The sequence below is a fragment of the Xenopus laevis genome, chromosome 5S (assembly GCF_017654675.1).
Source record: "Xenopus laevis strain J_2021 chromosome 5S, Xenopus_laevis_v10.1, whole genome shotgun sequence".
Classification (NCBI taxonomy): Eukaryota; Metazoa; Chordata; class Amphibia; order Anura; family Pipidae; genus Xenopus; species Xenopus laevis.
Window position 1 is genome coordinate 91,112,624 of NC_054380.1, and position 144,179 is coordinate 91,256,802.

The 144,179-nt window shown below is 43.1% G+C and overlaps 1 pseudogene; it reads right to left on the reverse strand.

Moving 5' to 3' along the window:
• Positions 1–13,177: 13,177 nt before the first annotated feature.
• LOC108717445 lies at positions 13,178–70,042 on the reverse strand (annotated as a pseudogene).
• Between the last annotated feature and the right edge of the window lie 74,137 nt (positions 70,043–144,179).

The window sequence follows — 144,179 nt, forward strand, 5'->3', positions numbered from 1 at the left end:
GCCCGGTGACTGCAGACATTGAACCATGTTTGTAGACGTTATTTTTCTTTGTCTGTTTTTACCTGCAAATAAAAATAAATATAAATTTAAAAAAAAAAAGTGTCATCTCGGCTTTTTTTCTCTTAGAGAAAACCATAAATAAAATAGCTCTCAGTAGACTTGTGTTCATTTGGAAATTGTAGGTCTGTATTTTTAAGTAATAGTCATCTACCATCCTAGACAATCTGGTAGAATAGAATCTTAATCATTAGGTAGAAAGCGACTGTCAGTGGACACTCAGGGGTTGATTTACTAATGTTTGTACCCCATGTATCACTTATGGCAAACACAAATCCCAGAGGGGGTGACTGGATTTTGGTTTAGGCTTGCTCTTCTGCCAATAATAGCCACCTTTGTCCTTGGATCTTGTCCCCTCAGCTACTCTTGTTTGCCAGGTCTTATATCATTAGATTCCAGTAACTCCCACAAGTGCAAGCAAGGGAGTCAAGTGTTTTCTTCAAGGAATGAGCTGCTGAGGACATACTATAGTCAGACAGGCCTGATCAGAACCAGATAACAACAGTAGAATTGTAAGGCAATTAGAATTCAAAACCAGGGTTTCAACACAAGGGACCAGGGTCAAACTGGGGCACCTGAGACTGTTGTCCCCCTCCTAACATCTGAACTCTATCTTTTACTTCCCGCCACCACCTGTGATCGGGGATAGAGGATGGTCCAGCATGGGAACCAAAAAACAGCATCAGCAGGAATCAGAGCACCAAGAAAAAAATCAAGCTTGAACCACAGGCTGTTCAGAGTTCAGGGTTGGGGATTATAGTCAGACTAATGGCTAACACTGAGCACCTGTGGCCAGACCTAATTGATAACCCAGGACATAAAGGAAACTCAATCAGACACTTAGCAGTCTGCTCAAATAGAGGTAGAACAGGTTATATAGTAACCTATGGGTCACTGGTTCAAATTCAGGCAGGATGTCACACAAGGTGTTATCAAAAAAATGTTTAGGGACCAAACTTTTAATTTTTGTGAAAAAAAAAACTGATGTGTGTAAAATAATTAGGACAGCAGAATAGATAAACTAATCAATGAAAGAAATCACTAGCAAAATAGTGAATATTAATGCCCCTTTAGGAGAAGATTTTAGAGACTGAGAAAAAAAAACTAAACTTGACTAAATTAAATAGACTTTTTTTCTGGAACCATGCTTTTTCCCCTCCAATTTCTATCTTATTTAAGAAAACATTTTAACAGGTTACCTGTAATTATAGTTACATAGATAATCTGGGTTGAAAAAAGACCAAAGCCCATCAAGTTGATAACCTTCAAATGATCTTCAGTCTACATACAGTATATACACACACTTATACAGAACTATCTATTTATATCTATTTACAGTATAAACTTACATATATCAGTTTCTGTATGTGTGCTAGAAAACGGTTTACTTTGTGATGTTATTGTGGTGGTACTGGATGTGTAAATAAATCTGGTGGCAGGCACTCAAATAAAGATAATCTTCCAACAAATTGTAGAAAAGATTAATTGTGTCCTCCGCCTTACGCATTTCATGTTACCAACACTTAATCATGAGCCTATGATTAAGTGTTTGTAACACGAAACGCGTAAGGCGGAGGACACAATAAATCTTTTCTACTTGATTTCTACAATTTGTTGGAAGATTGCCTTTATTTCAGTGCCTGCCACCAGATTTATTTACGGATCCAGAAGAGTAGTCAAACAGGCAAGGTCAGGAACAGAATATCAGCCAAGAATCACACCCAGGAACTATGGAGCATAGACCTACGTTTGGGCAATGAGTCAGTGCAGTGTAGGGGGTTTTATAGGCAGCTTAATGGCTTACAAAGATCACATGTGGTCAGATTGACAACAGGTGAAACAAGCCATGCTTACTTGCAATTACATGGAAAGCAATAAGAGTGAACCAGGGCCTTAGTTGTCTGCTCACATAGGACATTGTCAGCACAGAAACAACAGGTCTCTGATTCAACTCCAAGCAGGTTGTCTTATCAGCCGTGCAAGTGGACACTGGGAGGCAGATTAATATATTTTCAAAATAAAATAAAATAGTTTCAATGTGTACTTCTGTAGAAGCTTGCCAGGTTCTTTATTTCAGTAGATAAATCTCGAATATTCAGGATTGGAAACCTCAAATTTGTAAAAATATTTTAAATTGTGGATGTTAAATCATAAATGGGCTCCATATAGCCAAAGTGCTCAGGGATTTGATCCTGATTATTCCATACTGTAGAGTACTTCTGTAAAAGCTCGCCAGGTTTTAGCTGCCAGTTTTTCATTTAAATTCTCAAGATTTTTTTTGATTGATAATCCTCAAAAATTCATGTTCGGAAATCTCAAAATCTGAATAAATGTCTTAAATCATAGAAAAATGTTGAATTTTAATAAATAGGCTCCATATGGTCAACTGGAAGCTTGCTCAGAGATGTGTTCCATACTGGGCAATAAGAATGCCTCATGTACAAAAGCTATTAAGATTATACATCTTTTACTCCATGTTTTTGTTGGTGATACAGGTATGGGACCTGTTATCCAGAATGCTCGGAACCTGGGGTTTTCCGGATAACGGATCTTTCTGTAATTCGGGTCTTCATGCCTTAAGTCTACTAGAAATTCATTTAAACATTAAATAAACCCAATAGGTTGGTTTTGCTTCCAATAAGGATTAATTATATCTTAGTTGGGATGAAGTACAAGATACTGTTTTATTATTATAGAGAAAAGAGAAATCATTTTTAAAAATTTGGATTATTTGGATAAAATGGAGTCTATGGGAGACAGCCATTCCATAATTCGGATCTTTCTGGATATCCGGTTTCCTATACCTGTATACACAAACAAGTAGACAAAAATTGTTGTGGTAGTAATGTAACAAGATGTAATATTTTCAACTCAAAAAAATTTAGCGGTCTTGTTAATTATTGGTCTTTATTATAAAAGCTACAGCATTATGTGACTTTATTGCCTAGAGAAAGTTCTGTAACTAAAGAGCCATGGACAGCACAAATGTCACTGGGTTAATAGTGATGTAATGCCATATGAAGTATTTCCAGACAGGCTGCATGTAGGTAGAGCAAGCAGGATGTGCCAGGTCTCTATTACTCAACTGCTATGTGGCATGTTAGAATGCTGAAAGCGTATGAATAATCGTATTTCAGCTGAACCATAACTAAGATGGTTTGCCTAACATGTTAAGAAACTTTTTTCTAACCTGTTAAACCTGTCAAAGTGCCATATATATATATATATATATATATATATATATATATATATATATAGCAGAGATTCACCGAGGAAAGTAACAGCATGACGTACAGTCTATTGTCTACCATATACCAGTTGGCTACACAAATTCCGAACAATAAACATACTGTATAAGCGCATCTTTGATTAAGTTCGACAGGGATACAAGACATATTTAAATGTGATTGGACATGTTTAAATGCTGAGTTTTTGATGGCCTTGTACAATAAGCACCCTTTCAGCTTAAATACTGTGTTCATTCAGTGAGTACCAGCTCAAGTTTTTGACTACCCTGAACACTTGTAAATTCCTATGGATGTAGTACAGCAGCCCAGCCCTTACTGGCTGACCCCATCTGTAAGAATGCAATCCGTTTTATGCTAAATAAAACCTTGCATACTTGGGCACTTTGCTACAGATACATATAAAAAATAATTAGGGGCTTGGATTTCTGTTGTTTTCACAAATCATATTTTTTGTCTAGAAATTAAAGGTTTCATTAGAAATTTGAGATTTATTAAGTGTAAAAAGTTTCTCATTGACTTCGAAGGGACCTAAACAGCTTTTACTTTTTAAAGTAAAAACCACAAAAAAACTCTAATACAAAACTGTTCAAGTAAAAAGTGAAAGCCTTTTAGGTCCCATGGAAGTCAATGGGAGATGTGCTGATACTATTGGACCTTTTTAGCATTCACATTTTAGAAGTTCTCAGATTTTTTCCCCGCTAGTAATTGTCCTAAAACCTCTAGTTTTTAAGGGTTTTCATATCTTTTAGCGAATTGTTTAGCACTTTTTTTTTGTTCACACTTTTTAACTTGATCTTTTTTAAAGGAAAACTATGCCCCCAAACAATGCAAGTCTCTACAAAAGAGACATAAGTCAAACCCTGCTTCGTTTAAATAAACCATTTTCATAAAAAGATACTTTTTTAGTAGTATGTGCCATTGGGTAATCCTAAATAGAAAATTGGCATTTTAAAAAATAAGGGCCATCTCCTGGGATCCCACGAACAAACCATACATGATAGGTCACATGAGCCAATTACTGGATAAAGGTCTGTCTTTTGCTTCCACAATTCTTCCTGTTACAGTTAGAATTGTAATATTTCTGGTCAGGTGATCTCTGAGGCAGAAAAGAGACCATCAAAAAATGGTGGCTCAAGGGAAAACATGCAAAAGCGCAATATTTACTTAAATATGTATTACAGTTTGGTAAGATTCTTTAACATGTCACTTAATATGATGTAAACTATCTGTTGCTCAAGTATTTGTTTTGTTGGTATAGTTTTCCTTTAATAACTTTCATGGCATTTGTGGTTTTAGAGAAAGAGTGTTTAATCATGGTTTCAAAAACCACTAAAATTTGACCTTTGATACATAAACCTCATAGATCATATACTTAGATTAGATTATAATTACAAAACGATACAAAAAAATCACAAAGCAGATCATGCCTGAAATATGGTATATGTATTAGTTCTGTAGTGCCATCTAGTGGGCATATGGACTAACTTGTGGGCAGCCACCATTCATATTTAGTCAATGAATGAAGGTGCACAAACTTTCAGGGTAGCAAACTTCTTCGGTTATGGTTAGCACTATTGATGGAAATCAATTAATTTTGCATTGAAAATAATATTATTTTAGTTGACTACATATAGTAACTTTGAGATAGAATTCACACATGAGGTCTTAGGTCCAGATCAGTACTGTGTTTTTACTGTACATCCTGTAAATATGATTGTTGCTTGAAATATTTGTGACTGTTTAAATTATAATGTTTTCACATATTAAAGGGATTCTGTCATGGGAAAGCGTGTTTTATACAAGATGCATCCTCCAGGAGAATCCTACATTAAAATCCATTTTTTTAAAATTTTTGTTAATTTATATTTAATTGTGAAATGTGAGACACGCTATCTTCTTACTTTCCCAATTGCCCTCAGCCATGTGACTTGTGCTCTGATCAACTTCAATCTCTTTATTGCTGCACTGCAAGTTGGAGTGATGTTACCCTGTCCCTCAGCAGCAGAAAAATGGGCAGATAACTTCTCCCTAACACCTCTACTGAACGATACAGTTGCCTAAACTGATAGCACCTTCATGTTTCTACTGCCTTCCCTTCACTATAGGATGATGGCACAAGGGAAGATTTATTTCCCACAGTTAATTACTTGTTAGGCACAAGAAGCAATGTTAGTTAAAGGAGCATTCATAGCACTGAACTTAATGCATTTCCAAAGTGAAGCATATGGACTGATTTGTGTTTCTATGCACTATGCCCTGTATGTTGTGCCTAATATGACACAAAAATAGACTAGGAAATGGCTCCCTTTATTAATGTAAAATTTGTAATGATATCTCACTGCTAAACAGGTGTGGTAGTGGAAGTTGCACAGTGTTGTTACATAAAAAAAAAGATGGGACTAGTCTCAACACCAGGAATGGTTCCCTAAGGGGGGCAAAATGAAAATAGCACGGCAGCAATTTTGTCAGCAAACAACCCAGAAAATCTTTCCTTTGAATAGCATTGAAATCACAATGTGTAGCTGGGGCTCAAGATTTATAGCTCGAAAATACTCAATACTCATGGCTGCATTTTTGCACAATAGAGCGTGTGTGTAGGTAAGGACATAGCAATTCCAACCAACATAGGGGTATATTTAGCAATTCCAACCAACAAAGTGGTATATTTTAGAGTTCACCACAGTCAATTAGTGAACTCTTCATTCTATGGCATTTTGAAAGGCGTATTTATCAAAGGATGAACTTTCACTTTCACCAATTGATAAATACTCTTTTAAAATCCATAGAGGAATCTAGGGGACTGCAACGACCTCTAAATTCACTCTGATAAATATACCCCATACCGAGGGGCATAGTTACATAAATGTTTTATAAAGGATGTGAAAAATACAATTCTAATTTCATCCTAGTAGAAAAGCTGCAAGTAAAATGTGTAATTTTCTATATAAGCTGCAAGTAAAATGTGTAATTTTCTATATGCATTGATATAGTTCTGAGGTCACAAGTAAAACAGTACATGGAAACAAGTGCAAGTTTAAAAATGCCTAAAAACTGGCATAGTTTTTAAAATCCAATAAGATATTGTGCTGCCAAAATGGAAGGCAGGGGATTATGATCATTAATTTAAACAGCACTGGCACACCATTACTGTACATTAGACATCTCCCTCTAATTCAGTTACCGTAGCTGCAGGCAGCTTTGAATTAGAATTTACAAGGCAGTATTCATCACAGTAGCAATTGCCTCTATTGCACTGACTGTTCATTTATTTACAGCATACTGCAGGATTATCTGTGCAGCGCCCTAAACAAAATAAAGTTATTGCAGTGTCATTGTACATATACATTGTACCATTAATACATTAACCAAGACATGAGTTTCATATGTTTCACAACATATAATCCCAGTTGGTGTGTAGAGAGATGCCTGCGCCTTTTTCTCAGCACTGGTAGCGTATCACATTGGTAGACTTGTAGCTTACTAAATGGCCAAAGGTAGGAACTGTAACTAAAAAAATGTGAACACTAATGCGCACACATGACCTCCCACCCCACCCGTTTGACACTGGTTATTCTTATTTTAAGCAGGGCAGTCAATACTAAAAAAATATAAGGTGCTATATGCTGTGCTGCCCTAGGCATACATGGGGGCAGATTCACTAAAGGGATAAGAGGCTAACGCTAGTGCCAATTCGCCAGAAATCTCATCCGCAGGGACATCACCAATTCACTAACAGGCGTTGAGGACAATTCACTAGTGAATGAGACTGTCGCGAGAGTTTGTTTACACTCAGTAGCCAGTTGACTTTTCACTCTAGTGAGCGGTCGTTATTCCGCAAATTCACTAGTGCGGATTTTACTGACCGTTACCTCTTTCGCCAGAGTTTACCTCGCCACCTCCAACCAGACGAACTGCTAAAATGAAGTTACATCTTCCTCAATCTTATGTCAGTTACATCATATCCTGTCTGCCGGAAATGCATTAAAGTTGTAAAGAGGCTGGCGACTTGTCCTTTTTTTTTAAGTGGGATTGTCTGCAAAAGTCCTAACTATTAAACTTTTTTGTTTTAAAATTTTTCCCCAGACATTTGAGGGGAATGCCACATTTGTTTTAGGATGGACTCATGCGTAGGGATCTCTTTGTCTTTATTCAAGTTCCTTGGACATTTGTAATAAAAAGTGGCCAGCGTTCGGCATCCAGGACGCAACCATTATCCAGAATGCTCGGGATCTGGGGTTTTCTGGATAACTGATGTTTCTGTAATTTGGATCTTTATATCTTAAGACTACTAGAAAATCATATAAACATGAAATAGATCCAATAGGCTGGTTTTGCTTCTAATAAAGATCAATTAGATCTAAGCTAAGTACAAGGTACTGTTTTAGTATAACAGCGAAAGAGTAAATAACTTTTAAAAATTTTGATTTTGATAAAATGGAGTCTATGAGAGCTGGCCTTTCAGTAATTCTGAGCTTTCCAGAAAATGGGTTTCCAGTTAACGGATCCCATACCTGTACATTCATTAACTTACAAGCAATAATACAGGTTTGACACCAAAATCTACAAGAGTGTGAAAGCAATAAAATGGGGGAAATGCTTTAGGCAGCCCCTGTAATCAGGCAAAAAACAACACCCCTGTCAGTCTGAAGCAGGTGTTGTTGAGTAGAGGTCCACTTGTAACCTCTGTTTGCATTAGGCAGCCCATTTTCCAAATATTACAGTAAGTGATTTGTTCAGTGTTACAGACTGAAGGTTGGGAATTAAACAATGGATACACATGTGTTTGTATACTTGTATGAAACTCATGCAGCATAAGTAAGTTCATCTTTCAGTGAAGGCTATTGCTGTAAGCGGTTCTAGACATGAAGTCTGCATATTGTGTTTATTCATATGAGTTGTACTCTGGAAGACACATTAACAGAACAGAAACACCAAAAAATGAAAGTGTTTGAAAGTAATTAATGTATAATACTATATACTGTTACCCTGCACTGGTAATGCTGTGCTTTTGCTTCATAAAGACTATTATAGTTTATAAAAATATACTGCTGTTTATCACAGAGGGCAGCCATTCAAGCTGGGAAAAAAAGGACATAAGGCACAGGTAGCCTAGCATATAAAAGATTAGCACTGCAGAATACAATGGTGTTTTATCTGTTATTTGACCTGTACCCTTTTTCTTTTTTTCCATCTTAAATAGTTGTCCCCATGGCTACACAGCAGCTTTGTTTATATAAAGTACAGTATTCCTACTGAATAAATACACCACTTTTATTAGTGCAGGTCAACACTACATTATACTGTATTCTAATTCCTTCAATTTGAAATAGACTCCTGGCACCTCAAACTCAACCTAACAAAAACTGAACTTATCATCTTTCCACCTAAGCCTGGTCCTACTCCCCTATGTACTATCTCTATTGATGGCATGCTCATTAATCCTGTCAACTCAGCTCTCTGTCTGGGGGTAATCTTTGACTCCTCTCTCTCCTTCTCTAATCATATTAACACCACTGTCAAAACCTGTCACTTTTTCTTACGCAATATTGCCAAAATCTGTCCATTCCTTTCACCTGATACATCCAAGACGCTCATGCATGCTCTCATCCTATCCAGATTAGATTATTGTAACCTTCTTCTAACTGGCCTCCCTAACTCCCATTTCTCCCCTCTACAGTCTGTATTAAACACTGCTGCCAGAAATATCCTCCTCTCATCCAAAAGGGTACAGGCCCCTCCACTGCTGAAGTCCTTATCATGGCTTCCTATAAAACAAAGAATAACTTATAAACTCCTCCTCATTACCTTCAAAGCCCTTCATTCCTTCATACATCTCATCTCTTGTCTCTCTATATGTTCCTGCCCGAAACCTCCGCTCCTCTCAGAGCAACCGTTTGGTTGTACCCCCCCACTACTACTGCTGTTTCCCGTAGCAAACCCTTCTCTATTGCGACTCCTTATATTTGGAATGCCATTCCTGAATCTCTCAGGAGAGAATCCTCCTTCAGTGTTTTTAAAACAAAACTCAAAGACTACCTCTGGGAGCACCTGGATAACACCTGAACTGGCACTTATATAATAGTGTAACTAACTGTAACCCACAGCACCTTCATACCCCTCTGAATTGTCAGTGTGTTACCCTCCTCTAGCCTTTTGTTTCCTTGACACTGAGCACTTAATCTGTATTGTAAATATATTTTTTATATTTGTGTGAATTGTATTTCTAATTATGCACTTATTGTTACTTTTTATTCCAATGACCCCTTGTTTGTTACTACTAATTTATTGTTTTGCTGTACAGTGCTTTGCCCTCAAGGAGCGCGTTACAAATAAAAATATACATACATACATACAATTCTCCAGCCGAAGCATCAACTTTTGCACTATTAACCTCTTAGTATCTACCTTAATTGTATCCACAATACTTACATACCTATATATTCTGCACATATCTCGGTCTTTGTAGTGTAAAATGTTAAAAGAAAGGACCCATTCAAATGTGGTGCCCAAATTAGTTCATTATTATTGCAGGTTTTTTTAAATAAATTAACAGGCAAATGAACACTCTGTGCCCCATTGTTCAATTGATCTAAACTATAGCTTTTGAAATGCAAGTCTTTCATATGTCTCAGAGCACTAAAGCTTAAACAGATACTGACACCAGAAATTAAACTCTTTTTTACATCTAATATAGTGCCTTTGAAAGCTAGTTTTAACTTTGCCATAAAGTATTTGCATGATGCTTTTACATTACCTGTCTGATGCCTCATGTTCCTGTATGAGGGGGCTGCCATATTTGTGCACCAGGAGTCCGTTTGCATTAGAATCTCTAACTGACAGGCTGAAATGGGACAGTCAGATTGGCAAAACAGTCAGGTTTAGGAACTTCAAGTAGCAATTAATTACAAAAACAAACCTCTCAGCAAAAAACAATCAACATGACCATAGGTAACTTTTAATATACTTTCATATTTTAAAAAGTAGTTTTTTAGTGTCAGTTTGCGCACATGACCACAATAAAGATCAAGCAGTGTTAAAACGTGATGTTTATTTAGGACGGACTAGTGGTTTCTTCAACAGAAGGGACATATCCGTATTCTTTATACAGTTCACTATTATTTACAGGATATTTTCACAACACATTTACAATGGATTTATTTATCTGGAGCCTGCAGTGGATGTGTGCAATATACAATGCAAGTGTATGTGGCCTGTCAGGCATTACTTTCAACAGTGAGAGAATCTAAACAACTGGATGACTCTGTGATAATTATACAGTTTCCTTTAAATGCATATCTCTAAATCCTAATTCTTCAAGGGTTAAATATGGAATGGTTTGAGAATCTCTGCACTTTATTTTTAGAATGTTTGTTTTGTAGGGTCACACTTTCTAGCACCAGCACCATCTTCAAGCCCATAAAGTCTTGGTCACTTAAGGCAAGAAGAGCAGCAGACAAACAACTATAAATACATGGAGAAAAATACTAAATGGGATGTCCCCTAGATGTCACTAACTATACCCACCTAACAGGAATTAGAAAACATCACCCTTTAGGGGCAGACGGGCAGATTTGGGGAGATTTAGTCATCTGGCGACTTATTGTCTCTTCTGCGTGGCGACAATCTCCGTGAACTGCCTTCTTCCACCTGCTTGAATGAGAAAACGCCAGCGCAGTGCACTTGTGATGCTTCGATTTCAGAAAACGGGCGATTTTGGAAATCTAAGCGCCGCGAGTGCATTGCGCTGACGTTTTCTCATTCAAGCAGGCAGAAGGCAGGAAGGAGGCAGTTTGGGGAGATTGTCGCCACGCAGAAGAGGCGATTAGTCGCCAGGCGACTAAATCTCCCCGAATCTGCCCCTACCCTTAACATAACTGTCAGCCCTAAAGTTAAGCTATTGATTTCATATATAACCTAAAGCAAGGTTGCCCTGCAAATAAGGGAGTTGAACAGGGATTAGGCAAATACTGTAGTGGAATGGAAATGGAGTGAAGTCAGCTTGGAATCCCAGCAGTGCCCATAAGGATACAATTGGAGGCAGTACATGTATGTGGGGCCTTGCAGAAGCATTTTTAAATAATTCTTTTGTTCTACTAAATGACAACTCTTACAATGACATTTTCTCTCTATTTCAAAGCATAATTGTAAAACTGTTTTTTTGGATGTGAACTTAAGTTTTAACATTTTAAGACAAGGTCTTCAGTATATTGTAGTGCTACCTTTTGCAGCATTGAAGGTATGATATGTAACAATGGGCTCTAAGTTTGCCCAGGAGCAGTAACCCAGAGCATCAAGTGAGCAGGTAGAATTTGCTTTTAAAAAGGTGATCAGTAAACATTTTATTGGTTGCTATGGGTTATTGCTACTGGGCCTTTTATTACATATGAAGTAAATGCAAGGTTATGCACTTTGGCAAAAATAATATAAATGCAAGTTATACACTAAATGGCAATGTGTTTCCTTAAATGAAAAGGATCTAGGGGTCTTTGTAGATAACACGTTGTCTAATTCTGGGCAGTGTCATTCTGTGGCTACTAAAGCAAATAAAGTTCTGTCTTGCATAAAAAAGGGCATTAACTCAAGGGATGAAAACATAATTATGCCTCTTTATAGGTCCCTGGTGAGGCCTCATCTGGAGTATGCAGTTCAGTTTTGGACTCCAGTCCTTAAGAGGGATATAAATGAGCTGGAGAGAGTGCAGAGACGTGCAACTAAATTGGTTAGAGGGATGAAAGACTTAAATTATGAGGGTAGACTGTCAAGGTTGGGGTTGTTTTCTCTGGAAAAAAGGGGACATGATTACACTTTACAAGTACATTAGAGGACATTATAGACAAATGGCAGGGGACCTTTTAACCCATAAAGAGGATCACCGTACCAGAGGCCACCCCTTTAGACTAGAAGAAAAGAACTTTCATTTGAAGCAACGTAGGGGGTTCTTCACAGTCAGGACAGTGAGGTTGTGGAATGCACTGCCGGGTGATGTTGTGATGGCTCATTCAGTTAATGCCTTTAAGAATGGCTTGGATGATTTTTTGGACAGACATAATATCAAAGGCTATTGTGATACTAAACTCTATAGTTAGTATAGGTATGGGTATATAGAATTTTAATTAAAAGTAGGTAGGGGTGTGTGTATGGATGCTGGGTTTTCATTTGGAGGGGTTGAACTTGATGGACTTTGTCTTTTTTCAACCCAATTTAACTATGTAACTATGTAAGTCTTATGAGGTAGGTACAGTATTTACAAACTTTGCTGACTGGTAAGGATTCTGGCCCATTCTTCCTGCTCGATTTACACCAGATTGTTCAAGTTAGTCAGATGATTGTTAAGCGCCTCAGTTTTCACGAAAAAAGCATTGGAGTGATCAAAGAACGAAAAGGTTAATGTATATACTATAATGGTCCAGTCATATCCTTGATGCTGGATGAAATGGTTTGGCAATCCTCAAAAAACTAAGTACAGCAATATATGGCCTTCTGTATCTCATCTAATGGTTATTACTGACCTAGAATTGGTAATAGTGTTGGTTCCCTGCTGACAAGGCCTAAAAAAATTACTTTTCTGTTACCTAGATTCCAGGAGACACTGATAATGAGGTTTAAAGTCTTGAATGAAAGTAAAAACAGGACATGGAGCATGGATATAGGTTGTAGAGATGGCTACTATATCTGTGGGTAGTAGAACAGGAAATGCTCATACCCCTGTTCCTTAATTAAGCTCCTCCTTTGCTTGCAACTCTCCCTTTCATGCCAACATATGCTAATGCAGGAAGAAATGGGCACAAGATGGAGAAACACTTCTCACTAGCTGAATGATATGTCTGAACACTTTCCAGTGAGCTAAACCCAGATAAACTCGTCATCAGATATGCAGATTAAAAAGTGTATTAACATAAATAACATGATACATATACACAAAATGCATACTGTTAATAAGTAAGCCATTTAACACTTTCAGTGCAGGAGGGTTAAAGTGCCATTGTCTGGCATTCTGTTTTGGCACTGCAGCAAATTTAAACCAATTTACACACCAAACTGCAGTGGCCCAAAAATGGCCCAATGTCACTGCACCCACCGCTCCATAGAATAGGTTTTATAGGCCAGCTATACTGTAACAGATTAATGGGTGCTGCTGTAAGGCTATCCAGATATGTTGTTCTAATGGATGGTTTCTGTAAAGATATACAATCATTTAGTACATTAGTGCAATAAAAGAGCTGGTCCTCACACAAAAGCCTTGTGCTACTTAGTCAAAGTTATCTTAGATACCATTAATCTATGTGTAACTGAAGGAAGATTGGGGTTCATATGCTGCATATTCCCAGCTACAATGTATTCCAAAATAAAGTATCATGGCAGCATTTATTCTACTGTTGGCAAAGCTTATTTGCATCCATTGAACTTACAGAGAAACATCTCAGTGTTAGCCAGGGACAGTTTTCTGGACACAGGCCTAACATTAAGCTCAAAATACCCTTAGTGCAAAAAAAAAAAACAACCAACTCTGAGCAACTGCTTGGTACTATAATATACCAGCATTATTACAAACTCCAGACAAGACAGGAGATCATACTCAAGAAAGGTGAATATAAAGTTTCTTGACTCTATATCTAGTGCAGATGTAAGGAATGTCATTACAGAGAGGAGGATGCATGCCAGAAATGGATCCAACTTGTTATTGCACAGTGACATATACAAACTTCTGCAGATTTCTCTGATATGGCTTGAACAAGCATATTGGAATAGGACTGGTGAAAGTCCTTTTTGGCAGCAGGTTATTAACACAGACAGAAAAAATTTTTATTAACACTGCATTATTTTTAGGCAATTAGCTTGAAAATGATGTACAACCAGCTTATGGCAGATGCAGTGTTTCTGGAAAAAATAAAAAAGGACTTGGAGTAAATTTCATCATCGCATTATAGTCAAAGAAAATCACTTTTGCATGGCACACAACTACAACGATTCAAAATGAAATTGAATATGCATGTTATAGTCACAGCCTGGCCGCATCACCCTGAGTCTCAGAGAACCAAACACTAAATGTGCCACAAATTGAAATGACATAACTAATCAAAAAGTTCTGTTTTGTCCTTTTATGTTGATTTCACCTTTTAATGTATTTGATTGTGGCAGACTCTGGTTCTTAATTCCCTGTGGGTTTTTCCCATGAGAACATTGCTTGTGAATTGTTGTTATGAGTACAGACAGACATGCAGGAAAGAATAGTAGCATGTAGAACAGTATGCATTTAGTATATTATGAAGAATTATAGTCAGAGATGCCTTGAATGAGACCAATTAATAAGCTTGCTAAAGCGTATTAAAGAATGAGATGTAACACTGCACAGCTGTAAAATGAAGAGCATATTCCAATATTGTACAAAAATGTATGTAGTGATCACAAAGGAGTTATTGCTGTTCATTTCTGCCAACCAGAAATCCAATGATTAACCAAAAATAGAGGTTATAAAAAATTAATAATAATAAATATAATAAACAATGAGAAGGGGGACTTCAACTCAACACTGTTGTGAGAATGTTATTTAGGAAGATGCAGAAATAAGTTAGCTGCAGTTCCACCAGATTCTACACTTGCACTTTTCAAGCTACTTAAGAGTTCAGTGATGATAAATTCCTCCTGATCAGAGTTGTATGACTCCAGGCTTTGCCTGGCTAGAAGGTCTCTTCTTGCTCTTAAACGTGCACACTTGGGACACTCTTCAGATCGAAAGCAGTATTTGTGATAGCAAGCCTTACAGTCTGTGGATGTAAAAAAAAAAATGGTTCAGACACAGAGACTAACTACATTATATATAAATTAGGGATGCGGCCGAATCCTTCGTGAAAGATTCAGCCAAATACCGAACAAATTAGGGGTGGGAAAGGAAAAAGCGGGGACATTTTTTTTACTTCCTTGTTTTTCGACGAAAAGTCATGTGATTTTCTTCCCACCCCTAATTTGCAATCCGCATCCCGCGGAAAAAGTGTAATCCTGGCCACATCCCAAACCGAATCCTGGATTCGGTGCATCCCTAATATAAATATTTAATATGCATAGCTGCATCTATATCTCCATGACATGCATGGGCATTTGCTTGAAAACCATCGATTTCATGATTCACTTGTTGCTGCTAAATCTACTTCCCTGCAATTCAATTTTCTTCCATGGAATTGACAAGGTCCTTTAAACATTTAAATATACACCTTTATTCAACCTGAGTCAAATTATTAGTGCTTGCACTGATTAGCTTGCTGCCATAATATGTTAATTGCAAATGTTAATCAGGTGATTATAACGACTTAATCCCAAACCTTTAGCGATATTGTGCCTCGGTTTAGTTATTAGTAAAGGTTTGGCTTCAGAGGATGAAAAGCAACCCATCTTCAGCGCACCCTACCTTCACATCTCCGGCATTTGTGCAGTTCAAATGGAAAGATCACATCGTCTTCATTCTGACAGAATTCACAGATAAAGCCCTTAGCTTGGCAGAGCTGAAAAAGAAGCAACAATGCAGAAAGTAAAACCATTAGATCATATTATCTAGAGTAATGCCAATATGTTTATACAGGTGATGACAAGGAAGGATAATATGTTCTAGCCTGGCTTTCCTTTGGAGTTCAGCAAAATTATTTCCCATGATGTAAAATTTTGTTGTATGATCTATACAGCCTTATTCTAGGTAACAGAACTAATTCATATTTTTGCCTTTGAATACTTTGTGTAACATGAGGTCATGTTTAATTTCTGTTTCTATGAAAAATGCCTTCACTGTTTTTAAATTTCTATATTTTTACACTAAATAAGATAAATACAAAGTAAATAAAAAAATTGAGAACATATTTGTTTTTGCTACATCATTCATTCACAGTAGTGATGTGTAGGTTGAGTTTTTCTCGACCTGCACCCGACCCAGAACCGCAACCGCTTGACCTGCACCCAACTTCCCAATTTGATTTATATTCCTTTCCCACCGATGGTGTCACAAAAGGGGCGGGGAAGGGGCGAGTCTATATTACAGGAAGCCGGCAGTCTAAGGTTGTGGGCGGGGAAAGCAGAGGCGCAAGAGGAGCAGTGAGGTTGGCCCGAACCCGCCCAATCCACAGGGGTATAGGGCTGGCCTGCACATCACTACAACCTGCTGTACAACAATGAATACAGAAAAGTTGAACATTTCTGCTCATTTAATATGCAATTATGAAGAAAACAAACTGTTACCATGCATTTATCTATATGTAGGGTTCCAGACTTCACTAAATCCCTTAACCGTGGGACCAACGCCCCTTTCTTTATAGAGGTGAGATCACTTAAGGAGAACAGATGATGGTCCTCAGTCAGGTGTCCAGGTAGAATGTCATACAACTCCAGGATTCTGTAAGACAAAATTATTCAAACATATGTAACAAATGTGATTATGGGTTGATAAACAAGAATGAAAACTACAGATGAAGCCACATGGATTTGTGAGTTAAATGCGTCATGACTCAGAGTTAATTGAAGAAACTGTGTTATCTAAAGTTATCTTAACTCATTTAATGCATTTAACCTTTTCATTAGCATACCAAAGCACCATTGTTCACAATGGTGAATGCTTTAATTAGATGGGATGTTGTGACACAGTTTTCTGTGTTAAATGAGATAAATGGGATATCTGTGTTTAGTTATTCTGTGTCAAACAGACAAACCAAAGTGGCTGCATCTGTACTAAGTAAAACACATATAACCACAAGCAGCAATAAAGCATCAAGGTGAGAGTAATGTATAGACCACCTCTAAGCATCCATTATCACTCTAGCCAACAAGAACATAAAAGCTCACCCTTTCGCCAGCCTGCATGTTTTGAACATGTTCTTTAAGTTCACCAACTGGACTCTGAACAACTGAAAAAAAAACATATACAGTCACTTGGCAAAATCAGCAAAACTCCATTCACCTCTAGAATTGATGATGAATGTTACACCATTATTTATTTTTCCTTTTTATTGATGTTTAATTATAAATAAAAAAGCAATTTTATAAGCACTGCACAATATTGGAATGTTAATAAAAACTGGTACAAATGGTAAAAATAGATGTGTGCAACATCTTATAACAAAGGTGGCCAGGGTTCCTTGAGATTTTTAACTACAACATTGGAACATCGGGAAGATCACAGTTTGCCCACACCTGGCTTACACTCTTTGTAAATGAAACCTCAAGTTGTGATTTTAGGAAAGGGAATTTCTCCAGTACAGATATGCCTGTGACAGAAGCAAACAGAAACATATTTTTCATAGCTCTTTGAATGTGGTATGTGTATGCTGTTAGTTTTCTGTAAATTATTCTGTACAGTATTTATATTAATGCAGAATTAATTTCCCCTAAGTATAGCTGGTTATACACTGAAATATTCAGCAAACAAGCTGATCTTTGCCCATTTTGGTCACTCTTGGGATGATCTGATAATGTGCTATCCCATCAGTCAGACAGGCCCCCACAGGTCCCTTACATAGACCAGTAAACTGCTGATTTGCTCTGGAGGGGCTGAGAAGGCCACTTTTAATTGGCCTGTGTGTGGCCTCTTTATCTCTTAGCTTACCCTAAGATGCCCATACACAAACTGACCTGTACAGTACCCTGACCCCAACCAGGTAGATACGGTATGGCCACTTATCTATGTTTCAGTGAATTTGGGCTTTCCTAAAAGAAGACCAGGAAAGGGATTTCTGTAATTCAGTATATGTAACAAATTAGAGCTCTTCAGACTTAACCAATGTACACTTTGGTTAAGTAGACTTCAGTAGTTATTGCTATATCTATATGTACCAGTTTTCTCACACATTTAATGAAGTTCAACCAGAACAATCAGATTGCTATGAGTATTGCTGTAGCTATGAGCAATGATAGGTTAGTTACCCTGCAGCTCTACTTAACTTTCTTTCAGCTTGCAGGTGACTTTCTGTACAGACATTGGGGCAAATTTATCAAAGAGTGAAGTTAGAGATCGCCGCAGTATGCTAGAGTGAGATTTCGCCACTCTTCATTTATTTGGGATTTCTAAAAGAGTATTTATCAATGGGTGAAAGTGAAAGTTTGCCCCTTGACAAATATGCACTTCAAAATTCCAAAGAAATGAATGGAGAGTGACGGAATTTCACTCTAGAGGACTGTGGCGATCTCTAATTTCACTCTTTGATAAATATACCCCATTGTCAGGGCTACCCTTGAATATAATTTGCTTAATATAATTTTAAAACGGTAAAGACATAAATATTTTGTTCACGAAGGAAGAACATCTGAATGTCCTTACCCGCACTTGCTCCAGTGCCTTTACTTTCCGGTACAAAGAGCTGTTGATGTCCTGCAAGTTGAAGAGAGGATCACTCCAAATCTTTGAAAGTAGGTCCTTTGAAAAATTACTGACATAATACTTGCTGAAGTCCCATTTCCGAATTATTCGCCCAGGGATGACGGATTGTGCATTCTCATGGCAGCACTGGCAAAAGTACTTTCCCAAGTATTCACAATATCGCAGTCTTTTAATATAATCTTTTAAAAGAAAGTAAAAAGTGGACATCTAGGTCATACAGACACCTGTGTCTACAAAAAATGATTGTGTAACCCTTCTAATTCTGGACGAGAGATAAATAAAGAAATAGAACAAATCTAGGCTCCTTCCCTGTTCTTTGACATGGGGGATGGGGGCCTTTATATTAATAAGAGACTGGAGCTAATTTAGTAACATTGCTTTGTGCAGTAATCCAGACCAACCAATTGGTTCATTTTCTGCAGATAGAATAATAAAAGCAAATATCTATTTGGTTGTTATGTTTAGTTGCTGCACTGAGCTAATTTTGCTGAGTGTTAGTATGCCTCAGTGTCTATTTTGTACATACTTTATTGGCAACAAATCGCAAATCTTCTTCTTCAGTGAAAGAATAATTTAAAAAAATCAACATGTCAAAAAATGGTGCATCAGCATGTTCAGTACTGTCACTACAACAAGTACAAAGTGTACAAAACATATTTTTGTAGGTTATATTTTCAGGCTTATTGAATTAAAAACTGGCTACCGTATATACTCGAGTATAAGCCGACCCGAGTATAAGCCGAGGTACCTAATTTTACCTACGAAAACTGGGAAAACTTATTGACTCTAGTATAAGCCTAGACACAACTACAGCCCTGTCTCCCAGCAGCTAAAGCAACCCCCCCAGCGATCAACCGGACTTCTTTGCAAAGTTGATGGTGACAGAGAATTGCCAAACGGATTACTGTGTGCATTGTCCCACTGTCCCACTACCATGTGCAGAGGGTGCTGTTTGATATTGCCATCACTGTTAATCTTTCATATAACCAACAGAGGGCGCTGTGTGATATTGCAGTCACTGTTATTCTTTCATATAACCAACAGAGGGCGCTGTGTGATATTGCAGTCACTGTTAATCTTTCATATAACCAACAGAGGGCACTGTGTGATATTGCAGTCACTGTTATTCTTCCATATAACCAACAGATGGCGCTGTGTGATATTGCAGTCACTGTTATTCTTTCATATAACCAACAGAGGGTGCTGTGTGATATTGCAGTCACTGTTATTCTTTCATATAACCAACAGAGGGCGCACTGTTATTCTTTCATATAACCAACAGAGGGTGCTGTGTGATATTGCAGTCACTGTTATTCTTTAATATAACCAACAGAGGGCACACTGTTATTCTTTCATACAACCAACAGATGGCGCTGTGTGATATTGCAGTCACTGTTAATCTTTCATATAACCAACAGAGGGTGCACTGTTATTCTTTCATACAACCAACAGATGGCGCTGTGTGATATTGCAGTCACTGTTATTCTTTCATATAACCAACAGAGGGTGCACTGTTATTCTTTAATATAACCAACAGAGGGCATTGTGGGATATTGCAGTCTCTCCCCAAGTGTACTGTTGGTATAGGAATGATTAAAAGTGACTGCAATCTCAGCTACTCAGGTCGGGTACCGCTGACCCGAGTATAAGCCGAGGTAGACTTTTTCAGCACATTTTGGATGCTGAAAAACTCGGCTTATACTCGGGTATATACGGTAAGTCAATTTTACCAATTGCAACAGTATTGTCATGGCCTAAGATGTATGAGAGTGTCCTCCATATGTGTATGTATGTATGTATGTATATGTATGAAGTAATATGGGCATATAGATTTGCAACCTAAAAATACAATTCCTTTGCCCAGAAAACTCTGCATACATTTATATTACCGTAGACTTAACAAAAAGTAGGATCATGCACATTGAACACTAATTTCACTTAGTATTACAACACTGCTGTTAGATGCTGTCAAGCCAAATAATAAATACAGGTATGGGGCCTGTTATCAAGAATGCTGGGGACCTGTGATTTTCCAGATAATGGATCTTTTAATACTTTGGATCTTCATACCTTAAGTCTACTAGAAAAATCTTGTAAACATTAATTAAACCCAAGAGGCTGGTTTTGCTATCAATAAGGATTAATTATATCTAATCTTTAATCAAGTACAATGTACTGTTTTATTATTACAGAGAAAAAGGAAATCATTTTTAAAGATTTGGATTATTTGATTATAATGGAGTCTATGGGAGACAGCCTTTCATAATTATGAACCTTCTGGATAATTGTTTTTTCTGGATAATGGATCCCATACCTGTATAAGCACTGAATAGTGGTTTACCAGATTCTATCCTAATTCCGCAGCCAGCACATCTGTAGTTCTGCTTTGTGACTGCCACCTTCTTTCTGAAAGATAAAATCAGAATCAATATTGCTGTGAAAAATGCAAGTCTGATCCCCTACTGACGCACCAGTGGGACATACGTGGGAGCAGTGTGGATATTAAAGATGATTTGTGGTCTTGGTGGTGCCCATTCAAAATTTCCGCGAACCCGTATTCGAAGTTTGTAAATATCTGCGTGTTCCCCATCATCTGGAGAAATGGGTACAGAATCTGGAATTGGTAGTAGCTAAAAGCAGTGAAAGAAAAGTACAGTTTAGAAATTGAATTAATTCATATTCAAATCAATGCCTGGTTGCAAGGGTAATTTGAACCCTAGCTACCAGATTGCTTAAAATGCAAAGTGAAGAGCTGCTGAATAAAAAGCTAAATAACTAAAAAACCTTGAATAATAAAACATGAAAACTAATTGCAAATTGTCTCAGAATATCACTTTCTACATCATATTAAAAGTTATCTTAAAGGTGAACAACCCCTTTAAGTAGTAGAATAGGTGCTGCAAGCCACCAATATGGATTCACGCATCTCAGCTATCATCAAATACATACAGATAAGGGATCCCATAATTGGACAATTTGCAACCCAGTGTCACATTTTTGCATACAAGAACATATTTCAATATTAGGTTATTAACACATCCCTTCGGATACCAGTATCTGAGGAAAATGTCTCATATCTTAGAAATTTAAAGGAGAACTAAATCCTTAAAACAAATATAGGTAGTAATGCTGTATTTTATATACTGAAATTACTAGAGCAGGCTAATGTTCCAGAATCTTTATAACAGTAATGATCCAAGCCTTTAAAGTTGTGCACAGGGCTTCACCATCTTGGATTTTGTTGGAAGTGTCAATTACACTGCACATGCTCAGTGTGCTCTGGGCAGCTGTTGAGAAGATGAGCTTAGGGCTTGTTGCAAATTATTATGTATTATGATTTTTATATTCCATATATACTTAGCACAGAGCATGTGCTATAAATCAGTAGCAAAGTAGATGAGGAGGTACTGGGGACATGGAGGCACATATGTTCTGCTAAAGGGCTGCAACTGCCTTCACTGGTACATAACCCCATAACACAATGTGCAGCATTTCTCCCCTACTTCTTTGATAATCTTTAGTTATCCTGTAAGAGGATCTGTACTTAAAAATAGACAGCACAGAACATGCCAGTACAAGTTTTGGGTATCCAAGCTTGCTCTCATGTTGGGAAGGACCTTGGCCCTTTTAATTACAGAGATTTAATTCTTACAAAATGTACTCTCAGTTTTTAGTGGGTTATTTACCTTCTGTGGTGCATCGTGCTCTGGGACCAGCCACTCCAGCTCTGATGCTGCTGGTAGCTGCATTCCTTCAAACTGCTTTAGGAGACCCATGGCCACAGACTCAGCAGAGTTGGAACAAAGAAAGGAGTACGACCTGCAGGTGAATAATGATGATTATTATTCTTTATATAGTGTCAACATTCAGCAGAGTTTATATAGTGTTGACATTTAGCAGCGTTTACAGAGATTATATATTATTTACATCAATCCTTTTCAAGTGGAGCTTGAAACTAAGCTTCCTATCACATATTGTAGTGTAGTGCAATAGCAGCAAATACACAAGCTGCCAGCTACTGACATTGAGGTGACATGCTTAAAACTCTAAGTATGATTCATTATGAAAGTACAATTACAGTAAAAAGGAGAAAATACAGGCTTACAGATAGATATAGATATACTCTGCTGAAAGGTAGGAAACTCTTATGGATGTATTTATTAACATTGGAGACAAACATCACTGGTGATGTTGCCCTTAGCAACTAATCCGATCTTTTGCTTTTGTTTCCTACCTTGTAGCTCACTATGGGCAGCATCACTGGTGATGTTTGACTGCAATTTTAATAATTACACCCCTAAGTGTTTTAATCGATGGCAGAACATTTCCAAAGTTTTTGCCACAGGCAGAGGTTTTTTTGCCAGCAAAAAAAACTACTTTGTATTATGCTTTTACTGGTTTTTACTCTTCTAGTGGGCAAACATTTTTGTTATTTTATTAACTGAAAACCTTGCCCTGATATAGGAAACCAGTGTTTGTTAGTGACCTAGCATGGCCTTGGATGTGGTTTATAAACAAACAAGACAAGTGTACCAATTTAAATGCTTCATGTGACATTTCACACTTAACATGCTGCTCAGAAAGTAAACAACAATAAAAGATATACAAGAGCAGAATAATAGCAATAATACATAGATTTAGTACACTGTAGGTGCTGGTTGTTTAAACTTCGTTTGATCTCAGAAGCTGAATATAAAGACAGAGAAAATTACAGAGAATAATTAGCTTTCTCAAATGTTGCTAAAAAGGGAGCATAACCTTTAGTTCTAACATTGTAATTACATTTCAGACAGAATAGTACAGGTCTTACAGAACTAAACGTTTCACCTTCTTTTACATAGTCTTGTCCTGCTTGGTGATAACACAAATAATATAAATATTTAAAAAATTTAATTTTAGCTTATTTTGTTTAGCTGATATCAAGAGATGGTTTCTAATCTGTGATGAAATATTTAATTTAAAAAATGGTTTGGCTGCCATTAATTTTGTCACAACAAATATATATACAGTATAGTCAGGTGATCCCAGTGGTGGCCAATAAAAGGGCAACCATGTTTGGGAGTTTTAACCTTGAAAGCAGCAAGTAACTTACAGGTAAAACTAAGTCCCTGTGTAAATTGTATACTGAAGCAATATATCGTAATTCCTAATGAATCAGATGCAAGTTGAGTGTAGGACTGGCCAGATATGGGACGACTTGGACGAAGTTGACCAGCTTAAATATATTGCAATATATGCACAAACAATCCCTGTTTTATTTAAAGGGTAGGGATTTTTTAGTAGCTGTATGTACAAAATGTCAAATGGCCCTCCATTCCATACTCCATTAAGTATGTTGCCATTTCCCAGCTAGAGGTAGCTGTTTGATTAGGCTGCAGATGAGCATCAAATAAAAGAGGTATGGGACTGCACCTCAGTGTCCCTGGATCCCTCCTTGTATTGGAGACTTCCTTGTGCGGGAGGAGGGTGAGATGCCCGTGGACACCTCTGTATACTGGAGGGAGGTGTGCTGCTGCCGGAAACCGGTTATTGAGTATCCCTGGTGGCTTAGAGAGAAGTCTGAGTATTCCGGAGTGCAGGAGCCACTCTGTATGTCAAAAACCACAGAGAGGGGAAAATGTGAATGTGTGATGGTGAAATGCAGAGCAGATGAACTGTATTTCTATGGATTTATGTTGGGAAAAGCCTTGTGAAATGAGCCTGTGTTTGCCTGATCTTAAAATAGAATGTAATGTGTAGAATAGGAGAACTTGTGAAAATTATGCTTAAGCAATCCATGCATATAATAAGTACAATCATCAAGTGAAATCGTAAGTAAGACCAAATCATTCCTCTCCTTTTCTTCCAAATGCTAAAGGAAGTTTAGTGTTTTCAGATCTACAGTTTCAACATAATCACTAATTATTGACTTCATGCAGAACAAATTCCTTTTAAAACCAATGTCAGTACGTTTTTACAGAACCCCTTGTTAAAGGAACAGTAACACCAAAAAAGAGTGTTTTAGAGTACTGGTAAAAGTTCTGTGTTTGCTTCAGAAACTATACCTTTAGCTTATATAAAAAATCTGCTGGGTAGCTGTGGGGCAGCCATTCAAAGCTGAAAAAGGAGAAAAGGCACAGGATAAACAGCAGATAACAGATACACTCTGTAGTATACATTGGAATTCTTCGGTGTTTATCTGTTATCTACAATGTGTCCTGTGCTTGAATGGCTGCCCCAATAGCTACATAGCAGCTTTTTTATATAAACGATAGAAGAGTTTCTGTAGCAAACACACCAGTTTTATTAGTGTAGAGAAACACTACATTATTCATTCATTCATTAAAAACACTTTCACTTTTTGATGTTACAGTTTCTTTAAATAAGTAGCATACCTTTGATTTCATACTGATCCACTTCATCTGCAGAGCCAGACTCTGATACTGGAATGGACTCATGGGAACTTATCTGCGACCCACTCTCTGTCATTTCTTGGCCTGCAAGACAAAGAGCCAAAGCAATAAATTAATAATAAAATATCATAGATTTGCATATTAGTGTTTCACAGCCAAAAGTTGGCTCCACTGAGATCATTTAAAACTGCTTAGAAGTCTACTCAAAGCCAAATATATAAAGGAAATCTGGCAATTTATGCATAATGACATATTAGCAAATTCATTGAGTAATATTTCTCTTACTGCTGGACCCTCCATCAGGGTAAGGATAAGTACGTTGAGTTCGGCAGCTTCTGATTTGCTGTCGCCGCAGACGTATTTTCCACTTTAGCTCCCTAATCTCACGGTCACTGTCTTCTTCTTCCTGCAGCTGCCGACTCATCATGTTGCACTTCATAAGTTCAATAGCTGCGATCAAAGACTCAGAGATGCTGAAGTGAGCATTCTCCTGGTAAGAGAGGATTAGGAAATAATACACATCGTATGGCTTCAGCAAATGACAATCCTAAAAATCAGTTTCCGATCTCACAATAGAGAATTCCAAATCTATAGGATCTATTAAAGGGAATGTTTGGGATTTCAACAATTTATGCTAGCTCAATTAGCATCAAATACAATGTACAGTTTAATTTCTACAGAGAAAGCTAATCAGTAAAATATGTTTAAATAGGACTATGCCAATGCAATACTACAACTTTCTGGATAAGGGGCTTCCAGATAATAGATCCCATATTTGTAAAGTAAATTTGCCTCCTTGACATAATTTGTTACGCAGTTTGTACTTTTTTTATAAGTCTGTGTTAATGCACATATCGTATTTGACAATTTGAGGATGCACATTTCCCAAATGTCATTTTCGTTATGGCTTCATCGAAGGGCACAGAATGCAAATCTTTTGGTGCACCTTTACCTTCTCCAAATCAGCACAGCTCCCAAAGTCTTGTTCTGAGAGATAACTGATTAATGACTGCCCCTTGGATGGCCTCCGAAAAACACCTTCTGTAGCATTCAAGTACGAAACACTGTCTACAAAAAGAAATACAGTAGGAAAAAATAAAAATTCCTTATTTAGATCCTTTTAAATCCTTGAATCCCTTCATATCTCTCCTCCAATCGACCTGGTCATTTTTATGATAATTGGGAGATCTCCCTTTTATTTATATGGAATCTGTATGTTTTGATGTATACACCCTTCTACAGCGCTGCAGAAATATGTTAGTAAAATATGTTAGCTCTCTACAAATAAATGGGAAGGCTGTCGTTAAATTAGCCTTAGAATTGACCTCTAGTGTTTATATTCCACTATAAATTCACTATAACCTAGCAACCAGGCTTGGTTGCTAGGTTAATTAAGCTTTTGAACTGCAGAAAAAAAACAACAAAAAATTTAAAAATGAAGACTAATTTCATATTATTGCTGTCTACATCATCCTAAAACTTATTTTACAGTGAACTATTGCTTTAATAAAATGACAACTACACAAACAACATAAAATTCAAGGCAGTGTGTACTTTAAATGGAATAAAATCCCAGTCACTAACCACAAGGGTGCATAAATATAATGAATCAAGTGAAGGGAAAGATGCACTGTTTTAGTTTGGCACTCACTATATTACTCTAAACATAACCTTTATTAATGTAAGGGCCCGAAGGCACAGTTTGAGTGCGGACCAAGGAGGAGGCAGGTAATTAAACCAAAGTTCGTGGTATCAGAAGGGTAAGGCAAGACAAGACACAGGAATCAATCAGTAATAACACACCCAGGAATACACAAAGTTAAACCTATACTTGGGCAATGTCTGCAATATCCAGAAGGCTTTATATAGGCCAGGATTGGCGCCAAAATTTGAGCGCAATGGCATCATGACGCTGGCGTTAAGATGCCGGTGCATGTTCTGACGCTGGCATTTAGGCGCCGGCGCAATGGTCGCCGGCGCCTAAACGCGAGAGGCGGGAAGACACTGGCGGGAAGACACTGGCGTCATAGAGCCTTGCGACAGGCGGGAAGACACTGGCGTCATAGAGCCTTGCGACCAGCAGGATCCACATGGAGAGGCAGGGAGTCGCCATTTTGGACGCCGTTGCCATCTTGGATGCCATCACCAAACAGCCCCCACCAACCCACTTAATAGCCACTTTCTATGGCATCTTACAGCAGCCCCTCTGGAATTTGCTACAACCCACAGATTGTCTGGGCCTGTATTTCAGCTATCTTATTGATCATACAAGACCCAATCCCACCACCCACCTAATTTAACCAGAGTATTCTAAATTATATTCTAAAGGAGGTGCCTACCAGAAATATTATATGCCTTAGCATGTTCTCTGAAATCCCTCATTGTACAGTCTAGGCCTGATCAATTAAAACAAGAAAAACAAGCTGCTGCCTGTACTATGAAGAAGAATAAAGATGGCTGTACATGCTCTATTTTAAAAGGGGGAGGGGCATTATATGTATATAGAATTTTGTTCTCAAAATGGACAACCAGATTATCATATTACAATAAAGGATCAATTGAATATGAAATGTGCTTAATTAAAAATGTATTGTAGTGTTTTATTGGGCTAGTTGCAGTACAACCAGTAGGAGTCAACAGTCCACTTGATCACTCCTGCTATTGAAAGGGCAATTTAAAATACAGGATGGCTTTATCTTTTAGTTACTAAAACTTACAGTAATAAAGAAGAATCTGTCACCTAATCCAGTTTCAGAACATCTTTTGTATTACTTTTTCTACATTTCAAATGAATACATACCATGTTCTATGTAAGGGGAATCTATTGCTTTGGTTTTGCCTAGCAGGATGGGATTATTCCATAATCCAGAAAGGGACTCTGTTGAGAAATAATATAGCTGTCAGACTGATTCGAGCTATCAACACTTATACCTTTAAGCAACATATTTGACAGGATGGTGGCATTCAAAGCTAAAATCAAATTACTGTGGAAATGTGGATTAAGGATTATTTCACACAGAGCTGCACTTACTTGTAGCCAGCTAAACTTAGCTAATTTTTCTATAGAAATCTTTCAACTACAGTCAGGTCTATAGTCACTCTACATGCACCCCAGTGTCCATGCCTAGGGCAGCAGCTTTAGATGAGAGTGCCTATATAGCAAAAAGTGTTAGTCTCCCCAGCCTGCCACTGGACACATTTACCCAAATCCAATGTCAGAGCAGAAGGGTACACCCTATTCGTAATAGGCAAAGACGCCTGTTGGCAATGGGAAGGGGAGACGTTGTGGGCTAGAGTAGCAACAGACCTAAAAACTGCAGGTCTATTAAATAATAAACCTGTTCATAGGCAGCACCCTTGAGAAAGTCGGGACACAATGAAACGTGTTGGGAACAGATTTAAAAGACTTTGTAGATGAACAATAATTATCTGTTAAATTGTAAGTGTGATATACAATTTTACACAATGGGAGCGCACCCCTTCTTTTATGTTTATTCATAGGCAGCTAAACATAACTAATCTCCCTCTTTCGTAATTCCCTATTGTACTTTCACAAAAACTCATACTAGAATATCACCATATTTAGAAAGATTTGAGTGAGTCAGTTATACTGAAAGCTCCACAATATTTCCACAACATAACTTAAATTCCAATAGCAAGGCAAACAGGAATACATTCATTTACTATGTACACAAACATGATTTTTGACTTTCACAAGAGGACAACCCACAAGATGTTACAGAGAGGAAGGAACATTCGTCCACGTACAATATGCACATGCAATATATAAAGGAGGCATGAGTAAGACAATGTACAAAGGTGGTAGCAGTTCACTTTTTGGCTTATTTTGGGAAAAATATAATCTTTAATATGTTTGGTCAAATGTAATAAAACTGAATATATCATAAGAAAATGTTATAACTTTTTGTAAGTGTATAGAGATGATTTGAAGAAAAAAGTTCTATTTGCCATTCAAAGTTTAGGACAATTGCACAAAGGGAGATTCAGAGCTAGAAATGATGCAAGTCAATAAATGCTCTGAATTGCATTTACTGTATAGTAATCGCCTAAAAACGCATGGCGTGCTCACATTACAAATTAATAAAATACTCAAGATTTACCATGGCTGGCGTGCACATACACCATACCGGTCCAGGCAATTACCATAGATGTGAATGGGGAGGCAATCCAGAAAAAATCATACAGGAATTGCCCCCATGTGTTAGTGCCCTTAGAATCAAGTCCCTGCATATCTTACCCCAATATGCTCTAACAAATGTATAAAACAGATACCACTGACCAGCGAGGGTTAAGGATGAAAGCTTATTACCACTAAAAAAAGACAGTATATTTTAGTTGGCAGAGAAACACCCTGTATTCCTTAGTACCACTTAAATCATGTAACAGAAGGGGAGTTTGTAGAATTTGAAGGATAATGAAGAAGTTTTTAAAAAGAGAGTATTAAATATTAATACATTTCTAAAAGTTTGCATTAAGATCAGTATTTAGCCAAATCCAAAAATGTTACAGAACATGTAATTTTACTGGGGCTGCCAAAATGTTAGTCACCCCACAGTGAAATAAATTGCAAAGGTTTTTCCATGAGCCATTGCTACTATTTGGAGAAAACGGCACTGGCATGTGTAAAAAAAACTCTCATGCCATCCCAGGCATCTATAGTGAAGATTTTCATAGGTAATGTGGGAATACTCAAGGTAAGCAACTGCTGGTATAGCGCTTAGAGAGTTTTTCAACAGGCCGGTGCAGTTTTCATCAAAAAGGAGAATGGGTCCAGGGGAAAGAAACTGTCCCATAAACAGGCATGCATCTAGCAGCCTACAATGTTCCCTTTCACGACTGAAAGGGAAAAAGGACATCCTAGATGGTTTGGGTGATGACAGAAGGAGAGGTCCAGCTTAAAGAACCAGCACCACCTGTGTACATTGCATTACAAATTAATGGAAGAAGCACTGGTGTTAAATTGTGTACTAGAGAGGCTGAAAATAAGCACCTTGCTCAGTAGCTGAAATGAACAGAATGCATATATCATGCTGCATCACTATTCAATGACAAAAAATATCCATTTCTATAAAGATTTCTTTGGCTACAAAATTAATGTGATTGTGGAATGCATAATTGCAACACCACCAGTGCTTCTGCCATGGGTTGGCATAAGAGATTAGATGCCAGACCTGCTGCAGGGTCTTCCATTATAATGCTGATATTCCGGTCATTTCCTAATGTCAGATATTAAGGGGTTAAAGCGAGAGAAAATGTTACAGATAACATACATGGACAAAAAAAAACGCTGCATAATGGGATCAAAGCCAGACAATTTAGGCTGAGGGTAAATAGGACATATTTCAGCTGGCAAAGCATTGCCTCAAACCAGTCCTGCTGTCACCTGAATGGTTAACACCTGACAAATGGAATTTACCAACAATAAAATGCTCCCTAAAGGAGTCAGTTGTTTCCTATTTAAGTGCAGAAGAGGGCAGACCAAAGATCATTTTGGGCTGTTTGACAATTGTTTTAAATTATTCGTAAATGTTTGTTCTTACCTTGGGTCTTTCCTATGGTTACATTGGTGTCAGAATATGAATGCATATGGCTTTTGGCCAGGGACCATTCCCAAACTGAATCTCAGAGAAGCTGGAGCGTCGAGGAACACTAAGTATGAGTGAGTTGTGGGGAGCTGTTGGAGTGGAGTTTAGAGAATCAGTTTTTTGGGGGTTGCAAGAGAAAATGTTTGAGCTTTCACTACTCTGACTGGATGCACGTCGGCTCATGTTACCAATGGCTAGGTACTCAGGGCCATCATCTGCCTCACTTTGGCTGGTAAGGGAACTGATGCTCATTTCAAAAGGTGAAAATGCCTCATGTGGGGATGAATTATCAGATGGATCAACAGAGACAATGATGGAATCATTTTCAGATAGAGCTTTGTAAAGGTTGTTCTGCTAGTCAATCCGGAAATCTGCAGGAAAACAAATATATAAACATACATATAGATATATAAAAAGTATATATATATATATATATATATATATATATATATATATATGTATATATATACACACACACACACACATACTTTTCACAGGACTGAGTCTTATTATACAGATTTTGTATATGCATATATTTTACCAAAGTTTAATGTTTTTAGCTGCATTTTGCACAGCTATGCGTTTCTCTGCTATCCATTCACTATACTCAGTGCCGGGCCACGTCTGTCAGTTGCCCCAGACAACCCAGCTGGCCGTTGGCAACTTCGGTCCCCGGCGCAACAGTGCGCAAGGGCGTGCAACAGAGAACGCGCGTGCGTAATCGTGCGTATCCAAGGCCGCGCGTGCGTAACCGAGGACGCGCGTGCGTAACCGAGGACGCGTATGCGTAATCGTGCGCATCCGAGGGCGCACGTGCGTAATCGTGCGTATCCGAGGACACGCCGTGCGTAACCTAGGACGCGCGTGCGTAATCGTGCGTAACCGAGGACGCGCGTGCGTAATTGTGCGCATCCGGGTCCTCCGCAAAGCACGTCGACCTCACAGAGCGCACACATTTTCAATATGGTAACAATTGCTGGACATGGGGTAGGCTGCATATAAGGTAAGTGCCTGGCGCCCCTCAAGCATTGGGTCCTGGGCCCTTTCCTCTTGTGTCTACCCCTAGTTCCAGCCCTGACTATACTGTAAATATACTGTAAAAGCAAGCAGTCCCAGATGTAAAAATTGATCCGAACATGTGCCTTGTTTATGCTAAATTTTTAAGTAAAATCTCTAAAACCAAAAATAGTTTTTTGGTTTGAGTTTTTTTTTTCAAACCTCACCTACGATATATTCAGGGAAATCAAAACACTTTTAACTTTTGATTACAGTATCCCTTCGGACTGCTATTTAGCCTTTAGTATGGTCTACTCATACCCTGTTGTTTTTTTAAAGTAATGCTTGCCATTGATTTATTTTCCTATACTAACAGCACAACCTGAGCACATACAGTAGTTTACTAAAATGTATTACGCCCTCACTGGCAGGCCACCCCCACCCCATTTATAGTATAATGCTGTGGAATATGTTGGCTCTTTAAAAATAAATTATAATGACAATAAAGTATAAATTCCATCACTGATGCTATTCATGAGTGTCAGATATTAAACACGTTATATGCAAATGCCTACATTTACTTAATTTCCATATTGCGTGCTCTTGTGCATTGCATGCTTCATAAATAAACTGCAGTAGGCTCAGCGCAGGTATGCAATCCTTGCAAGTGTGTGCACTTATTATGCCATTCTACACAACCTAATCAAGTGTGGCACAATAAAAGCACACTTGCAGGGAATATATACACCCTTGTCTGAGGCTGCTGTTCCTACAATGCTGCCATTAGTTATGAAATGTAATTATTACTTTAATAAGAATTTGTATGCAATGCATCAGCACCCCAATGGTTTATTAAAATAACGCTGTTCCAGCTCCGGTCTTCAGAGAAAGCCTCAACTTAGATGAGACATTTACTCTCATGCATATAAATGCTAATTTAGAGAAGTTACATTTTTTGCCTTTTCTTAAAGCCTTTTTCAAACTGAAGGTTTATTTATTTATTTTTTTGAAATGTGAGTTCCTCTCTCCTTAGCATCCACTAAGGCAGTCATTACTGCAGTCATTACTGCAATTCCCTCTATTTCTTCCTTCTCCAATAACTTTAATGTGTACTGATATCAACATTGCCATCCAGATGCAACCAAACAACTAATTCCAGAATGCCAGGGTTGTAGGGAGTTGTTCACTAACTGGAAGCCACATGCTTGACATCCAAGATGTATAACAACACTAACACAACCTCACACCATGGCTCCTTGAAAGTGCCTCCTGACTCTTCAACGCTCCCAAACTAAAGACCTTCTACTCCAACCTGCAACTAAAGCTATCTCCACAGACAGGAGGCTCCCTGCCATCAACGGAAAAGCAGCACAGAAGGAAAAGCTAGTTTAAAAACAAGATAATAAAAGCAATGGCCACCTAACACTTGCACCAGATTGGACACCTGCTCACTATGAAATCTACCAGCAAGTACCAGTTGTGACATCCAACCTACTACTGCACCAGCAAACCAGGAAATTACACCATAAACTACAGCCACCGCTACCGGCTCAAACAGGCAGTGGAGTGAACACCATATTAGCAATATCCCAGCAGATACCAGGCAAATAATGGGTCTTCTGGAGCATCATCAAGGGATTAAACACTCTAAAAACTCCAAAAAACTAGTAGTGTGTCACCACACCCACTGTTGTTAAGAAGCATATAATTATCCCTTTAATATGTATTTAACTGCTTTTAACAAACTAAAGTAAGTCAAGTAAAGTAAAATCTTACCAGAGCTAGACATTTGAAGACTGCTATATAAGCTGTACAGAGAATGTGGAGTGTTATCAATGTATGGGATACTGGAAGATTCTGACAGGGTTGATAAGATCAGACTTGTTTCTGATATGTTGAGTTCTCTCTTTCCAGCAAGCTGTGGGGAGAAAAAATATGTACTCAATGATCAGCAGCACAATTTTATTTAGTACTTACTTATAAAGATCACTGCAAAGTCTATAGGACTGCAAGAAAATGGGACATACATCAGAAAATATGTTTAAAAAGGCTATCCTATGAACCATTTGCATTATTCCATTTATTACATACTAGCAGTAATAAAACATGCAATAGAGAAATTAAAAAAGTTAATAAAAAATAAACAGAAATAAATATTATTCTTGTAAATGACATGGCTACGTCTAACAAGACTGACTGATACACAAATGATTATAAATAACTTTCCTTCCATAATTTATAGCTTCTGATACTTTGACATGGCTGGGTAGAGAAAGCTGGTCTGAGCTGAGCTGATAGTCCTATAATCTGAACTACAAATGTAAACATTACTCCATTCTTCAATCACACTACCACCAGCCCAGCCTGAAAAACAGAACTGGTTCTTCCTGCTATGCAAAGTATAGTTGAAGTGGCAGCATGCATTGCAGCCTGGGGGGTAGCTTAGAGTAATTTTTCAAATGGTAGGGTGTAGGGGAAAACCAGGTAAAAATGTGCCCCTACCACAGAATGTAAGAACAAATGAAATTGTATGTATTGGGGCTATGGAGTAAAGTGGTATAAAATGTTCCCTTGTCCAGGTACTCATCACTGTCACTCCGCAGTACCTTTATCTGATTGTAGCCGTTATAACCATGCAACAAAAATTTCATTGGAAGTACTTTGCCCATAGCTATATTATAAATCTCTATTAAGTGAACAAGCTGTTTTTCATTTCTTAAACCCTTATTATGTAAATAGATCCAGGAAATGTTTTATTCATAGATTTTCTTACCACAGATGTGTCGATGTGAGCCAAAAGTCTGGGATTATTCTCTTCTACAGCCTTAAGACACTGGAACATTGCGGAAACATGAGCCTCACTCAGTAAAAAAGCAGATTCTAAAGAAATATGTGCATTTGAAAAATTAAACATAGCCCTTTAAGGAACACATTTCTTTGCGAATATCGTAATTATGAATTGTGCACAAGTTTAAGGTCCATATGAAAATTTGTCCCAATACTCATAAATCATAAAAGGAGTAACCAGGTAATGTAATATACATGACAAAATGTGCTCACGTAGTAATCCTGGAAGTCAACAAGAAGCTTACCGTATTTTTTTAAGGCTAAATAGTAAATTTTACCTTCTGGCAGGTTAATAGACCTGTAGCAAAGTTTGCACCTTTTATTATATTACCTCTATAGTGTGCTGTATGAGATCTGAGAACGGATATGCATAGCAGTATCTTATTTGCAAGTCAGAAGCATGTCCATTAACCTCTGTGTATGTAACACATCAACCCCTGAAGTATAGCTGCTGTGGTTAACCTATGAGGGTTGCAAAAGTACCTGAATAAAACCAAGCAAGGATTTTAGCTGAATGGATAGGCAATGGAACTGCAAACTGTGCTGCAACTAGAGCTTGCCACTATCCCACTCACTGGTATCTTCACCATTCCACTGACTGTTCTCAAAGAACAGCAGGAACCGTCAAAAAAAAGAGAGATAAGTAATTGTAAAATGAGTAAAAGATGAAAGGAGTAATTGTGTATTTACTAGTGAATTTACTGTTGCTTGATAACTAGTTCAGATGAATTACTTTATTTTCAGTGAAAAAGAATGATAAACAACAAACAGTTGCTGTGAAAGGGAATCTAGCTCATTTAGGGGCCGATTCACTAACTTCGAGTGAAGGATTCGAAGTAAAAAAACTTCGAATTTCGAAGTGTTTTTGGGCTACTTCGACCATCGAATGGGCTACTACGACCTTCGACTTCGACTTTGAATCGAAGGATTCGAACTAAAAATCGTTCGACCATTCGATAGTCGAAGTACTGTCTCTTTAAGAAAAAACTTCGACCCCCTAGTTCGCCATCTAAAAGCTACCGAACTCAATGTTAGCCTATGGGGAAGGTCCCCATAGGCTTGGCTAACTTTTTTTGATCGAAGGTTAATCCTTCGATCGTTGGATTAAAATCCTTCGAATCGATTTTATCGTTTCGATCGAAGGAATAATCCTTCGATCGTTCGATTGCACTAATTGCGCTAAAATCCTTCGACTTCGAGGAAGGGGGGGTTATCCCCAGGTAACTGAGTCCTGAAGATTGCACTGTAGAACTCTTCAAAATCTTATCACTATCCCTTTAAAAGAGAAGGAACGGTAAAATCACTAAGGGATGCCCTATGTGATTCTGGTTGCTTTCCTGCTACCCCAGACTATTGCTCCTCTTCTTTAAAAGACACACCAGACTGGGATATGTTTGATGACCACTATGCTACCATATGGCAGGGCATTGCATGGATTGCTTGGGACACTTAATGGGCAACTAAAGTCTAAAATAGAATAATGTTAGAAATGCTGTAGTTTGTATACTAAATATAAACATGAACTTACTGCACCAGCAGCCTAATAAGACAAATGATTTATGCTTTCAAATTTGGCGCAGGGGGCTGTCATCTTGTAACTTTGTTAGACATTTCTGCAATATCAAGACTCGCACATGCTCAGTGTGGTCTGGGCTTCAGTTTGGAGGTAAAGCTTAGGGATCATCATAAATTATCAAAACAGCACAAGTCAAATAATATATCTGCCATAGAAGCCAATACAGCAAGACTGATTAATAATCAGAATATAAAGACTGCACTGAGTCTCTGGATACAAATCTCTACAGGAATCCAACAATGCTGCTCGAGTTCTGGGAATTAAGGTGGGGGGGCTCCCCCTGCCATTTGAAAGTATGATCGTTTACCTGCACAGCAGTTGGGGACCGTCTGACAATTCCTATCCACAGCAGTAAAAGAAGGGGGAATTTCACTGCATACAGTCAGGTTTCTTATTTTTTAATTAAAGTATATTGGAGATAGATTTATGTTTCATTAAAGAAAGTAAAAATGGGATTTTATATTTTTGCCTTTATATCCCCTTTAAACAAGATACCAGCCCAGGGTAGCAGCTAAAAGACTAGAATCACTGGTGGTAGCAAAAAACTTGGCACCCCTCTTCCCCCCCACTAATTTCACCTTTCCTTTTTTATAGAGAACCCTGTAAAAGGTTAACTATTGTACATGTATATCACTTGTGAACCAGCCTATAATGTATTTTAGAGTATAATGCTTGAAAGCAAGATTTGTGCTTTTTAGATCAAATACAACAGTGTGTGATTATACATGTCATATCTAACAATTTTACAATGAACTCACCTGCTCTACTTGAGGGGATGTTCCATGATGGAGGATCTGACTGCTGTTCACAAACTTCCAGTAGTCCTTTTGCTTGCAATACACATGTCCACAAAACAGCAACAGTGAACCCAATCTTTATAGTGTTAAAATGGATACCGTATTTAAGCAAAAGACCACAAGCAGCAACATTTTACCCGTAGTAACTTACAGATCAATTATACAATACATTTTTTGCAACTGCAGCTTGTCTGTCAGTTCTGCTTATGTTTAGCTGCCATCTTTTGTCCAAACCCATTATTTTATGATCAAATAAGCTCTCATGAGCGGCTCCAAAGCCCCACAGAAAATTAAACTGCAAAAATGGTGCTTTCTATAAATGATGTAGAAAGTAAAGTGGAGACTAAGAGAAGATTGCAGTGTAACTGCATAGACAGTAATTTAATTTCCTGTTACCAAACCTTTAATCACCAGTGACATCTTTTTAGCTATTATTAGGGAACTAGATACAAGAATGTGCAGGGGTGGGAAGAAAAACATTTCTGACACCTGGTTGTTTCAACTCAGCAATGAATCAGTGTCAGACCATTGAACTATGTGAGCCACAGCTCAGAAAGAGAAACAAAATTCAGTTTTTTTGTTAACTGATAATTTGTAACAAATGGTTTTGAGACAAAAAAATCAAGTTTAATTTCAAATGATATTTCCTCATCGGCAAATATTCATACTGTTACCTGTGTTATTTTTTAAAACACATACAGATGGAGGGGAACAAATGAGAAAATAAAAAATTATTCCCTGGTGTGGTATCTGTCCATTTGGACCAATTGGTTGGATACTGTACCTTGTTGATTACCCTAACATCAGTTGGAATGAAAGGATTCAAGAGCTGATACAAAATGTGTGGCGGAAAAAAATATTGTACTAAGAAGAATGTGGAGGGATTTTGAAACAAAAACATATAGTAACAGAAGATAACATCAGAAGGGATTCCAAAGCTGTGAAAGAAAAGTACATAGACAGTACCTGATCACATATTAGTCCATGATGTAGGATGCTGCTCATATCATGGCACAACCTCTGTAGGCCACCCTATTTGGACCAGACATTTCTCCTGTTGCCTGACACCAACCCTTCTACTGTGGTCATCAGACTATCCAGAAGCCCTGAGTGCTCAGCCCTAAACAATAAGAGATAACACCCTCTCTTATCAGAAGGAAAAGGGAATGAAGATCTTGCCATTTTTTACAGAATTATACGTTTTATGAAATATGCTATTAACAAGATATAGCCTGGCCAGTGCAAATTTGCCCTTTAAACAGATACTCTGGACCATCTGGTAACATTTTGCTGACTGTCACTTGCTGCTCTTAAACACACACAAACACTTAATGGAATGACATTGAAAATGTGGAAGTGAAACATAGGGCAGAGTACTAAAAAGCAGAAATAGAGAACTGCATGTCCACAGTGTGAGGGTTTAATATTAATCAGAAAAAGAGGATGTCAATTAGCAAGTCTAGACAACTTAAAAAACAGAATATTGGTGTTCATCTTCTGTGCTCTTATTTTATTAATTTCCTAACAGTGGATTAGACTGGTACCTGTGGAGGCACAATTTAGAAATGTCTAGATGATTTACACCAGTGTTTAAAGGAGAACTAAACCCAAATATGCCATATTTTATATATTGAATATATAGAACCAGCATAAAGTTTCAGCATCTCTATAGTAGTAATGATTCTGGCCTCAGATTTGTCATAGGAGTTACCCATCTTGGATTTTGTTAAGAATGTCTGTGACACACACATGCTCAGGTTGTTTTGAGCAGCAGCTTAATTTAAGGGTTGTCATTTATCATCAAGCAGAATATGGGGTTTGCCTGGGAGATAAGCTGGTTTATTATTACATCCTGTTGCTAACTATGCTGGTTTCTGAGCTGCCATGTACCAATAATTAGTACTGACCAGCCTAAGCCTTAAATTATGACATTAATAAGTTCAGTAACTGACAGCAGCAGGTGCAGTGAATCGGCAGAAAAGAAGATGAGGAGTTACTGGGACATCTTCAAAGCCACAGGTCTTGCCTGCTAAAAAAACTGTGTTTGCCTTGGACTGGTATAAAACATTTTTGTAACTTTGCACATTTGGCTTTTTGTACTCCAGGCATATCAAGTTATATAACCAAACAGGTACTTCAACAGATGTACCCTACTACTTGTATATTATCATTAATTGTGTAATGATAAATGTGTTACCTTTACTCTCTCCGCTTTAAAAATTAGTTATTGCTATTTTAATTACCTGCATTATTATGTAAAATTACCATAAATCTAGATATTTCTTGGTCGTTAGATTTAGGTGAATTGTAGAAATTTATGGGCATAATAAATAGCATGTTTATAGACTGCAATTTACAAGCAGTACATTTTGTGTATTTTCCATGAAAGGGAGCATTATTTAATGGATATAAACTGCATTCCCAGTAACAAAAGGCCAAAGTGCAACAAGCTGATAGCAATGCTTCTCAGCATGCTATCTGCTTTCAGTACTTAAATTAAAAATATAACCCTTTTTTAACTAAACTTTATCTGCAAATTTCTTCCGAATACATTTGACAAGTTCTATGAAATAATATACTTTCACTGCACATTTCCCTTTATACAGGGAGTAATGAACCTCCTACTGTGAAATACTGCAGAAAGTAGACAAGGAACAAGATGACTAGAATTATTATTTATCTTCACAAATAAAGTTTTTGACAATGTTTTAATATATTTTGTTAATTATTAATCAGCCAGGAGAGGAAACTGTCATACCAACACCTTAGTGAAGACATTCTCCTTACACTACAAATGACATGACATGTTTGAAGACAAAAAGGGGTGCAGATGTTACTACTATTGGTACACAGAGCACCTTTGGTGGAGCAAATTACATTGCTCATAAAAATGACGGCTCAAAGTGAAAGAGACGATAAATGCTTTTACCATCCTTTAAATCACAATTTCTGTTATAACAGGGTCACACACGTAACATGGAAACGCATTGGCGCTCAGGGTTTCTTTTCGCCATTGTAAACAAGAAAGCTCAGTGTGTTCTTAAAGCAAGCCAAATGCATTATCTAAACAATTAAGTGTTTATTGGGTTTTTACATGCAACTCACAGACCAATGTATGACAAAGCAAATAACATTAAAGTCAGACTAGATGAGCAGTTGAGGCTGACAATGTGATCACAGCAGGTATGCAGGTGCTTAGTATGAGATTGTACTGCTTTCTTTATATTGAGAAAATAAAATGGGTCCTCTCTTTAAAGGAAAATGATACCCCCCTCCGCACATGGGCAACCATCTACCAAAACTCTCTGACCACGACACAGGGCTTCAGTTTGGAGGTAAAGCTTAGGGATCATCATAAATTATCAAAACAGCACAAGTCAAATAATATATCTGCCATAGAAGCCAATACAGCAAGACTGATTAATAATCAGAATATAAAGACTGCACTGAGTCTCTGGATACAAATCTCTACAGGAATCCAACAATGCTGCTCGAGTTCTGGGAATTAAGGTGGGGGGGCTCCCCCTGCCATTTGAAAGTATGATCGTTTACCTGCACAGCAGTTGGGGACCGTCTGACAATTCCTATCCACAGCAGTAAAAGAAGGGGGAATTTCACTGCATACAGTCAGGTTTCTTATTTTTTAATTAAAGTATATTGGAGATAGATTTATGTTTCATTAAAGAAAGTAAAAATGGGATTTTATATTTTTGCCTTTATATCCCCTTTAAACAAGATACCAGCCCAGGGTAGCAGCTAAAAGACTAGAATCACTGGTGGTAGCAAAAAACTTGGCACCCCTCTTCCCCCCCACTAATTTCACCTTTCCTTTTTTATAGAGAACCCTGTAAAAGGTTAACTATTGTACATGTATATCACTTGTGAACCAGCCTATAATGTATTTTAGAGTATAATGCTTGAAAGCAAGATTTGTGCTTTTTAGATCAAATACAACAGTGTGTGATTATACATGTCATATCTAACAATTTTACAATGAACTCACCTGCTCTACTTGAGGGGATGTTCCATGATGGAGGATCTGACTGCTGTTCACAAACTTCCAGTAGTCCTTTTGCTTGCAATACACATGTCCACAAAACAGCAACAGTGAACCCAATCTTTATAGTGTTAAAATGGATACCGTATTTAAGCAAAAGACCACAAGCAGCAACATTTTACCCGTAGTAACTTACAGATCAATTATACAATACATTTTTTGCAACTGCAGCTTGTCTGTCAGTTCTGCTTATGTTTAGCTGCCATCTTTTGTCCAAACCCATTATTTTATGATCAAATAAGCTCTCATGAGCGGCTCCAAAGCCCCACAGAAAATTAAACTGCAAAAATGGTGCTTTCTATAAATGATGTAGAAAGTAAAGTGGAGACTAAGAGAAGATTGCAGTGTAACTGCATAGACAGTAATTTAATTTCCTGTTACCAAACCTTTAATCACCAGTGACATCTTTTTAGCTATTATTAGGGAACTAGATACAAGAATGTGCAGGGGTGGGAAGAAAAACATTTCTGACACCTGGTTGTTTCAACTCAGCAATGAATCAGTGTCAGACCATTGAACTATGTGAGCCACAGCTCAGAAAGAGAAACAAAATTCAGTTTTTTTGTTAACTGATAATTTGTAACAAATGGTTTTGAGACAAAAAAATCAAGTTTAATTTCAAATGATATTTCCTCATCGGCAAATATTCATACTGTTACCTGTGTTATTTTTTAAAACACATACAGATGGAGGGGAACAAATGAGAAAATAAAAAATTATTCCCTGGTGTGGTATCTGTCCATTTGGACCAATTGGTTGGATACTGTACCTTGTTGATTACCCTAACATCAGTTGGAATGAAAGGATTCAAGAGCTGATACAAAATGTGTGGCGGAAAAAAATATTGTACTAAGAAGAATGTGGAGGGATTTTGAAACAAAAACATATAGTAACAGAAGATAACATCAGAAGGGATTCCAAAGCTGTGAAAGAAAAGTACATAGACAGTACCTGATCACATATTAGTCCATGATGTAGGATGCTGCTCATATCATGGCACAACCTCTGTAGGCCACCCTATTTGGACCAGACATTTCTCCTGTTGCCTGACACCAACCCTTCTACTGTGGTCATCAGACTATCCAGAAGCCCTGAGTGCTCAGCCCTAAACAATAAGAGATAACACCCTCTCTTATCAGAAGGAAAAGGGAATGAAGATCTTGCCATTTTTTACAGAATTATACGTTTTATGAAATATGCTATTAACAAGATATAGCCTGGCCAGTGCAAATTTGCCCTTTAAACAGATACTCTGGACCATCTGGTAACATTTTGCTGACTGTCACTTGCTGCTCTTAAACACACACAAACACTTAATGGAATGACATTGAAAATGTGGAAGTGAAACATAGGGCAGAGTACTAAAAAGCAGAAATAGAGAACTGCATGTCCACAGTGTGAGGGTTTAATATTAATCAGAAAAAGAGGATGTCAATTAGCAAGTCTAGACAACTTAAAAAACAGAATATTGGTGTTCATCTTCTGTGCTCTTATTTTATTAATTTCCTAACAGTGGATTAGACTGGTACCTGTGGAGGCACAATTTAGAAATGTCTAGATGATTTACACCAGTGTTTAAAGGAGAACTAAACCCAAATATGCCATATTTTATATATTGAATATATAGAACCAGCATAAAGTTTCAGCATCTCTATAGTAGTAATGATTCTGGCCTCAGATTTGTCATAGGAGTTACCCATCTTGGATTTTGTTAAGAATGTCTGTGACACACACATGCTCAGGTTGTTTTGAGCAGCAGCTTAATTTAAGGGTTGTCATTTATCATCAAGCAGAATATGGGGTTTGCCTGGGAGATAAGCTGGTTTATTATTACATCCTGTTGCTAACTATGCTGGTTTCTGAGCTGCCATGTACCAATAATTAGTACTGACCAGCCTAAGCCTTAAATTATGACATTAATAAGTTCAGTAACTGACAGCAGCAGGTGCAGTGAATCGGCAGAAAAGAAGATGAGGAGTTACTGGGACATCTTCAAAGCCACAGGTCTTGCCTGCTAAAAAAAACTGTGTTTGCCTTGGACTGGTATAAAACATTTTTGTAACTTTGCACATTTGGCTTTTTGTACTCCAGGCATATCAAGTTATATAACCAAACAGGTACTTCAACAGATGTACCCTACTACTTGTATATTATCATTAATTGTGTAATGATAAATGTGTTACCTTTACTCTCTCCGCTTTAAAAATTAGTTATTGCTATTTTAATTACCTGCATTATTATGTAAAATTACCATAAATCTAGATATTTCTTGGTCGTTAGATTTAGGTGAATTGTAGAAATTTATGGGCATAATAAATAGCATGTTTATAGACTGCAATTTACAAGCAGTACATTTTGTGTATTTTCCATGAAAGGGAGCATTATTTAATGGATATAAACTGCATTCCCAGTAACAAAAGGCCAAAGTGCAACAAGCTGATAGCAATGCTTCTCAGCATGCTATCTGCTTTCAGTACTTAAATTAAAAATATAACCCTTTTTTAACTAAACTTTATCTGCAAATTTCTTCCGAATACATTTGACAAGTTCTATGAAATAATATACTTTCACTGCACATTTCCCTTTATACAGGGAGTAATGAACCTCCTACTGTGAAATACTGCAGAAAGTAGACAAGGAACAAGATGACTAGAATTATTATTTATCTTCACAAATAAAGTTTTTGACAATGTTTTAATATATTTTGTTAATTATTAATCAGCCAGGAGAGGAAACTGTCATACCAACACCTTAGTGAAGACATTCTCCTTACACTACAAATGACATGACATGTTTGAAGACAAAAAGGGGTGCAGATGTTACTACTATTGGTACACAGAGCACCTTTGGTGGAGCAAATTACATTGCTCATAAAAATGACGGCTCAAAGTGAAAGAGACGATAAATGCTTTTACCATCCTTTAAATCACAATTTCTGTTATAACAGGGTCACACACGTAACATGGAAACGCATTGGCGCTCAGGGTTTCTTTTCGCCATTGTAAACAAGAAAGCTCAGTGTGTTCTTAAAGCAAGCCAAATGCATTATCTAAACAATTAAGTGTTTATTGGGTTTTTACATGCAACTCACAGACCAATGTATGACAAAGCAAATAACATTAAAGTCAGACTAGATGAGCAGTTGAGGCTGACAATGTGATCACAGCAGGTATGCAGGTGCTTAGTATGAGATTGTACTGCTTTCTTTATATTGAGAAAATAAAATGGGTCCTCTCTTTAAAGGAAAATGATACCCCCCTCCGCACATGGGCAACCATCTACCAAAACTCTCTGACCACGACACAGGTTCTCTAGTAAAAAGAACCCCTCTCTTCACAGCTCCCAAAGCACAGCCAGAAGAGGGAGTCATTTGGTTCTTTAAACACTTTTATCTGTCCTGTAATGATATCACTTTAAGACGCTAAAGTATTAGCCAGGCCAGTGACAAAGACTGCGCAGAGTCTTTACTATGGACTACACTTAGAGGTGCCTATGTATACAGTATGTCTGAAAGGTATGCCTTAGAATTAAGTAGTAATAAAACATACTGTAACTAGTGCTTTATGACTGTTAGGGCTCTTACAAGCATTTCTAATACAGGCACATCCAAGCACCAAACTCACATGGAATATAATGCGTTCCACCTGCGTTCGGCACGTGAATGCTCTTGTCTCAGTATAGTGCTATAAGGAAGAACATGCTGCACTTCACACTGTGTACCCTGCTTTGAAAAGCACAAAAATTAACCGCATGGAAATACAGGGTAAAAGCCCGTCTGTAAGAGCCCTTATTGTATTGTTCATTAACCATCTACTACATAATTGAAATGTACAATGTATTAGCAAACATAGGCTGAAACTTTGTCTGAAGAACGGCTTAATGATGTTTAGAGGGCTCGTCTACAAATTCTATTGAGCTTCTCTTGTTGACTAACACAAGGCTGCAGCCATGTCTGATAGATGTACAATCTTTTAAAGCTGCTACTGTAGGTAGGCCTCCAATCATTTTTATTACAATCTGGTAATGAAGAATTATAAGCAAATTGAAACCAAACCCTGTTCAGCTTGTCGTTATTACTGTTGCACACAATTTCAGAGCAGTCACAAACAGTAGCTGCCAAAATAGTTAGCCTTGTAAATGACAGCTATCAACTTAACAGGCACAAACCAGTAATGCTTGTTGGTCTTGTGTCTCTGTGAATAGCAGGAAAAATTAAAAAGATCCAGCTTTTTTATTAGTGGTGCTCACAAATCTATGTACCTACCAAAATCACTTACAGTCTATCTGTCCTTTAGCACAAAATCTCTCTAGCACACAAGTCAATATGCAGTTTCATAATCCATCACTCTGACACATCATTGAGTGGTCTGGAAAAGATACACAGCTTGTACCTCTAGAAGTCCTTAAAAATTTGTTCTAAATATCTCTCTTGTAAATGGCTGAAAACCATCAATGCACATGCAATTACATAGAAATGTTCCTTTGTTATTAAAACAGGAATGTCCCTTGACTGCTCTTCCAGACCATACACAACCCCTCCATAAATTTTTCTTAAACTCTAAAGCCAGAATGAACAATTCTACGCAACTTTTTAATTGGTCTTCATTATTTATGTATAGTTTTTTTTAATTATTTGCCTTCTCCTTCTGTTAATTTCGAACTCTCAAATGTGGTCACAGACTCCAGAAGCCGGAAAAAAAAGTATAGATGCATGAGGCTACAATTTTATTGTTACTGTTACCTTTTATAACTTATGTTTTTGATTCAGGTCTTCCCCTATTCATATACAAGTCTGTGATTCAAGCCAACTCTATTTTATATTATGAAAGTTTCCCAGGCTTGTGTAGTGTAATGTACTTGCTGCTACATATACGTCCATTGTACTTTAACTTGGCGCAGTATGCAAATTAGGCATTGCTAGCGTAACTTCGCTTTGCTTGACGAATTAACGCTAGCGCAACTTCGCTACCTTTCGCCTCCCTGGGTGCAACTTCGGATTTTGGTGAATTTGAGCAGCCCTGGCGAAACTACGCCTGGCGAAGTGCGGCAAAGCCGTCGCATTTTCGGTGCTTAGTCAATTTGCCCCTAAAAGTTAATGCAAAGGTAAACAACCCCATTAAATCAGGAATACCATTTAATTTGAAGTTAGTACAATGTCCAAAAAATTACAAACACTGTTAAGTGTTTCATTATTTGCTAATCTATAATATATGGTACACAAACTGATTTATATGCAGTCATGCAGTAGATATCTTGCTTTTTCAGTTAACTTTATCCCCACCTTCATCAGCTTTGCATAAACATAGTTGCTCTTGGTTTCTTACTGTGTAAACAAAAAGGAAAGCTACAGAAATGTAACATTTAAAGGGGTGGTTCACCTTTAAGTTAACGTTTAGTATGTTATGGAATGGCCCATTCTAAGCAACTTTTCAATTGGCATTTATTGTTTATTTCTTTGTTTTTTTAATTATTAGCATTTTTCTTTTAACTCTTTCCAGCTTTCAAATAGGGTCACTGCCCCCATCTAAAAACAAATGCTTTGTAAAGCTACAAATATTTTGTTATTGCTACTTTTATTACTCATCTTTCTATTCGGGCCTTCTACTATTCATATTCCAGTCTCTTTTTCAAATCAGTGCATGGTTGCTAGGGTAATTTGGACCCTAGTAACCAGATTGCTGAACTTGCAAACTGGAGAGCTGCTGAATAAAAAGCAAAATAACTCAAAAACCACTAATAATAAAAAATGAAAAACATTTGCAAATTGTCTCAGAATATCATTCTCTACATCATACTAAAAGTTATCGCAATGGTAAACAACCCTTTTAAAGCTAAGGTGCATATTTATCAAATGGTAAAATAAAGTTTGCCACAGGTCAACAGATCATAGTTGCTTGTATGGGAGATATTTATAAAAATGAAGAAAATAAAGTTACATTTGCCAAACAAATTAATGATCTGAAACACCTAATGAGATTAAACCTTTACTCTGCCTGCAGCTTACAGCCCTAGTTTGCAACTAGGAACTAGGACATGCATTAAAATCATTACTATGATTAAAACTATAATAATAAGATGGCAAGATGAAACAAGATAAGCAGATTTTGTTATTTAAACGTTATTTAAAAGTTTACACCTATAAAACAATCTTACACATTACGGCAAATGCAAGATGCATTTAAGAAACTGCTGATAATGCTTTGTCTTTTACGCAACCATGAAGAATGCTGCTCAGTCAAATGTTGCCATGAAGCACAATGCATTTAAATCACCTTTGCTCTGGGAGATGTGTTTGTGTTTTTATGCAACCAAGAATGCTGCTTAGTCAACTAGGAACTGTCATGCAGCATGAATACTGTATATTATGTGTCTGGTTTTAAAAAGATGATTTGGTAACCTTTTCTTTTAAAATCTACAAAATCCATGAAGCAAGGTAATTTGATAATACAGTACATGCATATCTTCAGTGCATGGATACACAGAAGCCTGTGAGTCTCCATTATGTATCAGCACGATAACTTATCAGCCATGCAGCATTAGACTAATGTCACGGTGGTGGGAGGAGGGAGGCAAATTTCAGTCTAAAAATGCCTTTGCCTTCAAAGGTGCTGATTCACTTAAATGGGAAATGCTGGCAAGAGCAAACATTATCACTTTTCATAACACAAAAAAAGCTTACTGCATTGTTTTCCGGCCAAAGAGCACTCACATCTGTCCCATGACTTCAAATAAATGGGCAGCAACAAAGCTCATCTAGTAAGGAAGGATAGGGAGTTCTAAGACCGCTTCATTCAGTTAAATCACTTTTTAGAGATCTGGTTTCACTAAGACCTAAAGAGTCTATTGCTATTGATCAGTGTCAAAAAGACAATTTTATTCTTCAAAATAAAACAAAAAAAAGGGCTGAATACTTTTAAGAGGCACTATAAATCAACATTAAACTATAAAACTAAAATCTCCCTATGTGCTGTGGGTCAGTCCTTAATAACATGGCTTATCCCCATAATCAGAAAGCAGACACCACTAAATACAGTTTTAATCCTCATTACCGATTTGATCCATTATACAAAATAATTAACAGCAGAATTGTATTGCAATTTGTCTGTACTACAAACACAGCAATGAAATTCTCCAGTTGAATTGCTTTACTTAAAAAAAAAGTGTGTATGTTCTGTGTCTATGAGTTTCCTCTGGGTATGGTTACCTTTCACACTACAAAAAATATACTGGTAGACATCAGATCAGACTTTACTGAGGAAGGGAGTTATGTCAATAAGGAACAATATCTGTAAATTTTGTGTGAATGTGTTGGTGCTATACAAATAAGGATAAGAAGTCAATATCAGTCCCTAGCAACTTTATCTGTTTAAATGTTAACTTTTGTCTAAATCCTTCACATGCAAGTTACACTTGTTCTTCAATACTTTATCTTGCCAAAGCAAAGATTTTCAATTTTTTTTTACTAGCATTACTTACTTCTACACAACATTATACACATTTCTCAATAAAACTTCACCAGAAAGGTTTTACAGGTATGTTATCCAGAATGCTTGGCACCTGGGTTTTTTTTCCAGATAATGTATCTGTCCTTAATTTGGATCTTCATACCTTAAAGGAGAATTCAACCCCCTAGGCACAAAAATCCCTCCCCTGCATAGGCCCCCCTCCCTCCTGCCCCCTGGCCTACATCCCCCAGGCAAATGCCCCTAACTTGTTACTTACCCCTCCTTCTAGGTACTCTCCAGAGGAGTTCACGGCAGCCATCTTCTCCTGAGCGCTCTTCTTCCTGTATTCAGTCACGAAGTTTCCAAAAAAGAAATCTGAAACTTCATGACTTTCGGGGCGCATGCGCAGTTGGAGACATTTGCCGTTACAGAGCTACTGCGCATGCACCCGAAAGTCACTAAGTTTCCGATTTCTTTTTTCGGAAACTTTGTGACTGTCGACGAATGCACAGTAAATCCCTACCGGTAAATGCCTCCTACTATGCATGCACCACCAAACACCACTGAATACAGGAATAAGAGAACAAGAGAACAAGTTGGGGCATTTGCCCGGGGGGGAGGTAGGCAGGGGGGCCTATGCAGGAAAGGGGGGGGGTTTTGCACCTAGGTGTTGAATTCTCCTTTAAGTCTACTAGAAAATCATGTAAATATTAAATAGCACCAATAGGCTGGTTTTGCTTCCAATAAGGATTAATTATATCTTAGTTTGGATCAATTACAATGTACTGTTTTATTATTACAGAGAAAAAGAAAACCATTTTTTAGAATTTGGATTATTTGATTATAATGGAGTCTACGGGAGGTGGCCTTTCTGTGATTTGAAGTTTCTGGATAATGGATCCCATACCCATAGTCTAAATAAGTATATTTATAATTCTTTGTATCTATTATTTTTACCAAAAAAATATAGTAAAAATTGGGCATAATCGTAACCACATATTAATAAAGCTGTGGCATTTACACTATTAGCAACCTTCCCTTTGTTGCAAAATTTGTAGACAAAGGCTCTGGAGGGATTAAATAGAACACAAAGACAACTGCAAAGTACTCATACAAAAGTAAAATTGAGCTCCTGCTGACCCTATTCACAAAGGTACTGTAGATGAGTCAATACAAGCTCTCAATTTAACCTGCTTTGATGTATTGCATGCAATTACATACCTAGAACCAAAGAAACCCTGGACTCACAGAGAGCCTGGGCCTGGTGGTAATTACAGGTTTTCCTTAGTGGTAACTGCGTACAGCTAAGTGAATTGAACATTGATGCCTTTATTGTTGTGCACAAACAACTTGCATGCAATTTGCCAAAATGGATTGCTATAAAAGCTTCCTCCTATTCCTCTTCCAGTTGACTTCTTAACAGTCGCCTACTTGCCAGCGTAGGTGGGACCCATGAAATCTGACAGCTCTTTAAACCACAAACTGGAAAGATGCAAAAAAGTATGAAATATATATTAAATAATTTAAAAACACAAAAAAAATCGAATTTTCTTGGAATTCCATAGTTTACATTATATTTTTTACTAAAAAAAGTATAATGGCGGTTTTGTTTATGCGTTAATAAAATCAGACAAATACTTGTAAAGCAGCAGGTCTAGCCACAATGCAAAATTCTAAATAAGGCAATAACAGGTCCCTTTTCAGCAGAACTGCATTTATAACTTAGCCATTTTTTAAAGTTCTTTAAATTATACAAACCAGCAGCCCACTTTCAATCCTCTATATGATGAGTCGATCTTTATCTAAAAACCTAACTCGCTGCAGGGGGAAAGGAGGGGTTTATTTAAACAAAGGCTCCTCAGTGGACTGCTGATTTGTTTGACTTTGCTCTTTGGGATCAGGAAGCAGAATGTGCCTTTAGTTACATTTTCAAATTTACCCTGTTTAGACTAAGAAATAACAGAAACCATAGTATGACAAAAAGTATGTTCAGCACAAGTATAGTACTACTATAGTGTACAAAAAGAGTGGTGATTCCTGAAGGTTATTCCTTGATAACTAGAGGGTAGTCTTATCACAAAGCCATTTTATCAGAGAGTTAGAATAAGTGACCAGCATGCATGGAATCTCATAAAATGGACCATGAATTATCAGGATACTGAATTTGCACTGCAATTTCTCCAGATTAAATTGCAGTTGATTATAACACCAGGTAGTACTGATATGTCAGACTTGGTTAACCTAATTATAAAGGAGGTGTCTATACCAAACACCTTCTGCCTTGGTAGCATAAGGATTGGGCAGGTTTTACATTTCACAAGCAGTTGTCAGTGTCATAAACAGTTTACAGAGGTTTGTGTAACAGCCAGAGAATGGTACTGAAGCCATTTTACCTACAGATGCCTTGTTTTAAGAAGTCTTATAAAAATCTCTTCCACCTCCTTTAAAAGACCTAAGGTCATATCACAGACTCTTGAGATATTTTCAGCAGCCATGTGTTAGTCTGCTTGCTATTGATTAGTCACAATATAGACATTATTTTGCAGATTTTCTTTTCCATGGGCCATTCACATAGTGGAATGATTGTTATAAAGCGCTCAGCATGAATATTCAATAGCTGAACCTAACTACACAGTAATCAGAGAGTATTTTAATCAGCGCAGCGAAATATGTTGGCACTATATAAATACATGTTAATAATAATAAATAGTCACAGTTTACAATTTCTTTCTTGCTATATTCAAAGCCTTGGTACTTTGTAACATTGTAACAAGATTCAGCTGCTGCTCACCTACTCGACAACCTGAGTATTCACATGGGTCACAATATAATGGGACTGATATGTAAACGACTGTCGCATGTGAACATGACTGTAGCATGTGAATGGTGCATCTTCAAACAACAAAATAAAATCTGATGGTGTTTGACAGATTTTTTTTCCATGTAGGATAGAGATACAGATTTTGCAGGATCCTAAAAAATCTAAAGCTGTGACATGGTGCTGCCTGGCAAGATCAGATAAAATCTGACCCACTGGGCACAGGAGGTCCCAGTAAGGATACCCCCCCTTCTCATTCACACTCCTTATCTTCTGTCTGGATTTTGCTCTAAAGGTAAACACACTTAAATCAAGTGTTAAGCCATACAGTCCACAGACAAAAGGACAGATAATTTACAAAAACATTTCTATTGTCTATTCAGGCCAATCACCTGAACTGTCAGAACAGAAGAAGTAAATAAAAGAAACAAAGTCATCTTAACTTAGCTTAGGCTAATGTCATACAGGGTCTGAAAGTATCCTGCTGGAATACGCAGGACAGAATCAACCCCCTACACAGGCATTAGTCTCCTGTCCTGCCTGCACCCAGAACCATTGTGTCGGCTCAGGTGCAGGCACACATGGCGGGTTTCGGTGCAAGAATGCAAACTCCGATTCTTGGCCTGTGCATTTCAGCTGCCCAATTTCATCCCCATGCGACATTAGCCTTAGGGCCAACTGATGGAAATTCCCAATCAGTACAGAAGATCCTCAATCCACCAGGATTGCTGGATTAGCAGTCCGAACAACTGGCTATATATGCCCAAATAGTTGGGCAGTATAGCTACAAATGGGTCACACTGCTATGCGAAATCTGGGCACAAAAGGCGGACTTTACAGGTTTCTGTATCACACAATGTGATGGATGTGATGCAGGTAGATTCATAAAAAAAATGCATATAACAGCAATGGTTTATAGGTGCAGAATAAATTAGACTGTCTAACACATTCCTGACAGTTACCCATGATCACCATTCCTGCTCCAGAGCCAAGCACATTCCATCACTGGTTGAAAGACCAAGCCCACGGTGACCTCAGCAGTGTCTAGATGCAGTTTAAAGGAGACCCCCCTGTAAAGTGTATAAACCAGCCCAATCAGTTTAGTACAGACTAGAATGAAGTAGCTTATAATGAAAATTACTGTACATATTATCCAAATACTAAGTAACTATGTATATTTTAGATATATATGGTAAATATGCCTTGACTGTACTCCACCAGCAGCATCGGAAAATCACATTGCACCCCTGCAACCCCAGACTTACTCTGTTATCCCCCAGCAGCCCTTAACAGACCACACTGTGCTTCTCCCAGGGACTCTATACATATCATTCTGTACCCCTGTAGTGGCCCTGTACATATCACTCTGTGATGTATACAATGTCTATATGTCACCCTGCTCCTCCCCAAACAGCCCTGTAAATATTTGCTTGGTTTCTCCTAGCAACTTTCTACATATCACACTGCACTCTTCCAGCCGCCCTGTACATATCACACTGCACATATCAAACTGTCAGCAGTCTTCTACATATCACACTGCACTCTTCCAGCCATCCTGTACATATCATAATTCACTCTACCAGCAGCCTTCTACATATCACACTGCACATATCAAACTGCCAGCAGCCTTCTACATATCACACTGCACTCTTCCAGCCATCCTGTACATATCACAATTCACTCTGCCAGCAGCCTTCTACATATCACACTGCTGCCAGCAGCTTCTACATATCACACTGCACATATCAAACTGCCAGCAGCCTTCTACATATTACACTGCACATATCAAACTGCCAGCAGCCTTCTACATATCACACTGCACATATCAAACTGCCAGCAGCCTTCTACATATCACACTGCACATATCAAACTGCCAGCAGCCTTCTACATATCACACTGCACATATCAAAATGCCAACAGCCTTCTACGTATCACACTGCACATATCAAACTGCCAGCAGCCTTTTACAAATCACACTTCACATATCAAACTGCCAGCAGCCCTTTACATATCACACTGCACATATAAAACTGCCAGCAGCCTTTTACATATCACACTGCACATATCAAACTGCCAGCAGCCTTCTACATATCACACTGCACATATCAAAATGCCAACAGCCTTCTACATATCACACTGCACATATCAAACTTCCAGCAGCCTTTTACATATCACACTTTACATATCAAACTGCCAGCAGCCCTTTACATATCACACTGCACATATCAAACTGCCAGCAGCCTTCTACATATGACACTGCACATATCAAACTGCCAGCAGCCTTCTACATATCACACTACACATATCAAACTGTCAGCAGCCTTCTACATATCACACTTCACATATCAAACTGCCAGCAGCCCTTTACATATCACACTGCACATATCAAACTGCCAGCAGGCCTTTTACATATCACACTGCACATATCAAACTGCCAGCAGCCTTTTACATAACACACTGCACATATCAAACTGCCAGCAGCCTTCTACATATCACACTGCACATATCAAACTGCCAGCAGCCTTTTACATATCACACTGCACATATCAAACGGCCAGCAGCCTTCTACATATCACACTGCAGATATCAACCTGCCAGCAGCCTTCTACATATCACACTGCACATATCAAACTGCCAGCAGCCTTCTACATATCACACTGCACATATCAAACTGCCAGCAGCCTTCTACATATCACACTGCACTCTTCCAGCCATCCTGTACATATCACAATTCACTCTGCCAGCAGCCTTCTATATATCACACTGCTGCCAGCAGCTTCTACATATCACACTGCACATATCAAACTGCCAGCAGCCTTCTACATATTACACTGCACATATCAAACTGCCAGCAGCCTTCTACATATCATACTGCACATATCAAACTGCCAGCAGCCTTCTACATATCACACTGAACATATCAAACTGCCAGCAGCCTTCTACATATCACACTGCACATATCAAAATGCCAACAGCCTTCTACATATCACACTGCACATATCAAACTGCCAGCAGCCTTCTACATATCACACTGCACATATCAAAATGCCAACAGCCTTCTACATATCACACTGCACATATCAAACTTCCAGCAGCCTTTTACATATCACACTTTACATATCAAACTGCCAGCAGCCCTTTACATATCACACTGCACATATCAAACTGCCAGCAGCCTTTTACATATCACACTGCACATATCAAACTGCCAGCAGCCTTCTACATATGACACTGCACATATCAAACTGCCAGCAGCCTTCTACATATCACACTACACATATCAAACTGGCAGCAGCCTTCTACATATCACACTTCACATATCAAACTGCCAGCAGCCCTTTACATATCACACTGCACATATCAAACTACCAGCAGGCCTTTTACATATCACACTGCACATATCAAACTGCCAGCAGCCTTCTACATAACACACTGCACATATCAAACTGCCAGCAGCCTTCTTCATATCACACTACACATATCAAACTGCCAGCAGCCTTTTACATATCACACTGCACATATCAAACTGCCAGCAGCCTTCTACATATCACACTGCAGATATCAACCTGCCAGCAGCCTTCTACATATCACACTGCACATATCAAACTGACAGCAGCCTTCTACATATCACACTGCACATATCAAACTGCCAGCAGCCTTCTACATATCACACTGCACATATCAAACTGCCAGCAGCCTTCTACATATCACACTGCACATATCAAACTGCCAGCAGCCTTCTACATATCACACTACACATATCAAACTGTCAGCAGCCTTCTACATATCACACTTCACATATCAAACTGCCAGCAGCCCTTTACATATCACACTGCACATATCAAACTGCCAGCAGGCCTTTTACATATCACACTGCACATATCAAACTGCCAGCAGCCTTCTACATAATACACTGCACATATCAAAATGCCAACAGCCTTCTACATATCACACTGCACATATCAAACTGCCAGCAGCCTTTTACATATCACACTTCACATATCAAACTGCCAGCAGCCCTTTACATATCACACTGCACATATCAAACTGCCAGCAGCCTTTTACATATCACACTGCACATATCAAACTGCCAGCAGCCTTCTACATATGACACTGCACATATCAAACTGCCAGCAGCCTTCTACATATCACACTACACATATCAAACTGTCAGCAGCCTTCTACATATCACACTTCACATATCAAACTGCCAGCAGCCCTTTACATATCACACTGCACATATCAAACTGCCAGCAGGCCTTTTACATATCACACTGCACATATCAAACTGCCAGCAGCCTTCTACATAACACACTGCACATATCAAACTGCCAGCAGCCTTCTACATATCACACTGCACATATCAAACTGCCAGCAGCCTTTTACATATCACACTGCACATATCAAACTGCCAGCAGCCTTCTACATATCACACTGCAGATATCAACCTGCCAGCAGCCTTCTACATATCACACTGCACATATCAAACTGCCAGCAGCCTTCTACATATCACACTGCACATATCAAACTGCCAGCAGCCTTCTACATATCACACTGCACTCTTCCAGCCATCCTGTACATATCACAATTCACTCTGCCAGCAGCCTTCTATATATCACACTGCTGCCAGCAGCTTCTACATATCACACTGCACATATCGAACTGCCAGCAGCTTCTACATATCACACTGCACATATCAAACTGCCAGCAGCCTTCTACATATTACACTGCACATATCAAACTGCCAGCAGCCTTCTACATATCACACTGCACATATCAAACTGCCAGCAGCCTTCTACATATTACACTGCACATATCAAACTGCCAGCAGCCTTTTACATATCACACTTCACATATCAAACTGCCAGCAGCCCTTTACATATCACACTGCACATATCAAACTGCCAGCAGCCTTCTAGATATGACACTGCACATATCAAACTGCCAGCAGCCTTCTACATATCACACTACACATATCAAACTGTCAGCAGCCTTCTACATATCACACTTCACATATCAAACTGCCAGCAGCCCTTTACATATCACACTGCACATATCAAACTGCCAGCAGGCCTTTTACATATCACACTGCACATATCAAACTGCCAGCAGCCTTCTACATAACACACTGCACATATCAAACTGCCAGCAGCCTTCTACATATCACACTGCACATATCAAACTGCCAGCAGCCTTTTACATATCACACTGCACATATCAAACTGCCAGCAGCCTTCTACATATCACACTGCAGATATCAACCTGCCAGCAGCCTTCTACATATCACACTGCACATATCAAACTGCCAGCAGCCTTCTACATATCACACTGCACATATCAAACTGCCAGCAGCCTTCTACATATCACACTGCACTCTTCCAGCCATCCTGTACATATCACAATTCACTCTGCCAGCAGCCTTCTATATATCACACTGCTGCCAGCAGCTTCTACATATCACACTGCACATATCGAACTGCCAGCAGCTTCTACATATCACACTGCACATATCAAACTGCCAGCAGCTTTCTACATATTACACTGCACATATCAAACTGCCAGCAGCCTTCTACATATCACACTGCACATATCAAACTGCCAGCAGCCTTCTACATATCACACTGCACATATCAAACTGCCAGCAGCCTTTTACATATCACACTTCACATATCAAACTGCCAGCAGCCCTTTACATATCACACTGCACATATCAAACTGCCAGCAGCCTTTTACATATCACACTGCACATATCAAACTGCCAGCAGCCTTCTACATATGACACTGCACATATCAAACTGCCAGCAGCCTTCTACATATCACACTACACATATCAAACTGTCGGCAGCCTTCTACATATCACACTTCACATATCAAACTGCCAGCAGCCCTTTACATATCACACTGCACATATCAAACTGCCAGCAGGCCTTTTACATATCACACTGCACATATCAAACTGCCAGCAGCCTTCTACATAACACACTGCACATATCAAACTGCCAGCAGCCTTCTACATATCACTCTGCACATATCAAACTGCCAGCAGCCTTTTACATATCACACTGCACATATCAAACTGCCAGCAGCCTTCTACATATCACACTGCAGATATCAACCTGCCAGCAGCCTTCTACATATCACACTGCACATATCAAACTGCCAGCAGCCTTCTACATATCACACTGCACATATCAAACTGCCAGCAGCCTTCTACATATCACACTGCACTCTTCCAGCCATCCTGTACATATCACAATTCACTCTGCCAGCAGCCTTCTATATATCACACTGCTGCCAGCAGCTTCTACATATCACACTACACATATCGAACTGCCAGCAGCTTCTACATATCACACTGCACATATCAAACTTCCAGCAGCCTTCTACATATTACACTGCACATATCAAACTGCCAGCAGCCTTCTACATATCACACTGCACATATCAAACTGCCAGCAGCCTTCTACATATCACACTGATATGACAAGGGGTATCACTGTGTCTCTGATTTGCTATGGGGGGTATCACTGTGCCTCTGATTTGCTATGGGGGGTATCACTGGGCCTCTGTGGGCTATGGGGGGGGTATCATTGTGCCTCTGTTTTTCTGTGAGCTATGGGGGGGTACCACTGTGCCTCTGATTTGCTGTGGGGGATATCACTGTGCCTGTAATTTGCTATGGGGGGGTATCCTTGTGCCTCTGGTTTGCTATGGAGGTATCACTGTGTCTCTGATTTGCTATGGGGGATATCACTGTGCATCTGATTTTCTGTGGGCTATGGGGGGGGTATCACTGTTCCTCTGATTTGCTATGGGAGGTATCACTGTGCCTCTGTTTTTCTGTGGACTATGGAGGGGGGTATCACTATGCCTCTGATTTGCTATGGGGGGTATCACTGTGTCTCTGATTTCCTATGGGGGGTATCACTGTGCCTCTGATTTGCTATGGGGGGTATCACTGTGCCTCTGCTTTGCTATGGAGGGTATCACTGTGCCTCTGATTTGCTATGGGGGTATCACTGTGCCTCTGTGGGCTATGGGGGGAGGGTATCATTGTGCCTCTGTTTTTCTGTGGGCTATGGGGGGGTATCACTGTGTCTCTGATTTGCTATGGGGGGTATCACTGTGCCTCTGATTTGCTATGGGGGGAGGGTATCACTGTGCCTCTGTTTTTCTGTGGGCTATGGGGGGTATCACTGTGCCTCTGAGTTGCTATGAGGGGGCATCACTGTGCCTCTGATTTGCTACGGGGGGTATAACTGTGCCTCTGATTAGCTATGGGAGTTATCACTGTGCCTCTGATTTGCTATTGGGGGCATCACTGTGCCTCTGTTTTTCTGTGGGCTATGGGGGGGAGGGTATCACTGTGTCTCTGATTTGCTATGGGGGGTATCACTGTGCCTCTGATTTGCTATGGGGGGTATCACAGTGCCTCTGATTTGCTATGGGGGGTATCACTGTGCCTCTGATTTGCCATGGGGGGTTTCACTGTGCCTCTGTTTTTCTGTGGGCTATGGGGGGAGGGTATCACTGTGCCTCTGATTTGTTATGGGGCTATCACCTGTGTCTCTGTTTTTCTGTGGGCTATGGGGGGTATCATTGTGCCTCTGATTTGCAATGGCGGGTATCACTGTGCCTCTTGATTTGCTATGGGGGTATCACTGTGCCTCTGTTTTTCTGTGGGCTATGGGGGTTTTTCACTGTGCCTCTTATTTACAATGGGGGGTATCACTGTACCTTCGATTTGCTATGGGGGATCACTGTGCCTCTTAATTTCTGTGAAGTTGGGGGGGTCACTGTGCCTCTGAATTTCTTTGGAGTTGGGGGGGTCACTGTGCCTCTGAATTTATGTGGGGTAAGGGGGGTCACTGTGCCTCTGAATTTCTGTGGAGTTGGGGTGAGGTCACTGTACCTCTGAATTTCTGTGGAGTTGTGGAGGGGGTCATTGTGCCACTGAAATACTGTGGGGTTGGGCGGGTCACTGTGCCTCTGAATTTCTGTGGGGTTGGGGGGGTCACCATGCCTCTGAATTTCTGTGGAGTAAGGGGGGGTCACTGTGCCTCTGAATTTCTGTGGAGTAAGGGGGGTCACTGTGCCTCTGAATTTCTGTGGAGTAAGTGGGGGTCACTGTGCACCTCATGGTGTAGTACAGGGGTCCCCAAATGCTCCCAACTGTAGAAAATATGTATATTTGCTGGCAGTCCTGCATAACATCCAAATCTTGGGTCTGTATCTCCCAAGCAGTGCTAAGATTAAAGGCATCTCCAAAGCCAATTTTAGGGGTAAAATCTCCAGATTCACTAAAATCTTGTGAGAAAATCAACACCCGCTAGTCTGGGGGCATCACCCAATTTTCCCCTAATGTTTTGCACTAAAATAAGGGTTATTTGGCAAAAAATCTCTCAGAGGGAAAGTTTACTTACCTCTCACCACCAACGGACTGAAACAACTGTCACATCCCCAGGTATGAAGTCACCTCTGTTCCCTGCTCTTAAAGGGGAAGTGTCTCCTGTTGTTGAGTGAGGTTTATATTTTGCCTTAGATGTGCAGTACATACACAGCTTATTATGTACACAGAGCATTGCTTTGTATGTGTGGCCTATTGAGTCAGTGCAGTTACTGTGCTGCCATATCTGTTGGATCCATTCATTCATCAGCCATAGTTCCAATCACTGCTGCTGTTGCTAAGTCTGGTGGAACCGGGGGGTCCTTTGCTTGTAGGGGTTCCCTTCCTTAGCCTGAATAGTGGGTATAGATGGGGTTACACTCTGACCAAACAATAATAACAATAATGTAGACTGATGTCAGTAACACAATATGACACAGGGTTGCCAGGTTGGCGGTTTCCCTGCCAAATTGGGCTACTAATTTAAACCTCAGGCAGGTTTTTAAAGTCCAAACTAGCCAAGGTACGGATTTGGGTTACTTTTTGCAGCTTTTGGCTGGTTTGTGCCATATTTTTCCATATAAAAAGATATGACCAATGTTGGGTTCATATATTATCCCTCCTCTTCCCATAGGATTCTCGATCTCCTCTTCCCATAGGATTCTCGATTTAGGATATAGGATTCTGGACCACAATGAGTAAGCCACTCTTGGATTTGTATGTATGTATGTATGTAAATTTTTATTTGTAAAGCGCTCCTTGAGGGCAAAGCACTGTACAACAAAACAATAAATTAGTAGTAACAACAAGGGGTCATTGGAATAAAAAGTAACAATAAGTGCATTATTAGAATACAATTCACATAAATATAAAATATAATTACAATGCTCAGTGTCAAGGAAACAAAAGGCTAGAGGACCCTACCCCGTAGGGCTTACAGTCTAAATGGGAGGGTAACATACAGACACAAATCAGAGGGGTATTAAGGTGCTGTAGTTACAGTTTGTTACACTGTTAAATAAGTGCCAGTTCAGGTGTTATCCAGGTGCTCCCAGAGGTAGTCTTTGAGTTTTGTTTTAAAAACACTGAAGGAGGATTCTCTCCTGAGAGATTCAGGAATGGCATTCCAAATATAAGGAGTAGCAAGAGAGAAGGGTTTGATACGGGAAACAGCAGTAGTAATGGGGGGTATAACCAAGTGGTTGCTCTGAGAGGAGCGGAGGTTTCGGGCAGGAACATATAGAGAAACAAGAGATGAGATGTAGTTAGGTGCAGAGGAATGAAGGGCTTTGAAGGTTATGAGGAGGAGTTTATTCTTTGTTTTATAGGAAGCCATGATAAGGACTTTTGGATGAGAAGAGGATAATTCTTGCAGCAGTGTTTAATACAGACTGTAAAGGGGAGAGATGGGAGTTAGGGAGGCCAGTTAGTAGAAGGTTACAGTAATCTAGTCTGGATAGGATGAGAGCATGCATGAGCGTCTTGGATGTATCAGGTGAAAGGAAGGGACAGATTTTGGCAATATTGCGAAAGAAAAAGTGACTACCCCCAGACAGCGAGCTGACAGGATTAATGAGCATGCCATCAATAGAGATAGGAAATAGGGGAGTAGGAACAGGCTTACGTGGAAAGATGATAAGTTCAGTTTTTGTTAGGTTGAGTTTGAGGTGGTGCTGGTTCATCCAATTTGAGATAGCCAGGAGGCAGTTAGAGATCTGAGCCTCTGTTTCAGCTGTTAATGAAGGGGTGGATAAATATATTTGGGTATCATCAGCATACAGATGATAATTAAAGCCAAATGAATGGATGAGATCTCCCAAAGACAGAGTGTACAGGGAGAACAAAAGCGGACCAAGTACGGAGCCTTGTGGCACCCCCACATTAAGTGGAACTGGTTTTGTTATCATAGGAGACAGTGAATGATCGGTTAGAAAGGTAAGAAGAGAGCCAAGATGCAGCCTGGTTACGGATGCCAAGGAATAGAGAATCTGCATCAGGAGAGAGTGATCAACTGTATCAAATGCAGATGATAGGTCAAGGAGGAGAAAGATGAAGAAGTGACCTTTGGCTTTGGCAACCTGAAGATCATTTGTAACTCTGCACAAAGCAGTCTCAGTAGAGTGACCAGGCCGGAAACCAGATTGCAGAGGGTCCAACAGATCATGGGTGTGTAGAAAGTTAGTTGAAAGCAGAAGGGAAGGTTCCAGAAGCTAGAGAAGAATTAATGATGTGAGTAAGTAGTGGGGTAAGCTCTGCAACACAGTGTTTGAGCAGAGAAGAAGGCATAGGGTCAAGGGGGCAAGTTGTGAGTGGGGAGGACAAAAAAGCTTGGAGACTTCATACATTGTTCCCGGAGGGAAGGAATTAAGATATGCAGAAGGGGGCTTAGGAAGGAGGAACTGGTTTAAATTAGTAGAGGTAGGGATCTGATTGCGGATGGACTCTACTTTGTCTTTAAAGAAATCAGCAAAGTCCTGAGGAGAGTGTGTCTGTTTGACTGATACTGTTGATGAGGGATGGAGAAGAGTATTGAATAGAGAAAACAGGCGTCGTGGGTTGGATTTGTGATTGTTTATAAGGGTACTGTAGTACTCTTGTTTGGCTTTTGACAAGGCAGAATTGAGGCAGGACAATAGAAATTTATAGTGAATAAAGTCTGCTTGCGTATGGGATTTTTTCCACATACGTTCAGCAGATCTCGTGCAGGAGCGTAAGTATCTGGTTTGTGAATTCAGCCAGGGTTGTGGGTTCAGAGAGCACGTGAACCCTTAGCCTGTAAAGGGGCAAATGAGCCAATGGTTGAAGATAGTATGTGATTATACTCACTTACCAGGATATCAGGATCAGACATTTCCTTAAGGGAAATGAGACTGGACCTGAAAGACTGAGCTAAGGCTGGAAGGTCAATGGCACGTGTATCCCGGACTAAGACAGTGGGCGAAGAAGCAGGTGGGCACGGAGAGTGAGAGATGGAAAATGTAACCAAATTGTGATCGGAAAGGGGGAAGGGTTCACTGTTAAAACCAGAGAGAGAGAGTTTTTTAGTAAACACTAGATCCAGAAAGTGGCCATCCTTATGAGTAGGGGTGTTTGTCCACTGCTGGAGCTCAAAGGAGGAGGTTAGGCAGAGAAAACGAGAGGGCCAGGGTTGTGAAGCATCATCAATGTGGAAGTTAAAATCCCCAAGAATGATTGCAGGGCTGTCAGTGCAGAGGAAGAAAGAAAGCCAGGTGTCAAAGTCAGAAAGGAAGGCAGCAGTGGAGGATGCTGATGGGGGTCTGTAAATGACAGCTACACGCACAGAGAGAGGGTGGAAGATTTTAATGGCATGCACCTCAAAAGAGTTAAATGAGAAGGCTTGAGGAATAGGAATAGGTTTGGACCGACAGCGAGAGGAGAGGAGAATTCCGACTCCACCACCACGTCCAGTGGATCGGGGGGTGTGAGAGAAAGATAGACCACCATGAGAGAGTGCAGCCTCAATGGCGGTATCATTCTTTGAGAGCCAGGTTTCTGTTAGTGCAAGAATACTAAGTGAATTAGAGCAAAAATGATCATGGATTAATGTGGATTTGTTAGTTAAATAGCGGGTGTTAAGAAGCGCACAAGAAAAGGGAAGACAGGAAGAAGGAAGAGTCGGAATCTGAATAAGGGTAGAGAAAGTAGAGGAACGAGAAGATTTGCTCAAGTTGGCAGGAAAACGAGGTCGAATATATGTTGGTATGGAGCAGGGTCCAGGGTTTGGAGAGATATCCCCTGCAGCTAGCAAAAGAGGGAAAAGATGTGGGAAGAGGATTTGAAGTGACAACATATCCGGGTCTTGTTAGTAACTGGAGGACAAAGGTGTTGCAAGTAGTTGTAAAGTGTATAGGAGCTGGAGTATGTGGAAGGGAGTAGAGAAGAAGATATGTAAATAGAATACCGTCAGACAATAGGACGGTTAAAGGAAGTAACTACCTTAGGGAGCACCATGCATGCAAACACAGCAAAAATAATTAACTTTGCCATTGCAGTTTCTAGCCGGTAGCAGTGTTATGGCCTTAATGTAGTTCGCTGTGTTGTCTCTCCTTGTTGAACTCCTTTTTAAACTCTTCCAGATCACTTCGAAATGAAGCACCCTTGCAAATGCTCTCCCTAAAGAGGTCTTAATAAATAGGGAGAGTAAAAGCTGGGAGCTGCTGCACACAGGTCTGGGGAATTACAACTGATTCTAATTGATCAAACACCAAACTGATCACCCAGCTGTGACATAGAGTGAGAGCAAAGCAAGGCTCAGGATGAATACAGAGATAACCTGGACTTACAAAGTTTGTTTGGAGAGGAGTTTATAGGGGGTCGTAAAATGTACAAGTTACAAGACTACAGGGAGAACTTTTTATTAATATTATATTACTAGTTTAGAAGTGGCAAATGAACAATGCATACAAATAACTCACTAAACAGTGCTAGGTGTAATGCAGATGGAATGCAATAGCAGTTTGAGCAGATTTACCAATAAATGGTGCAAAAATGCAAACAAGGCCACAGCAGAGATGGAAATAGCAGTTTGAGCAGATTTACCAATAAATGGTGCAAAAATGCAAACAGGGCCACAGCAGAGTTTGTTTGGAGAGGAGTTTATAGGGGGTCGTAAAATGTACAAGTTACAAGACTACAGGGAGAACTTTTTATTAATATTATATTACTAGTTTAGAAGTGGCAAATGAACAATGCATACAAATAACTCACTAAACAGTGCTAGGTGTAATGCAGATGGAATGCAATAGCAGTTTGAGCAGATTTACCAATAAATGGTGCAAAAATGCAAACAAGGCCACAGCAGAGATGGAAATAGCAGTTTGAGCAGATTTACCAATAAATGGTGCAAAAATGCAAACAGGGCCACAGCAGAGATGGAAATAGCAGTTTGAGCAGATTTACCTGTAATAAACAGAAGAAGAGAGATGTCAATTCATAACTCCTTGTTAAACTCTTCCAGATCACTTGTAAATTAATCACTTCAAAATGAAGCACCCTTGCAAATGCTCACCCAAGCAAATGCTCTCCCCTAAAGAGGTTTGAATATTTGAAGATACTTACTCAAATTGAACCTGGCCCCCAAGTTCCCCTGGGGCTTGATTTGAACCAATCAGATTCACTCAGGTTATTAACCAGATGGCTTTATTTGAGGTGGAAATTAATACACAATATTACAATACAAAGTAAATGATCGCTCTTATGTCCCAAAAGCTTGTGAGGACATGGGGGAACAATTAGCAATAGAGCATGTTACAATTTAAGCACTTCTTCTTCCTATGGTCCCATGGTATCCAGTCATCATCCTTGTTTTTGTATAATTGTGCCCCTCTGTCCATCTAACATCAGCACAATAGCCAAATAAGGTGCATCTGCTGTATCAGCACAGTGTCCAGAATGGGATCTGTGCTGTGGGGATGTTTCTGAGACTATTAAAGGGTCTACCTTGGTATGGTGGCAGGCTTAATAATCCTTTGGCCAAAAGTTACTGTTCAGCGCTCATTTCGATGTGACCTTTGTTACTGAGTGGGGGAGTTGTGGGTCCAGGGACAGAGTTGACCCAACTTGCCCCTACCTTCCTTATTACCCCTCACAGCGCTAGCTGGCCTAGCAAACAACAGAGTTTGTCATTGTGGGGGCAAGAAGAAATGAAATACTCCTCCATCACTATAGCAGGAACCCCCACCCCCACAATGATGTTTCACAACCTGGACAGAGACATACCCAAAAACTAATCCAGCATAGGCATTCCCCCAATATCAATCACATTCATATACTAAATGTCTGGTACAGTATCAATAGGCTGGTGGGAAGTGGCTGGAATTCCCATATAAAGAAAGGGGACGTGGACTTAGAAATGCTATTGCATTGTGGCCTATAGAGTAAAGCAATATTGTAGTTCCTTCCAGTATGTGTCCCTAGGTATTTTAGCCCCATCATGTTCATATTAATCAATTAACCCTGCTAAAATATTAACCCATTCCCTTCTTCAACTAAATCCCTATATCAGTACAACCACCCAGTTTTACCCCATGCTGCCTTTGCCCATTTTGAGCAGCACCAGCAATATTAATTAGCCCGTCACACAACTGGCACACGAGCCCCTTCCCTCAATATTCACCATAGGGATTAAAGAAAAACACAGAGACATATTTATGGGGAAACCAGGCATTGAGCACAGGATTTATTAAAATAAATAGCCAATTTATGTTTGGACATTCCTAACGGCTGAGGAAGGAGAAAAACCCTAAAGTGCTTGGGAATGATCTGTACTGAAGGTAAAAATTCCTTCCTGACTCCAAACGGCAGTCGGTTTTACTCCCTGGACCATGGCTTTATAAGTTCATTAACATACAATAATTCAACTACACACACACACACACACAACCCACCATCCTTCCCCTACACAGGCTCCAACCTACCCTTTCTACATAGACTACCCACACCTTATACTCATGTACCAACCCATCCCTAATACATACACCCTCCCTCTTATACACATGCAGCATACACATACGCACACACCCTCCCACTCACATACAAACCCACCCCTCATACATACATCTTCCCTCCTACACACATGCACCAGCCACCCTGCCTCCTACACACCCACCCACCCTCCATCTCTTCTACAGACAAAAAACACAACCCACCCTCCTACACACATGTACCTACCCTCCCTCCCTGCTACACACAAACACCCACCCTCCTACACACATGCACCCACACACACATGCTCCTACACACACCCACCATCCTATATACACACACTCACCTCCCTCCTACAGACAAAACACACACACTCCTACACACACACACACCCTCCCTCCTACAGACAAAACACACCCACCCTCCTTCCTGCACACATGCACCCACCCTCCTTCCAACGCACATGTACCTGTCCTCCAATATACACAGTCACCCTCCTTCCTTCCTACAAACCCACTCTCCTACACACATGTACCTACCCTCCCTCCCTGCTACATACATGAACCCACCCTCGTACACACAAAAAACACCCACCCTCCAACACACATGCACCCAACCTCCCACATACATACATACCCACCCTCACACACATGCACACATGCCCCACCATCCTACACACAACCATCTTCCCTCCTACACACATTTAACCACCCTCCCTCCTACACATGCACCCAGCCTCTTACACACAGCCACCCTCCATCCCTCCTACAGACAAAACACACAAACCCACTCTCCTACACACATGTACCTACCCTCCCTCCCTGCTACACACATACACCCACACTCGTACACACAAACACACTCACCCACCCTCCTATACAGATGCACCCTCCCTCCTACAGACAAAACACACATACTCCTACACACACACGCAACCTCCCTCCTACAGAAAACACACCCACGCTCCTACACACATGCACCCACCCTCCTTCCTCCACACATGTACCCGCACTCCAATATACACATGTGCCACCTTCCTACAGACAAAATACACATACCCACTCTCCTACACACATGTACCTACCCTCCCTCCCTGCTACACACATGCACCCACCCTCGTACACACAAAACACACTGACCCACCCTGCTACACACATGCACCCACCCACCCTCCCACATACATACACATCCACACACACACGCACGCACACATGCTCCTACACATATGCACCCACCCTCCTACACACACACCCTCCTATACAGATGCACCCACCCTCCCTCCTCCAGACAAAACCCACCTTCCTACAGACAATACACATACCCACCCTCCTGCACACAGCCACCCACTCTCCTACACATATGCACCCACCCTCCTGCCCACATGCACCCACCCTCCATCATATACACACACCCACCCTCCTACACACGCACCCCCCTAACATGCACCCAAGAAGCTAATGATCCAAAGGAAGGCAAAAAAACCACCCCAGTGCTTAACAGCCAATCTACACTGAAGGTAAAAATTCCTTCCTGACTCCTAGAAATGGCAATCAGTTCTACACTCTGGATCATGGCTAGACACACACATACACACACAGTAACACACTTGCAGGAAAAATAAAAAGGATTCAGGTGGTGGCGGTGGATCGATGGCAGCAGGCAAGTTTTCTGGTGGAACGCTGAAAAGAAAATGTTTAGAAAGTGTTGAAATAAGAATAAATTACAGACAAATACTTGTTTATTTCTGATATAAAAGGCTTAGTCTGTATTTAAGAGCATGCTATATATTAGGCCTGTGGGGACTGTTTGGGTCTCTCTATATATACAATGCCAGGGCCTGTTATAAATCTCAGTTTTATCAATCTCAGTGAGCATGCACCATTTATTCTTTTATACTCTTTGATCACTTGGTGCCAGTTCATTACCCAGTGGCAACCCATTTCTAAAGATGGATATCCAAGCTAGATGCACAGCAGCCCTATTAGAGTTAACTACCTTCCCTCTTATTGGCCTACTATAAAATCAACACTTTATCTGCAGACTTAGATCTCAGTCTTTGTCAGCAACCTATTACAAGCTTAAGGCAGTCATAAATTGGTCTATCATGTAAGCCCTCAAAGTGATCAGCCTGCGGGCTGAACAGACAGGGTGTATAACTTCGTTTCTATTGTTCTGATTGAAAATGATTAGAATGGCAGGAAGTAAAGTGGAACTGCGCTGGACAACATTGGGCATCTCTAGATAAAGGGTAATTCACAGTAAATAGATACATTACCCAAACTCTCTTTAGCCTCTTCATGATGGCCTTCCTGACCCGTTTTCGGAGGGTCAGCCTTTCCTCCACAGGAGGATGAGCAGCTTCCTGCAGTTTCTTCTCCTTCTCCCATAATGTCATGCCAAGCTGGAGAAGGTGAGATTGGACAGTCTGCGATCGAAGGGGAAACACAAGGATAGGAAAGAAAGGAGACAGTTATGATTATGCCCAGTGCCGCCATTAGAAATCATGGGGCCCCGTACAACAAGATTTTTGGGGCCCCTGGCACCCAAGCCCCACCCCTGATCCCACCCACTCCACATCACAGTTAAAAGACCACACAGACATTAGCACTAAAAAAGTAACCTCCCATACACACAAATTATAAAAAGCTATTGATGGCCAGGGGCCCCTTATAAGTTAAAAAAATAAAACGTTGGAGCCAGGGCCCCCCATAAAAGTTTTTTTCTAAAAAAGCATTGGTGCCAGGGCCCCCCTTACAAGTAAAAAAACAAAAATTGGGCCCAAAGAATATTTTTTAAAAAAAACATTGGCGCCAGGGCCCCTCTTACAGGTTAAAAATTTTTTTTTGAAAAAAAAACATTGGTGGCAGGGGCCTACAGAATATTAAAATAATACATTGATGGCCAGGGGATTAGCCACAAATTGGTGTTCAGTAGAATTGAACTCATGGCTTCAGAAATTCAACTTCGCCTCCTTTCATGGCTTTGGTTCTTTTCGCCACTTCAGGACTTCAATTTCAGCTGTTTTCGTGACTTCAGGCCTTTTCGCTGCTTCAAGACTTAAATTTCGGCTGTTTTCGGGACTCCGGGTCTTTTTGCCTCTTCAGGAGTTTGGCTTCGGCTATTTTCGTGGCTTCGGCTATTTTCGCCGCATCGGGACTTAGACTTTTCGGCACTTCCGCATTTCGGCTGTTCGGGACTTTGCAAATGGCCGCACGGCTTTGGCGCTGTCAAGAGGGGCCCGGCTCTTTCTAAAGTGTAGCACTGCCAGGCCCCCCTTCAGGCCCAGGACACTTGTCCCCCCAGTACCCCCCTGATGGCGGCCCTAATTATGCCTGTATATGTCGTGCTAATAGTACTTTATACGCCGAGGCAGTGATGGTGTTGGATCCCCTGCCGGGTGATGTTGTGGTATTGTATTTATGACCATTAGTATGCCTTTTCTCAAGACCAATCAAAGAAAAAAGACCAATCAAAGTTAATTATCTAGGGGTTGAATATCCAAGAAAAGCATCAGAGACAGTGATCAGGGAACTTACATTCTGCAGCCGCAGATACTCCAGATGCAGCTGCCATATTTGGTGCTCTGTTGGTGTCTCCTGTGGATGAAGAGAGTCAATGTTAAGCACTGCTTTGTACCAATGCCATTATTGTGTCCATGTGGCCCCTTGAAACAAAACTCTATGCAGTGTCTGTGCATAATGACATTTTTGTTGCTGGTGAAGATGGCACTTAGGTGGGTGACTTTAGATGCCCCCCAGGAGAGCAGGAGATACAACGAATAATAATGTTCCTAATTATTATAGAGACACACAGTGAACAATAACCTCTCTTATAATAATAATAACAGTGACACTTACAGGAGACAGCGACACATCAATGCAGAGGGTGGCATGCTCCCTCTTGAGCACTTCCTGTAACATAAAGAAATTAACAGTGTGAGACAAGAACTGGCAAATTATTATCATTTATTCCATATTTATCTAGATGTCTCTTCTGTATTGCTTACCAGATAGTAGATCATCATCCAGTAATGGATAATGTTCCCATTGAACGTGCTCGGGTCCAAAAAGTAGAGCAGTATAAATTGATCTCTGAAAAAGAGAAATCCCAGTGTTAATAAAACATTGCTATTTTCCACCCTTATTTCCCTTGCACTTACCCCTGGCACAATAGCAAATTATTCCCAACATGTAATGAGACCATTTTTGTTATACTTACAAGATGACGTTGCTCCCATATTGGACCCGGTAGTGATGTTCTGCAGGAAAAAACACATTTCCATTAAACACTGAGCTAAAGGGGGAAATTAATTCTCATACAATAAAACTAACGCTGCAACCTCAGCAACTGATAAATGATATAGGATTTTACCGTAATAAGAGGCGAGGGCCTCAAAATCTGTATCCTCCACCCTGAAATCCTCCAGGACGGAGTACAGTGACTGTAAATGAAAGGGAAGAGCATTAGGGACATAATACTAAATGCGTCTAAATGCTACTCACAGTCAGTCTGGCTTTTAGGAGAATAGAGACAGAAAAGGGATTCTATGGTACATACATTTTTTTCTGAAAAAGGAAATAAATTTAGTAATTCGATTCCCTCAATGTCGGCTCCCACCTATGTAGAAAAGGAAGCTTAAGGGTTAGGGCACACGGGCAGATTCAGGGAGATTTAGTAGCGGTGCTTAGTTTTCCGAAATTTCCTCGTGAGTCAACTTCGGAAAACGAAGCGCCGCGAGTGCCATGAATGGACATAGTCAGACAAAATGAAGTCACAGTTAAAGAGGCTGTTCACCTTTAAATAGAATTTTTGTATGATGTTGAGAGCAATATTATTTGCAATGGGTTTTCAATTTTTCTTATTTGTGGTTTTTGAGTTATTTAGCTTTTTCTTCAGCAGCTCTACAGTTTGCAATTGCAGTAATATAGTTGCTAGGGTCCAAATTACCCCAGCAACCATGCACTGATTTGACAAATAGTAGCAATAACAATAAATGTGTAGCTTTACAGAGCATTACTTTTTTAAATTGGGTCAGTGACCCCCATTTGAAAGCTGGGAATAGTCAGAAGAAGGCAAGTAATTCAAAATATTAAAAATAAACAATGAAGACCAATTGAAAAGTTGCTTAGCCCACTTTAAGGATAAACTCAGTGTGATAATGGTTAATGAAAGACTAATCAGTATACATATAGATAAAAATGAGAAATTTAAGGAAATATGGTAACCATGGTATCGATATTCCTTCCCAACTACAGAAACCCCTATGATCTTTTTGTAATCACTATATGATAGCAATATATGTCAGTGTTCATTACGTTACACTTTATACTTTCTCAGATGTGGAATAACTAATACTTAACAGTTATATTTCAGGTAATTCCTTCAACTGTAAGGCCATAGAATTATCTTCTATTATGAAACTGAAGGGACCTCGTGGAAACCACTGTAGAGCATGCAACACTCAATAGAAATGTTCCATAATACATAATATGCCGTCAAAGTTACTTTTGGTTTATTTACTGTATTTCTCTTTCTTTAATCGGCCTGTCCATTGGATTGAGACAGGACCGATTCCATCTCTACTCTTCTCTCTCTCCCTTAACTCCTTTTCTCCAAGTAAATACTTGATGTTATTACATAACTGTTATAACTACTTATTTTTCTTAAAATGTTGAAACTCAATAAAAACTATTGAAAAGAAAAGTTGCTTTGAATTTGCCATACTAACATAATAAAAGTCAACTGAAAGTTGAACCACGCATTTATTCCTTATCTATATTATCCCATTTGTATGAAACATTGTTCCACTCAATGACAAAAGCCCATTATTAATGCTGTTGATGCCAATGGATTGGCTTCTTATAAATACCATATACAGTAAACATATGGGCTGATATGGACAAAGCCACGTAGGACTCCAACAAGAGAATTTAGGGCAGACTTGCTGAAGAAGAATTCATGAACTGAATCAATTGTATTTGCAAGATTACCTGTTAAAAGAGCTTTTCAGACCTTGAAAAATTTAGGGGCTGGCTCAAGGCCGGGGTAACCCAAGGGGGGTCTCCCTTAGGAAACCCTGGCTATCTCTTTCACTTGTTCAGACGAGATGGATTTATCTGAATAATGAAGAAGCCAAATAAACCCAGATGTTAAAAGGCAGGTGTAGCACCAAGTCGCAGTCCAAAAAGGCAAGAAAAGCACTGTAGCAATCTGTATAGAAAGAGAATAAAAAGGCAAGTTAATGAATTTAGCACTTAATATTTCCTATATAATACAGAGGGAGGAGATCTATGTTACCCTAAACTTGAGCTTTGCATCACTTCCAGAAGGTAATGGGCCTCAGTTTATAGAATTGAACATTGGTGCAGTTGGAATGAGCACACAGTACATTGGTGCCATTCACTCCATGTTTTTTAAGTAAGGTCCAGTTATGCCTCTTGGGTGAAGTGCAGAATTCATGGAAACCTCAAACCAAATACTTCTGATTGATCTACAGAAAGTGACTGGTTTGGTTGATATGGGGAATGACACACATGGCAGTAAATGATGCTTGTTGTCCCCAGTTCATGGAAAGACTCATTGATCTGTTAGATCTCCAACTACTTCATACACTATTCATAGCAGGAATGTACCCGATCTACCATTTCAACTGAACTTGTTAACTCTGCAACACATGATTAATATGTAGTTGCTAGGCTTCAATGCGTTAGCAACCATATAGTAAATATTGCCGTATTTACTAACATAAGAGCACTTGCCAATAGCAACAGATCAGCGATTTGCTTTTATTCATCACCGCAATTTTGGAACCACTGATTTAAATTTACCCCCTTCCAATAGTCAGAAATAGCAAAGGAGGCCTCTGTCCATAGTAAGTAAAAATGGCAGTTGGAAACCGTTGGAGGCAGGAGAGATTTTGACTGGTCACCATGAATTACTGCCCAGGTACAGATTTGCACAGAGTTGAGAATTTCCCCCCCTTTGCCATAGGAAACATTTAATGCATAGCAGGGGGGGTTAAACAATCAGTTAAAACCCAAAATGAAATGAGTTAGGGGTCTGATAGTGCTCAAAGGGCAGCTCTGCTATAGGGCTGTATTGCTGGGTAACTATAGGCAATAAAACATTGTGACCTACCATGTACCCTGTTGCCCCCCTCATTTTGGCATTTGAAGGGAAAGAGCATGCATGAGATTTACAAATAAATGTTATTCTTTTAAAAGGAAAAAGAATTGGGAATTATTAAATTCAGTTTTATAAGGTACATAAGAGCAGGGCAGATACCCGGGGTCAGAGGGGCAAAACTCTAAGAAACCTGTCGGTACTGGCAGGAAAAATTAAGTATGTTATGGTGAGGTGCCCCAAAATGTTTCCTTTTTATGGGGCACTAGTGGAAAATAAGAGCAGCCTGCATAACATCCAAATCCTGGGTCTGTGTTACCCAACCAGCACTAAGATTAAAGGCAGCTCCAAAGACCCATTTTACTAAGATCAGTGAGAGAAGCAACACCTGCTAGTCTGGGGATATACACTTATCACAATGTTAACCAACGGACAAAACCAACTGTCAAATCCCTAGGCATGCTCACCTCACTTGAAGCACCTTATGGTTGGTACAGGGGTCCCCAAATGCTACCTATAGTAGAAATTGTTCATATTTGCTGGCAAATCCTGGGTTTGTATCTCCCAAGCAGCGCTAAGATTAAAGGCATCTCCAAAGCCAATTTTAGGGGGAAAATCTCCAGATTCATTAAAACCTGTGAGAAAACCAACACGCGCTAGTCTGGGGGGCATCACCCAACTTTCCCCTCTTTTTTTGCACTAAAATAAGGGTTATTTGCCAAAAAATCTCTCAGAGGGAATATACATTTATCACAGTGCCAACCAACGGACAGAACCAACAGTCAAATCCCTAGGGGTACAGTCACCTCTCTTACAGTATATGGGATCCTGCTATTTGTCCCCCAATCATTTGCTATCACCCCTTAACTGTCCCCATGGCACGTGCCTCTGCTGCCCTCCCCTAGTTCCACACTTTGATAAAAGGAGCATGTATTTAGCTACAATGTTGGTAGATAAGAGTAGGGCAGATACCCGAGGGCTGAGGGGCAAAACTCTAAGGAGCCTGTTAATAATGGGAACAAAAATTAAGCACCTCATGGTGTAGTGTAGGGGTCCCCAAATGCTCCCAGTAGAAAATGTGTATATTTGCTGGAAGTCCTGCATAACATCCAAATCTTGGGTCTGTATCTCCCAAGCAGCGCTAAGATTAAAGGCATCTCCAAAGCCAATTTTAGGGGGAAAATCTCCAGATTCCCTAAAATCAGTGAGAAAAGCAACACCCGCTAGTCTGGGGGGCATCACTCAATTTTCCCCTCTTTTTTTGCACTTAAATAAGGGTTCTTTGGCAAAAAATCTTTCAGAGGGAAAGTTTACTTACCTCTCACCACAATGTCAACCAACGGATTGAACCAACTGTCGCATCCCCAGGTATGAAGTCACCTCTGTTCCCTGCTCTTGAAGGAGAAGTGTCCCCTGTTGTTGAGTGAGGTTTATATTTTGCCTTAGATGTGCAGTACATACACAGCTTATTATGTACACAGAGCATTGCTTTGTATGTGTGGCCTATTGAGTCAGTGCAGTTACTGTGTTGCCAAATCTGTTGGATCCATTCATTCATCAGCCATGGTTCCAATCACTGCTGCTGCTGTTGCTAAGTCTGGTGGAACCAGGGGGTCCTTTGCTTGTAGGGGTTCCCTTCCTTAGCCTGAATAGTGGGTATAGATGGGGCTACACTCTGACCAAACAATAGAAAGGGCTTTGTCCTTAGTTGGGGAATATACAAGGTATATATGGGGGGGTGGCATATTCTTCTGGTAATGGACAGATGGGTGGGGCAGCAGCACAAATCATTCATTACTCTGGCAGTGACCAGGCAATAGCATCTTGGGAAATAGGAAGTGATACTGCATATAGACTGATGTCAGTAACACAATATGACACAGGGTTGCCAGGTTGGCGGTTTCCCTGCCAAATTGGGCTACTAATTTAAATTTGGGTTTTTAAAGTCCAAACTAGTCAAGGAATGGATTTGGATTACTTTTTGCAGCTTTTGGCGGGTTTGTGCCATATTTTTCCATATAAAAAGATATGACCAATGTTGGCTTCATATATTCTTGCTCCTCTTCCCATACTATTCTCGATTTGGGATATAGGATTCTGGACCACAATGAGTAAGCCCCTCTTGGATTTGAATAAATACTTACTCAAATTGAACATGGCCCCAAGTTCCCCAGGGGCCTGATTTGAACCAATCAGATTCATTCAGGTTATTAACCAGACGGCTTTATTTGAGGTATACATTAATACACAATATTACAATCCAGATTAAATAATCACTCTTATGTCCTAAAAGCTTGTGAGGACATGGGGGAACAATTAGCAGTAGAGCATGTTACAATTTAAGCACTTCTTCTTCCTATGGTCCCATGGTATCCAGTCATCATCCTTGTTCTAGCATAATTGTGCCCCTCTGTCCATCTAACATCAGCACAATAGCCAAATAAGGTGCATCTGCTGTATCAGCACAGTGTCCAGAATGAGATCTGTGCTGTGGGGATGTTTCTGAGACTTTATGTAATGTTCTTAGCCTTGCACTAGGAATAGTTGTGACATGAGGCAACCAATGTATTCTTTGTATTCCTTTTATCCCCTGCCTTTGATTCATAATTACTGATGGCAGTGGCGTAACTAGTTTTAACTGGGCCCCACAACAAATTATTTTTCTGGCCCCCAAAATTTCCTAGTCACAGTCCTCCATCTCCAGCAAACCACCCTCTGCCTCTCGGAGCATACCTACTTCATGCGGAGTGGGCAGGGCAAGTGGGCAGGCAGGGCAAGTGAGCGTCAGGAGTGGGTTGTAGGTCAGGAGCAGAGGGGGTCTGGGCCGGCGGGCCCACAAGGGATTGGGGCCAACCAGATTGTTTCCCAGTCCTACGGTGTTTATTGAAATTGTTTATTAATTGGGGCCTTTTAGGTCTGCTATATCTCCTTGCCCCCCCCACTGTAGTTATGCCCCTGTTGATGGGTTAATCTGTCCCCTTTCGTGAAAAAATTTGCAAAACAGTGAAAATTTGCAAAAAAAAACATATTTTGACATATATTATTTGTTAAGGCATTTTTTTCAATGTGCATATTGTGCTATTTTTTGGCTACTTTTGAAGTGCCCTTTGGCTAGTTTTGGGCTGGTTTTGAAAATTAGACCTGGCAACCCTGTTCCAGCCTGATGTCAGTAATACAATTTGGCAGACCTGTTACACAAACCCCCATAACACAGGGAACCTCCTCTTTGCGATAACCCTTTTTGCCTTGGCAGTCTCTGTGTGTGCAAGCACCTCTTTATATCCATTGCCTGTTTCTCTCTTGTCTAGTTTGCAAAACCTGCTATCACAAGAAATGCTTCAGCACCTGGGATTGCTCTAAGTGCTGCAGAATCAAAAGGAGAACAGTCCTGAAGAGACGCCAAGTCTACAGCAGACTGAAAGGAAACCAGTGCAATGATGCATTTTTTTTATACCTCAATCTGTATATTACGCACAGAAGTTTATTTAAGAAATTAAAAGAATTTGTGTAAGCTCTTTTTATTGTGTAGAAGTGTTTGGGTTTTCTATTTTATTCATATTTTAACAGCCTTTTTTAATGTCTCAGATGCTGAATATGTTTAGGAATGACCACTAACTCATACTTTTATTCCCACCAGCCCTGCTAGTGCTGCCTGATTCTACTGGATAATATAATATATTAGTGCATCTGAGTAGAACTAAATCCTAAAATATTTTTTTTTATTGTTACATGCAGAGTGGGGAATTGGAGAAATCTAAACTTCTGCTTTTCTTCTGAACTGCACTGATTATTAGGGATGCACCGAATCTAGGATTCGGTTTGGGATTCGGCCAGGTTTCTGTCTTTTTCAGCACCGAATCTGAATCCTAATTTGCATATGCAAATTAGGGACAGGGAGGGAAATCACATTACATTTTGTCACAAAACAAGGAAGAAAACATTTTTTCCTCTTCCCACCCCTAATTTGCATATGCAAATTAGGATTCGGTTCGGTTTTTGGACAAATCTGTCCTGAAGGATTCAAGGGTTCGGTTGAATCCAAAATAGTGGATTCGGTGCATCCCTACTGATTATATAGGGGTTTTACCAAGGGTCTCCACACCTGTTACATTTTCTAATAATCATTTAAGTCAGATGACCATATGAGAACATTGGGACATCCATAAATTTGAAAAAACTATTCATGATGCAAAACTTCACAAAATTGACTGCTAAACACATTTTGCACTCCTTTCCTATGTAAACTTCAAAGAGTTTGTCATAGATGCCCCACTGCTCTGACTTCTGGATCTGGACCAAGCAATAATTTAGGAAGTTATCTTATTTAACCCCTTCTGTGTCACACACTGGCCAGACATTATACTGGCTCAGTCACTGACATGACTTGGGAAGGCACTTTGATTTCCTTGTACCTGATCTAAAGGAGCTCACATGAAGCAAGTGAAGCAGCAGCAGTGAAGCTTATAGAAGCCACCGGCCAGCATAGGTATAGAAAAACTATTATCATAGTCTAAGCTAATTTAAAAAAAATAATCTTTGTTTTCTCTTTCTATTTTTTTTTTTGCACTATTTTCAGTTTCTTCTAATTTATTTAGTAACTGACATTACTTTATCTTGTGCCAAAACACCATGACATCACCTACTTTTTTAAATGGATGCCCCAAGTATTTACAATAGAAGAGGGTTTCCCCCAACTATATTTATGTAGGAACAGTCTTATTTTTCATTAGTTATTTTATTTTATTTAAACAAATGTTCTACTTTTGTAGATTTGCATTATTAAAATAAAGAATGCAAAGAAAAAAATGTCTGGACTTCTGGATGCTGTTAGTTCAACATTTATCATAATACATTCCTTTAAAATAAATCAAGGCTGAAAGTACAAGCTGTTTTTTATTTGCATATTATTACCCAAGGGAGAAAATGGATTCTTCTACAAGTGCATGATCCCTTATCCAGAAAGCTCTAAGTTACATGAAAACCATTTCCCAAAGAGTCCATGATGCCTTATCCAGAGAATCCCAGATCCCAAGCATTCTGCATAGATGATCCCATACCTGTATTTGTTGCAGAGGTCATAGATTGAAGCAATTAAGGCAAGTTTACACTGCTGTGGTTGTCCCCAACGAAAGTCACAAGTGTGTCTGATGTACTGGATCTGTTTTGAGATACACTTCGTCTTTGCCCCCATGCCATGCATATTTGTTGAAGGAGTACTTCAAGCTCTACTGCAAGCTTTCGTTTTAGTTGTTGCTTTGTGTCCAACATCAAGGCTCTTGAAAGAAACTAAACCTCATCACGTAATTGGGTTCAAAATGAAGAAGATCTATACCTTTGATAATGCCTGCATTAGCACATCAACTTTTTTTTTTGTTCCTGATGACCTGGGCTTAGGGGTCAACTCACACTGTGTATATACAATATAAAATATATAACCATTTTTTCTGCTAAAGATTTCCCACAATGCCTATGCTTAGCTTCTCAAGAGCAACACTGAGCATGTGCAGTGCCACTGACATTCAAGATGTGGAGCTACTGTGAAGAAACTTGAACACATGTTTCATTTATTTATAAGGCTGGAGGAGAAAGTTCACAATATAGAATGCAGCATATACTTTTGTAGGCTTTGGTATTCCTTTTAGAATGTTAAGTATGTCAATCCAGAAGAGTGTTTGTCATTAGGGTAAATAAAGTCTGCGGCTGAAATCTAATTTGTCAAAAGCTTCGTTACCATAGACTAGCATTGACTAGGAGACATAGGCTTCAGTAATAGTGATAAGCAAGCTGGCCCTAACCTCTGCCAGCCCAACTTGACACACTACAAATACTTAAATAACCTGTGCCTGCCATCACCAAAGAGAGCAGGGACGGGCAGCCACAAATATATAAATTCAAATTGGCAGCAGTCTTAGACCAGGGCAGTTTGTTAGAGACAGCTAGAGTAGCAGTGTGGAGGATCCTGAACCTCTACCCAGTAAAGAGTCAACCCAAAGCATGCCAACCTATGCACTTTGGATACTTCAAGTTTACTACCCAAATAATTCTCACCTTGGTGCTGAACACACAGTGTAGTAATTGCAGAACACAGAAATATTTGCAGAATTAATGCATGGCCCATAGTGATATATTGTATCTTTATTTAAAAAAAATATTCACACAGTACAGAAATTTCACATTGGGATGAGGCTTACATATTAACATTGCTCCATTTTCAGCACCACTTGCTGCACTAAAGTCCACATATCCATAAAAAATGAAAAAAATGGCATGCAGCTGTATAAAATATCTCCGATCTGGAGTCTTGCAGCATTATGAGCCACAGTACATGTTGGGAACTGAGACGGGTATTGAGAGATCCCTCTGCAAAGCTGACTGCCTGGACATATTTAATGCTGCATGCAGGACTTTCTGGGAGAGATACTATTGTAGGGGGATATGTGGACTACAGAGAGCCAGAACAGCATCAGGTGATCAGAATCCATATCGTTGTTCCACAAATGTCTCTGTCTGACTCATGAAAGTTTTATAACAGGTTGGTGAGCAGGCTCAGAACATGAATAAAGTTAAGGACAAGGTGCTAGATGGGGAACCCCTGGCCTGAAGTAGAAGTACATACTGGCATAGCTTAGAAGGACAACCCCACTTGGAACTGAGATTTTAGCAAAGGTGGGAATCGAAACCACAACCTTCTGGACCATGTTGTCGACCTGCGCCGTGAGCTATTTTGGAAGTCTACATTAGGAAAGGAAACCTTTTGGACCAGGTTATGGACCAAAGCCGTGCGCTCTACTGACTGAGCTACTCAGGCAGGCTCTTTTAGGAATTGGCCACAGGTTGGTATTGACTTTATTAGGCAGAAGATGGACTTCCGGCCCTGCCGGTCAATGCAGAGGCACAAGGGGACAATGGGTTATTACAGTCATCCAGAACCATCACCAGAAGGTCTAGTTTCCTGTGGTGTAATGGTTAAAGCACCTGTTTCTGCCCGTGGGGTCCTGAGTTCAAATCCCGAGTGAGTGACTTTTCAGGTTTCTTTATGCCTGTACAGAACCCTTTATTCTATGCAGGCTCGCCAATGGCATTTTCTTCATGCTGCATTCTAGAGCGACTTGTAATTTGGAGACAGCAAAATCAGCACCCCCACATGGCTGTTCTATGGCGCATGCAGAAAATCACCTGTTTTTTTTTCCTCAAAGGGCCCAGCGTGCGAGTCCCAGGGGTGCATTTCAGGGAAAGGTCCCTTTTCTTCAGGCTACATTAATGAGTAACCAATATTTCATATTTGTTAAAGCACCAAAACTTCCTTCGCTAATCAGCTTCTCAAATGCTTTCTTTCAAGAAGGTTCATCTGTGCCATCTTCTACAATCTGCATTCAAGAGTGACCTCTACGTTCTTTTCGGCAGAATCGCGCCCAAAGCTGCCCTCGCTAGTGAGCTTCTCAACTCCTTGCTGTTTTTTAAGTTTGGCACAGAACACTGTCCTCATTAAGCAATTTGCCAAGGTCAACTTCAGGATGATGCTAGGCAGACCCCAAAAAGAGTTCTGTATGGGGAAAAAATACCCAAGTTGATTCAAAGGTAAGGGCAAGGTGCTAGATGGGGAAGCCCTGGCCTGAAGTAGAAGTGCATACCGGCATAGCTTCGAAGGACAACCCCACTTGGAAAAAGGGGCAGCCAAATGATGGACTTCTGGCACTTTCCCTTCCATCACTCTCGAGAGTTGGTTAAAGCACAACAGACCACAGCTGAGTTTTTGGCAAAGGTGGGAATCAAACCCACAACCTTTTGGACCAGGTTATCGGCCAGAGCCGTGCACTCTACCGACTGAGCTATTCAGGCAGGCTCTGTTAGGAATGGGCCTCAGGTTGGTATTGACTTTATTAGGCAGAAGATGGACTTCTGGCCCTGCCGGTCAGTGCAGAGGCACAAGGGGACTATGAGTTATTACAGTCATCCAGAACCATCACCAGAAGGTCTAGTTTCCTGTGGTGTAATGGTTAAAGCACCTGTTTCTGCCTGTGAAGTACTCAGTTCAAATCCCGGGTGGGTGACTTTTCAGGTTTCTTTATGCCTGTACAGAACCCTTTATTCTATGCAAGCTCGCCAATAGCATTTTCTTCATGCTGCATTCAAGAGCGACTTGTAATTTGGAGACAGGAAAGTCAGCACCCCCACATGGCTGTTCTATGGTGCATGCAGCAAATCACCTGTTTTTTTTTCCTTAAAGGGCCCAGCATTGCGAGTCCCAGGGGTGCATTTCAGGGAAAGGTCCCTTTTCTTCAGGCTACATTAATGAGTAACCAATATTTCATATTTGTTAAAGCACCAAAACTTCCTTCGCTAATCAGCTTCTCAAATGCTTTCTTTCAAGAAGGTTCATCTGTGCCATCTTCTACAATCTGCATTCAAGAGTGACCTCTACGTTCTTTTCGGCAGAATCGCGCCCAAAGCTGCCCTCGCTAGTGAGCTTCTCAACTGCTTGTTTTTTTTAAGTTTGGCACAGAACACTGTCCTCATTAAGCAATTTGCCAAGGTCAACTTCAGGATGATGCTAGGCAGACCCCAAAAAGAGTTCTGTATGGGGAAAAAATACCCAAGTTGATTCAAAGGTAAGGGCAAGGTGCTAGATGGGGAAGCCCTCCTGAAGTAGAAGTTCATACTGGCGTAGCTTAGAAGGACAATCCCACTTGGAAAAAGGGGCAGCCAAATGATGGACTTCTGGCACTTTCCCTTCCATCACTCTTGAGAGTTGGTTAAAAGACAACAGACCAGAGATTTTGGCAGAGGTGGGATTCGAACCCACAACCTTTTGGACCAGGTTATCAACCATAGCCGTGCGCTCTACCGACTGATTCTATTCAGGCAGGCTCTTTTAGGAGTGGGCCTCAGGTTGGTATTGACTTTATTAGGCAGAAGATGGACTTCCGGCCCAGCCGGTCAATGCAGAGGCACAAGGGGACAATGGGTTATTACAGTCATGGTGTGATGGTTAAAGCGCCTGTTTCTGCCCGTGGGTCCTGAGTTCAGGTGGGTGGGTGACTTTTCAGGTTTCCTTATGCCTGTACATACTAAAAGTTAACTCAAAGGGGAACAACCCCTTTTAGTGGATAGGAAGCCAGATGGGGAACCCACCCAAGGCAGATACCTGGGTGGGTTAAAAAGGCAACCTTTATTAGAAGAAAGCCAGCCAAATACAGTTTCATTCAGCAAAAGCACCTGCCGACCACCACTTTTTTCAGCAAGACCCCCTCTTTCCATCCCAGGCAGGTCACCTCCACCTTGGCCATCGTGCCATCGTCCCTCCCTATTCCTCCTTTGATCTACGCTGTGCTCTTTCCCCAGGAAGCGACTTCCACTGATCCATTGGTCACTCTTACTCCAGGCTGCAACTTCTTCAGATCCATCGGGCACTGTTACACCAGCCAGCAACTTCCACTGATCAACACACCATCTGATCCACTGACGAGTTTCTGCCGGGGTGGGAATCGAACTCACGACCTTGTGCACCGGGGGGGGATGCCTTAACCACTTGGCTATCCAGAAGGTCTCCTTTATAAGGCCCTCCAGGGAGCGTATTGACTCTATTAGGCAGAAAATAGCCTGCCGGCACTACCTGTTATATGAAGAGACACCAAGGGACGTTCGGCTGTAATGGTCACCTGGAACCCTCCCTGGAAGGCCTGGCTACTGTGGCGCCCTGGCTTAGGCGCCTGTTAAATGACCGGGGAGTCCCCAGTTTGAATCCCGAGAGATTCCTTTTACAAACCGTGGAGGCATGCTTAAGATGCCCTTTTCTTCAAGCAGCATTAGCCAGTTACTGCTAATGGTCATCCAAAACCGTTCCTGGTACACTGGGCCACTGTGGCGCACCGGCTAAGGCGCCGCTTGAATGGCCGTGGAGACCCGAGTTCGATTCCCAGGTGGTCTCTTTTGGAAACCTTGGAGGCATGCTTAAGATTCCCTTTTCTTCAAGCTGCATTAGCCAGTAAATGCTAATGGTCATCTGTTACCGCTCCAGGAAGGCCTGGACACTGTGGCGCACCGGCTAAGGTGCCTGTTTAAAGGCCGGGAGTCCCGAGTTCGAATCCCGAGAGGTATCCTTTGCAAACCTTGGAGGCATGCTTAAGATTCCCTTTTCTTCAATCTGCATTAGCCAGTTAATGCTAATGGTCATCCGGAACCACACCCGGAATGCCTGTCAGCTGTGGCGCGCCAGCTTTGTCGTCTGATAAATGGCCGGGGAGTCCCGTGTTCAAATCCCGAGAGGTATCTTTGGCAAACCTTGGAGGCATGCTTAAGATTCCCTTTTCTTCAATCTGCATTAGCCAGTTAATGGTAATGATCGTCCAGAACCACTCCTAGGACACTTGGCTGCTGTGGCACACCGGCAAAGGCGCTTGTTAAATGGCCGGGGAGTCCCAAGTTCGAATCCCGACAGGTATCCTTTGCAAACCTTGGAGGCATGCTTAAGATTCCCTTTTCTTCAATCTGCATTAGCCAGTTAATGCTAATGGTCGTCCGGAACTGCTCCTAGGACACTTGGCTGCTGTGGCAGACCAGCAAAGGCACCTGTTAAATGGCCGGGGAGACCCGAGTTCGATTCCCGGGTGGTATCTTTTGGAAACCTTGGAGGCATGCTTAAGAATCCTTTTTCTTCAAGCTGCATTAGCCAGTTAATGCTAATGGTCATCCGGAACCACACCCGGAAGGCATGTCCGCTGTGGCGCGCCAGCTATGTCGTCTGATAAATGGCCGGGGAGTCCCGAGTTCAAATCCCGAGAGGAATCTTTGGCAAACCTTGGAGGCATGCTTAAGATTCCCTTTTCTTCAAGCTGCAGTAGCCAGTTAAAGTTAATGGTCATCCAGAACCCATCCTGGAAGGCCTGGCCACTGTGGCGTGCCATTTAAGGCACCTGTTAAATGGCCAAGTAGTACCGATTTCGATTCCCGGGTGGTATGTCTTGGAAACATTGGAGGCATGCTTAAGATTCACCTTTTCTTCAAGCTGCATTAGCCAGTTAAGGCTAATGGTCATCAGGAACATTGCCTGAAACACTTGGCCCCTGTGGCGCACCGGCTAAGGTGCCTGTTAAATTGCCGAGCGTTCCCGAGTTCGAATCCCGGCTGGTGACTTTTGGAAACATTGGAGGCATGCTTTAGATTTCCTTTTCAAATTGCATGTCTTTACATGTCTTTCACCCCACAGAGGCTGAAATTTGAGTCCCGCTTGGGGCTAGTCTGTTCCACACCCGGGTATGTGTTTCTTTTTTTCATTTGGCTACATTAAAGCAACAGTTCAGTGTAACAATATGGCTGGGTATATACAGACGACGTCACTTTGGTTTGTGTATTTAACACAGAATAACTAAACCCAGATAACCCCATATTTTTTCAAGTTCTGTTCAGAACACTACTCTGAATAAGCAATTTTCAAGGTTAGCCGTAGGGGAGGTGTTTGCTATATGGGGATTCCGCCAAATCGATGTGATGGCAAGGCATGGGCAAGGTATGGTCAAAGAAAGGGCAAGGTAAGCGCATGGTATGGGCAATGTGTTAAATGGGGACCCATGACCAGAAGCGGATGCATGGGTAGTTTAAAGTGGTTCACCTCTACGTTAACCTTTTTGTATGGTATAGAATGGCCAATTCTAAGCAAATTTTCAATTGGTCTACATTATTAATTTTTTTATAGTTTGTGAATTATTTGCCTTTTTCTTCTGACTCTTTCCAGCTTTCAAATGGGGGTCACTGACCCCATCTAAAAAGAAGTGCTCTGTAAGGCTATACATTTACTGTTACTGCGACTCTTTATGACTACTCTTTCTATTCAGGTCCTCTCCTATTCATATTCCAGTCTCTTATTCAAATCAATGCATGGTTGCTAAGGTAATATGGACCAGAGCAACCTGATTGTGGAAACCACATACTGGAGAGCTGCTGAATAAAAAAAGATTCGAAAAATAAATAAAACAAATTGCAAATTGTCTCAAAATATCACTCTCTACAGCATACTAAAAGTTAACTCAAAGGGGAACAACCCTTTTAGTGGATAGGAAGCCAGATGGGGAACCCACCCAAGGCAGATACCTGGGTGGGTTAAAAAGGCAACCTTTATTAGAAGAAAGCCAGCCAAATACAGTTTCATTCAGCAAGAGCACCTGCCGACCACCATTTTTTCAGCAAGACCCCCTCTTTCCATCCCAGGCAGGTCACCTCCACCTTGGCCATCGTGCCATCGTCCCTCCCTATTCCTCCTTTGATCTACGCTGTTCTCTTTCCCAAGGAAGCGACTTCCACTGATTCATTGGTCACTCTTACTCCAGGCTGCAACTTCCCCTGTTCCATTGGCCACTCTTACTCCAGGCTGCAACTTCTTCAGATCCATCGGGCACTGTTACACCAGCCAGCAACTTCCACTGATCAACACACCATCTGATCCACTTCTTCGACCCAATGACCTGTTCAGACGATGACCAGTTTCCGCCGGGGGTGGGAATCGAACTCACGACCTTGTGCACTGGGGGCGGATGCCTTAACCACTTGGCTATCCAGAAGGTCTCCTTTCTAAGGCCCTCCAGGGAGCGTATTGACTCTATTAGGCAGAAAATAGTCTGCCGGCACTACCTGTTATATGAAGAGACACCAAGGGACGTTCGGCTTTAATGGTCACCTGGAACCCTTCCTGGAAGGCCTGGCTACTGTGGCGCCCTGGTTTAGGTGCCTGTTAAATGACCGGGGAGTCCCCAGTTTGAATCCCGGGAGATTCCTTTTGCAAACCGTGGAGGCATGCTTAAGATGCCCTTTTCTTCAAGCAGCATTAGCCAGTTACTGCTAATGGTCATCCAAAACCGTTCCTGGTACACTGGGCCACTGTGGCGCACCTGCTAAGGCGCCGCTTGAAAGGCCGTGGAGACCCAAGTTCGATTCCCAGGTGGTATCTTTTGGAAACTTTGGAGGCATGCTTAAGATTCCCTTTTCTTCAAGCTGCATTAGCCAGTAAATGCTAGTGGTCATCTGTTACCGCTCCAGGAAGGCCTGGACACTGTGGCGCACCGGCTAAGGTGCCTGTGTAAAGGCAGGGAGTCCCGAGTTCGATTCCCGAGAGGTATCCTTTGCAAACCTTGGAGGCATGCTTAAGATTCCCTTTTCTTCAATCTGCATTAGCCAGTTAATGATAATGGTCATCCGGAACAACACCCGGAATGCCTGTCCACTGTGGCGCGCCAGCTATGTCGTCTTATAAATGGCCGGGGAGTCCCGAGTTCGAATCCCGACAGGTATCCTTTGCAAACCTTGGAGGCATGCTTAAGATTCCCTTTTCTTCAATCTGCATTAGCCAGTTAATGCTAATGGTCGTCCGGAACAGATCCTAGGACACTTGGCTGCTGTGGCACACCGGCAAAGGCGTCTGTTAAATGGCCGGGGAGACCCGAGTTCGATTCCCGACAGGTATCCTTTGCAAACCTTGTAGGCATGCTTAAGATTCCCTTTTCTTCAATCTGCATTAGCCAGTTAATGCTAACGGTCATCCGGAACCACAACCGGAAAGCCTGTCCGCTGTGGCGCGCCAGCTATGTCGTCTGATAAATGGCCGGGGAGTCCCGAGTTAAAATCCCGAGAGGTATCTTTGGCAAACCTTGGAGGCATGCTTAAGATTCCCTTTTCTTCAATCTGCATTAGCCAGTTAATGCTAATGGTCATCCGGAACCGCTCCTAGGACACTTGGCCGCTGTGGCACACCGGCAAAGGCGCTTGTTAAATGGCCGGGGAGACCCGAGTTCGATTCCCGGGTGGTATCTTTTGGAAACCTTGAAGGTATGCTTAAGAATCCCTTTTCTTCAAGCTGCATTAGCCAGTTAAGGCTAATGGTCATCAGGAACATTGCCTGAAACATTTGGCCCCTGTGGCGCACCGGCTAAGGTGCCTGTTAAATGGCCCAGCGATCCCGAGTTCGAATCCCAGCTGGTGACTTTTGGAAACCTTGGAGGCATGCTTTAGATTTCCTTTTTCAAATTGCATGTCTTTACATGTCTTTCACCCCACAGAGGCTGAAGTTTGAGTCCCCGCTTGGGGCTAGTCTGTTCCACACCCGGGATGTGTTTTTTTTTTCATTTGGCTACATTAAGTAACAGTTCAGTGTAACAATATGGCTGGGTATATACAGATGACGTCACTTTGGTTTGTGTGTTTAACACAGAATAACTAAACCCAGATAACCCCATATTTTTTTCAAGTTCTGTACAGAACACTACTCTGAATAAGCAATTTCAAGGTTAGCCGTGGGCTGAAGCTATGCAAACCCCAAAAAAGGGCAGCAGGGGAGGTGTTTGCTATATGGGGATTCCCCCAAATCAATGTGATGGCAAGGCATGGGCAAGGTATGGTCAAAGAAAGGGCAAGGTATGGGCAAGGTAAGCGCAAGGTATGGGGCAATGTGTTAAATGGGGACCCATGACCAGAAGCGGATGCATGGGTAGTTTAAAGGAGTGGTTCACCTCTACGTTAACCTTTTGTATGGTAATAGAATGGCCAATTCTAAGCAACTTTTCAATTGGTCTACATTATTAAATTTTTTATAGTTTGTGAATTATTTGCCTTTTTCTTCTGACTCTTTCCAGCTTTCAAATGGGGGTCACTGACCCCATCTAAAAAGAAGTGCTCTGTAAGGCTATACATGTACTGTTACTGCGACTCTTTATGACTACTCTTTCTATTTAGGTCCTCTCCTATTCATATTCCAGTCTCTTATTCAAATCAATGCATGGTTGCTAAGGTAATATGGACCAGAGCAACCAGATTGTGGAAACCACATACTGGAGAGCTGCTGAATAAAAAAGATTCGAAAAATAAATAAAACAAATTTCAAATTGTCTCCAAATATCACTCTCTACAGCATACTAAAAGTTAACTCATTGGGGAACAACCCCTTTTAGTGGATAGGAAGCCAGATGGGGAACCCACCCAAGGCAGATACCTGGGTGGGTTAAAAAGGCAACCTTTATTAGAAGAAAGCCAGCCAAATACAGTTTCATTCAGCAAGAGCACCTGCCGACCACCATTTTTATCAGCAAGACCCCCTCTTTCCATCCCAGGCAGGTCACCTCCACCTTGGCCATCGTGCCATCGTCCCTCCCTATTCCTCCTTTGATCTACTCTGTTCTCTTTCCCCAGGAAGCGACTTCCACTGATTCATCGGCCACTCTTACTCCAGGCTGCAACTTCCCCTGTTCCATTGGCCACTCTTACTCCAGGCTGCAACTTCTTCAGATCCATCGGGCACTGTTACACCAGCCAGCAACTTCCACTGATCAACACACCATCTGATCCACTTCTTCGACCTAATGACCTGTTCAGACGATGACGAGTTTCCGCCGGGGGTGGGAATCGAACTCACGACCTTGTGCACCTGGGGCGGATGCCTTAACCACTTGGCTATCCAGAAGGTCTCCTATATAAGGCCCTCCAGGGAGCGTATTGACTCTATTAGGCAGAAAATAGCCTGCCGGCACTACCTGTTATATGAAGAGACACCAAGGGACGTTCGGCTGTAATGGTCACCTGGAACCCTTCCTGGAAGGCCTGGCTACTGTGGCGCCCTGGCTTAGGCGCCTGTTAAATGACCGGGGAGTCCCCAGTTTGAATCCCGGGAGATTCCTTTTGCAAACCGTGGAGGCATGCTTAAGATGCCCTTTTCTTCAAGCAGCATTAGCCAGTTACTGCTAATGGTCATCCAAAACCGTTCCTGGTACACTGGGCCACTGTGGCGCACCGGCTAAGGCGCCGCTTGAATGGCCGTGGAGACCCGAGTTCGATTCCCAGGTGGTCTCTTTTGGAAACCTTGGAGGCATGCTTAAGATTCCCTTTTCTTCAAGCTGCATTAGCCAGTAAATGCTAATGGTCATCTGTTACCGCTCCAGGAAGGCCTGGACACTGTGGCGCACCGGCTAAGGTGCCTGATTAAAGGCCGGGAGTCCCGAGTTCGAATCCCGAGAGGTATCCTTTGCAAACCTTGGAGGCATGCTTAAGATTCCCTTTTCTTCAATCTGCATTAGCCAGTTAATGCTAATGGTCATCCGGAACCCTACCCGGAATGCCTGTCCGCTGTGCCGCGCCAGCTATGTCGTCTGATAAATGGCCGGGGAGTCCCGAGATCAAATCCCGAGAGGTATTTTTGGCAAACCTTGAAGGCATGCTTAAGATTCCCTTTTCTTCAATCTGCATTAGCCAGTTAATGCTAATGGTCGTCCGGAACCGCTCCTAGGACACTTGGCCGCTGTGGCACACCAGCAAAGGCGCTTGTTAAATGGCCGGGGAGTCCTAAGTTCAAATCCCGACAGGTATCATTTGCAAACCTTGGAGGCATGCTTAAGATTCCCTTTTCTTCAATCTGCATTAGCCAGTTAATGCAAATGGTCGTCCGGAACCGCTCCTAGGACACTTGGCTGCTGTGGCAGACCAGCAAAGGCACCTGTTAAATGGCCAGGGAGACCCGAGTTCGATTCCCGGGTGGTATCGTTTGGAAACCTTGGAGGCATGCTTAAGAATCCTTTTTCTTCAAGCTGCATTAGCCAGTTAATGGTAATGGTCATCCGGAACAGATCCTAGGACACTTGGCTGCTGTGGCAGACCAGCAAAGGCACCTGTTAAATGGCCAGGGAGACCCGAGTTCGATTCCCGAGAGGTATCTTTGGCAAACCTTGGAGGCATGCTTAAGATTCCCTTTTCTTCAATCTGCATTAGCCAGTTAATGCTAATGGTCATCCGGAACCGCTCCTAGGACACTTGGCCGCTGTGGCACACCGGCAAAGGCGCTTGTTAAATGGCCGGGGCGACCCGAGTTCGATTCCCGGGTGGTATCTTTTGGAAACCTTGAAGGTATGCTTAAGAATCCCTTTTCTTCAAGCTGCATTAGCCAGTTAAGGCTAATGGTCATCAGGAACATTGCCTGAAACATTTGGCCCCTGTGGCGCACCGGCTAAGGTGCCTGTTAAATGGCCCAGCGATCCCGAGTTCGAATCCCAGCTGGTGACTTTTGGAAACCTTGGAGGCATGCTTTAGATTTCCTTTTCAAATTGCATGTCTTTACATGTCTTTCACCCCACAGAGGCTGAAGTTTGAGTCCCGCTTGGGGCTAGTCTGTTCCACACCCGGGGATGTGTTTTTTTTTTCATTTGGCTACATTAAAGTAACAGTTCAGTGTAACAATATGGCTGGGTATATACAGATGACGTCACTTTGGTTTGTGTGTTTAACACAGAATAACTAAACCCAGATAACCCCATATTTTTTCAAGTTCTGTACAGAACACTACTCTGAATAAGCAATTTTCAAGGTTAGCCGTGGGCTGAAGCTATGCAAACCCCAAAAAAGGGCAGCAGGGGAGGTGTTTGCTATATGGGGATTCCCCCAAATCAATGTGATGGCAAGGCATGGGCAAGGTATGGTCAAAGAAAGGGCAAGGTATGGGCAAGGTAAGCGCAAGGTATGGGCAATGTGTTAAATGGGGACCCATGACCAGAAGCGGATGCATGGGTAGTTTAAAGAGTGGTTCACCTCTACGTTAACCTTTTTGTATGGTATAGAATGGCCAATTCTAAGCAACTTTTCAATTGGTCTACATTATTAAATTTTTTATAGTTTGTGAATTATTTGCCTTTTTCTTCTGACTCTTTCCAGCTTTCAAATGGGGGTCACTGACCCCATCTAAAAAGAAGTGCTCTGTAAGGCTATACATGTACTGTTACTGCGACTCTTTATGACTACTCTTTCTATTTAGGTCCTCTCCTATTCATATTCCAGTCTCTTATTCAAATCAATGCATGGTTGCTAAGGTAATATGGACCAGAGCAACCAGATTGTGGAAACCACATACTGGAGAGCTGCTGAATAAAAAAGATTCGAAAAATAAATAAAACAAATTTCAAATTGTCTCCAAATATCACTCTCTACAGCATACTAAAAGTTAACTCATTGGGGAACAACCCCTTTTAGTGGATAGGAAGCCAGATGGGGAACCCACCCAAGGCAGATACCTGGGTGGGTTAAAAAGGCAACCTTTATTAGAAGAAAGCCAGCCAAATACAGTTTCATTCAGCAAGAGCACCTGCCGACCACCATTTTTTTCAGCAAGACCCCCTCTTTCCATCACAGGCAGGTCACCTCCACCTTGGCCATCGTGCCATCGTCCCTCCCTATTCCTCCTTTGATCTACGCTGTTCTCTTTCCCCAGGAAGCGACTTCCACTGATTCATCGGCCACTCTTACTCCAGGCTGCAACTTCCCCTGTTCCATTGGCCACTCTTACTCCAGGCTGCAACTTCTTCAGATCCATCGGGCACTGTTACACCAGCCAGCAACTTCCACTGATCAACACACCATCTGATCCACTTCTTCGACCTAATGACCTGTTCAGACGATGACGAGTTTCTGCCGGGGGTGGGAATCGAACTCACGACCTTGTGCACCGGGGGCGGATGCCTTAACCACTTGGCTATCCAGAAGGTCTCCTATATAAGGCCCTCCAGGGAGCGTATTGACTCTATTAGGCAGAAAATAGCCTGCCGACACTACCTGTTATATGAAGAGACACCAAGGGACGTTCGGCTGTAATGGTCACCTGGAACCCTTCCTGGAAGGCCTGGCTACTGTGGCGCCCTGGCTTAGGCGCCTGTTAAATGACCGGGGAGTCCCCAGTTTGAATCCCGGGAGATTCCTTTTGCAAACCGTGGAGGCATGCTTAAGATGCCCTTTTCTTCAAGCAGCATTAGCCAGTTACTGCTAATGGTCATCCAAAACCGTTCCTGGTACACTGGGCCACTGTGGCGCACCGGCTAAGGCGCCGCTTGAATGGCCGTGGAGACCCGAGTTCGATTCCCAGGTGGTCTCTTTTGGAAACCTTGGAGGCATGCTTAAGATTCCCTTTTCTTCAAGCTGCATTAGCCAGTAAATGCTAATGGTCATCTGTTACCGCTCCAGGAAGGCCTGGACACTGTGGCGCACCGGCTAAGGTGCCTGTTTAAAGGCCGGGAGTCCCGAGTTCGAATCCCGAGAGGTATCCTTTGCAAACCTTGGAGGCATGCTTAAGATTCCCTTTTCTTCAATCTGCATTAGCCAGTTAATGCTAATGGTCATCCGGAACCCTACCCGGAATGCCTGTCCGCTGTGCCGCGCCAGCTATGTCGTCTGATAAATGGCCGGGGAGTCCCGAGATCAAATCCCGTGAGGTATTTTTGGCAAACCTTGAAGGCATGCTTAAGATTCCCTTTTCTTCAATCTGCATTAGCCAGTTAATGATAATGGTCGTCCGGAACAGCTCCTAGGACACTTGGCCGCTGTGGCACACCGGCAAAGGCGCTTGTTAAATGACCGGGGAGTCCTAAGTTCGAATCCCGACAGGTATCCTTTGCAAACCTTGGAGGCATGCTTAAGATTCCCTTTTCTTCAATCTGCATTAGCCAGTTAATGCAAATGGTCGTCCGGAACCGCTCCTAGGACACTTGGCTGCTGTGGCAGACCAGCAAAGGCACCTGTTAAATGGCCAGGGAGACCCGAGTTCGATTCCCGGGTGGTATCGTTTGGAAACCTTGGAGGCATGCTTAAGAATCCTTTTTCTTCAAGCTGCATTAGCCAGTTAATGGTAATGGTCATCCGGAACCACACCCGAAAGGCATGTCCGCTGTGGCGCGCCAGCTATGTCGTCTGATAAATGGCCGGGGAGTCCCGAGTTCAAATCCCGAGAGGTATCTTTATCAAACCTTGGAGGCATGCTTAAGATTCCCTTTTCTTCAAGCTGCAGTAGCCAGTTAATGCTAATGGTCATCCAGAACCCCTCCTGTAAGTCCTGGCCACTGTGGCGTACCATCTAAGGCGCCTGTTAAATGGCCAAGTAGTACCGATTTCGATTCCCGGGTGGTATGTCTTGGAAACATTGGAGGCATGCTTAAGATTCCCCTTTTCTTCAAGCTGCATTAGCCAGTTAAGGCTAATGGTCATCAGGAACATTGCCTGAAACACTTGGCCCCTGTGGCGCACCGGCAAAGGTGCCTGTTAAATGGCCGAGCGTTCCCGAGTTTGAATCCTGGCTGGTGACTTTTGGAAACCTTGGAGGCATGCTTTAGATTTCCTTTTCAAATTGCATGTCTTTACATGTCTTTCACCCCACAGAGGCTGAAATTTGAGTCCCGCTTGGGGCTAGTCTGTTCCACACCCGGGTATGTGTTTCTTTTTTTCATTTGGCTACATTAAAGCAACAGTTCAGTGTAACAATATGGCTGGGTATATACAGACGACGTCACTTTGGTTTGTGTGTTTAACACAGAATAACTAAACCCAGATAACCCCATATTTTTTCAAGTTCTGTACAGAACACTACTCTGAATAAGCAATTTTCAAGGTTAGCCGTAGGGGAGGTGTTTGCTATATGGGGATTCCGCCAAATCGATGTGATGGCAAGGCATGGGCAAGGTATGGTCAAAGAAAGGGCAAGGTAAGCGCATGGTATGGGCAATGTGTTAAATGGGGACCCATGACCAGAAGCGGATGCATGGGTAGTTTAAAGTGGTTCACCTCTATGTTAACCTTTTTGTATGGTATAGAATGGCCAATTCTAAGCAACTTTTCAATTGGTCTACATTATTAATTTTTTTATAGTTTGTGAATTATTTTGCCTTTTTCTTCTGACTCTTTCCAGCTTTCAAATGGGGGTCACTGACCCCATCTAAAAAGAAGTGCTCTGTAAGGCTATACATTAACTGTTACTGCGAGTCTTTATGACTACTCTTTCTATTCAGGTCCTCTCCTATTCATATTCCAGTCTCTTATTCAAATCAATGCATGGTTGCTAAGGTAATATGGACCAGAGCAACCAGATTGTGGAAACCACATACTGGAGAGCTGCTGAATAAAAAAGATTCGAAAAATAAATAAAACAAATTGCAAATTGTCTCAAAATATCACTCTCTACAGCATACTAAAAGTTAACTCAAAGGGGAACAACCCCTTTTAGTGGATAGGAAGCCAGATGGGGAACCCACCCAAGGCAGATACCTGGGTGGGTTAAAAAGGCAACCTTTATTAGAAGAAAGCCAGCCAAATACAGTTTCATTAAGCAAGAGCACCTGCCGACCACCATTTTTTTCAGCAAGACCCCCTCTTTCCATCCCAGGCAGGTCACCTCCACCTTGGCCATCGTGCCATCGTCCCTCCCTATTCCTCCTTTGATCTACGCTGTTCTCTTTCCCAAGGAAGCGACTTCCACTGATTCATTGGTCACTCTTACTCCAGGCTGCAACTTCCCCTGTTCCATTGGCCACTCTTACTCCAGGCTGCAACTTCTTCAGATCCATCGGGCACTGTTACACCAGCCAGCAACTTCCACTGATCAACACACCATCTGATCCACTTCTTCGACCCAATGACCTGTTCAGACGATGACGAGTTTCCGCCGGGGGTGGGAATCGAACTCACGACCTTGTGCACTGGGGGCGGATGCCTTAACCACTTGGCTATCCAGAAGGTCTCCTTTCTAAGGCCCTCCAGGGAGCGTATTGACTCTATTAGGCAGAAAATAGTCTGCCGGCACTACCTGTTATATGAAGAGACACCAAGGGACGTTCGGCTTTAATGGTCACCTGGAACCCTTCCTGGAAGGCCTGGCTACTGTGGCGCCATGGTTTAGGTGCCTGTTAAATGACCGGGGGAGTCCCCAGTTTGAATCCCGGGAGATTCCTTTTGCAAACCGTGGAGGCATGCTTAAGATGCCCTTTTCTTCAAGCAGCATTAGCCAGTTACTGCTAATGGTCATCCAAAACCGTTCCTGGTACACTGGGCCACTGTGGCGCACCTGCTAAGGCGCCGCTTGAAAGGCCGTGGAGACCCTAGTTCGATTCCCAGGTGGTATCTTTTGGAAACCTTGGAGGCATGCTTAAGATTCCCTTTTCTTCAAGCTGCATTAGCCAGTAAATGCTAGTGGTCATCTGTTACCGCTCCAGGAAGGCCTGGACACTGTGGCGCACCGGCTAAGGTGCCTGTGTAAAGGCAGGGAGTCCCGAGTTCGATTCCCGACAGGTATCCTTTGCAAACCTTGGAGGCATGCTTAAGATTCCCTTTTCTTCAATCTGCATTAGCCAGTTAATGATAATGGTCATCCGGAACAACACCCGGAATGCCTGTCCACTGTGGCGCGCCAGCTATGTCGTCTTATAAATGGCCGGGGAGTCCCGAGTTCGAATCCCGACAGGTATCCTTTGCAAACCTTGGAGGCATGCTTAAGATTCCCTTTTCTTCAATCTGCATTAGCCAGTTAATGCAAATGGTCGTCCGGAACCGCTCCTAGGACACTTGGCTGCTGTGGCAGACCAGCAAAGGCACCTGTTAAATGGCCAGGGAGACCCGAGTTCGATTCCCGGGTGGTATCTTTTGGAAACCTTGAAGGTATGCTTAAGAATCCCTTTTCTTCAAGCTGCATTAGCCAGTTAAGGCTAATGGTCATCAGGAACATTGCCTGAAACATTTGGCCCCTGTGGCGCACCGGCTAAGGTGCCTGTTAAATGGCCCAGCGATCCCGAGTTCGAATCCCAGCTGGTGACTTTTGGAAACCTTGGAGGCATGCTTTAGATTTCCTTTTCAAATTGCATGTCTTTACATGTCTTTCACCCCACAGAGGCTGAAGTTTGAGTCCCGCTTGGGGCTAGTCTGTTCCACACCCGGGGATGTGTTTTTTTTTTCATTTGGCTACATTAAAGTAACAGTTCAGTGTAACAATATGGCTGGGTATATACAGATGACGTCACTTTGGTTTGTGTGTTTAACACAGAATAACTAAACCCAGATAACCCCATATTTTTTCAAGTTCTGTACAGAACACTACTCTGAATAAGCAATTTTCAAGGTTAGCCGTGGGCTGAAGCTATGCAAACCCCAAAAAAGGGCAGCAGGGGAGGTGTTTGCTATATGGGGATTCCCCCAAATCAATGTGATGGCAAGGCATGGGCAAGGTATGGTCAAAGAAAGGGCAAGGTATGGGCAAGGTAAGCGCAAGGTATGGGCAATGTGTTAAATGGGGACCCATGACCAGAAGCGGATGCATGGGTAGTTTAAAGGAGTGGTTCACCTCTACGTTAACCTTTTTGTATGGTATAGAATGGCCAATTCTAAGCAACTTTTCAATTGGTCTACATTATTAAATTTTTTATAGTTTGTGAATTATTTGCCTTTTTCTTCTGACTCTTTCCAGCTTTCAAATGGGGGTCACTGACCCCATCTAAAAAGAAGTGCTCTGTAAGGCTATACATGTACTGTTACTGCGACTCTTTATGACTACTCTTTCTATTTAGGTCCTCTCCTATTCATATTCCAGTCTCTTATTCAAATCAATGCATGGTTGCTAAGGTAATATGGACCAGAGCAACCAGATTGTGGAAACCACATACTGGAGAGCTGCTGAATAAAAAAGATTCGAAAAATAAATAAAACAAATTTCAAATTGTCTCCAAATATCACTCTCTACAGCATACTAAAAGTTAACTCATTGGGGAACAACCCCTTTTAGTGGATAGGAAGCCAGATGGGGAACCCACCCAAGGCAGATACCTGGGTGGGTTAAAAAGGCAACCTTTATTAGAAGAAAGCCAGCCAAATACAGTTTCATTCAGCAAGAGCACCTGCCGACCACCATTTTTTTCAGCAAGACCCCCTCTTTCCATCCCAGGCAGGTCACCTCCACCTTGGCCATCGTGCCATCGTCCCTCCCTATTCCTCCTTTGATCTACGCTGTTCTCTTTCCCCAGGAAGCGACTTCCACTGATTCATCGGCCACTCTTACTCCAGGCTGCAACTTCCCTGTTCCATTGGCCACTCTTACTCCAGGCTGCAACTTCTTCAGATCCATCGGGCACTGTTACACCAGTCAGCAACTTCCACTGATCAACACACCATCTGATCCACTTCTTCGACCTAATGACCTGTTCAGACGATGACGAGTTTCCGCCGGGGGTGGGAATCGAACTCACGACCTTGTGCACCGGGGGCGGATGCCTTAACCACTTGGCTATCCAGAAGGTCTCCTGTATAAGGCCCTCCAGGGAGCGTATTGACTCTATTAGGCAGAAAATAGCCTGCCGGCACTACCTGTTATATGAAGAGACACCAAGGGACGTTCGGCTGTAATGGTCACCTGGAACCCTTCCTGGAAGGCCTGGCTACTGTGGCGCCCTGGCTTAGGCGCCTGTTAAATGACCGGGGAATCCCGGGAGATTCCTTTTGCAAACCGTGGAGGCATGCTTAAGATGCCCTTTTCTTCAAGCAGCATTAGCCAGTTACTGCTAATGGTCATCCAAAACCGTTCCTGGTACACTGGGCCACTGTGGCGCACCGGCTAAGGCGCCGCTTGAATGGCCGTGGAGACCCGAGTTCGATTCCCAGGTGGTCTCTTTTGGAAACCTTGGAGGCATGCTTAAGATTCCCTTTTCTTCAAGCTGCATTAGCCAGTAAATGCTAATGGTCATCTGTTACCGCTCCAGGAAGGCCTGGACACTGTGGCGCACCGGCTAAGGTGCCTGTTTAAAGGCCGGGAGTCCCGAGTTCGAATCCCGAGAGGTATCCTTTGCAAACCTTGGAGGCATGCTTAAGATTCCCTTTTCTTCAATCTGCATTAGCCAGTTAATGCTAATGGTCATCCGGAACCCTACCCGGAATGCCTGTCCGCTGTGCCGCGCCAGCTATGTCGTCTGATAAATGGCCGGGGAGTCCCGAGATCAAATCCCGAGAGGTATTTTTGGCAAACCTTGAAGGCATGCTTAAGATTCCCTTTTCTTCAATCTGCATTAGCCAGTTAATGATAATGGTCGTCCGGAACAGCTCCTAGGACACTTGGCCGCTGTGGCACACCGGCAAAGGCGCTTGTTAAATGACCGGGGAGTCCTAAGTTCGAATCCCGACAGGTATCCTTTGCAAACCTTGGAGGCATGCTTAAGATTCCCTTTTCTTCAATCTGCATTAGCCAGTTAATGCAAATGGTCGTCCGGAACCGCTCCTAGGACACTTGGCTGCTGTGGCAGACCAGCAAAGGCACCTGTTAAATGGCCAGGGAGACCCGAGTTCGATTCCCGGGTGGTATCGTTTGGAAACCTTGGAGGCATGCTTAAGAATCCTTTTTCTTCAAGCTGCATTAGCCAGTTAATGGTAATGGTCATCCGGAACCACACCCGAAAGGCATGTCCGCTGTGGCGCGCCAGCTATGTCGTCTGATAAATGGCCGGGGAGTCCCGAGTTCAAATCCCGAGAGGTATCTTTATCAAACCTTGGAGCATGCTTAAGATTCCCTTTTCTTCAAGCTGCAGTAGCCAGTTAATGCTAATGGTCATCCAGAACCCCTCCTGTAAGTCCTGGCCACTGTGGCGTACCATCTAAGGCGCCTGTTAAATGGCCAAGTAGTACCGATTTCGATTCCCGGGTGGTATGTCTTGGAAACATTGGAGGCATGCTTAAGATTCCCCTTTTCTTCAAGCTGCATTAGCCAGTTAAGGCTAATGGTCATCAGGAACATTGCCTGAAACACTTGGCCCCTGTGGCGCACCGGCAAAGGTGCCTGTTAAATGGCCGAGCGTTCCCGAGTTCGAATCCTGGCTGGTGACTTTTGGAAACCTTGGAGGCATGCTTTAGATTTCCTTTTCAAATTGCATGTCTTTACATGTCTTTCACCCCACAGAGGCTGAAATTTGAGTCCCGCTTGGGGCTAGTCTGTTCCACACCCGGGTATGTGTTTCTTTTTTTCATTTGGCTACATTAAAGCAACAGTTCAGTGTAACAATATGGCTGGGTATATACAGACGACGTCACTTTGGTTTGTGTGTTTAACACAGAATAACTAAACCCAGATAACCCCATATTTTTTCAAGTTCTGTACAGAACACTACTCTGAATAAGCAATTTTCAAGGTTAGCCGTAGGGGAGGTGTTTGCTATATGGGGATTCCGCCAAATCGATGTGATGGCAAGGCATGGGCAAGGTATGGTCAAAGAAAGGGCAAGGTAAGCGCATGGTATGGGCAATGTGTTAAATGGGGACCATGACCAGAAGCGGATGCATGGGTAGTTTAAAGTGGTTCACCTCTATGTTAACCTTTTTGTATGGTATAGAATGGCCAATTCTAAGCAACTTTTCAATTGGTCTACATTATTAATTTTTTTATAGTTTGTGAATTATTTGCCTTTTTCTTCTGACTCTTTCCAGCTTTCAAATGGGGGTCACTGACCCCATCTAAAAAGAAGTGCTTTGTAAGGCTATACATTAACTGTTACTGCGAGTCTTTATGACTACTCTTTCTATTCAGGTCCTCTCCTATTCATATTCCAGTCTCTTATTCAAATCAATGCATGGTTGCTAAGGTAATATGGACCAGAGCAACCAGATTGTGGAAACCACATACTGGAGAGCTGCTGAATAAAAAAGATTCGAAAAATAAATAAAACAAATTGCAAATTGTCTCAAAATATCACTCTCTACAGCATACTAAAAGTTAACTCAAAGGGGAACAACCCCTTTTAGTGGATAGGAAGCCAGATGGGGAACCCACCCAAGGCAGATACCTGGGTGGGTTAAAAAGGCAACCTTTATTAGAAGAAAGCCAGCCAAATACAGTTTCATTAAGCAAGAGCACCTGCCGACCACCATTTTTTTCAGCAAGACCCCCTCTTTCCATCCCAGGCAGGTCACCTCCACCTTGGCCATCGTGCCATCGTCCCTCCCTATTCCTCCTTTGATCTACGCTGTTCTCTTTCCCAAGGAAGCGACTTCCACTGATTCATTGGTCACTCTTACTCCAGGCTGCAACTTCCCCTGTTCCATTGGCCACTCTTACTCCAGGCTGCAACTTCTTCAGATCCATCGGGCACTGTTACACCAGCCAGCAACTTCCACTGATCAACACACCATCTGATCCACTTCTTCGACCCAATGACCTGTTCAGACGATGACGAGTTTCCGCCGGGGGTGGGAATCGAACTCACGACCTTGTGCACTGGGGGCGGATGCCTTAACCACTTGGCTATCCAGAAGGTCTCCTTTCTAAGGCCCTCCAGGGAGCGTATTGACTCTATTAGGCAGAAAATAGTCTGCCGGCACTACCTGTTATATGAAGAGACACCAAGGGACGTTCGGCTTTAATGGTCACCTGGAACCCTTCCTGGAAGGCCTGGCTACTGTGGCGCCATGGTTTAGGTGCCTGTTAAATGACCGGGAGTCCCCAGTTTGAATCCCGGGAGATTCCTTTTGCAAACCGTGGAGGCATGCTTAAGATGCCCTTTTCTTCAAGCAGCATTAGCCAGTTACTGCTAATGGTCATCCAAAACCGTTCCTGGTACACTGGGCCACTGTGGCGCACCTGCTAAGGCGCCGCTTGAAAGGCCGTGGAGACCCTAGTTCGATTCCCAGGTGGTATCTTTTGGAAACCTTGGAGGCATGCTTAAGATTCCCTTTTCTTCAAGCTGCATTAGCCAGTAAATGCTAGTGGTCATCTGTTACCGCTCCAGGAAGGCCTGGACACTGTGGCGCACCGGCTAAGGTGCCTGTGTAAAGGCAGGGAGTCCCGAGTTCGATTCCCGACAGGTATCCTTTGCAAACCTTGGAGGCATGCTTAAGATTCCCTTTTCTTCAATCTGCATTAGCCAGTTAATGATAATGGTCATCCGGAACAACACCCGGAATGCCTGTCCACTGTGGCGCGCCAGCTATGTCGTCTTATAAATGGCCGGGGAGTCCCGAGTTCGAATCCCGACAGGTATCCTTTGCAAACCTTGGAGGCATGCTTAAGATTCCCTTTTCTTCAATCTGCATTAGCCAGTTAATGCAAATGGTCATCCGGAACCGCTCCTAGGACACTTGGCTGCTGTGGCAGACCAGCAAAGGCACCTGTTAAATGGCCAGGGAGACCCGAGTTCGATTCCCGGGTGGTATCGTTTGGAAACCTTGGAGGCATGCTTAAGAATCCTTTTTCTTCAAGCTGCATTAGCCAGTTAATGGTAATGGTCATCCGGAACAGATCCTAGGACACTTGGCTGCTGTGGCACACCGGCAAAGGCGTCTGTTAAATGGCCGGGGAGACCCGAGTTCGATTCCCGACAGGTATCCTTTGCAAACCTTGTAGGCATGCTTAAGATTCCCTTTTCTTCAATCTGCATTAGCCAGTTAATGCTAACGGTCATCCGGAACCACACCCGGAAAGCCTGTCCGCTGTGGCGCGCCAGCTATGTCGTCTGATAAATGGCCGGGGAGTCCCGAGTTAAAATCCCGAGAGGTATCTTTGGCAAACCTTGGAGGCATGCTTAAGATTCCCTTTTCTTCAATCTGCATTAGCCAGTTAATGCTAATGGTCATCAGGAACATTGCCTGAAACATTTGGCCCCTGTGGCGCACCGGCTAAGGTGCCTGTTAAATGGCCCAGCGATCCCGAGTTCGAATCCCAGCTGGTGACTTTTGGAAACCTTGGAGGCATGCTTTAGATTTCCTTTTCAAATTGCATGTCTTTACATGTCTTTCACCCCACAGAGGCTGAAGTTTGAGTCCCGCTTGGGGCTAGTCTGTTCCACACCCGGGGATGTGTTTTTTTTTTCATTTGGCTACATTAAAGTAACAGTTCAGTGTAACAATATGGCTGGGTATATACAGATGACGTCACTTTGGTTTGTGTGTTTAACACAGAATAACTAAACCCAGATAACCCCATATTTTTTCAAGTTCTGTACAGAACACTACTCTGAATAAGCAATTTTCAAGGTTAGCCGTGGGCTGAAGCTATGCAAACCCCAAAAAAGGGCAGCAGGGGAGGTGTTTGCTATATGGGGATTCCCCAAATCAATGTGATGGGCAAGGCATGGGCAAGGTATGGTCAAAGAAAGGGCAAGGTATGGGCAAGGTAAGCGCAAGGTATGGGCAATGTGTTAAATGGGGACCCATGACCAGAAGCGGATGCATGGGTAGTTTAAAGGAGTGGTTCACCTCTACGTTAACCTTTTTGTATGGTATAGAATGGCCAATTCTAAGCAACTTTTCAATTGGTCTACATTATTAAATTTTTTATAGTTTGTGAATTATTTGCCTTTTTCTTCTGACTCTTTCCAGCTTTCAAATGGGGGTCACTGACCCCATCTAAAAAGAAGTGCTCTGTAAGGCTATACATGTACTGTTACTGCGACTCTTTATGACTACTCTTTCTATTTAGGTCCTCTCCTATTCATATTCCAGTCTCTTATTCAAATCAATGCATGGTTGCTAAGGTAATATGGACCAGAGCAACCAGATTGTGGAAACCACATACTGGAGAGCTGCTGAATAAAAAAGATTCGAAAAATAAATAAAACAAATTTCAAATTGTCTCCAAATATCACTCTCTACAGCATACTAAAAGTTAACTCATTGGGGAACAACCCCTTTTAGTGGATAGGAAGCCAGATGGGGAACCCACCCAAGCAGATACCTGGGTGGGTTAAAAAGGCAACCTTTATTAGAAGAAAGCCAGCCAAATACAGTTTCATTCAGCAAGAGCACCTGCCGACCACCATTTTTTTCAGCAAGACCCCCTCTTTCCATCCCAGGCAGGTCCACCTCCACCTTGGCCATCGTGCCATCGTCCCTCCCTATTCCTCCTTTGATCTACGCTGTTCTCTTTCCCCAGGAAGCGACTTCCACTGATTCATCGGCCACTCTTACTCCAGGCTGCAACTTCCCCTGTTCCATTGGCCACTCTTACTCCAGGCTGCAACTTCTTCAGATCCATCGGGCACTGTTACACCAGTCAGCACTTCCACTGATCAACACACCCATCTGATCCACTGTCTTCGGACCTAAGCCTGTTTCAGACGATGACGAGTTTCCGGCCGGGGGTGGTGAAATCCACTCACGACCTTGTGCACCGGGGCGGATGCCTTAACCACTTGGCTATCCAGAAGGTTCTCCTGTATAAGGCCCTCCAGGGAGCGTATTGGACTCTATTTAGGGCAGAAAATAGCCTGCCGGCACTACCTGTTATATGAAGAGACACCAAGGGACGTTCGGCTGTAATCGGCCCTGGAACCCTTCCTGGAAGGCCTGGCTACTGTGGCGCCCTGGCTTAGGCGCCTGTTAATGCCGGGGAATCCCGGGAGATTCCCTTTTGCAAAACCGTGGAGGCATGCTTAAGATGCCCTTTTCTTCAAGCAGCATTACCAGTTACTGCTGAATGGTCATCCAAAACCGTTTCCTGGTACACGTGGCCACTGGTGGCGCACCCGGCCTAAGGCGCCGCTTGAATGGCCGTGGAGACCCGAGTTCGATTCCCAGGTGGTCTCTTTTGGAAACCTTGGAGGCATGCTTAAGATTCCCTTTTCTTCAAGCTGCATTAGCCAGTAAATGCTAATGGTCATCTGTTACCGCTCCAGGAAGGCCTCGACACTGTGGCGCACCGGCTAAGGTGCCTGTTTAAAGGCCGGGAGTCCCGAGTTCGAATCCCGAGAGGTATCCTTTGCAAACCTTGGAGGCATGCTTAAGATTCCCTTTTCTTCAATCTGCATTAGCCAGTTAATGCTAATGGTCATCCGGAACCCTACCCGGAATGCCTGTCCGCTGTGCCGCGCCAGCTATGTCGTCTGATAAATGGCCGGGGAGTCCCGAGATCAATCCCGAGAGGTATTTTTGGCAACCTTGAAGGCATGCTTAAGATTCCCTTTTCTTCAATCTGCATTAGCCAGTTAATGCTAATGGTCGTCCGGAACAGCTCCTAGGACACTTGGCCGCTGTGGCACACCGGCAAAGGCGCTTGTTAAATGACCGGGGAGTCCTAAGTTCGAATCCCGACAGGTATCCTTTGCAAACCTTGGAGGCATGCTTAAGATTCCCTTTTCTTCAATCTGCATTAGCCAGTTAATGCAAATGGTCATCCGGAACCGCTCCTAGGACACTTGGTTGCTGTGGCAGACCAGCAAAGGCACCTGTTAAATGGCCAGGGAGACCCGAGTTCGATTCCCGGGTGGTATCGTTTGGAAACCTTGGAGGCATGCTTAAGAATCCTTTTCTTCAAGCTGCAGTAGCCAGTTAATGGTAATGGTCATCCGGAACCACACCCGAAAGTCATGTCTGCTGTGGCGCGCCATCTAAGTCGCCTGTTAAATGGCCAAGTAGTCCCGATTTCAATTCCCGGGTGGTATGTCTTGGAAACATTGGAGGCATACTTAAGATTCCCCTTTTCTTCAAGCTGCATTAGCCAGTTAAGGCTAATGGTCATCAGGAACATTGCCTGAAACACTTGGCCCCTGTGGCACACCGGCTAAGGTCCCTGTTAAATGGCCAAGCGGTCCCGAGTTCGAATCCCGGCTGGTGACTATTGGAGGCATGGTTTAGATTTCCTTTTCAAATTGCATGTCTTTACATGTCTTTCACCCCCACAGAGGCTGAAATTTGAGTCCCGCTTGGGGCTAGTCTGTTCCACACCCGGGTATGTGTTTTTTTTTTCATTTGGCTACATTAAAGCAACAGTTCAGTGTAACAATATCGCTGGGTATATACAGACAACGTCACTTTGGTTTGTGTGTTTAACACAGAATAACTAAACCCAGATAACCCCATATTTTTTCAAATTCTGTACAGAACACTACTCTGAATAAGCAATTTTCAAGGTTAGCCGTGGGCTGAAGCTATGCAAACCCCAAAAAATGGCAGCAGGGGAGGTGTTTTCTATATGGGGATTCCCGCAAATCGATGTGATGGCAAGGCATGGGCAAGGTATGGTCAAAGAAAGGGCAAGGTATGGGCAAGGTAAGCACAAGGTATGGGCAATGTGTTAAATGAGGACCCATGACCACAAGCGGATGCATGGGTAGTTTAAAGGAGTGGTTCACTTGTACGTTAACCTTTTTGTATGATATAGAATGGTCAATTCTAAGCAACTTTTCAATTGTCTACATTATTAATTGTTTTTTATAGTTTGTGAATTATTTGCCTTTTTCTTCTGACTCTTTCCAGCTTTCAAATGGGGGTCACTGACCCCATCTAAAAAGAAGTGCTCTGTAAGGCTATACATGTACTGTTACTGCGACTCTTTACGACTGCTCTTTCTATTCAGGTCCTCTCCTATTCATATTCCAGTCTCTTATTCAAATCAATGCATGGTTGCTAAGGTAATATGGACCAGAGCAACCAGATTGTGGAAACCACATACTGGAGAGCTGCTGAATAAAAAAGATTCGAAAAATAAATAAAACAAAATGCAAATTGTCTCCAAATATCACTCTCTACAGCATACTAAAAGTTAACTCATTGGGGAACAACCCCTTTTAGTGGATAGGAAGCCAGATGGGGAACCCACCCAAGGCAGATACCTGGGTGGGTTAAAAAGGCAACCTTTATTAGAAGAAAGCCAGCCAAATACAGTTTCATTCAGCAAGAGCACCTGCCGACCACCATTTTTTTCAGCAAGACCCCCTCTTTCCATCCCACGCAGGTCACCTCCACCTTGGCCATCGTGCCATCGTCCCTCCCTACTCCTCCTTTGATCTACGCTGTGCTCTTTCCCCAGGAAGCGACTTCCACTGATCCATCGGTCACTCTTACTCCAAGGCTGCAACTTCCCCTGTTCCATTGGCCACTCTTACTCCAGGCTGCAACTTCCCCTGTTCCATTGGCCACTCTTACTCCAGGCTGCAACTTCTTCAGATCCATCGGGCACTGTTACACCAGCCAGCAACTTCCACTTATCAACACACCATCTGATCCACTTCTTCGACCCAATGACCTGTTCAGACGGTGAAGAGTTTCCGCCTGGGGCAGGAATCGAACTCACGACCTTGTGCACCTGGGGCGGATGCCTTAACCACTTGGCTATCCAGAAGGTCTCCCTTATAAGGCACTCCAGGGAGCGTATTGACTCTATTAGGCAGAAAATAGCCTGCCGGCACTACCTGTTATATGAAGAGACACCAAGGGATGTTCGGCTGTAATGGTCACCTGGAACCCTTCCTGGAAGGCCTAGCTACTGAGGCACCCTGGCTTAGGCGCCTGTTAAAGGACCGGGGAGTCCCCAGTTCGAATCCCGGGAGATTTCTTTTGCAAACCTTGGAGGCATGCTTAAGATGCTCTTTTCTTAAAGCAGCATTAGCCAGTTACTGCTAATGGTCATCCAAAACCGTTCCTGGTACACTGGGCCACTGTGGCGCACCGGCTGAGGCACCGTTTGAATGGCCGTGGAGACCCGAGTTCGATTCCCAGGTGGTATCTTTTGGAAACCTTGGAGGCATGCTTAAGATTCCCTTTTCTTCAAGCTGCATTAGCCAGTAAATGCTAATGGTCATCTGTTACCTCTCCAGGAAGGCCTGGACACTGCGGCGCACCGGCTAAAGTGCTTGTTTAAAGGCCGTGAGTCCCAAGTTTGAATCCTGACTGGTATCCTTTGCAAACCTTGGAGGCATGATTAAGATTCCCTTTTCTTCAATCTGCATTAGTCAGTTAATGCTAATGGTCGTCCGGAACCGCTCCTGGGACACTTGGCCGCTGTGGCACACCGGCAAAGGCGCCTGTTCAATGGTCGGGGAGACCCGATTTCGATTCCCGGGTGGTATCTTTTGGAAACCTTGGAGGCATGCTTAAGAATCCCTTTTCTTCAAGCTGCATTAGCCAGTTTATGCTAATGGTTCATCCACAACCACACCCGGAAGGCCTGTCCGCTGGTGGCGCACCAGCTATGTCGTCTGATAAATGCCGGGGAGTCCCGAGTTCAAATCCCGAGAGGTATCTTTGGCAAACCTTAGAGGCATGCTTAAGATTCCCTTTTCTTCAAGCTGCAGTAGCCAGTTAATGCTAATGGTCATCCAGAACCCTTCCTGGAAGGCCTGGCCACTGTGGGGTGCCATCTAAGTCGCCTGTTAAATGGCCAAGTAGTCCAGATTTCAATTCCCGGGTGGTATGTCTTGGAAACATTGGAGGCATACTTAAGATTCCCCTTTTCTTCAAGCTGCATTAGCCAGTTAAGGCTAATGGTCATCAGGAACATTGCCTGAAACACTTGGCCCCTGTGGCGCCCCGGCTAAGGTGCCTGTTAAATGGCCGAGCGGTCCTGAGTTCGAATCCCGGCTGGTGACTTTTGGAAACCTTGGAGGCATGCTTTAGATTTCCTTTTCAAATTGCATGTCTTTACATGTCTTTCACCCCACAGAGGCTGAAATTTGAGTCCCGCTTGGGGCTAGTCTGTTCCACACCCGGGTATGTGTTTTTTTTTTCATTTGGCTACATTAAAGCAACAGTTCAGTGTAACAATATCGCTGGGTATATACAGACAACGTCACTTTGGTTTGTGTGTTTAACACAGAATAACTAAACCCAGATAACCCCATATTTTTTCAAGTTCTGTACAGAACACTACTCTGAATAAGCAATTTTCAAGGTTAGCCGTGGGCTGAAGCTATGCAAACCCCAAAAAATGGCAGCAGGGGAGGTGTTTTCTATATGGGGATTCCCGCAAATCGATGTGATGGCAAGGCATGGGCAAGGTATGGTCAAAGAAAGGGCAAGGTATGGGCAAGGTAAGCACAAGGTATGGGCAATGTGTTAAATGAGGACCCATGACCACAAGCGGATGCATGGGTAGTTTAAAGGAGTGGTTCACCTGTACGTTAACCTTTTTGCATGGTATAGAATGGTCAATTCTAAGCAACTTTTCAATTGTCTACATTATTAATTGTTTTTTATAGTTTGTGAATTATTTGCCTTTTTCTTCTGACTCTTTCCAGCTTTCAAATGGCGGTCACTGACCCCATCTAAAAAGAAGTGCTCTGTAAGGCTATACATGTACTGTTACTGCGACTCTTTACGACTACTCTTTCTATTCAGGTCCTCTCCTATTCATATTCCAGTCTCTTATTCAAATCAATGAATGGCTGCTAAGGTAATATGGACCAGAGCAACCAGATTGTGGAAACCACATACTGGAGAGCTGCTGAATAAAAATGATTCGAAAAATAAATAAAACAAATTGCAAATTGTCTCAAAATATCACTCTCTACAGCATACTAAAAGTTAACTCAAAGGGTAACAACCCCTTTTAGTGGATAGGAAGCCAGATGGGGAACCCACCCAAGGCAGATACCTGGGTGGGTTAAAAAGGCAACCTTATTAGAAGAAAGCCAGCCAAATACAGTTTCATTCAGCAAGAGCACCTGCCGACCACCATTTTTTTCAGCAAGACCCCCTCTTTCCATCCCAGGCAGGTCACCTCCACCTTGGCCATCGTGCCATCGTCCCTCCCTATTCCTCCTTTGATCTACGCTGTTCTCTTTCCCCAGGAAGCGACTTCCACTGATCCATCGATAACTCTTACTCCACGCTGCAACTTCCCCTGTTCCATTGGCCACTCTTACTCCAGGCTGCAACTTCTTCAGATCCATCGGGCACTGATACACCAGCCAGCAACTTCCACTGATCAACACACCATCTGATCCACTTCTTCGACCCAATGACCTGTTCAGACGATGACGAGTTTCCACCGGGGATCGAACTCACGACCTTGTGCACTGGGGGCGGATGCCTTAACTACTTGGCTATCCAGAAGGTCTCCCTTATAAGGCACTCCAGGGAGCGTATTGACTCTATTAGGCAGAAAATAGCCTGCCAGCACTACCTGTTATATGAAGAGACAACAAGGGACGTTCGGCTGTAATGGTCAACTGGAACCCTTCCTGGAATGCCTGGCTACTGTGGCGCCCTGGCTTAGGCACATGTTAAAGGACCGGGTAGTCCCCAGTTAGAATCCCGGGAGATTCCTTTTGCAAACCGTGGAGGCATGGTTAAGATGCCCTTTTCTTAAAGCAGCATTAGCCAGTTACTGCTAATGGTCATCCAAAACCGTTCCTGTTACACTGGGCCACTGTGACGCACCGGCTAAGGCGCTGCTTGAATGGCCGTGGAGACCCGAGTTCGATTCCCAGGTGGTATCTTTTGGAAACCTTGGAGGCATGCTTAAGATTCCCTTTTCTTCAAGCTGCATTAGCCAGTAAATCCTAATGGTCATCTGTTACCGCTCCAGGAAGGCCTGGACACTGTGGCACACCGGCTAAGGTGCCTGTTTAATGGCCGGGAGTCCCGAGTTCGAATCCCGAGAGGTATCCTTTGCAAACCTTGGAGGCATGCTTAAGATTCCCTTTTCTTCAATCTGCATTAGCCAGTTAATGCTAATGGTCATCCGGAACCCTACCCGGAATGCCTGTCCGCTGTGGCGCGCCAGCTACGTCGTCTGATAAATGGCCGGGGAGTCCCGAGTTCAAATCCCGAGAGGTATCTTTGGCAAACCTTGGAGGCATGCTTATGATTCCCTTTTCTTCAATCTGCATTAGCCAGTTAATGCTAATGGTCGTCCGGAACCACTCCTAGGACACTTGGCCGCTATGGCACACCGGCAAAGGCGCTTGTTAAATGGCCTGGGAGTCCCAAGTTCGAATCCCGACAGGTATCCTTTGCAAACCTTGGAGGCATGCTTAAGATTCCCTTTTCTTCAATCTGCATTAGCCAGTTAATGCTAATGGTCGTCCGGAACCGCTCCTAGGACACTTGGCTGCTGTGGCAGACCAGCAAAGGCACCTGTTAAATGGCCAGAGAGACCCGAGTTCGATTCCCGGGTGGTATCTTTTGGAAACCTTGGAGGCATGCTTAAGAATCCTTTTTCTTCAAGCTGCATTAGCCAGTAAATGCTAATGGTCATCCGGAACCACACCCGGAAGGCATGTCCGCTGTGGCGCGCCAGCTATGTCGTCTGATAAATGGCCGGTGAGTCCCGAGTTCAAATCCCGAGAGGTATCTTTGGCAAACCTTGGAGGCATGCTTCAGATTCCCTTTTCTTCAAGCTGCAGTAGCCAGTTAATGCTAATGGTCATCCAGAACCCCTCCTGGAAGGCCTGGCCACTGTGGCGTGCCATCTAAGGCGCCTGTTAAATGGCCAAGTAGTACCTATTTCGATTCCCGGGTGGTATGTCTTGGAAACATTGGAGGCATGCTTAAGATTCCCCTTTTCTTCAAGCTGCATTAGCCAGTTAAGGCTAATGGTCATCAGGAACATTGCCTGAAATACTTGGCCCCTGTGGCGCACCGGCTAAGGTGCCTGTTAAATGGCCGAGCGTTCCCGAGTTCGAATCCCGGCTGGTGACTTTTGGAAACCTTGGAGGCATGCTTTAGATTTCCTTTTCAAATTGCATGTCTTTACATGTCTTTCACCCCACAGAGGCTGAAATTTGATTCCCGCTTGGGGCTAGTCTGTTCCACACCCGGGTATGTGTTTCTTTTTTTCATTTGGCTACATTAAAGCAACAGTTCAGTGTAACAATATGGCTGGGTATATACAGACGATGTCACTTTGGTTTGTGTGTTTAACACAGAATAACTAAACCCAGATAACCCCATATTTTTTTCAAGTTCTGTACAGAACACTACTCTGATAAGCAATTTTCAGGTTAGCCGTAGGGGAGGTGTTTGCTATATGGGGATTCCGCCAAATCGATGTGATGGCAAGGCATGGGCAAGGTATGGTCAAAGAAAGGGCAAGGTAAGCGCATGGTATGGGCAATGTGTTAAATGGGGACCCATGACCAGAAGCAGATGCCATGGGTAGTTTAAAGTGGTTCACCTCTACGTTAACCTTTTGTATGGTATAGAATGGCCAATTCTAAGCAACTTTTCAATTGGTCTACATTATTAATTTTTTTATAGTTTGTGAATTATTTGCCTTTTTCTTCTGACTCTTTCCAGCTTTCAAATGGGGGTCACTGACCCCATCTAAAAAGAAGTGCTCTGTAAGGCTATACATTTACTGTTACTGCGAGTCTTTATGACTACTCTTTCTATTCAGGTCCTCTCCTATTCATATTCCAGTCTCTTATTCAAATCAATGCATGGTTGCTAAGGTAATATGGACCAGAGCAACCTGATTGTGGAAACCACATACTGGAGAGCTGCAGAATAAAAAAGATTAGAAAAATAAATAAAACAAATTGCAAATTATCTCAAAATATCACTCTCTACAGCATACTAAAAGTTAACTCAAAGGGGAACAACCCCTTTTAGTGGATAGGAAGCCAGATGGGGAACCCACCCAAGGCAGATACCTGGGTGGGTTAAAAAGGCAACCTTTATTAGAAGAAAGCCAGCCAAATACAGTTTCATTCAGCAAGAGCACCTGCCGACCACCATTTTTTTCAGCAAGACCCCCTCTTTCCATCCCAGGCAGGTCACCTCCACCTTGGCCATCGTGCCATTGTCCCTCCCTATTCCTCCTTTGATCTACACTGTTCTCTTTCCCCAGGAAGCGACTTCCACTGATTCATCGGTCACTCTTACTCCAGGCTGCAACTTCCCCTGTTCCATTGGCAACTCTTACTCCAGGCTGCAACTTCTTCAGATCCATCGGGCACTGTTACACCAGCCAGCAACTTCCACTGATCAACACACCATCTGATCCACTTCTTCGACCCAATGACCTGTTCAGATGATGACGAGTTTCCGCCGGGGGTGGGAATCAAACTCACGACCTTGTGCACTGGGGGGCGGATGCCTTAACCACTTGGCTATCCAGATGGTCTCCTTTATAAGTCCCTCCAGGGAGCGTATTGACTCTATTAGGCAGAAAATAGCCTACCGGCACTACCTGTTATATGAGGAGACACCAAGGGACGTTCGGCTGTAATGGTCACCTGGAACCCTTCCTGGAAGGCCTGGCTACTGTGGCGCCCTGGCTTAGGCGCCTGTTAAATGACCGGGGAGTCCACAGTTTGAATCCCGGGAGATTCCTTTTGCAAACCATGGAGGCATGCTTAAGATGCCCTTTTCTTCAAGCAGCATTAGCCAGTTACTGCTAATGGTCATCCAAAACCGTTCCTGGTAAACTGGGCCACTGTGGCGCACCGGCTAAGGCGCCGCTTGAATGGCCGTGGAGACCCGAATTCGATTCCCAGGTGGTATCTTTTGGAGGCATGCTTAAGATTCCCTTTTCTTCAAGCTGCATTAGCCAGTAAATGCTAATGGTCATCTGTTGCCGCTCCAGGAAGGCCTGGACACTGTGGCGCACCGGCTAAGGTGCCTGTTTAAAGGCCGGGAGTCCGAGTTCGAATCCCGAGAGGTATCCTTTGCAAACCTTGGAGGCATGCTTAAGATTCCCTTTTCTTCAATCTGCATTAGCCAGTTAATGCTAATGGTCATCCGGAACCACAACCAGAAAGCCTGTCCGCTGTGGCTCGCCAGCTATGTCGTCTGATAAATGGCCGGGGAGTCCCGAGTTCAAATCCCGAGAGGTATCTTTGGCAAACCTTGGAGGCATGCTTAAGATTCCCTTTTCTTCAAGCTGCATTAGCCAGTTAATGCTAATGGTCATCCAGAACCCCTCCTGGAAGGCCTGGCCACTGTGGCGTGCCATCTAAGGCGCCTGTTAAATGGCCAAGTACTACCGATTTCAATTCCCGGGTGGTATGTCTTGGAAACATTGGAGGCATGCTTAAGATTCCCCTTTTCTTCAAGCTGCATTAGCCAGTTAAGGCTAATGGTCATCAGGAACATTGCCTGAAACACTTGGCCCCTGTGGCGCACCGGCTAAGGTGCCTGTTAAATGGCCGAGCGATCCCGAGTTCGAATCCCGGCTGGTGACTTTGGAAACCTTGGAGGCATGCTTTAGATTTCCTTTTCAAATTGAATGTCTTTACATGTCTTTCACCCCACAGAGGCTGAAATTTGAGTCCCGCTTGGGGCTAGTCTGTTCCACACCCGGGTATGTGTTTCTTTTTTTCATTTGGCTACATTAAAGCAACAGTTCAGTGTAACAATATGGCTGGGTATATACAGACGACGTCACTTTGGTTTGTGTGTTTAACACAGAATAACTAAACCCAGATAACCCTTTATTTTTTCAAGTTCTGTACAGAACACTACTCTGAATAAGCAATTTTCAAGGTTAGCCGTGGGCTGAAGCTATGCAAACCCCCAAAAAGGGCAGCAGGGGAGGTGTTTGCTATATGGGGATTCCGCCAAATCGATGTGATGGCAAGGCATGGGCAAGGTATGGTCAAAGAAAGGGCAAGGTAAGCGCATGGTATGGGCAATGTGTTAAATGGGGACCCATGACCAGAAGCGGATGCATGGGTAGTTTAAAGTGGTTCACCTCTACGTTAACCTTTTTGTATGGTATAGAATGGCCAATTCTAAGCAACTTTTCAATTGGTCTACATTATTAATTTTTTATAGTTGTGAATTATTTGCCTTTTTCTTCTGACTCTTTCCAGCTTTCAAATGGGGGGTCACTGACCCCATCTAAAAAGAAGTGCTCTGTAAGGCTATACATTAACTGTTACTGCGAGTCTTTATGACTACTCTTTCTATTCAGGTCCTCTCCTATTCATATTCCAGTCTCTTATTCAAATCAATGCATGGTTGCTAAGGTAATATGGACCAGAGCAACCTGATTGTGGAAACCACATACTGGAGAGCTGCTGAATAAAAAAGATTCGAAAAATAAATAAAACAAATTGCAAATTGTCTCCAAATATCACTCTCTACAGCATACTAAAAGTTAACTCAAAGGGGAACAACCCCTTTTAGTGGATAGGAAGCCTGATGGGGAACCCACCAAAGGCAGATACCTGGGTGGGTTAAAAAGGCAACCTTTATTAGAAGAAAGCCAGCCAAATACAGTTTCATTCAGCAAGAGCACCTGCCGACCACCATTTTTTTCAGCAAGACCCCCTCTTTCCATCCCAGGCAGGTCACCTCCACCTTGGCCATCGTCCCTCCCTATTCCTCCTTTTATCTACACTGTGCTCTTTCCCCAGGTGGCAACTTCCCCTGTTCCATTGGCCACTCTTACTCCAGGCTGCAACTTCTTCAGATCCATCGGGCACTGTTACACCAGCAAGCAACTTCCACTGATCAACACACCATCTGATCCACTTCTTCGACCCAATGACCTGTTCAGACGATGACGAGTTTCCACAGGGGGTGGGAATCGAACTCACGACCTTGTGCACCGGGGGGCGGATGCCTTAACCACTTGGCTATCCAGAAAGTCTCATTTATAAGGCCCTCCAGGGAGCGTATTGACTCTATTAGGCAGAAAATAGCCTGCCGGCACTACCTGTTATATGAAGAGACACCAAGGGACGTTCGGCCTGTAATGGTCACCTGGAACCCTTCTGGAAGGCCTGGCTACTGTGGCGCCCCTGGCTTAGGCGCCTGTTAAATGACAGGGGAGTCCCCAGTTTGAATCCCGGGAGATTCCTTTTGCAAACCGTGGAGGCATGCTTAAGATGCCCTTTTCTTCAAGCAGCATTAGCCAGTTACTGCTAATGGTCATCCAAAACCGTTCCTGGTACACTGGGACACTGTGGCGCACCGGCTAAGGCGCCGCTTGAATGGCCGTGGAGACCCGAGATCGATTCCCAGGTGGTCTCTTTTGGAAACCTTGGAGGCATGCTTAAGATTCCTTTTTCTTCAAGCTGCATTAGCCAGTAAATGCTAATGTTCATCTGTTACCGCTCCAGGAAGGCCTGGACACTGTGGCTCAATGGCTAAGGTGCCTGTTTAAAGGCTGGGAGTCCCGAGTTCGAATCCCGAGAGGTATCCTTTGCAAACCTTGGAGGCATGCTTAAGATTCCCTTTTCTTCAATCTGCATTAGCCAGTTAATGCTAATGGTCATCCGGAACCCTACCCGGAATGCCTGTCCGCTGTGGCGTGCCAGCTATGTCGTCTGATAAATGGCCGGGGAGTCCCGAGTTCAAATCCCGAGAGGTGTCTTTGGCAAACCTTGGAGGCATGCTTATGATTCCCTTTCTTCAATCTGCATTAGCCAGTTAATGCTAATGGTCGTCCGGAACCACTCCTAGGACACTTGGCCGCTGTGGCCACACCGGCAAGGCGCTTGTTAAATGGCCTGGGAGTCCCAAGTTCGAATCCCGACAGGTATCCTTTGCAAACCTTGGAGGCATGCTTAAGATTCCCTTTTCTTCAATCTGCATTAGCCAGTTAATGCTAATGGTCGTCCGGAACCGCTTCTAGGACACTTGGCTGCTGTGGCAGACCAGCAAAGGCACCTGTTAAATGGCCAGAGAGACCCGAGTTCGATTCTCGGGTGGTATCTTTTGGAAACCTTGGAGGCATGCTTAAGAATCCTTTTTCTTCAAGCTGCATTAGTCAGTAAATGCTAATGGTCATCCGGAACCACACCCGGAAGGCATGTCCGCTGTGGCGCGCCAGCTATGTCGTCTGATAAATGGCCGGTGAGTCCCGAGTTCAAATCCCGAGAAGTATCTTTGGCAAACCTTGGAGGCATGCTTCAGATTCCCTTTTCTTCAAGCTGCAGTAGCCAGTTAATGCTAATGGTCATCCAGAACCCCTCCTGGAAGGCCTGGCCACTGTGGCGTGCCATCTAAGGCGCCTGTTAAATGGCCAAGTAGTACCGATTTCGATTCCCGGGTGGTATGTCTTGGAAACATTGGAGGCATGCTTAAGATTCCCCTTTTCTTCAAGCTGCATTAGCCAGTTAAGGCTAATGGTCATCAGGAACATTGCCTGAAATACTTGGCCCCTGTGGCGCACCGGCTAAGGTGCCTGTTAAATGGCCGAGCGTTCCCGAGTTCGAATCCCGGCTGGTGACTTTTGGAAACCTTGGAGGCATGCTTTAGATTTCCTTTTCAAATTGCATGTCTTTACATGTCTTTCACCCCACAGAGGCTGAAATTTGAGTCCCGCTTGGGGCTAGTCTGTTCCACACCCAGGTATGTGTTTCTTTTTTTCATTTGGCTACATTAAAGCAACAGTTCAGTGTAACAATATGGCTGGGTATATACAGACGATGTCACTTTGGTTTGTGTGTTTAACACAGAATAACTAAACCCAGATAACCCCATATTTTTTCAAGTTCTGTACAGAACACTACTCTGAATAACAATTTTCAAGGTTAGCCGTAGGGGAGGTGTTTGCTATATGGGGATTCCGCCAAATCGATGTGATGGCAAGGCATGGGCAAGGTATGGTCAAAGAAAGGGCAAGGTAAGCGCATGGTATGGGCAATGTGTTAAATGGGGACCCATGACCAGAAGCAGATGCATGGGTAGTTTAAAGTGGTTCACCTCTACGTTAACCTTTTTGTATGGTATAGAATGGCCAATTCTAAGCAACTTTTCAATTGGTCTACATTATTAATTTTTTTATAGTTTGTGAATTATTTGCCTTTTTCTTCTGACTCTTTCCAGCTTTCAAATGGGGGTCACTGACCCCATCTAAAAAGAAGTGCTCTGTAAGGCTATACATTTACTGTTACTGCGACTCTTTATGACTACTCTTTCTATTCAGGTCCTCTCCTATTCATATTCCAGTCTCTTATTCAAATCAATGCATGGTTGCTAAGGTAATATGGACCAGAGCAACCTGATTGTGGAAACCACATACTGGAGAGCTGCTGAATAAAAAAGATTAGAAAAATAAATAAAACAAATTGCAAATTATCTCAAAATATCACTCTCTACAGCATACTAAAAGTTAACTCAAAGGGGAACAACCCCTTTTAGTGGATAGGAAGCCAGATGGGGAACCCACCCAAGGCAGATACCTGGGTGGGTTAAAAGGCAACCTTTATTAGAAGAAAGCCAGCCAAATACAGTTTCATTCAGCAAGAGCACCTGCCGACCACCATTTTTTTCAGCAAGACCCCCTCTTTCCATCCCAGGCAGGTCACCTCCACCTTGGCCATCGTCCCTCCCTATTCCTCCTTTGATCTACACTGTTCTCTTTCCCCAGGAAGCGACTTCCACTGATTCATCGTCACTCTTACTCCAGGCTGCAACTTCCCCTGTTCCATTGGCCACTCTTACTCCAGGCTGCAACTTCTTCAGATCCATCGGGCACTGTTACACCAGCCAGCAACTTCCACTGATCAACACACCATCTGATCCACTTCTTCGACCCAATGACCTGTTCAGATGATGACGAGTTTCCGCCGGGGGTGGGAATCGAACTCACGACCTTGTGCACTGGGGGGCGGATGCCTTAACCACTTGGCTATCCAGAAGGTCTCCTTTATAAGTTCCTCCAGGGAGCGTATTGACTCTATTAGGCAGAAAATAGCCTGCCGGCACTACCTGTTATATGAGGAGACACCAAGGGACGTTCGGCTGTAATGGTCACCTGGAACCCTTCCTGGAAGGACCTGGCTACTGTGGCGCCCTGGCTTAGGCGCCTGTTAAATGACCGGGGAGTCCACAGTTTGAATCCCGGGAGATTCCTTTTGCAAACCATGGAGGCATGCTTAAGATGCCCTTTTCTTCAAGCAGCATTAGCCAGTTACTGCTAATGGTCATCCAAAACCGTTCCTGGTAGACTGGGCCACTGTGGCGCACCGGCTAAGGCGCCGCTTGAATGGCCGTGGAGACCCGAATTCGATTCCTAGGTGGTATCTTTTGGAGGCATGCTTAAGATTCCCTTTTCTTCAAGCTGCATTAGCCAGTAAATGCTAATGGTCATCTGTTGCCGCTCCAGGAAGGCCTGGACACTGTGGCGCACCGGCTAAGGTGCCTGTTTAAAGGCCGGGAGTCCCGAGTTCGAATCCCGAGAGGTATCCTTTGCAAACCTTGGAGGCATGCTTAAGATTCCCTTTTCTTCAATCTGCATTAGCCAGTTAATGCTAATGGTCATCCGGAACCACACCCAGAAAGCCTGTCCGCTGTGGCTCGCCAGCTATGTCGTCTGATAAATGGCCGGGGAGTCCCGAGTTCAAATCCCGAGAGGTATCTTTGGCAAACCTTGGAGGCATGCTTAAGATTCCCTTTTCTTCAAGCTGCAGTAGCCAGTTAATGCTAATGGTCATCCAGAACCCCTCCTGGAAGGCCTGGCCACTGTGGCGTGCCATCTAAGGCGCCTGTTAAATGGCCAAGTACTACCGATTTCGATTCCCGGGTGGTATGTCTTGGAAACATTGGAGGCATGCTTAAGATTCCCCTTTTCTTCAAGCTGCATTAGCCAGTTAAGGCTAATGGTCATCAGGAACATTGCCTGAAACACTTGGCCCCTGTGGCGCACCGGCTAAGGTGCCTGTTAAATGGCCGAGCGATCCCGAGTTCGAATCCCGGCTGGTGACTTTTGGAAACCTTGGAGGCATGCTTTAGATTTCCTTTTCAAATTGAATGTCTTTACATGTCTTTCACCCCACAGAGGCTGAAATTTGAGTCCCGCTTGGGGCTAGTCTGTTCCACACCCGGGTATGTGTTTCTTTTTTTCATTTGGCTACATTAAAGCAACAGTTCAGTGTAACAATATGGCTGGGTATATACAGACGACGTCACTTTGGTTGTGTGTTTAACACAGAATAACTAAACCCAGATAACCCTTTATTTTTTCAAGTTCTGTACAGAACACTACTCTGAATAAGCAATTTTCAAGGTTAGCCGTGGGCTGAAGCTATGCAAACCCCCAAAAAGGGCAGCAGGGGAGGTGTTTGCTATATGGGGATTCCGCCAAATCGATGTGATGGCAAGGCATGGGCAAGGTATGGTCAAAGAAAGGGCAAGGTAAGCGCATGGTATGGGCAATGTGTTTAAATGGGGACCCATGACCAGAAGCGGATGCATGGGTAGTTTAAAGTGGTTCACCTCTACGTTAACCTTTTTGTATGGTATAGAATGGCCAATTCTAAGCAACTTTTCAATTGGTCTACATTATTAATTTTTTTATAGTTGTGAATTATTTGCCTTTTTCTTCTGACTCTTTCCAGCTTTCAAATGGGGGTCACTGACCCCATCTAAAAAGAAGTGCTCTGTAAGGCTATACATTAACTGTTACTGCGAGTCTTTATGACTACTCTTTCTATTCAGGTCCTCTCCTATTCATATTCCAGTCTCTTATTCAAATCAATGCATGGTTGCTAAGGTAATATGGACCAGAGCAACCTGATTGTGGAAACCACATACTGGAGAGCTGCTGAATAAAAAAGATTCGAAAAATAAATAAAACAAATTGCAAATTGTCTCCAAATATCACTCTCTACAGCATACTAAAAGTTAACTCAAAGGGGAACAACCCCTTTTAGTGGATAGGAAGCCTGATGGGGAACCCACCCAAGGCAGATACCTGGGTGGGTTAAAAGGCAACCTTTATTAGAAGAAAGCCAGCCAAATACAGTTTCATTCAGCAAGAGCACCTGCCGACCACCATTTTTTCAGCAAGACCCCCTCTTTCCATCCCAGGCAGGTCACCTCCACCTTGGCCATCGTCCCTCCCTATTCCTCCTTTTATCTACACTGTGCTCTTTCCCCAGGTGGCAACTTCCCCTGTTCCATTGGCCACTCTTACTCCAGGCTGCAACTTCTTCAGATCCATCGGGCACTGTTACACCAGCAAGCAACTTCCACTGATCAACACACCATCTGATCCACTTCTTCGACCCAATGACCTGTTCAGACGATGACGAGTTTCCACAGGGGGTGGGAATCGAACTCACGACCTTGTGCACCGGGGGCGGATGCCTTAACCACTTGGCTATCCAGAAAGTCTCATTTATAAGGCCCTCCAGGGAGCGTATTGACTCTATTAGGCAGAAAATAGCCTGCCGGCACTACCTGTTATATGAAGAGACACCAAGGGACGTTCGGCTGTAATGGTCACCTGGAACCCTTCCTGGAAGGCCTGGCTACTGTGGCGCCCTGGCTTAGGCGCCTGTTAAATGACAGGGGAGTCCCCAGTTTGAATCCCGGGAGATTCCTTTTGCAAACCGTGGAAGCATGCTTAAGATGCCCTTTTCTTCAAGCAGCATTAGCCAGTTACTGCTAATGGTCATCCAAAACCGTTCCTGGTACACTGGGCCACTGTGGCGCACCGGCTAAGGCGCCGCTTGAATGGCCGTGGAGACCCGAGATCGATTCCCAGGTGGTCTCTTTTGGAAACCTTGGAGGCATGCTTAAGATTCCTTTTTCTTCAAGCTGCATTAGCCAGTAAATGCTAATGTTCATCTGTTACCGCTCCAGGAAGGCCTGGACACTGTGGCTCAATGGCTAAGGTGCCTGTTTAAAGGCTGGGAGTCCCGAGTTCGAATCCCGAGAGGTATCCTTTGCAAACCTTGGAGGCATGCTTAAGATTCCCTTTTCTTCAATCTGCATTAGCCAGTTAATGCTAATGGTCATCCGGAACCCTACCCGGAATGCCTGTCCGCTGTGGCGTGCCAGCTATGTCGTCTGATAAATGGCCGGGGAGTCCCGAGTTCAAATCCCGAGAGGTGTCTTTGGCAAACCTTGGAGGCATGCTTATGATTCCCTTTTCTTCAATCTGCATTAGCCAGTTAATGCTAATGGTCGTCCGGAACCACTCCTAGGACACTTGGCCGCTGTGGCACACCGGCAAAGGCGCTTGTTAAATGGCCTGGGAGTCCCAAGTTCGAATCCCGACAGGTATCCTTTGCAAACCTTGGAGGCATGCTTAAGATTCCCTTTTCTTCAATCTGCATTAGCCAGTTAATGCTAATGGTCGTCCGGAACCGCTTCTAGGACACTTGGCTGCTGTGGCAGACCAGCAAAGGCACCTGTTAAATGGCCAGAGAGACCCGAGTTCGATTCTCGGGTGGTATCTTTTGGAAACCTTGGAGGCATGCTTAAGAATCCTTTTTCTTCAAGCTGCATTAGTCAGTAAATGCTAATGGTCATCCGGAACCACACCCGGAAGGCATGTCCGCTGTGGCGCGCCAGCTATGTCGTCTGATAAATGGCCGGTGAGTCCCGAGTTCAAATCCCGAGAGGTATCTTTGGCAAACCTTGGAGGCATGCTTCAGATTCCCTTTTCTTCAAGCTGCAGTAGCCAGTTAATGCTAATGGTCATCCAGAACCCCTCCTGGAAGGCCTGGCCACTGTGGCGTGCCATCTAAGGCGCCTGTTAAATGGCCAAGTAGTACCGATTTCGATTCCCGGGTGGTATGTCTTGGAAACATTGGAGGCATGCTTAAGATTCCCCTTTTCTTCAAGCTGCATTAGCCAGTTAAGGCTAATGGTCATCAGGAACATTGCCTGAAATACTTGGCCCCTGTGGCGCACCGGCTAAGGTGCCTGTTAAATGGCCGAGCGTTCCCGAGTTCGAATCCCGGCTGGTGACTTTTGGAAACCTTGGAGGCATGCTTTAGATTTCCTTTTCAAATTGCATGTCTTTACATGTCTTTCACCCCACAGAGGCTGAAATTTGAGTCCCGCTTGGGGCTAGTCTGTTCCACACCCAGGTATGTGTTTCTTTTTTTCATTTGGCTACATTAAAGCAACAGTTCAGTGTAACAATATGGCTGGGTATATACAGACGATGTCACTTTGGTTTGTGTGTTTAACACAGAATAACTAAACCCAGATAACCCCATATTTTTTCAAGTTCTGTACAGAACACTACTCTGAATAACAATTTTCAAGGTTAGCCGTAGGGGAGGTGTTTGCTATATGGGGATTCCGCCAAATCGATGTGATGGCAAGGCATGGGCAAGGTATGGTCAAAGAAAGGGCAAGGTAAGCGCATGGTATGGGCAATGTGTTAAATGGGGACCCATGACCAGAAGCAGATGCATGGGTAGTTTAAAGTGGTTCACCTCTACGTTAACCTTTTTGTATGGTATAGAATGGCCAATTCTAAGCAACTTTTCAATTGGTCTACATTATTAATTTTTTTATAGTTTGTGAATTATTTGCCTTTTTCTTCTGACTCTTTCCAGCTTTCAAATGGGGGTCACTGACCCCATCTAAAAAGAAGTGCCCCTGTAAGGCTATACATTTACTGTTACTGCGACTCTTTATGACTACTCTTTCTATTCAGGTCCTCTCCTATTCATATTCCAGTCTCTTATTCAAATCAATGCATGGTTGCTAAGGTAATATGGACCAGAGCAACCTGATTGTGGAAACCACATACTGGAGAGCTGCTGAATAAAAAAGATTAGAAAAATAAATAAAACAAATTGCAAATTATCTCAAAATATCACTCTCTACAGCATACTAAAAGTTAACTCAAAGGGGAACAACCCCTTTTAGTGGATAGGAAGCCAGATGGGGAACCCACCCAAGGCAGATACCTGGGTGGGTTAAAAAGGCAACCTTTATTAGAAGAAAGCCAGCCAAATACAGTTTCATTCAGCAAGAGCACCTGCCGACCACCATTTTTTTCAGCAAGACCCCCTCTTTCCATCCCAGGCAGGTCACCTCCACCTTGGCCATCGTCCCTCCCTATTCCTCCTTTGATCTACACTGTTCTCTTTCCCCAGGAAGCGACTTCCACTGATTCATCGCTCACTCTTACTCCAGGCTGCAACTTCCCCTGTTCCATTGGCCACTCTTACTCCAGGCTGCAACTTCTTCAGATCCATCGGGCACTGTTACACCAGCCAGCAACTTCCACTGATCAACACACCATCTGATCCACTTCTTCGACCCAATGACCTGTTCAGATGATGACGAGTTTCCGCCGGGGGTGGGAATCGAACTCACGACCTTGTGCACTGGGGGGCGGATGCCTTAACCACTTGGCTATCCAGAAGGTCTCCTTTATAAGTTCCTCCAGGGAGCGTATTGACTCTATTAGGCAGAAAATAGCCTGCCGGCACTACCTGTTATATGAGGAGACACCAAGGGACGTTCGGCTGTAATGGTCACCTGGAACCCTTCCTGGAAGACCTGGCTACTGTGGCGCCCTGGCTTAGGCGCCTGTTAAATGACCGGGGAGTCCACAGTTTGAATCCCGGGAGATTCCTTTTGCAAACCATGGAGGCATGCTTAAGATGCCCTTTTCTTCAAGCAGCATTAGCCAGTTACTGCTAATGGTCATCCAAAACTGTTCCTGGTAGACTGGGCCACTGTGGCGCACCGGCTAAGGCGCCGCTTGAATGGCCGTGGAGACCCGAATTCGATTCCTAGGTGGTATCTTTTGGAGGCATGCTTAAGATTCCCTTTTCTTCAAGCTGCATTAGCCAGTAAATGCTAATGGTCATCTGTTGCCGCTCCAGGAAGGCCTGGATACTGTGGCGCACCGGCTAAGGTGCCTGTTTAAAGGCCGGGAGTCCGAGTTCGAATCCCGAGAGGTATCCTTTGCAAACCTTCGAGGCATGCTTAAGATTCCCTTTTCTTCAATCTGCATTAGCCAGTTAATGCTAATGGTCATCCGGAACCACACCCAGAAAGCCTGTCCGCTGTGGCTCGCCAGCTATGTCGTCTGATAAATGGCCGGGGAGTCCCGAGTTCAAATCCCGAGAGGTATCTTTGGCAAACCTTGGAGGCATGCTTAAGATTCCCTTTTCTTCAAGCTGCAGTAGCCAGTTAATGCTAATGGTCATCCAGAACCCCTCCTGGAAGGCCTGGCCACTGTGGCGTGCCATCTAAGGCGCCTGTTAAATGGCCAAGTACTACCGATTTCGATTCCCGGGTGGTATGTCTTGGAAACATTGGAGGCATGCTTAAGATTCCCCTTTTCTTCAAGCTGCATTAGCCAGTTAAGGCTAATGGTCATCAGGAACATTGCCTGAAACACTTGGCCCCTGTGGCGCACCGGCTAAGGTGCCTGTTAAATGGCCGAGCGATCCCGAGTTCGAATCCCGGCTGGTGACTTTTGGAAACCTTGGAGGCATGCTTTAGATTTCCTTTTCAAATTGAATGTCTTTACATGTCTTTCACCCCACAGAGGCTGAAATTTGAGTCCCGCTTGGGGCTAGTCTGTTCCACACCCGGGTATGTGTTTCTTTTTTTCATTTGGCTACATTAAAGCAACAGTTCAGTGTAACAATATGGCTGGGTATATACAGACGACGTCACTTTGGTTTGTGTGTTTAACACAGAATAACTAAACCCAGATAACCCTTTATTTTTTCAAGTTCTGTACAGAACACTACTCTGAATAAGCAATTTTCAAGGTTAGCCGTGGGCTGAAGCTATGCAAACCCCCAAAAAGGGCAGCAGGGGAGGTGTTTGCTATATGGGGATTCCGCCAAATCGATGTGATGGCAAGGCATGGGCAAGGTATGGTCAAAGAAAGGGCAAGGTAAGCGCATGGTATGGGCAATGTGTTAAATGGGGACCCATGACCAGAAGCGGATGCATGGGTAGTTTAAAGTGGTTCACCTCTACGTTAACCTTTTTGTATGGTATAGAATGGCCAATTCTAAGCAACTTTTCAATTGGTCTACATTATTAATTTTTTTATAGTTTGTGAATTATTTGCCTTTTTCTTCTGACTCTTTCCAGCTTTCAAATGGGGGTCACTGACCCCATCTAAAAAGAAGTGCTCTGTAAGGCTATACATTAACTGTTACTGCGAGTCTTTATGACTACTCTTTCTATTCAGGTCCTCTCCTATTCATATTCCAGTCTCTTATTCAAATCAATGCATGGTTGCTAAGGTAATATGGACCAGAGCAACCTGATTGTGGAAACCACATACTGGAGAGCTGCTGAATAAAAAAGATTCGAAAAATAAATAAAACAAATTGCAAATTGTCTCCAAATATCACTCTCTACAGCATACTAAAAGTTAACTCAAAGGGGAACAACCCCTTTTAGTGGATAGGAAGCCTGATGGGGAACCCACCCAAGGCAGATACCTGGGTGGGTTAAAAAGGCAACCTTTATTAGAAGAAAGCCAGCCAAATACAGTTTCATTCAGCAAGAGCACCTGCCGACCACCATTTTTTTCAGCAAGACCCCATCTTTCCATCCCAGGCAGGTCACCTCCACCTTGGCCATCGTGCCATCGTCCCTCCCTATTCCTCCTTTTATCTACACTGTGCTCTTTCCCCAGGTGGCAACTTCCCCTGTTCCATTGGCCACTCTTACTCCAGGCTGCAACTTCTTCAGATCCATCGGGCACTGTTACACCAGCCAGCAACTTCCACTGATCAACACACCATCTGATCCACTTCTTCGACCCAATGACCTGTTCAGACGATGACGAGTTTCCGCCGGGGGTGGGAATCGAACTCACGACCTTGTGCACTGGGGGCGGATGCCTTAACCACTTGGCTATCCAGAAGGTCTCCTTTCTAAGGCCCTCCAGGGAGCGTATTGACTCTATTAGGCAGAAAATAGCCTGCCGGCACTACCTGTTATATGAAGAGACACCAAGGGACGTTCGGCTGTAATGGTCACCTGGAACCCTTTCTGGAAGGCCTGGCTACTGTGGCGCCCTGGCTTAGGCGCCTGTTAAATGACAGGGGAGTCCCCAGTTTGAATCCCGGGAGATTCCTTTTGCAAACCGTGGAGGCATGCTTAAGATGCCCTTTTCTTCAAGCAGCATTAGCCAGTTACTGCTAATGGTCATCCAAAACCGTTCCTGGTACACTGGGCCACTGTGGCGCACCGGCTAAGGCGTCGCTTGAATGGCTGTGGAGACCCGAGATCGATTCCCAGGTGGTCTCTTTTGGAAACCTTGGAGGCATGCTTAAGATTCCTTTTTCTTCAAGCTGCATTAGCCAGTAAATGCTAATGGTCATCTGTTACCGCTCCAGGAAGGCCTGGACACTGTGGCTCAAAGGCTAAGGTGCCTGTTTAAAGGCCGGGAGTCCCGAGTTCGAATCCCGAGAGGTATCCTTTGCAAACCTTGGAGGCATGCTTAAGATTCCCTTTTCTTCAATCTGCATTAGCCAGTTAATGCTAATGGTCATCCGGAACCCTACCCGGAATGCCTGTCCGCTGTGGCGCGCCAGCTATGTCGTCTGATAAATGGCCGGGGAGTCCCGAGTTCAAATCCCGAGAGGTATCTTTGGCAAACCTTGGAGGCATGCTTAAGATTCCCTTTTCTTCAATCTGCATTAGCCAGTTAATGCTAATGGTCGTCCGGAACTACTCCTAGGACACTTGGCCGCTGTGGCACACCGGCAAAGACGCTTGTTAAATGGCCGGGGAGTCCCAAGTTCGAATCCCGACAGGTATCCTTTGCAAACCTTGGAGGCATGCTTAAGATTCCCTTTTCTTCAATCTGCATTAGCCAGTTAATGCTAATGGTCGTCCGGAACCGCTCCTAGGACACTTGGCTGCTGTGGCAGACCAGCAAAGGCACCTGTTAAATGGCCAGAGAGACCCGAGTTCGATTCCCGGGTGGTATCTTTTGGAAACCTTGGAGGCATGCTTAAGAATCCTTTTTCTTCAAGCTGCATTAGCAAGTAAATGCTAATGGTCATCCGGAACCACACCCGGTAGGCATGTCCGCTGTGGCGCGCCAGCTATGTCGTCTGATAAATGTCCGGGGAGTCCCGAGTTCAAATCCCGAGCGGTATCTTTGGCAAACCTTGGAGGCATGCTTCAGATTCCCTTTTCTTCAAGCTGCAGTAGCCAGTTAATGCTAATGGTCATCCAGAACCCCTCCTGGAAGGCCTGGCCACTGTGGCGTGCCATCTAAGGCGCCTGTTAAATGGCCAAGTAGTACTGATTTCGATTCCCGGGTGGTATGTCTTGGAAACATTGGAGGCATGCTTAAGATTCCCCTTTTCTTCAAGCTGCATTAGCCAGTTAAGGCTAATGGTCATCAGGAACATTGCCTGAAATACTTGGCCCCTGTGGCGCACCGGCTAAGGTGCCTGTTAAATGGCCGAGCGTTCCCGAGTTCGAATCCCGGCTGGTGACTTTTGGAAACCTTGGAGGCATGCTTTCGATTTCCTTTTCAAATTGCATGTCTTTACATGTCTTTCACCCCACAGAGGCTGAAATTTGAGTCCCGCTTGGGGCTAGTCTGTTCCACACCCGGGTATGTGTTTCTTTTTTTCATTTGGCTACATTAAAGCAACAGTTCAGTGTAACAATATGGCTGGGTATATACAGACGATGTCACTTTGGTTTGTGTGTTTAACACAGAATAACTAAACCCAGATAACCCCATATTTTTTCAAGTTCTGTACAGAACACTACTCTGAATAAGCAATTTTCAAGGTTAGCCGTAGGGGAGGTGTTTGCTATATGGGGATTCCGCCAAATCGATGTGATGGCAAGGCATGGGCAAGGTATGGTCAAAGAAAGGGCAAGGTAAGCGCATGGTATGGGCAATGTGTTAAATGGGGACCCATGACCAGAAGCGGATGCTATGGGTAGTTTAAAGTGGTTCACCTCTACGTTAACCTTTTTGTATGGTATAGAATGGCCAATTCTAAGCAACTTTTCAATTGGTCTACATTATTAAGTTTTTTTATAGTTTGTGAATTATTTGCCTTTTTCTTCTGACTCTTTCCAGCTTTCAAATGGGGGTCACTGACCCCATCTAAAAAGAAGTGCTCTGTAAGGCTATACATTTACTGTTACTGCGACTCTTTATGACTACTCTTTCTATTCAGGTCCTCTCCTATTCATATTCCAGTCTCTTATTCAAATCAATGCATGGTTGCTAAGGTAATATGGACCAGAGCAACCTGATTGTGGAAACCACGTACTGGAGAGCTGCTGAATAAAAAAGATTCGAAAAATAAATAAAACAAATTGCAAATTGTCTCAAAATATCACTCTCTACAGCATACTAAAAGTTAACTCAAAGGGGAACAACCCCTTTTAGTGGATAGGAAGCCAGATGGGGAACCCACCCAAGGCAGATACCTGGGTGGGTTAAAAAGGCAACCTTTATTAGAAGAAAGCCAGCCAAATACAGTTTCATTCAGCAAGAGCACCTGCCGACCACCATTTTTTTCAGCAAGACCCCCTCTTTCCATCCCAGGCAGGTCACCTCCACCTTGGCCATCGTGCCATCGTCCCTCACTACTCCTCCTTTGAACTACACTGTTCTCTTTCCCCAGGAAGCGACTTCCACTGATTCATCGGTCACTCTTACTCCAGGCTGCAACTTCCCCTGTTCCATTGGCCACTCTTACTCCAGGCTGCAACTTCTTCAGATCCATCGGGCACTGTTACACCAGCCAGGAACTTCCACTGATCAACACACCATCTGATCCACTTCTTCGACCCAATGACCTGTTCAGAAGATGACGAGTTTCCGCCGGGGGTAGGAATCGAACTCACGACCTTGTGCATTGGGGGGCGTATGCCTTAACCACTTGGCTATCCAGAAGGTCTCCTTTATAAGTCCCTCCAGGGAGCGTATTGACTCTATTAGGCAGAAAATAGCCTGCCGGCACTACCTGTTATATGAGGAGACACCAAGGGACGTTCGGCTGTAATGGTCACCTGGAACCCTTCCTGGAAGGCCTGGCTACTGTGGCGCCCTGGCTTAGGCACCTGTTAAATGACCGGGGAGTCCACAGTTTGAATCCCGGGAGATTCCTTTTGCAAACCGTGGAGGCATGCTTAAGATGCCCTTTTCTTCAAGCAGCATTAGCCAGTTACTGCTAATGGTCATCCAAAACCGTTCCTGGTAAACTGGGCCACTGTGGCGCACCGGCTAAGGCGCCGCTTGAATGGCCGTGGAGACCCGAGTTCGATTCCCAGGTGGTATCTTTTGGAGGCATGCTTAAGATTCCCTTTTCTTCAAGCTGCACTAGCCAGTAAATGCTAATGGTCATCTGTTGCCGCTCCAGGAAGGCCTGGACACTGTGGCGCACCGGCTAAGGTGCCTGTTTAAAGGCCGGGAGTCCCGAGTTCGAATCCCGACAGGTATCCTTTGCAAACCTTGGAGGCATGCTTAAGATTCTGTTTTCTTCAATCTGCATTAGCCAGTTAATGCTAATGGTCATCCGGAACCACAACCAGAATGCCTGTCCGCTGTGGCTCGCCAGCTATGTAGTCTGATAAATGGCCGGGGAGTCCCGAGTTCAAATCCCGAGAGGTATCTTTGGCAAACCTTGGAGGCATGCTTAAGATTCCCTTTTCTTCAAGCTGCAGTAGCCAGTTAATGCTAATGGTTATCCAGAACCCGTCCTGGAAGGCCTGGCCACTGTGGCGTGCCATCTAAGGCGCCTGTTAAATGGCCAAGTACTACCAATTTCGATTCCCGGGTGGTATGTCTTGGAAACATTGGAGGCATGCTTAAGATTCCCCTTTTCTTCAAGCTGCATTAGCCAGTTAAGGCTAATGGTCATCAGGAACATTGCCTGAAACACTTGGCCCCTGTGGCGCACCGGCTAAGGTGCCTGTTAAATGGCCGAGCGATCCCGAGTTCGAATCCCGGCTTGTGCCTTTTGGAAACCTTGGAGGCATGCTTTAGATTTCTTACTGCGAGTCTTTATGACTACTCTTTCTATTCAGGTCCTCTCCTATTCATATTCCAGTCTCTTATTCAAATCAATGCATGGTTGCTAAGGTAATATGGACCAGAGCAACCTGATTGTGGAAACCACATACTGGAGAGCTGCTGAATAAAAAAGATTCGAAAAATAAATAAAACAAATTGCAAATTGTCTCCAAATATCACTCTCTACAGCATACTAAAAGTTAACTCAAAGGGGAACAACCCCTTTTAGTGGATAGGAAGCCTGATGGGGAACCCAAAAAAGGCAGATACCTGGGTGGGTTAAAAAGGCAACCTTTATTAGAAGAAAGCCAGCCAAATACAGTTTCATTCAGCAAGAGCACCTGCCGACCACCATTTTTTTCAGCAAGACCCCCTCTTTCCATCCCAGGCAGGTCACCTCCACCTTGGCCATCGTCCCTCCCTATTCCTCCTTTTATCTACACTGTGCTCTTTCCCCAGGTGGCAACTTCCCCTGTTCCATTGGCCACTCTTACTCCAGGCTGCAACTTCTTCAGATCCATCGGGCACTGTTACACCAGCAAGCAACTTCCACTGATCAACACACCATCTGATCCACTTCTTCGACCCAATGACCTGTTCAGACGATGACGAGTTTCCACAGGGGGTGGGAATCGAACTCACGACCTTGTGCACCGGGGGCGGATGCCTTAACCACTTGGCTATCCAGAAAGTCTCATTTATAAGGCCCTCCAGGGAGCGTATTGACTCTATTAGGCAGAAAATAGCCTGCCGGCACTACCTGTTATATGAAGAGACACCAAGGGACGTTCGGCTGTAATGGTCACCTGGAACCCTTCCTGGAAGGCCTGGCTACTGTGGCGCCCTGGCTTAGGCGCCTGTTAAATGACAGGGGAGTCCCCAGTTTGAATCCCGGGAGATTCCTTTTGCAAACCGTGGAAGCATGCTTAAGATGCCCTTTTCTTCAAGCAGCATTAGCCAGTTACTGCTAATGGTCATCCAAAACCGTTCCTGGTACACTGGGACACTGTGGCGCACCGGCTAAGGCGCCGCTTGAATGGCCGTGGAGACCCGAGATCGATTCCCAGGTGGTCTCTTTTGGAAACCTTGGAGGCATGCTTAAGATTCCTTTTCTTCAAGCTGCATTAGCCAGTAAATGCTAATGTTCATCTGTTACCGCTCCAGGAAGGCCTGGACACTGTGGCTCAATGGCTAAGGTGCCTGTTTAAAGGCTGGGAGTCCCGAGTTCGAATCCCGAGAGGTATCCTTTGCAAACCTTGGAGGCATGCTTAAGATTCCCTTTTCTTCAATCTGCATTAGCCAGTTAATGCTAATGGTCATCCGGAACCCTACCCGGAATGCCTGTCCGCTGTGGCGTGCCAGCTATGTCGTCTGATAAATGGCCGGGGAGTCCCGAGTTCAAATCCCGAGAGGTGTCTTTGGCAAACCTTGGAGGCATGCTTATGATTCCCTTTTCTTCAATCTGCATTAGCCAGTTAATGCTAATGGTCGTCCGGAACCACTCCTAGGACACTTGGCCGCTGTGGCACACCGGCAAAGGCGCTTGTTAAATGGCCTGGGAGTCCCAAGTTCGAATCCCGACAGGTATCCTTTGCAAACCTTGGAGGCATGCTTAAGATTCCCTTTTCTTCAATCTGCATTAGCCAGTTAATGCTAAATGGTCGTCCGGAACCGCTTCTAGGACACTTGGCTGCTGTGGCAGACCAGCAAAGGCACCTGTTAAATGGCCAGAGAGACCCGAGTTCGATTCTCGGGTGGTATCTTTTGGAAACCTTGGAGGCATGCTTAAGAATCCTTTTTCTTCAAGCTGCATTAGTCAGTAAATGCTAATGGTCATCCGGAACCACACCCGGAAGGCATGTCCGCTGTGGCGCGCCAGCTATGTCGTCTGATAAATGGCCGGTGAGTCCCGAGTTCAAATCCCGAGAGGTATCTTTGGCAAACCTTGGAGGCATGCTTCAGATTCCCTTTTCTTCAAGCTGCAGTAGCCAGTTAATGCTAATGGTCATCCAGAACCCCTCCTGGAAGGCCTGGCCACTGTGGCGTGCCATCTAAGGCGCCTGTTAAATGGCCAAGTAGTACCGATTTCGATTCCCGGGTGGTATGTCTTGGAAACATTGGAGGCATGCTTAAGATTCCCCTTTTCTTCAAGCTGCATTAGCCAGTTAAGGCTAATGGTCATCAGGAACATTGCCTGAAATACTTGGCCCCTGTGGCGCACCGGCTAAGGTGCCTGTTAAATGGCCGAGCGTTCCCGAGTTCGAATCCCGGCTGGTGACTTTTGGAAACCTTGGAGGCATGCTTTCGATTTCCTTTTCAAATTGCATGTCTTTACATGTCTTTCACCCCACAGAGGCTGAAATTTGAGTCCCGCTTGGGGCTAGTCTGTTCCACACCCGGGTATGTGTTTCTTTTTTTCATTTGGCTACATTAAAGCAACAGTTCAGTGTAACAATATGGCTGGGTATATACAGACGACGTCACTTTGGTTTGTGTGTTTAACACAGAATAACTAAACCCAGATAACCCTTTATTTTTTCAAGTTCTGTACAGAACATTACTCTGAATAAGCAATTTTCAAGGTTAGCCGTGGGCTGAAGCTATGCAAACCCCCAAAAAGGACAGCAGGGGAGGTGTTTGCTATATGGGGATTCCGCCAAATCGATGTGATGGCAAGGCATGGGCAAGGTATGGTCAAAGAAAGGGCAAGGTAAGCGCATGGTATGGGCAATGTGTTAAATGGGGACCCATGACCAGAAGCAGATGCATGGGTAGTTTAAAGTGGTTCACCTCTACGTTAACCTTTTTGTATGGTATAGAATGGCCAATTCTAAGCAACTTTTCATTTGGTCTACATTATTAATTTTTTCATAGTTTGTGAATTATTTGCCTTTTTCTTCTGACTCTTTCCAGCTTTCAAATGGGGGTCACTGACCCCATCTAAAAAGAAGTGCTCTGTAAGGCTATACATTAACTGTTACTGCGAGTCTTTATGACTACTCTTTCTATTCAGGTCCTCTCCTATTCATATTCCAGTCTCTTATTCAAATCAATGCATGGTTGCTAAGGTAATATGGACCAGAGCAACCTGATTGTGGAAACCACATACTGGAGAGCTGCTGAATAAAAAAGATTCGAAAAATAAATAAAACAAATTGCAAATTGTCTCCAAATATCACTCTCTACAGCATACTAAAAGTTAACTCAAAGGGGAACAACCCCTTTTAGTGGATAGGAAGCCTGATGGGGAACCCACCCAAGGCAGATACCTGGGTGGGTTAAAAAGGCAACCTTTATTAGAAGAAAGCCAGCCAAATACAGTTTCATTCAGCAAGAGCACCTGCCAACCACCATTTTTTTCAGCAAGACCCCCTCTTTCCATCCCAGGCAGGTCACCTCCACCTTGGCCATCGTGCCTCCATATTCCTCCTTTGATCTACGCTGTTCTCTTTCCCCAGGAAGCGACTTCCACTGATTCATCGGTCACTCTTACTCCAGGCTGCAACTTCCCCTGTTCCATTGGCCACTCATACTCCAGGCTGCAACTTCTTCAGATCCATCGGGCACTGTTACAACAGCCAGCAACTTCCACTGTTCAACACACCATCTGATCCACTTCTTCGACCCAATGACCTGTTCAGACGATGACGAGTTTCCGCCGGGGGTGGGAATCGAACTCACGACCTTGTGCACTGGGGGTCGGATGCCTTAACCACTTGGCTATCCAGAAGGTCTCCTTTATAAGTCCCTCCAGGGAGCGTATTGACTCTATTAGGCAGAAAATAGCCTGCCGGCACTACCTGTTATATGAAGAGACACCAAGGGACGTTCGGTTGTAATGGTCACCTGGAACCCTTTCTAGAAGGCCTGGCTACTGTGGCGCCCTGGCTTAGGTGCCTGTTAAATGACCGGGGAGTCCACAGTTTGAATCCCGGGAGATTCCTTTTGCAAACCGTGGAGGCATGCTTAAGATGCCCTTTTCTTCCAGCAGCATTAGCCAGTTACTGCTAATGGTCATCCAAAACCGTTCCTGGTAGACTGGGCCACTGTGGCGCACCGGCTAAGGCGCCGCTTGAATGGCCGTGGAGACCCGAGTTCGATTCCCAGGTGGTATCTTTTGGAGGCATGCTTAAGATTCCCTTTTCTTCAAGCTGCATTAGCCAGTAAATGCTAATGGTCATCTGTTGCCGTTCCAGGAAGGCCTGGACACTGTGGCGCACCGGCTAAGGTGCCTGTTTAAAGGCCGGGAGTCCCGAGTTCGAATCCCGAGAGGTATCCTTTGCAAACCTTGGAGGCATGCTTAAGATTCCCTTTTCTTCAATCTGCATTAGCCAGTTAATGCTAATGGTCATCCGGAACCACACCCAGAATGCCTGTCAGCTGTGGCGCGCCAGCTATGTCTTCTGATAAATGGCCGGGGAGTCCCGCGTTTAAATCCCGAGAGGTATCTTTGGCAAACCTTGGAGGCATGCTTAAGATTCCCTTTTCTTCAAGCTGCATTAGCCAGTTAATGCTAATGGTCGTCCGGAACTGCTCCTAGGACACTTGGCTGCTGTGGCAGACCAGCAAAGGCACCTGTTAAATGGCCAGAGAGACCCGAGTTCAAATCCCGGCTGGTGACTTTTGGAAACCTTGGAGGCATGCTTAAGAATCCTTTTTCTTCAAGCTGCATTAGCCAGTAAATGCTAATGGTCATCCGGAACCACACCCGGAAGGCATGTCCGCTGTGGCGCGCCAGCTATGTCGTCTGATAAATGGCCGTGGAGTCCCGAGTTTAAATCCCGAGAGGTATCTTTGGCAAACCTTGGAGGCATGCTTCAGATTCCCTTTTCTTCAAGCTGCAGTAGCCAGTTAATGCTAATGGTCATCCAGAACCCCTCCTGGAAGGCCTGGCCACTGTGGCGTGCCATCTAAGGCGCCTGTTAAATGGCCAAGTAGTACCGATTTCGATTCCCGGGTGGTATGTCTTGGAAACATTGGAGGCATGCTTAAGATTGCCTTTTCTTCAAGCTGCATTAGCCAGTTAAGGCTAATGGTCATCAGGAACATTGCCTGAAACGCTTGGCCCTTGTGGCGCACCGGCTAAGGTGCCTGTTTAATGGCCGAGCGTTCCCGAGTTTGAATCCCGGCTGGTGACTTTTGGAAACCTTGGAGGCATGCTTTAGATTTCCTTTTCAAATTGCATGTCTTTACATGTCTTTCACCCCACAGAGGCTGAAATTTGAGTCCCGCTTGGGGCTAGTCTGTTCCACACCCGGGTATGTGTTTCTTTTTTTCATTTGGCTACATTAAAGCAACAGTTCAGTGTAACAATATGGCTGGGTATATACAGACGACGTCACTTTGGTTTGTGTGTTTAACACAGAATAACTAAACCCAGATAACCCCATATTTTTTCAAGTTCTGTACAGAACACTACTCTGAATAAGCAATTTTCAAGGTTAGCCGTAGGGGAGGTGTTTTGCTATATGGGGATTCCGCCAAATCGATGTGATGGCAAGGCATGGGCAAGGTATGGTCAAAGAAAGGGCAAGGTAAGCGCATGGTATGGGCAATGTGTTAAATGGGGACCCATGACCAGAAGCGGATGCATGGGTAGTTTAAAGTGGTTCACCTCTACGTTAACCTTTTTGTATGGTATAGAATGACCAATTCTAAGCAACTTTTCAATTGGTCTACATTATTAATTTTTTTATAGTTTGTGAATTATTTGCCTTTTTCTTCTGACTCTTTCCAGCTTTCAAATGGGGGTCACTGACCCCATCTAAAAAGAAGTGCTCTGTAAGGCTATACATTTACTGTTACTGCGACTCTTTATGACTACTCTTTCTATTCAGGTCCTCTCCTATTCATATTCCAGTCTCTTATTCAAATCAATGCATGGTTGCTAAGGTAATATGGACCAGAGCAACCTGATTGTGGAAACCACATACTGGAGAGCTGCTGAATAAAAAGATTCGAAAAATAAATAAAACAAATTGCAAATTGTCTCCAAATATCACTCTCTACAGCATACTAAAAGTTAACTCAAAGGGGAACAACCCCTTTTAGTGGATAGGAAGCCAGATGGGGAACCCACCCAAGGCAGATAGCTGGGTGGGTTAAAAAGGCAACCTTTATTAGAAGAAAGCCAGCCAAATACTGTTTCATTCAGCAAGAGCACCTGCCGACCACCATTTTTTTCAGCAAGACCCCCTCTTTCCATCCCAGGCAGGTCTCCTCCACCTTGGCCATCGTGCCACCCTATTCCTCCTTTGATCTACGCTGTTCTCTTTCCCCAGGAAGCGACTTCCACTCATTCATCGGTCACTCTTACTCCAGGCTGCAACTTCCCCTGTTCCATTGGCCACTCTTACTCCAGGCTGCAACTTCTTCAGATCCATCGGGCACTGTTACACCAGCCAGCAACTTCCACTGATCAACACACCATCTGATCCACTTCTTCGACCCAATGACCTGTTCAGACGATGACGAGTTTCCGCCGGGGGTGGGAATCGAACTCACGACCTTGTGCACTGGGGGCGGATGCCTTAACCACTTGGCTATCCAGAAGGTCTCCTTTATAAGTCCCTCCAGGGAGCGTATTGACTCTATTAGGCAGAAAATAGCCTGCCGGCACTACCTGTTATATGAGGAGACACCAAGGGACGTTCGGCTGTAATGGTCACCTGGAACCCTTCCTGGAAGGCCTGGCTACTGTGGCGCCCTGGCTTAGGCGCCTGTTAAATGACCCGGGAGTTCACAGTTTGAATCCCGGGAGATTCCTTTTGCAAACCGTGGAGGCATGCTTAAGATGCCCTTTTCTTCCAGCAGCATTAGCCAGTTACTGCTAATGGTCATCCAAAACCGTTCCTGGTAGACTGGGCCACTGTGGCGCACCGGCTAAGGCGCCGCTTGAATGGCCGTGGAGACCCGAGTTCGATTCCCAGGTGGTATCTTTTGGAGGCATGCTTAAGATTCCCTTTTCTTCAAGCTGCATTAGCCAGTAAATGCTAATGGTCATCTGTTGCCACTCCAGGAAGGCCTGGACACTGTGGCGCACCGGCTAAGGTGCCTGTTTAAAGGCCGGGAGTCCCGAGTTCGAATCCCGAGAGGTATCCTTTGCAAACCTTGGAGGCATGCTTAAGATTCCCTTTTCTTCAATCTGCATTAGCCAGTTAATGCTAATGGTCATCCGGAACCACACCCAGAATGCCTGTCCGCTGTTGTTCGCCAGCTATGTCGTCTGATAAATGGCCGGGGAGTCCCGAGTTTAAATCCCGAGAGGTATCTTTGGCAAACCTTGGAGGCATGCTTAAGATTCCCTTTTCTTCAAGCTGCAGTAGCCAGTTAATGCTAATGGTCATCCAGAACCCCTCCTGGAAGGCCTGGCCACTGTGGCGTGCCATCTAAGGCGCCTGTTAAGTGGCCAAGTACTACCGATTTCGATTCCCGGGTGGTATGTCTTGGAAACATTGGAGGCATGCTTAAGATTCCCCTTTTCTTCAAGCTGCATTAGCCAGTTAAGGCTAATGGTCATCAGGAACATTGCCTGAAACACTTGGCCCCTGTGGCGCACCGGCTAAGGTGCCTGTTAAATGGCCGAGCGATCCCGAGTTCGAATCCCGGCTGGTGACTTTTGGAAACCTTGGAGGCATGCTTTAGATTTCCTTTTCAAATTGCATGTCTTTACATGTCTTTCACCCCACAGAGGCTGAAATTTGAGTTCCGCTTGGGGCTAGTATGTTCCACACCCGGGTATGTGTTTCTTTTTTTCATTTGGCTACATTAAAGCAACAGTTCAGTATGGCTGGGTATATACAGACGACGTCACTTTGGTTTGTGTGTTTAACACAGAATAACTAAACCAAGATAACCCTTTATTTTTTCAAGTTCTGTACAGAACACTACTCTGAATAAGCAATTTTCAAGGTTAGCCGTGGGCTGAAGCTATGCAAACCCCCAAAAAGGGCAGCAGGGGAGGTGTTTGCTATATGGGGATTCCGCCAAATCGATGTGATGGCAAGGCATGGGCAAGGTATGGTCAAAGAAAGGGCAAGGTAAGCGCATGGTATGGGCAATGTGTTAAATGGGGGACCCATGACCAGAAGCGGATGCATGGGTAGTTTAAAGTGGTTCACCTCTACGTTAACCTTTTTGTATGGTATAGAATGGCCAATTCTAAGCAACTTTTCAATTTGTCTACATTATTAATTTTTTGATAGTTTGTGAATTATTTGCCTTTTTCTTCTGACTCTTTCCAGCTTTCAAATGGGGGTCACTGACCCCATCTAAAAAGAAGTGCTCTGTAAGGCTATACATTAACTGTTACTGCGAGTCTTTATGACTACTCTTTCTATTCAGGTCCTCTCCTATTCATATTCCAGTCTCTTATTCAAATCAATGCATGGTTGCTAAGGTAATATGGACCAGAGCAACCTGATTGTGGAAACCACATACTGGAGAGCTGCTGAATAAAAAAGATTCGAAAAATAAATAAAACAAATTGCAAATTGTCTCCAAATATCACTCTCTACAGCATACTAAAAGTTAACTCAAAGGGGAACAACCCCTTTTAGTGGATAGGAAGCCTGATGGGGAACCCACCCAAGGCAGATACCTGGGTGGGTTAAAAAGGCAACCTTTATTAGAAGAAAGCCAGCCAAATACTGTTTCATTCAGCAAGAGCACCTGCCGACCACCATTTTTTTCAGCAAGACCCCCTCTTTCCATCCCAGGCAGGTCACCTCCACCTTGGCCATCGTGCCATCGTCCCTCCCTATTCCTCCTTTTATCTACACTGTGCTCTTTCCCCAGGTGGCAACTTCCCCTGTTCCATTGGCCAGTCTTACTCCAGGCTGCAACTTCTTCAGATCCATCGGGCACTGTTACACCAGCCAGCAACTTCCACTGATCAACACACCATCTGATCCACTTCTTTGACCCAATGACCTGTTCAGACGATGACGAGTTTCCGCCGGGGGTGGGAATCGAACTCACGACCTTGTGCACTGGGGGCGGATGCCTTAACCACGTGGCTATCCAGAAGGTCTCTTTTCTAAGGCCCTCCAGGGAGCGTATTGACTCTATTAGGCAGAAAATAGCCTGCCGGCACTACCTGTTATATGAAGAGACACCAAGGGACGTTCGGCTGTAATGGTCACCTGGAACCCTTCCTGGAAGGCCTGGCTACTGTGGCGCCCTGGCTTAGGCGCCTGTTAAATGACAGGGGAGTCCCCAGTTTGAATCCCGGGAGATTCCTTTTGCAAACCGTGGAGGCATGCTTAAGATGCCCTTTTCTTCAAGCAGCATTAGCCAGTTACTGCTAATGGTCATCCAAAACCGTTCCTGGTACACTAGGCCACTGTGGCGCACCGGCTAAGGCGCCGCTTGAATGGCCGTGGAGACCCGAGATCGATTCCCAGGTGGTCTCTTTTGGAAACCTTGGAGGCATGCTTAAGATTCCTTTTTCTTCAAGCTGCATTAGCCAGTAAATGCTAATGGTCATCTGTTACCGCTCCAGGAAAGCCTGGACACTGTGGCTCAAAGGCTAAGGTGACTGTTTAAAGGCCGGGAGTCCCGAGTTCGAATCCCGAGAGGTATCCTTTGCAAACCTTGGAGGCATGCTTAAGATTCCCTTTTCTTCAATCTGCATTAGCCAGTTAATGCTAATGGTCATCCGGAACCACACCCAGAATGCCTGCCCGCTGTGGCGCACCAGCTATGTCGTCTGATAAATGGCCGTGGAGTCCCGAGTTCAAATCCCGAGAGGTATCTTTGGCAAACCTTGGAGGCATGCTTAAGATTCCCTTTTCTTCAAGCTGCATTAGCCAGTTAATGCTAATGGTCGTCCGGGAACTACTCCTAGGACACTTGGCTGCTGTGGCAGACCAGCAAAGGCACCTGTTAAATGGCCAGAGAGGCCCGAGTTCGAATCCCGGCTGGTGACTTTTGGAAACCTTGGAGGCATGCTTAAGAATCCTTTTTCTTCAAGCTGCATTAGCCAGTAAATGCTAATGGTCATCCGGAACCACACCAGGAAGGCATGTCCGCTGTGGCGCGCCAGCTATGTCGTCTGATAAATGGCCGGGGAGTCCCGAGTTCAAATCCCGAGAGGTATCTTTGGCAAACCTTGGAGGCATGCTTCAGATTCCCTTTTCTTCAAGCTGCAGTAGCCAGTTAATGCTAATGGTCATCCAGAACCCCTCCTGGAAGACCTGGCCACTGTGGCGTGCCATCTAAGGCGCCTGTTAAATGGCCAAGTAGTACCGATTTCGATTCCCTGGTGGTATGTCTTGGAAACATTTGAGGCATGCTTAAGATTCCCCTTTTCTTCCAGCTGCATTAGCCAGTTAAGGCTAATGGTCATCAGGAACATTGCCTGAAACACTTGGCCTCTGTGGCGCACCGGCTAAGGTGCCTGTTTAATGGCCGAGCGTTCCCGAGTTCGAATCCCGGCTGGTGACTTTTGGAAACCTTGGAGGCATGCTTTAGATTTCCTTTTCAAATTGCATGTCTTTACATGTCTTTCACCCCACAGAGGCTGAAATTTGAGTCCCGCTTGGGGCTAGTCTGTTCCACACCCGGGTATGTGTTTCTTTTTTTCATTTGGCTACATTAAAGCAACAGTTCAGTGTAACAATATGGCTGGGTATATACAGACGACGTCACTTTGGTTTGTGTGTTTAACACAGAATAACTAAACCCAGATAACCCCATATTTTTTCAAGTTCTGTACAGAACACTACTCTGAATAAGCAATTTTCAAGGTTAGCCGTAGGGGAGGTGTTTGCTATATGGGGATTCCGCCAAATCGATGTGATGGCAAGGCATGGGCAAGGTATGGTCAAAGAAAGGGCAAGGTAAGCGCATGGTATGGGCAATGTGTTAAATGGGGACCCATGACCAGAAGCGGATGCATGGGTAGTTTAAAGTGGTTCACCTCTACGTTAACCTTTTTGTATGGTATAGAATGACCAATTCTAAGCAACTTTTCAATTGGTCTACATTATTAATTTTTTTATAGTTTGTGAATTATTTGCCTTTTTCTTCTGACTCTTTCCAGCTTTCAAATGGGGGTCACTGACCCCATCTAAAAAGAAGTGCTCTGTAAGGCTATACATTTACTGTTACTAGCGACTCTTTATGACTACTCTTTCTATTCAGGTCCTCTCCTATTCATATTCCAGTCTCTTATTCAAATCAATGCATGGTTGCTAAGGTAATATGGACCAGAGCAACCTGATTGTGGAAACCACATACTGGAGAGCTGCTGAATAAAAAGATTCGAAAAATAAATAAAACAAATTGCAAATTGTCTCCAAATATCACTCTCTACAGCATACTAAAAGTTAACTCAAAGGGGAACAACCCTTTTAGTGGATAGGAAGCCAGATGGGGAACCCACCCAAGGCAGATAGCTGGGTGGGTTAAAAAGGCAACCTTTATTAGAAGAAAGCCAGCCAAATACTGTTTCATTCAGCAAGAGCACCTGCCGACCACCATTTTTTTCAGCAAGACCCCCTCTTTCCATCCCAGGCAGGTCACCTCCACCTTGGCCATCGTGCCTCCCTATTCCTCCTTTGATCTACGCTGTTCTCTTCCCCAGGAAGCGACTTCCACTGATTCATCGGTCACTCTTACTCCAGGCTGCAACTTCCCCTGTTCCATTGGCCACTCTTACTCCAGGCTGCAACTTCTTCAGATCCATCGGGCACTGTTACACCAGCCAGCAACTTCCACTGATCAACACACCATCTGATCCAATTCTTCGACCCAATGACCTGTTCAGACGATGACGAGTTTCCGCCGGGGGTGGGAATCGAACTCACGACCTTGTGCACTGGGGGCGGATGCCTTAACTACTTGGCTATCCAGAAGGTCTCCTTTATAAGGCCCTCCAGGGAGCGTATTGACTCTATTAGGCAGAAAATAGCCTGCCGGCACTACCTGTTATATGAAGAGACACCAAGGGACGTTCGGATGTAATGGTCACCTGGAAGCCTTCCTGGAAGGCCTGGCTACTGTGGCGCCCTGGCTTAGGCGCCTGTTAAATGACAGGGGATTCCCCAGTTTGAATCCCGGGAGATTCCTTTTGCAAACCGTGGAGGCATGCTTAAGATGCCCTTTTCTTCAAGCAGCATTAGCCAGTTACTGCTAATGGTCATCCAAAACCGTTCCTGGTACACTGGGCCACTGTGGCGCACCGGCTAAGGCGCCGCTTGAATGGCCGTGGAGACCCGAGTTCGATTCCCAGGTGGTATCTTTTGGAGGCATGTTTAAGATTCCCTTTTCTTCAAGCTGCATTAGCCAGTAAATGCTAATGGTCATCTGTTGCCGCTCCAGGAAGGCCTGGACACTGTGGCGCACCGGCTAAGGTGCCTGTTTAAAGGCCGGGAGTCCCGAGTTCGAATCTCGAGAGGTATCCTTTGCAAACCTTGGAGGCATGCTTAAGATTCCCTTTTCTTCAATCTGCATTAGCCAGTTAATGCTAATGGTCATCCGGAACAACACCCAGAATGCCTGTCCGCTGTGGCTCGCCAGCTATGTCGTCTGATAAATGGCCGGGGAGTCCCGAGTTTAAATCCCGAGAGGTATCTTTGGCAAACCTTGGAGGCATGCTTAAGATTCCCTTTTCTTCAAGCTGCAGTAGCCAGTTAATGCTAATGGTCATCCAGAACCCCTCCTGGAAGGCCTGGCCACTGTGGCGTGCCATCTAAGGCGCCTGTTAAATGGCCAAGTACTACCGATTTCGATTCCCGGGTGGTATGTCTTGGAAACATTGGAGGCATGCTTAAGATTCCCCTTTTCTTCAAGCTGCATTAGCCAGTTAAGGCTAATGGTCATCAGGAACATTGCCTGAAACACTTGGCCCCTATGGCGCACCGGCTAAGGTGCCTGTTAAATGGCCGAGCGATCCCGAGTTCGAATCCCGGCTGGTGACTTTTGGAAACCTTGGAGGCATGCTTTAGATTTCCTTTTCAAATTGCATGTCTTTACATGTCTTTCACCCCACAGAGGCTGAAATTTGAGTCCCGCTTGGGGCTAGTCTGTTCCACACCCGGGTATGTGTTTCTTTTTTCATTTAGCTACATTAAAGCAACAGTTCAGTATGGCTGGGTATATACAGACGACGTCACTTTGGTTTGTGTGTTTAACACAGAATAACTAAACCAAGATAACCCTTTATTTTTTCAGTTCTGTACAGAACACTACTCTGAATAAGCAATTTTCAAGGTTAGCCGTGGGCTGAAGCTATGCAAACCCCCAAAAAGGGCAGCAGGGGAGGTGTTTGCTATATGGGGATTCCGCCAAATCGATGTGATGGCAAGGCATGTGCAAGGTATGGTCAAAGAAAGGGCAAGGTAAGCGCATGGTATGGGCAATGTGTTAAATGGGGACCCATGACCAGAAGCGGATGCATGGGTAGTGTAAAGTGGTTCACCTCTACGTTAACCTTTTTGTATGGTATAGAATGGCCAATTCTAAGCAACTTTTCAATTGGTCTACATTATTAATTTTTTTATAGTTTGTGAATTATTTGCCTTTTTCTTCTGACTCTTTCCAGCTTTCAAATGGGGGTCACTGACCCCATCTAAAAAGAAGTGCTCTGTAAGGCTATACATTAACTGTTACTGCGAGTCAAATACAAGAGTCCTCTGCACTCAACCCATTATCAATATATTTAAGACAGCGACATTTTGTGCATACTGCTACTAAAAAATGCCTTACCCTTTAAACAAAACAGGGATTGTTTGTCCATATATTGCCAATATATTTAAGCTGGCCAACTACGTCAAAGTCATCCCATATCTGGCCAGTCCTATGCTCAATTTTATCTGATTCATTAAGAATTCTATTGCTTCATTTTACATTTTACAAAGGGACTAGGTATTACCTGCAACTTAACTTGCTGCTTTCAAAGTAAACCTCCATACTTGGCTGCCCTTTTATTAGACACCAGTGGGATCACCTGACTATAGCTGGGAAGGGTGGGAGCTACAACATGGAGCTGGTCACTGCTCCTGTATAAACTATAACAAACAAGGGAAAGTTGTGCTCACCACTATTTTTTAAAACCATTAGGCGGGGGTGCAATGAGGCTGTGACCACAAAATACATATAGTCAAATACAAGAGTCCTCTGCACTCAACCCATTATCAATATATTTAAGACAGCGACATTTTGTGCATACTGCTACTAAAAAATGCCTTACCCTTTAAACAAAACAGGGATTGTTTGTCCATATATTGCAATATATTTAAGCTGGCCAACTACGTCAAAGTCATCCCATATCTGGCCAGTCCTATGCTCAATTTTATCTGATTCATTAAGAATTCTATTGCTTCATTATACATTTTACAAGGGACTAGGTATTACCTGCAACTTAACTTGCTGCTTTCAAAGTAAACCTCCATACTTGGCTGCCCTTTTATTAGACACCAGTGGGATCACCTGACTATAGCTGGGAAGGGTGGGAGCTACAACATGGAGCTGGTCACTGCTCCTGTATAAACTATAACAAACAAGGGAAAGTTGTGCTCACCACTATTTTTTAAAACCATTAGGCGGGGGTGCAATGAGGCTGTGACCACAAAATACATATAGTCAAATACAAGAGTCTCTGCACTCAACCCATTATCAATATATTTAAGACAGCGACATTTTGTCATACTGCTACTAAAAAATGCTTACCCTTTAAAAAAACAGGGATTGTTTTGTCCATATATTGCAATATATTTAAGCTGGCCAACTACGTCAAAGTCATCCCATATCTGGCCAGTCCTATGCTCAATTTTATTGAACTGATTCATTAAGAATTCTATTGCTCTCTTATTCAAATCAATGCATGGTTGCTAAGGTAATATGGACCAGAGCAACCTGATTGTGGAAAACCATACTGGAGAGCTGCTGA